Source organism: Anguilla rostrata, chromosome 13 (genome assembly GCF_018555375.3).
Source record: "Anguilla rostrata isolate EN2019 chromosome 13, ASM1855537v3, whole genome shotgun sequence".
Lineage (NCBI taxonomy): Eukaryota > Metazoa > Chordata > Actinopteri > Anguilliformes > Anguillidae > Anguilla > Anguilla rostrata.
Genome location: NC_057945.1, coordinates 36,219,229 through 36,363,407, shown reverse-complemented (window position 1 = coordinate 36,363,407; position 144,179 = coordinate 36,219,229). Strand labels below are relative to the sequence as shown.

The 144,179-nt window shown below is 47.2% G+C and overlaps 2 protein-coding genes and 1 long non-coding RNA gene across 7 annotated transcripts; 2 read left to right on the top strand and 1 right to left on the bottom strand.

Moving 5' to 3' along the window:
- Positions 1-65,028: 65,028 nt before the first annotated feature.
- On the top strand, positions 65,029-126,943 carry cdk18 (cyclin dependent kinase 18). Of its 5 annotated transcripts, XM_064304200.1 has the most exons (18): positions 65,029-65,658; positions 65,825-66,053; positions 90,105-90,240; positions 105,508-105,617; positions 107,569-107,694; positions 109,409-109,465; positions 111,503-111,617; positions 112,070-112,164; positions 113,328-113,390; positions 115,237-115,360; positions 115,864-115,972; positions 116,030-116,041; positions 118,111-118,208; positions 120,794-120,899; positions 122,056-122,098; positions 125,173-125,263; positions 125,828-125,905; positions 126,496-126,943. In XM_064304200.1, the coding sequence occupies exons 3-18, from the start codon at positions 90,123-90,125 to the stop codon at positions 126,528-126,530; spliced, it is 1,380 nt and encodes a 459-aa protein (XP_064160270.1). In that variant the 5' UTR covers positions 65,029-65,658; positions 65,825-66,053; positions 90,105-90,122; the 3' UTR covers positions 126,531-126,943. The 5 variants fall into 5 exon arrangements, with proteins under 5 accessions (XP_064160270.1, XP_064160272.1, XP_064160269.1 ...); XM_064304202.1 differs by lacking the exon at positions 65,029-65,658 and having other exon boundaries at positions 65,723-66,053; positions 90,105-90,234; XM_064304199.1 differs by lacking the exon at positions 65,029-65,658 and having other exon boundaries at positions 65,724-66,053.
- Positions 125,610-126,953, bottom strand: LOC135237267 (uncharacterized). Its single transcript, XR_010324788.1, has 2 exons — positions 126,868-126,953; positions 125,610-126,188 (listed from the first exon to the last, which is right to left on the bottom strand). It is a non-coding gene; the product is annotated as an uncharacterized LOC135237267 (long non-coding RNA).
- A 6,433-nt stretch (positions 126,954-133,386) lies between these two features.
- mfsd4aa (major facilitator superfamily domain containing 4Aa) lies at positions 133,387-142,955 on the top strand. Its single transcript, XM_064306136.1, has 9 exons — positions 133,387-133,528; positions 136,536-136,734; positions 137,310-137,543; positions 139,567-139,726; positions 140,419-140,537; positions 140,871-141,044; positions 142,105-142,252; positions 142,380-142,450; positions 142,827-142,955. Exons 1-9 carry the CDS (start codon positions 133,488-133,490, stop codon positions 142,953-142,955), a joined length of 1,275 nt encoding a protein of 424 aa, XP_064162206.1. The 5' UTR covers positions 133,387-133,487.
- Positions 142,956-144,179: the final 1,224 nt, after the last annotated feature.

The window sequence follows — 144,179 nt, the reverse complement described above, 5'->3', positions numbered from 1 at the left end:
GAAACGAGAAGAGCTCTTGTGTGATTATAACTCATTCCAGGAAAAAAAAAAAAGGCGGACAGAGGTCAGAGCATTTGTGTTTGAACTCCGGAGAAACTCGGATGGCGCGAATCGGCAGCCGCTGCCTGTGATTCGATCTCCGAGAGGACTCAGATCGCCTCCCTCCTCAGGACCTCTCTGACACCAAGTCCTTCTCACAAGACAGGCCATTTAAACCCAACCGACAGAGAAGGCACTACATTCCCCCAGCCATCTCTCCTCACCTCAAAGAGGCTTTAGCACAAAATTCAAAACAAGTCTGTTTTCTTATGTATTGCAATTATTTTTTATTATTTATTATTAAACCGTAAGAGTCATGAAAACCATACAGCTGCACAGCATATAAGTGTCAAAATAGAGAAAGGATTATTCCTGTAGCGCATTCAAATGGCTTCCAATGGCAGCATTGCTCATATATCTAAAAGACATGGCTGAATGTTCAGCATCAGCATGGCTTATTGGTAAGTATGGCTTTGTCAAAATTAATGCGAACATTTTAGAAATTGGAGCTACATATAGGGAAGGGGAATAGAAAAAAAAAACGATAAGGTCATAATTTAATACTCAGGTACATACATTCAAAGTACATAATCAAACATTTCAAGAGGGAATCACACTTTCAAATAACCTATCATTTAAATTCAGGTTTTGCATTGTATCAACATCAATGAAAAATAAAATATTGCACAATGTGTATACACAAATACAGAGCACTTGTTTGACATATGCTTAGGGAATCATTGAGCAGAATAGAGAAAATTCCTTGTTTTTAAAAAACAGCGCAAGCAAATAGCTCCGCTGACCAATCAACCTTGGTTTCTGTCTGTCTTATTTCTCCTGGCTCTCCATTTCAAACACAATCTCTCTTTTTCTTCCTCTTCATTACTGGACTCCCCCCCCCCCCCCCCCCCCCCCAACCCCTCCTTCACAAACTCCTGGACAAACAGGAAACAGCCCGGTGCTTATTCTAAGGCTTCTATGTCGTAACACATGAAATAAAACCAGGCTCGCATTCCACCTGGATTAAACGGATTCTGTCACGCCCATCTCGGTCTCTGGTGCATTACTGCTTTATCGGACTCTCTCTCTGCTGCTGCTGCAAGCTTATCCCAGGGTTTAAGGCTGGCGTACGAGTCGCTCTAATAAGGCTCTCCGGTCCAGAAGAATCCGTTGCCCGGCTACGTGCGCTGCATGCTAACGCGCGCGCACCCCCCTCCCCCCCCCCCCTTCTGCTCAGACGGCGCAGAGTCATTCATTAATTTCAGACCCCTGCAGACTGAGCCGCGCAGAGACACTTGGCTGGCGGGGGCTGCAGTCCCGTACGAGCGTTCTTGCCTTTTCGCTTTCCGTCCCGCCCCGGCCCGGCCCTCCCCCCCAGGCGCTGCTCGGTTCCGGATGAAACGCAGCAGCGCCGCGGTTCATTCGCCAGCGGCTGTCGGACCGGCGGCGCGTGACTTCCTGCAGTATCTGGACCCGTTTAATAAATAAATAAATAAATAATAATAAATGTATTGACTGCGTTGCCTTTCCTGCCGGAGGCGGCTAAACGAGAATTTAAATGTGCGACACGGTTGATTGTCATCTTTTCTTCTTACCCTGCTCTCTTCGTTTTGCATCAGAGGCAGCAGCTCATTTGAGCTGAAGGAGAGCTTTTCCAAATGCCACAAAAAAAAAACTGCGAGGGAATGTACCCCGTGCTGAGCCCTGCGAAGGTGTTACAAATCTTGTTTTCCGCAGAAATATACAAAAAAAGAAATGCAATATCGTTTTCTTCAGATACAGTAAGTCTGTCACTCACAGTCAAATAATGGCACAAAACAAGTCATACAATGGTTAAATGTGTCACCCTGAAAAGTACTGGCAGACTTGCTTATAGAAAAATATCTTTAAGGCCTGGTTATTACAAAAATAATCCCTACTAAAACAACCTCCCCCCCCCCCCCCCAAAAGTAGTGATCTATCAGTGTGCGCTTTTAAATGGAAATAAGTGAGTCTAGAATGAACAGGACTCCATGCTTGGAACATGACGTTATTCCAAACATGCAAAAATATATTAATATATTCACACAAAATCTTTTTAAAAAGAAATTCATCACCTACAATTTAATATATAGAATATTCTTAGTTGTACAATAAAACAGTTTTTTATCCCAAGAACACGTTTCATACAAAAATACATCAAGGTAAACTTTCCTTTAAAATTCACAAAACATTATATAATCGATTGAAATGTGAAAACACAGTTGTGACAAGTACAAAAAGCAAAAGTAAAAAAAAAAAAAAAATTATTAGGTCCAAAAATACAATAACTTTGTTCATTATGTATTATATTACCACCTATCCCATGATCATATATTGTGAACATCGGTTCTCGATTTCTGCAAAAACAAGACACGCGTTCCCCAGCCGAACCTCCATCACGACAGACAAAGGAAGTCTGGGAGCGAGACGTGGCTGCTGGGCCGAGGGAGATATCATTAAGCCATATTGCCGCGTATTAATCAATGCTAAATGCCTGTCACCGAGGAGCACCGGGAGCCGAAACAAAACAGATAAATAATTGACCTCCCACTTTTTTGGCTTCGCATATTTTTTATTTATTTATTTAGATTTTTTTCTCCCCCCCCCCCCCCCCATTTGCGGTCGTAATGAGAATTCTCTGTCATTAATTCATAATATGCGGATCTGGTTCACGGCGGGAGAGCGCGCGGAGAGCGAAAAGCGGAGGAAAGAATCCGCATCTCATGCTCCCCCACAATCCATTTCACTGGCTGAGGCTGAGGTTCCCAGCGTGATGGGCTGGATAGCATTGATTAAGACCTGGATTTAATCAACATCTGTCCCCATCTTTCACTTACAAATAAGTACAAGTGCCCCCCCCCCCCCCCCCCCAACACACACACACTTCCTGTGTGGGCACGGTTTGGCGATTAACTTCGCTGATTGCCAATTAGGTTTCTCCGGGCAAAATAAATGTTTTAGAGCCTGACAACAAATTATGCCGCCTGAGCTCAACGCATCCTTTGTCTCCGGTATGCCATTAGATCCCATTTACTAAAAGCATGTGTATTCACACTTGATATGAAGGACATGAAGTACTCGGTGCATAATAGCTGCGGCATTTTTCAGATCTCTGGGAGTTTGGGGGGTGGGGGTCAATATCAAACGCTTTAGAAATTTAACCCTGAAGAGTTTATAAACTTTGTAAAGAGTGTCATTCAGCCGCTATTTGTGACTAGCTGGCGTATAAGTAATGTACGCTTTAAAAGTGAATCCCACAAGCTGTATTCCCTCAGGTTTAAGCAAAAACTCACTGTGGAGTCTGCTGCCACATAAAACATTTATGCTGTCTTCCTCTCCAGTTGCTCGGTTGCTGCTGACACAGAGATGAAGTTAAAATAAGTCCCTGCTCAGATTAAACTAGTTTATGCAACCGTATTTCAACTTTTTTTTTTTTTTGCTTTTGCTTTTGCTATCTCAGGACATGCCTGAATTTTTCCAAAAAAAAAGAAAGAAAACACTTTACGGTGTTTCTCCATCACTGCTAAACTTTGGCTAACCTGTGCATAAACTCCCCCCCCCCCCCCCACCAAATTCTGACCGCAGTGGGGTAACATAGTATTAAAGTATTTCCCCCAAGCCTGAAGGAGGAGCTTCAGGGGCTGGCTTCGGCTGGCTCGAGGTGCGAGACCTCCGTTGTGATGCGGCAGGTGCAGAAGAAAGCAAATTGCACATTTTGCAGACCAATTAAAGAAGTTCCCTCAAGGCCTTTTCTGTTCCGAGTTTCAGTTTACATTTACAATCACCTCTCTCTCTCTCTCTCACTCTCTCTCTCCTCCCCCCCCCCCCCCGAAGTGTACATGGCAGTGCCGCTGCAGATTAATCCGTGTAGACCTGCACAGATTAGCAATCAAGAGGAGTTTGGGAGGGTCCATGTTGGCATTTTGCATTCCACTCCCTCCTCTCTCTCTCTCTCGCTCTCTCTCTCTCAGCCATTTATCTGTTTTCGCCCCCTTCCTGACAGGTGCGCGCCTGACAAAATCCATTAGGCCCCCAATTAACCAATCGCACGTCTGCAGCTTTCTATCAGTGCCTGACAGCCCCCCCCCCCCGGCCCTCCCTCCCCTCTCCCCTCGCCGGCTGGCCGATCGGCTAATTAGAATTGCTTAAGAGGAGGAAGCCCGCTTTAATCTTCATTACGGGGGGGAAAAAGGGCAACTGTCTACCTCCTCTGACTGAGGAGGACTGGCACGGCGATGACGGGGACGACGGGATATGCGGTGAGCGGCGGTGTGCCAAGGTCCTTGTCGGGGGGGTGGGGGGTTTCGGGGTGCAAGGTGGGGAAGGCGGAAAACCTTGGTATATCGCTGCCGAGAAACCGTTCCTGTCCTTTTGTTCTGACGAAAGCGAGCCTGACAGCACTGGCTTTGTGGTGTCACTAATAAAGGATTTGCAATCAAATCCACCCCCTCTACCCTCCCCGCCCCCCCACTCCCCCTACCCTCCCCGCCCCCACCCCTCCCGCTTGCCTTCCCCCTCCCCCTCCCGCCTGCCTTCGCCCCCTCCCCTCTCCCCAGCACTTCACTATTTTTAGCCGCGCATAATTTGCTTTGGGTTTAATATCTGTGAACAATGCCTCGATCCGCGGAGGAGGAGGAGGAGGAGAAGACAGACAGCAGAGGAGAAATATCCGGCCCGTAAACACGAGCCGCTACGCTCGCTATTCATCGTCGCCGCCCGCCTGCCCGCCCGCCCGCCTGCACCGCAGACGCCGTTTCAACCGGTCGACCGGCTCTAATGATACCGAATGATTCCTCTTCCTTTAAAAAAAAAAAAAAAAAAACCACGCACCATTTAAGACGGCCCGGTTCGGTGGCAGAATCAGCGGGAACGCCGGCTAATGAGGCTGGGAGAATAAATAGCAGCCTAAATCAAACCGCCTCCCTCCGTTAAAGCCTCGCACTCCTTGCCCCCCCGCCCCCCCCTCCCATGATTGCTCGGTGAAGATATGCGGGGCGCTCGTCAATGTTAAATTGGGATCGATTTATTTCTTTAGACATTAGCCATTGTCGGTTGCCTTTCCCCCTCCCCCCATAAGCTAAAGTACATTCAAACCACAGAATGCACAGTTGCCTATTTCTGTTTATCCTTCCAAAAGAAAAAAAAAAAAATTGATAAAAATACTCACCTTCACGGTGAAAGATATGAGCACTGTTTTCAGTGAAAAGAAAATAGAAAAAAATCTATAAATATTCAAATTGCGTTCATTTTCCTCTTGGTGAACATGCAGAGCATAGTTTAGTTATGGCCTACAAAACAGCCCTCAAATTGGTTATTAAGCAACTGGTGTGAGAGCACTGGGATTATCCATTCATTTCAGTGGCATGGCTAGCTTGCCTACGCCAGCATAACACAATGTAAGATTTTATGAGACATTTCCTGTCGAAAAAGGTTAATTGGACCCTTGCATTGTGATTTCAGGAACTGCATAATCAGCAGCTTTAACAAATCCACTGGAACAAATGCAGGTCTACAATTATGCAAATTATTATTATTATTATTATTTTTATTCTTGGAGGTACGCGCAGCCTGGAGGACCATGCAGTCGGTCAGATGGGTCGTCACGGTGACTGGTCGTCACGGTGAGCCGCTAAGACCCACTGTTAAACGTGCGCAGGTGAGCCAGCTGACGTTTCTACAGGGGTCGACTCGGGAGGCCACCTGTATATGTTCAGGATATTTGTGATATCGATGTTTGTGATTGCCTGAGCTGTATCCTGTGGGCTTTCATTCGTAATAAAAGCCACAGTAGATAATCCATAAAAAAAACATAGCGGCGGGAAAAGTGATAGTTTAAAAATATAAGGGCATATATATATAGATATAGATTTATATCTATATATATATATATACGCCGATCTGTGATTGCAGTATTGCAGTATTGTATGGCTGAAGGTCACAATTCAGTGCAGAAGGAAGCCTTGAGGCCACAGTACCATAGTAAAGGAGTAAAGGGGAAATTGTAAAACTGAAGGAAAGTGCAGAACGGCTTCTGCGTAGCCGTAAATTTGAGCACCTCTCGTTCGAGCGCCTTCCTCGGCGCTCCCTCCACGGGCGCATTCCAATCGCTCGTTTTATTCGACCTCCTCGCGACCTTTCCGTCGCTCTTTAGCTCCACCCACCGGAGGACGCAAGGAAAGGACGCAAGCTAGGGACGCAAGGACGGAGGAATCAGGAGAAAAGAAAAGAAAAAAAAAACGTGCATTAGGCAAATCAACAACATCCTCGTTCAGACAAGCGTCGGTTCGAAGCCACGTCGGTTACGGACGTGGCAGACGGGCAGAGGTGGATCCACAGGTCGATCATTTCTACATCACGTGCTCCGTTTAAGATAACTCTGGCAGAGGATGCGTTCATGTTTCCTAGCTCAAGCATCCTTCGGCAGCCTAATAAGCCCCTAGAGCTCCTTCAAGGAGGATTTAACGGGGTGGAGTGTCCTTGAAGGTGGCGGACCTCGATCGATTTCCGGGTAAGGCAAGGACCGAGGAGGCAAGTGCGGAATGAAATAAGCGATTGGAATGGGCCTCATGTCCACAGTCCCTTGGTTTCTTAGCAGAAGTCGGTTAACACTACAACCACCACCTGACTACCACCCTGTTCATTACATTACATGACTTAACATATAAAGACTGTACAACATCTAGCTTTAAAAAAAAAAAGTAATCTCTGTTTTTACAGCTGGATATATACTGAAGCAATTCAGGTTAAGTACCTTGCCCGAGGGTACGCTGTCCTACCAGGGCACTGAACCTGCAAACTTTTGGTTGGTTCCCTACCCATCGTACCGCACTGCCGTCCCTGAGCTGCATTCGGAGCTGCGCTCTCTCCTAACTGCTCAAAATGTAAGAACCAATGAGCTGCCAGCGTTAGCAGGTGTCATAACGGAACCCAGTGCGCAGCTCAAGGGACTGTCGTGGGCGTGCCAACACTGTACCCCTGGGGAGTAAGGGTGCTGAAATTTGGCAGGAAAGGAAGCAGAGCCTGCAACACCATGCCACCCCCGTCCCCCCCCCGCCCCCGACCCGCCAAAAAAACAATAAAAAAAATTAAATACATAAATAAATAAATAAAGTTGGATCTATGAAAAAAAAAATGTTAAGTACCATTCTGTTTCCAATGGCTAATTGGGGTTGGAAACATGGCACTTCACAGGGGAACCCAGGGCTAGAAATCATTGGCACCGAGAAAAGCAAGGCTTTGGTTATGTACAGCGCACCACACCAAAATATGGCCATGGGGAGATAAAAACCCCCGACAGGATGAGTGATCCGGCCTCTGAGGAACCAGAGATAAGCAACCTGGGGGGGCCTTCTCAACAGAGCCCCCCCAGGGCAGACTGTCCCCTAGGTGGAGGAAGAGGCAGAGCAGGGCCTGCGGGACCTCTGGGGGTACCCCTGGGGCCCTGCTCGGCCCCATTACACCACCGTCTCCTGGTCCCGCCGCTGCTGCTCCTCCAGTTCCTTCTTTTTCTTTCTCCTCCTTCGGCAGAAGCTGTGGAAGCCGCAGAAGCAGGCGAAGGTGAACTGGGGCATTGCCTACCTGTCTCTTAGCATCCAGCGTACCCTACACACCTGCGGAGACAGAGGGAGAAAGAATGCTAAATGAATGAATCTTTTCAGCCCTTTTCCACATTGATGTCAAATACACCTATTTACTTTTCATAGATTTTTGTACTTTTTTCTGCAATAAGCCTGGATTCATTTTCCAAATAATCGATTCCGGGCTGCTTTTGGAAAATAGAATATAAGCCTTGGATGAAGGTATTAGTTAAATAAATAAATAAATAAAAACTTGATTTAATACATTTAAAACAGCGATTGATTTGCTTGGGGGGAAAAATATGATAGAGCAGACAAATAAAATGGCCCTAATCTCACACTACAGCAGGTAAATTATTTAACCCCTTGTGGGAAAGGCAAAGACATGTTGTGAGTTTTGGATACTCAGAGTGCTTAGTGAGTGAAGGCAGTGTACTCGAAAAAAAATAGGCTACAGAAACAGAGAGACACAGTGTCTATGAGGACACGTTCGGAGAGAGAACGTAAGATTTGGTTGACTGAAGGCTTGCATTGCCTCCAGGACTCCAAGTGAGACTGTGAATCTGGGACACACACATTATCGCTGAAACGCCAATAAGATCTTTGTTTGTTTGTTTATTTATTTATTTATTTAAACTCAGGAAGCTACTTTTATGGAACAACTGCGATTGCTAGTTCGCCTCCATTTCCCCCCCCCCCCCCCCCCCCCCCCCCCGTTGTCCTTGTGCAAATTACAACAGAAATAACTCTCCTGGCTTATTTACAGCTTCACAATGCCCTCAGCTGATGAAACGCACTCAAAACTTTGTTTATGAATTCGTTTGTTTTAATTAGCGTCATTGCGGCGAATCTCTCTGTGATGTCGAGCCGCGAGCGGAGAACGAGGCCAAAGGCCACAATTAGCAGAGGAGCCCCACGCCGCCCTCTGTTTCCCTTTCGCCTCAACCCAGGACTCACGTCGGTCGGTAGAATATGCCGGAAGTTTTACGCCTGCCTTGCAGAGACGCACTGCTTCATGAAACAGAGTTATTGTTCCGCTGCATTTTTTATGTTTTTTTTTTCTTTTTTTCTTCTGTGCAGAAACAACGAGGCTGTCCCAGAAAGGTTTTTTTTTTTTTCTTTTTTGGATCGGAACTGGCTGCATCTCACGCCCACGATACAATAAAGCCACTTTGGCGATAAAATGCAATCCCTTAAAACGAAAACTCAGCAAGTTTCAGCAGACTGTTTTGATCGTAGGCGTGGGAGGGAGAGGTGTAGAATTTAGATTTTATCTGCTGCGTGATCCCCCCCCCCCCCCACACTGCTTTTGTTTGCGGTGCAGAGGAAACAAAAAGAGAGGACATAATCAGATTAACGTCGTTGTATGTAATTAGGTTTTCATAATGACCCAAGGTATTATTATTATTATTAAAGCGTATTTATGCGACCCCTGTCTCCTTTGTGGAAAATTACATAACTGACAGCGGCTTCCATTTTGTGCTCTGCATAAATCCATTGACCGCTGATGATGAGAAGCACTTCACAACGGGTGATGGGAGAGGTGTATTGGAAACTGACCCACACTTGTTGAGAGGGTGGTCGGAAGGTGTGGGGGGGTGGGCAGGGGCGTCGTAGTGGGGGGAAAATTGGGACTGACTACCCAGGGCCCGAATGGGGGGGAGGGCCCTCGAAAAGCCTGGAATGATGCGTGAGAGACATGGATCAAGAGAGGAAGGGGGCCCAGAGAGACTGCTTATGTATAGGGCCCAGAATTTTGTGCTACATCCCTGGGGTGGGGTGGGGGGTGGGGGCTATGTAGATATATAAACCAGCGGAGTTCATAAAAGAGTAATGTAGCGCGCTAACCTGACGCGCGGTGAGCTCAGCCGTAAGTACCCCGGGGGTCTCCACAGACCCATTTTAGGGTCTTGGCGCAAATGGATCCGCGGTCCTCGGGAAACGCGAGCTCTGCGAACGCACGCGGCGGGCGCACGCACTTCACCATCCCGCCGAGCTCGCTTCCGAGGCCCGGCTACGATTTCGTCTAAAACAACAACCCCCGAGGGGCCTGGAGCTACTCTGGCCAAGCCCTCTGGAAAAAAAAACGCTTCAAAACACTTCACCGGCGATTGCATGAAACTTCAGGTCTCGGCTGCGGGTTGGGGGGTGGGGGGTGGGGGAGTTGTTTTCGCTGAATGCTTGAGAGCTTGAAAATGCTAATGGCTTGTTTTAATTTAATTGATGTCAAAGTAGGAGAGCTTGCGTAGTCTCAGCTAGTTAGTGTGAGGGAAAAACGGAAATGAATTTTTAAAAATCAAGTTACAAATCTATATGAGTAAAAAAAAATGTATTTCCACAATGGGAAAGTTAAACATATTCACCAAGACTGAAGACGCAATTGATACAAACAATTGAACATTATTCAAACAAGTGAGTTATTAGGTTGGTAACTGAACGAGATCCCATTAGTTAATTCTTTATTTCATTAGCTTTTTAAAGATAGGATTATTTTAGGAAGTTCTATATAATTTGCAGGAGTAGCCTGAGCATGCTGTGTTTTAAGATATAAATTAATAACAGTTATAATATAATTATACGTAGCAGCCTTTAAAGCTACATATTAATAGTTCACTATGAGTTAGTACACTATAAGCCCATGATACAATAAGTAATTAGTCAACGGTGACGTTAAGTAAACTAATATTAGAAAACATGAATTAAGTAATTAAGCAATTGGTAAATTAATGGTTAAAGCGCCGAAAGTAATATGTTACAATTACCACCATAGGCAGCCCCAATTACTTAACCTCTTTGGTTTTGTAAAGTTATTTTTCACATAAAAGAGAATCAGTGCTTTACATCATCTACATACTGCATATGGACATTTGTGACACGTGTGTGTGCGTGCGAATTTGTGTGTGTCTGCGTGTATATATATATCTATATATATATATGCGTGGGTGTGGGTGCATGCGTGTGTGGGTCTGTGTGTGTGAATGTGCGTGCGTATATATGTGTGTGTGTGTATGCGCGTGTGCGTGCGTGTGTGTGTATATATGTGTGTGTGTATGCGCGTGTGCGTGCGTGTGTGTGTGTATATATGTGTGTGTGTATGCGCGTGTGTGTGTGTATATATGTGTGTGTATGCGTGCGTGTGTGTGTATATATGTGTGTGTATATGCGCGTGTGTGTGTGTGTGTGTGTGTATATGTGTGCATATATTTGTGTGTATGCGGCTGTGTGTGTGGTGTGCGGAGCGACTTTAGTGATCATGGTTTTTGTTTCTGTGAGCTGTGCGTCCTGCGATTAGCCTGCAGTCATGCTGAAGGCGAGCTGCAGTGCCGTTCCACGCGCCGCGTTTGAAGCCGGTTTCACACAGCGCAGCCCTGAGTGGAGCAGGGGCTGCAGGGGCTGCTGACGCTGCAGTAAGCTCTCATTCTTTTTGCATCAGTAACAGGTTTGCACTGACTGACTTTGGTCCGGCTGTTCAGCTCAGTAACCAGAGGAGGCCGGACAGTGGAGAGCACCACCTGGGCTCTCAGGCCCCGGTCCCCAGTTTGATACGCAGGCACGGATGCACACACACACACACACTCGCACGGACGCACACACACACACACACACACACGCACACACACTCGCACGGACGCACACACACACACACACACACACACACACACACCAGCACACAACACACACACACACACATCACACACAACACACGCACACACCACACACACACACACACACACACACACACACTCGCACGACGCACCACACACACACACTCGCACGGACGCACACACCACTCACACACACACGCACACACACGCACGACGCACACACTCACCACACACACACACACACACACACACCACACACACACACTCCACACGCACACACCACCACACACACACACACACACACACACACACCACACACAACACACACACACCGCACGCACACACACACACACACCCCACCACACACACCACACACACACACACACCTCGCAGATGCACACACACACACACACTACATCACACACACAACTTGTACGCACACACACACACACAACAGTCAGACACACCACGCACACACAAACACACACGACAACATCAGCGACGGAGTGGCAGTGAGAGACTCCAGCTGCAGGCAGAACACACGAGGGACCCACAGGGGCCTCGAGCACGGCGTGTGCGTCTGCCTGTCTGAATCCCACCTGGAGCACAGGCCCACCGCAGCCATTACTTTTGTTTTTTTGTTTTTTTTTCCCCCTCTCTCTCTTTCGGTCGGGTTCACCCTTGATTGTTGTTGCTCTCCATCTCCCCCCCGGTTTCCGTGGCTACAGCCCTGCGGCAGAACTGAGCCCCAAGGTGATTTACCGCCCGGGAGAAAGAAGAAGAAGAAGAAGAAGAAAAAAAAAAACGATCGCATTTCAGATTCCATCAGCTGCTCCCAATGAGTCTAATTAAGAGAGCGGTGTGGGTGATAAATACGGAGGAGTTCATTAAAGGGAGGAGAGAAAAAAAGAAAAAAAGAAAAAAAGAAAAAAAAACTCCTGACTCAGCAGCTTCTGCTTTGGAGACTTAGAGTTTCAACATGCCACTAACTTCTTCCCTGCTACAGAAACAATTACCAGCTGCAGTGCCTAGAATGCCTATGAGCATGTACTCAGGCAACTCCCAGGGGTGTGCACAGCGTGGGTGTGTTTGTGCATGTCTGCCGGTGTGCGTGTGTGGTGTGTGTGTGTTGCGTGATGTTACCTGTGTGGATGAAGAGAGGCCCCCATTTTACATTATCTGTTGAAAGACTATGTCCATGAGTATACGAGAAACACAAATGGGTATGTGCGCACATGTATGTGTGTTTGTGTTTGCATGCGTGTGTGAGAGAGAGTGATGGGGGGAGCCTCTGAGAGGTACTGAGTATGTACACCCACAGCAGAATAAAGCAAAAATAAATAAATTAAAAAATAAAGCCAAGACTGGCTCCACGCTACTCGCCGTTCTCACTGGTACAACTAAGGCCTGCATCATTAGGGCCACATTCACACCACTGTGCCGACAGCAACAGTGACACGGGCCTAATTAAAGAGCCTGCCCTGGAGGAATGGCTGCTTCCAACACCGCGTCGGGCGGATAAAGAGACCTCCTCCAGGCATCTGCAAACGCGAATCACAGCGAATCAGAGCAAATCTGGGCGAATGACAGCGAATCAGAGCGAATCAGAGCGAATCAGCGCGAATCAAAGTGAATCAGGGCGAATCTGGGCAAATCTGAGCGAATAGGAGCGATTCAGGTCGAATCAGTGCGAATCAGAGCGAATCAGGGCGAATCAGAGCGAATCAGGGCGAATCAGGGCGAATCAGAGCGAATCAGAATGAATCAGAGCGAATCAAAACGAATCAGCGCGAATCAGAGCAAATCTGGGCAATCGGCGACAAGATCAGAAGACGAATCAGATGACGGAATCAGGGCGAACCAGGGCCTTCCACACCTCCTGACCTGCCCTCATTCTGAAAGCACGGGTTTTGGCGAATGAGGAAATGACACGGCTAATCTTAAATAGCTTCCTGGTCGCTGCACAGGAAATGGCTGAAGACCCGAAGGCCCTGTCGGTTTAAGGGAAAATGCAGCAAATGGAAATTTTAAAAAAAGGCTGGGATGGGAACAAGTTCAAATTACGCTTAAAAGGACACCTTCGGCCGTTCTGCGGAAAAGCGTTTGTGACTAACAACTGCGATATCACATATGTGTCAGCTGGATCTGGAAAATAATTGGTAAGTTCTCTCAGAAAAGGTCAAAAGGTATTAGAAAATGTATTTAATTGGACCCGCGATTCTCACGCCAAATAAATGGCCACTTCGCGGCAGAGTTATGCGGTAAGCGCTCGTCCGTGCCCAATCACAGGCCCTCCCCGGGTCCGTGCCCAATCACAGGCCCTCCCCGGGTCCGTGCCCAATCACAGGCCCTCCCTGGGAATCGTTTTGCCATAGAAACGACCTTGGCGCTCCGTCCCCCGATGGCGAGCGTCCTCCATTAGAGGGTGCACCGGATTATCAATTAAAAAACCCGGAGCCTCTTGTCTGGTGAGTAATACGCAGCAATGCACTGTGGGGGGGGGTGATTTTTAAAAATTCATTTTTGCTCCTTACTCACTCCAGGCATCTCCCAGGAAGATATGTCTTTTAACGAATTCATAGCCTCCCCCCCCCCCCAGACCCCCCCCGCCCGCCCCTCCAGCCTTGTTCTCCCCACGTTGGTCAGAATAGCTTGTGATTGTGTCGGGAAAATTGCGTCGTCCTCCCCGCCTCTCGTCCCTCAGATGTGGTTCTGTTGTTTTGTGCCGTGCTGAAAAAAATTATAATAATCTCCGTATCTCGTTTGGATTGCGTCTGGTTGCGTGGCGAGGAGAAAGACGAGTGTCTCCCCCCCCCCCCCCCTCGAGACGGGGCGATGGGAGAACGAGAGGGGCACTGGGAGAGAGAGCGTCAGAAGCGTGGTCGCCCTTTGTTGCGTCGCTCGACGGCGCGAAGCCTTCAGTCAGGAGCGCCTTGTTAAGATGACATCTGAGAAGAGGAGAGCCCTCAATGTGGGTTCAGAGCGCGACATCTGAACCACTCCTGTTTTTTTCGTAAAGTGTGGCCCATCCCGGGATCCTTCAGAGCGGTGGAGCGGGGAGCTCACGTGGCTGAGCCCCGGAAGACCGCCCCCGAGCCGCTGACCGACCGACCGCCCCCCAGCCGCCGCGCGACGAAGCCGCAGGACGGACATTTTTTTCCTCGCCGGTCTTTTCGTTCCTCGTTCCCCGCCCTTGTGCGTGTTTCCCCTGGTTAGGCCCCGGTCCGGCCCCCCGGCCGAGCTTCCACTCTGTACCTAATGGCTTTGAACCCTACGTGAGATACTGCAGAAAAAATCACATAGGAATAGAAAGCCATAAAACACAGAAGTGAGGAGGAGGAGGTGGAGGAGGGGGAAAAAAAGCCGTCGAGTTTCCGTGGAGACGCCCATCTGTCTGGCGCCGGGCGAACAGGTAGCTCGTGTTCCGGAGCCAGCAGGTGGACCGCGACTAGACCGAGCCCCAGGTGCGCAACACCAGCGGCCCAATTTGTCTGTCTGCCCAAGAAATGAACACCCCCCCAAGGGGCCCCCGAAAAAAAACTCTTCTGGGCTAAAAGCTGGAAAGTAAAGTCGCGGTGGAATTGCAGCGAAGGAGGAGAAGAACAGGCTCGTTTGGATGGGGCTTGAGGGGTACGGGACCAGGGGTTTTAGGAGGGGCGGGGGGGGGGGCGGGAGGGGTCCCAAAGCAGCCCCCCCCCCAGGGACGCCGCTCCTTCCGGTCGTGCTCCCGCTGGAAATGGTCGCTCGGCGTTTTCGACGGACCGGAGCGGTCCGCGTGCGAGAGGCGTCACCGACGCCGCGAACCCCTCGACCTCGCGTGATGTCATCTCCCGGGCGCATCTCCGTTATTTTCGCCGCGGGCGAGGAACGCAATTACGTGGAACTAGGCGCCTGCCGAGGGGTGCACAACACGGAGCCCGAAACGACATAAATAATTAAGCAGCACGAGAAAAAAAAAAAAAAAAAAACACGATTTCAGCAGCATTCCCTAGCCTATGAGAGACGGTAGATGAATAGCCTGTTATTCTTTTTAATCTAGCCCTCCCCCTGCCGAGCGAGCTTCTTCCACCCCCCCCCCCCAAAAGCCCCCTCTTCATGATTCCGTGTTTAATTCGCTCGGGAGATCTGTAAACAAATGGCCGTATTCCCAAAAGGTCTGGGGAGACACACAAACACGCTCGAAACTGAGAAACCCCCCTTTTATGTAACATTAGTACCTGTGACAAAAAAAAACCCAGCCGTGCTGGTCAAAAGAGCGTCGCATAATTGGAACGAACCAATGGACTTTAAATGGCCTGCATGAATGGAGATTTCTATTCAGCACTGAAACCGCCCCCCCACCCCCAACTCCCCAACCCCGCCCCACCCCCCAAACCCAGCCCCATTCCGATTTTCTGAACCACTGACAAAAAAAAGAGAAAAGAAGAAAAAAGAAAAACATTTGAGAACGTTCTCCGTGCTCATCACCAGGACAAGGGGAAGTAAGCAGATTTGTGTAATTACCCAGATCTTTGTGGAAGCAGACGGACGGGGCGCTCTTTTAACGAGACGGGCGGAGGGGCGAAGATTCCTCACCCGTCGGTGCGAAGGACGAAAATCCCAAAGTTAATCTCGGCAGTCAACAACAAAGCAACTTTGAACACAAAAGCTCCTCAAGCGCCGTCTATTATTTAAAGCCTTCTGTTTAATCCCCCAGGACCCGGTTTGAAGGGACGGTAATCTGTACGCATGACTGCCACTGATAAGGCTGGAGAGTTGGCTTTATTTATTTTATTTTTTTTTAGAGAGTCTTTTGTTTTACCTTGTCATTATTATACCTGTTTTTAGAGCAAAGGCATTTACGGGATTATCAAATACCTTTTGGCTGTCGCTCGGCCATGACTCAAAAATGTCGAACGCTGGGATCATTATGCCATCATCCTGTTTGAAAATGTGTAAGACTGTACTGATACCTAGCAATTAAAATTTCATCTGTTTTTTTCTCTCTCTCTCTCTCTCTCCCTGTGTGCAAACACCCTATGACAATCCCATTAAGAGAAGCCCAGGCTTACACATGAAACATAGACTCATAGGCCGCTCATTTAAATAAATGCGCCGATTGATTTTGCTATGTAGCGATTTTAGATTATGACGGCAGCGCCGCGTTCGATCGATTTCCACCATCGTCACGGAAGGGAGGGTTTTGGTCCGGTTCGGAAATTTATCCTCCAGGGTGATCTGGGATCCTTTCAGCACTGAATGACAGACTTTCCATTTTTTACGAAGGTCCAGCTTTTTCTCTGCGTTTATGAAAAAAAAAGAGCACTAAGCAAAATAAAGAAGGGAAGGGATATATTCATAAGCTGCCGCATCTGCAGTGATTAAACCCAGCTAAAGCTATTTATTTTTCCCTTCTGAAATCCACTAAAACAACGAGGAGCGCTCCAGAGTAGCTGACTGCCAATCGTCCGTCTGCGTTAGCCACGTTTAAAATAGGCGGTAGCCAATTACGTGGAAGCAATTAAAGCATGTGACTTCAGCAAACACGACACTGAAATAAGCAATGAAATAAGCAATGGAGGGCGACATAGCTCAGGAGGTAAGACCGACTGTCTGGTAGTCGAAGGGTTGCCAGTTGTCTGGTAGTCGAACCCGTCTTTGATGTCTGAACTGACGTTTGATTCAGATCAGGATGGGAGACCAAACGACTGATCGAAGGAAGGCCAACGAGATTTTATCCGCAGAAACCTGCCTTTTGCGTACGCGCATAAATATGGACGCACACACACACACACACACACACACACACACTTGCACACACTCGCACACAAACATACACACTCAAAACTTCTCTGAGTGTCCTACAGGGGTAGGCCCCGTGAGAAAGCAATCATTTTCAGTCGAGACACGAACCCTCACCTTCTGGCTTTTCTGCGGTTGCGTAAAACAGCGCAGAACCGCAGTGGCAAAGGCGGGCGAAAGCAGAGAGGAATCCACCTTACTGGCCTCCTGCATTACCCGGCCAAACGGCCTCTCTGTTTTCTGCCTTTCTTTCTTTTTTTTCTGTTTTAACCTTTCCACAGGTAAGCCGAGACAGTCCCACCCCCCCCCCCCCACCCCCGCCCCCACCTCCCTATGAAAGAGAAAGGGCCTCAGTTGTTCGAGCACAAAGGCAGAGCAAGAGGGGGAGAGTGGAGGAGGACAGAGTAGCTGTTTGTGGACATTGTATCCAATGCATGACCAGAGGTATTTGAGTCACCGCGGGAGGGGGTGTGTGTGTGGGGGGGGGGGGGTCAGGTATTACTGTCAGTCAGGACTCCTGTTTTTTTTCTCCACAGTCTCTCCAAACAAAGGTCTCATTGAAGCCGTGGTGATTTTTTTTTGGGGGCCGAGCGCTGGTGCTGTGCTCTTTGTGGGCCCCGCGAACCCCTCTTGTGCATTCAACGGTCACCAGCGTCCCGCAGCCTGGATTACCCAGCATGCCCAGCAGGACACGGGGGAGTGAACAACGCTGGAACGAAAAGTCCTCCCCCCCCCCCCATCCCTCCATTACACCAGAGAAACAGTAATAAGGCGCACTGAATAGGTGGTGTTGGGGTTGGGGGGGGGGGGGGTATAGGTGATGTTGCATTCCAAGCTCGCCAACGCTGTCCCTATTCAACTTGCTCATCAGGCATGTAGCAACATGAGCTCCACAGCGCCCTCTTGTGGACAGTACTGTATGAACCGGTGGGCCGGACAGAAACTTCACAACTTTCACACAATAATGCGGCCATGTGGACATCGTGTTGAGGCTTGCTCAAGCTCAGCACTTGCCCCGCCCCAACCCCCCCTACCCCCTCCCCCCCCCAAATTATCCGTCATGTCATTGTACGCATCACAGTGCAGTTTCTGCCCCGCTTCCCATCATCCATCACTGACTCCGTAACCTCTCAGTCTGAGCCTGATGATAAAAGCCCTTCAGAATGAGGTTAAGTACAAGCCATTAAGCGCCCCGCCATTATAAGGTCATTATTGCCTTCTAATAACTCAAATTATATTGACCGTTCGCCTCCGCGCGCGGACGTCAGTACGGAGCCATCTGTCCCATTACAGAACGGCGAAGATTATCATAACAGGTGGGTTCACCTGCGCAGGTCTCTCCACCGACAGGAACCTTCGCCTTCGCTCTGACCCACACGAACGAGAAAGACCAGACCAGCCGGGGGGGGGGGGGGGGGGGGGGGGGGGGGATGATGTCTCGCTCGGACCGAGCAGAGAACTCACACGGCACAGGTGCCACGGCAACAAGGGCCCCTCGCCATCTCACAGCGATTTCAGGGCGAGAAAAGCAAGGAGGGAGAGAGAGAGAGAGAGAAAGAGAGAGAGACCTTTGGCCTTTGATTCTCCTTTATGTAACGGTTAAAGGAGACATTTTTAATCCGAATTATTCCAAGAGAACACATCGAGAGAGAGAGAGAGGGATGGAGAACAGAAAGAAGAGAGAGAAGCGAGATAAAGAGAACAGAGAGAGAGAAGAGACAGAAGAGAGAGACAGAGAGCGAGAGAGTGATAGAAAGAGAAGAGAGAGAGAGCGAGAGAGCATGAGAGGGAGAGAGAGAGAGAGAGAGAAAAAACGTATCTTACGACTGAATGAGAAATTGGTGTCAGCTTGAGATAGATCTCTTTAATCTGGAGGGAGAAGACAAAGAGGGCGCAGAGCTGGCCTGGCCCACATAGCTCACTGAGAGGCGGCTGGACTGGCTGCCAGGAGATGCGGCCATCGCGCCCAGGGACTGGGGAACGAGGGTGTGGGGGGTGGTAGGGGTGTGCGGTCCGGCGAAAAGTAACGGGGGAAACGAAAAAAAAAATTGAGAGGCGCTTCATCCGCTGGCTTGCAGCTTATTGATCAAAGCCAGTCGCCTGGCATCCAGGACCCCGGGCATTTCATTTCACAAGGGGGGGGGGGGGGGGGAGGGGGGTATGGGGGGTATGGGGGACACAGCTGTGGGGGCTCGGTCCTCCTCGCAGGTCCTATTTAAAACCGCAGGAGCAGAGCTCCGACCCTCTGGCACACACTGCCCCTCACTTTAACACTGGGCAGCCTCATTACAAAATAAATCAAAAACCAAAGACGACAGAGAAGAGAAGAAAAGGACAGAGTGGAGTGGAGAAGTGGGGAGTCTCCCGGAGGAAGCCCTGTGGCACTATTCTATGATTCTCTGATACTCCTATACTCTCCACACACACACACACACACACACGCACACTCACACTCACACTCACACTCACACTCAGACATAAAGACACCTTTGTACACATGCGCACACTCACGACGTAGAATAGAAATTCATAGCCTACACTGCGCAGAGCAACCCCCCCTCCCCCCCCTCACAAAAGCATTCTAATTATAGCCACAGCTCTGCACACCATCATTGCTAGGCGAGGTTTCTCCTGGGGGACCAGTGTTAAGGAATCCCCACCATCACGAAATGAGGACAGTGGGAAGCTGAAGATCTCCCCAAAGGCTCAACGTATCCGTGAAACAGTGACGCAACAACGCTGGGCGCCTGGAATCCACGTTCAACAACGCGGCGCGTACTAAATCTATTTTTGATGTATGGATCTATGACGACTTTTCTGATAGCATCGACAGAGCCCCACTGTGTAGTACTGGTGAACAGTTCTTGAGACCATCAGCATTTCTCTCCTAAATCTTGGAAGGAAATTTAGCGCTTAGGGTATTGTCCACCATGAGACAAGACGAGACACACGAATTCCTGCGTCTGGAATCCACAAACTTCTCCCTCCCCGGGGAAAACATGTTTTTTCCAGCTCTCTTAATCATTCTACACCAGAAGGCAAACAAACGCCACATAATTATAACAGCGATGTGGAAATGGACGTGGCAGAGCTAATAGGCTTTATTTACTAATGAAACACTACTCAGCAGACCATAAGTAATTGCGAGCAGCTATAATTATTTATCGTACCTTGGCAAGACTCAAAGGCAGCCAATCTGCTGTGTTTGGCAGTACCCCCGCACTTGAGTAAGGAAATCCCCCCCCCCCCCCATCTCGACACATACGCCGTGTCCTCTCTCTCGCTCTCCTCGTACCGCGCGGTCTGACTCATGGTGTGGGACACCGCCACCACCGCCATAGTGCGAGGTGGGGGTGGGGGTGAGCTTCTAATTGAGGCATCCGCCCTCTCGCTTTCTCACACGGCGTGGGGGGACGGGTCACAGAGGTTACCCACGTCTTAAACCGGACGCCACCCCCCCCCCCACCCCCCCTCACAGATGTCCATCTCTGCCCTGGCCACCGATAGCCTCCCATACTTCCCTCAGAGGCAAAAGGAAAAGGAAAATAGGCCGCTGACAATTCATTAATCGTACTGTGGCACCTGGACTGGGGGGGGTGGGGGGCGGGGGGGGTGTTGTGGGCATGAGCGCTGGAGCCAAAATGTCACATTACATTTGATTAAAGGGGCCTTATCTGCGGCGGTTTCCCTCCTGGGGCCGATCTCTGCGGACCGGCTCTCCCGGGCTCCACGGCGGGAAACGGCAGGAGGGGGGGGAGCTCACACTCCTCCTCGCGGCTTCAGAAACGCTCGCCCGGAGTTATTTTAAGGAGACCCCGAAACGGCACTCTCGTCTTGGCCCGGAGGAGGGAGGAGGGCTGCCCGGGGCGTCCGAGCTGCGGGGAGGGGAGGGGGGGGGGTGTATGGGGCAGAGCGCGAATGAGTGCTCGCGATCGCTGGAGAGCGTTTGTCATGAGTGAGGGAGATGCTCTCGTCTCCCACTCACTCCCACCCCTGCACTCTTTCTCTCCCTCTCTCTCCCTCTCGCTGTCTCTCTTTCTCCCTCTCTCTCTCCCTCTCGCTGTCTCTCTCCTGCTCCCTCTCTCTCTCCCTCTCTCTGTCTCTCTCCTGCTCCCTCTCTCTCTACTGCTCCCTCTCTCTCTCTCTCCCTCTCTCTGTCTCTCTCCTGCTCCCTCTCCCATTCTCCCCCTCTCTCTCTCTCCTGCTCTCTGTCTCTCTCCATCTATCTCTCTCACTCTCCCTCTCTTCCGCTCCCTCTCCCTATCCCTCTCCCTTTCTCCCCCTCTCCCTCTTTCTCCCTCTCGCCCTCCCTCACTCTCTCTCCCCATCTCTCTCCCGCTCCCTCTATCTCTCTCACTCTCCCTCTCTCTCTCTTCCGCTCCCTCTCCCTTTCTCTCGATCCCCCTCTCCCTTTCTCCCTTTCTCTCGATCCCCCTCTCTCTCTCTCTCACTCTCCCTCTCTCTCTCTTCCGCTCCCTCTCCCTTTCTCTCGATCCCCCTCTCCCTTTCTCCCTTTCTCTCGATCCCTCTCCCTCTCTCTCCCTCTCTCTCTCTCTCTCTCTCTCTCTCCCTTTCTCTCGATCCCCCCCTCTCTCTCTCTCTCTCTCTCTCTCTCTGACGCAGGCTAGCAGCCCTCTCTGGAGGTCCCCACGCTCAGTCAGTCGGGGCGATGCAGTGCGGGTGCAGCGACCAACCGCAGTCAGCGCTGCCGGCTACGCTCCCCCCCCCCCCCCCCCAGGCGATGCGCCGGAGGCCAAACAGCCCCTCCACACAAAAACCCCGTCCGTCGGTTCGGCTGCTCGGCGCTCTCTCCCCCCTCTCCGTTTCCTGAGAAGGCGAGCGCGATCGCGAGTTAAGACGAAGGACAACACAAATAAAAAAATAAAAAACCCCGCGCGTGTTGACGTGAGCCTGACCTTCAGAGAAGTCTCGAGCTCACGTTCGCGACGGACGGAGAGGCGGGTGAAAAAATCCGCCCCGATGAAAGGGGGAAAATTCCCCCAGACGACGAACGGGCAGCGCAGGCATCCGCTGGTTCGGCTCTGAGCCACACCCACCGCGACAGACGCCGCGAATCGGCGAGGCGATGACGCAATCCTCTGCCCCCCCCCCTCCCCCCCCACCCCCCCCCACCAGACTGACAGACTGAACAATGCTCTCTCGCGCAATTCACCACCGGCCAAAACCGTGCGGCGAATTAATCACACCGTATGTATTCCACGCAGCCCGAATCCTGCTACTGAATTAGCCCTCCTCCCCCTACCCCCCACCCCCACCCCCAAAGGTATCTGTTCCCTGGGTGATGGAGAAAAGTAGCTAATGGTGGAAGAGTGGAAAATATCAGCCGGGTAGGTGACCGGGGGAGATTACGGTAGTGTTATGTTGAAAAAAAAAAAGTAATCTCAGGGCTGGGGAGGAATCCGCACAATTACTGAAATTGGAGGTGGTTAGAGATGGCCAGAGCATCTCTGCCGGAGCTGTCACTATTCAGCCCGAACGTAAAAAGGCGAGCCGCGCGTCCCAGCCTCTCCGGCGATCGCAAAACCCCCCCGAGCTCCCCCCCCCCCAAATAAAAACAGCTCCGCGGTCATTCGGACAATTTGGAATGGGCGCTGCGAACCGGTTCATCCCAGGTCGGGTTGAAGCGAGGCTAGAGGAACAGGGAGCCTTAAGAAAAGCCCCTGCATGGGCGTCGTTAAAAAAAAAGAAATAAATTTTAAAAAAAGGCAGACGGTAGTCCCCCGCCGCGGCCCGCCGGCGGTCCGGTGGAATCATGGGACTCCGGAATGCGGCGGGGCTGCGCCCGATGCCCCGCCAAAACCGCGCGGGTCGTCGCCGGCGGCAACGGCGGCTTCCTGGCCGTTAATTCGGGATACCGCGGCGGACCCCGGGGCTCCTACGAGAGCAGCGGCGGGCGACAAAATGGCGGAAAGGACAACGCTGGGATCGGCTGGCCGTTTTCGGTCCGTATTGTTGCTTCAGGACCTTTACTTCACACTGAAATATTTGCCTGTTTTATTGGCATCGCTGGCAGGGTTCCTTGAGCAAATGGGAAGGGGGGGTGCGGGAGGCGGGGGGGGCGGGTGTTGGGGGTGTTGGTGGGGGTGGGAGGGGTTCGTTCATCAGTGCCGTCGCCCCTGCTGGATGCACAACCTGCGACAGCCAGACATGCCAAAAAATCGGAGACAAAAACAAAAAATCCCTCAGTCTCCTGGGGAGGGGGGTAGGGTTGGCTCGGGGTGGGGGGGGTGGGGGGGTTTCTGCTCCTGTGCGCCGTGCGCCTTTGTCTCTCGCTCACGCCAAACGCCTCCTCCTCCTCCTCCTCCTCCTCCTCCTGCTCCTCCTCGCCCTGCTTCCTCCCCCCAGCGAGCGTGGAAGACATGCCCCTGGGGTTTCAATGTCCACTGCTCCCAAACACACCGTTCCATCAATAAAGAAGCTAATGAACTCCCGCTCCTTCACAAAGCCCCCGCAGGTGAGCCGCTGTCTGCCCCCGCCCGCCCCCCCCCCCGCCCCCCCCGCCCCCCCGCACAGCACATGCACATTACATAAGCAAGAACATACTAAGACAAACTAATTATACACACACATATATATGTGTGTGTACATATATATATATATATATACATATATAGAGATATATATATAGAATGTGAACTAGACAGAGGTCTATAGGTCTGAGCAGAGCGGTCCATATACCAAGAGTATATATTATGCGCAATATATGTATATCTTTTTTTTTAAAAAGGCAGTTAAAGGGTGAAAAGAACGTGGCATTTGAAACGTAAAGGTCGGGTCTGTTGTTTCGTCAAAGCGATGCCTGTTCGATAGCAACATGAGGCTGGAGACTCCGCTATAGTCGTGCTTTTGGCTCTAACTCCGACGCGCTTTGTACAGCATGATAACATGTGCACAAATCTCCTCACGCAGCGAACCAGCCTTAGTTGCAAATTACCTCCGAGTTCTGATTGCCTGAAAAAAAATCCTGCTTAGTGGTAGTAGTAAAAAAAAAAAAAAAAAATCATGTGAAATAGCCACAAAGTTAAGCTGTTTTAGAGGCAATAAACAAAAAGTGGGATTTTACTATGCTGAGGGAAAAAAAAACCTCACTGGTCCGCATCATTTTTGCAAAACTGCCACTGCCACTGCCGAAAGGGACGCAGTTTGTAAAACAACCGCAGACAAAAACAATTTCGCACGTTGTTACGCAAAATAATAAAACTTCTGCCGGCTGGCTGCTTTCATTTATTTTGAAATGAAATTTAAGACAGATTCCTCAACAATTACAAGAGATCAAAGCTTCTCTGAATGAACGCTCCTATCACCGGCAACTGAAAGGTTATTGAAAAATGGAGAACGATAGATCCCCACTTTGCAAAAAAACGTCCTCGCTTTTCAAAAGGTCCTCACTTCGTATGCATTTTTTTTTTTTTACCATCTAATTCACAAGCGTACATGTTTAGTTATTTACAAACGCAAATGTTCGAATATTACTTCTGTGGGGAAGAACAAATAGTGTCACATGTTAAGGTATTAGACTTTTTTTTGGGGGGCAGGGCACAATGCTGGAACAGAGAGCAGATCCTTATCTTCGCTGGAATTTCCCATCATTCAATTGCATGAATGATGCCAGGTGTATGAATTTGAGTTTGGATCTGTGCCTCTATTCTCTATGACACGGTCTTAAGAAATAAAACTTTAATTTTTTTTTTTTTTTGCATTTGTCCAAGTATTTTTTTTAAAACTTTTGTACCTTAAATATCGTTTAAAGATTCATTTTCCGGTGCACACATTTGCCTTTCTCAACGTACGCACGAACAGTTTTTCACTTCTAGATTTTTTTTTTTTGGGAGTCTGGCGGAATGGCTCAACGACTCACCGAGAAATTCATCTGACCCGGCTTGAATCCCCTTCTCAATTTGGAATTAGAGCTCGGTGTGTTTGCCCCATGGGAAATACCTGAATCTGTGCTTCTGTGTGTGTGTGTGTGTGTGTGTGTGTGTGTCTGAGTCTGACTTTCTGCGGTGTGTGTGTGCAGCGGAGAAAGTAAATTTGTGGCGTGCATGTGTGTCTGCGAGTGCGCGTGTGTGTCTGTGAGAGAGTTTGTGGTTTTTACATTCGCCAGATATGTGCTTCTGTAAGTATGTGTGTGTGTGTGTGTGTGTGTGTCTGTGTGAGAGTGAGAGTGTGTGGGCATGTGTATACATATATATATATATCTATGTTCTCAGTGTGTGAACACAAAGCCGTGGGCTAAAACCCTGGCACAGGATCTGAAGTCGTGGCGGGGACTCTTAGTCGCCGGGGGAACGGACAGAGCCGGATCTCGTTCCCACGGATACACGCGCCCGGTTACCGTTTAATCACTACGCCCCCCACCCCCCCCGGCCCCCGCCAGCCAGCCGCCCCAATGAGCATACCTGCACACCTGTAGCGCTCAATGCAGGAGGAACCCAAATCGCTTTCGCCGGCAGCCGCGTTAAAAAAAAAAAAGTACCAGCCCTTTGTCACACGCTGCTCAAAGCGGCCGTCCCACCGCCCGCCCCCCCAACACCGCCACCCCCCTACACCCCCCTACACCCCCCACCCCCCAACACCTCTCCTCGAACGCCAGGCTGTAAATGTGACCCTGTTTGTAAAGACACAGCCATTACAGAACACCACTCCAGCGAATAATGGATACGTACACAGACGGACGGACAGAAGGACGGACGGACGGACAGGCATACGTGCGCGTTAAGTGACCCGCCGAGGTTTCGGACGCTACGGTCGGCGGAAAAAACCGCGGGATTCACCCGCCACTTACCTTGGGCTTCCTCTGTCTTCAGAGTCCAGGCTGTGAATTGTTTCCCCTTCAGCCCGGCACTGTATCGAGAGACAATGAGGGAGGGAGGGAGGGAGGCAGGGAGGGAGGGTGGGCGAGTGAGAGAGAGAGAGAGAGAGAGACGGAGAGAGGGAGGGAGCGAGAGGGTGAGAGAGGGAGAGAGAGAGAGAGTGGAAAAGGAGGGTGAAAAAGGACTAGAGAGGGTCTGAAGTGGACAGCCAATCAATTTGAAAATTGGAGAGGACAGTCTGACGAAATGCAGCGGGATTAGCCATCAGCAGCTTTGGGTGAATAAAAAAAAAAGGGGTTTGGTGAATAATAAAAAAAAAAAAAAAAAAAAGAAAGAAAAAGAGCGAAAGCTGAGGGGGGAAAAAAAAGTAAAATAAGGGGAAAGAAAAGGGACCCGGGCAAAGCTAAGTCAGGAGGGGGGGGAAGGAGGCGAGAGAGGGGTGCAGTGGCCAGGCGGGGGGGCGAGAACGAAAGTCCTTTTACTCGAAACTTGGCAGCGCGCCCTCGCTTCTTGGGCAGGCAGAAAAGAGAGGGAAGAAAGGAGGGCGAAAGGAAGAAAGGAGAGAGTAGCGGGGCTTATTCCTCTTGTGTGTGCGTGCCCCCCCACCCCACCCACCCCCTTCTGTTCCCCCCCAAAAGCTCTACAGCTGTTGGCTCCCTGCACAGTGACTCCAGGCTCTTGGTATGTTTAGTGGTTCACAAGGGTTTTTTCGGAGGAGTTGCCCCTGGGTCAGGTCTTTTCGCCCGGTCGCTTCTGAGCTGCACCTATAGCGTTCTACCGCCCCCCCCCAAAAAACAGCAGAACGGGACCCCTGTCGTCGCAGTCGTCGTCTTTAAGGTCGCATGAGGCTGACGGCCGACGTTGACGAGCTGATATGTCGATTCCACGCCGTCCTGGGATTAAGTGCACAGCTAGTCTCCTCTTTCAGGTGCAGCTTCGCGGGCAGGGACTGTGTTTACTGCGTTTCTCTTGTCAGAGCTGCGTTCCCCTGTGCTGGGCTGTTTGCAGACACCGTCCCGGCAGCGGTACGGGAGAAAGTGCTGTCACTGCACCTCCAGCGTTGCGCCAGGTGTCCGTCCCAGACTAGTATAACCGATACGGCTGGCTCCGGTACAGCGAAGGCAATCTCCGGATCCAATTATTTTGGTCTCAAAAGCAGGCAGGAGAGGAGGGAGGGATAAAAAAAAAAAGAAAAAAAAAAAGTTCTTTTGAGTCTTCTTGGAGGGGAATTAATTAGAATGAAAAGTGCTTTTCAAACAGTCCTGAGTCCTGAGAATTCTTCACAATTAGCTTCCAGCATCACATAGTTAGCCCTCCAGATGGATTTAAATGACAGGGAAAGAGGGAAAGAAAAAAAAAAAAACAGAGAAACGGAATAAAATAAAAAAAAGTTTTTAAAAAAAGAAGAAGAAATGGAAATGAGGCAACAACAAAAAAAAAAGTTGTCGGAAGAATAAGTTGAGCCGGAGGAAAAGAGGGATTTAGATTTCTTCTCTCGCTCTCTTACCCCCTCTGAGGTTTTCTGCTCTTCGTGTTTGCCCCTTTTTTCCTGCCTGTCCCCTCCACTCTGGGTAATCCATCAGCGGCGGGCGGGTGGGGGGGGGGGCGGTGGGGGCACTTCGGTCTCGGGGTACGCGAGAGGAAAGAGAGGACGGCAGGTGTCGCGTCCGTCCCCCCCTCAGCCGGCGTTTCGTCCGTCCGTCCGTCCGTCCGTCCGTCCGTCGGTCCTTTCCTCCGTCCGCTTCCCTCGCTCCTTCGCTCCGCTCTGTCTCTCCTCCTCGGCTGGACGCTCATAATCTTTCCCCTCCGCAGCGGTTAAAATAAGCGAGTGGGACACCGGGCTGTGCGTGGGGAACGGTGAGGGAGAGAGAGAGAAGCACGGGAGTGGAGGGGGGGGGGGAGGAATAGAAAGGAGAAAGATAGAGGGATGAATAAACGTGGGGTGTTGGTGACGGGCCGGAGGGAAGGGGAAGGGGGGTGGGGGGGGGGGGGTTGGGGGTGTGTCGTCTCCCACTCCTCCTCATGATTGGGAATAAGAAGCGAGTGATGGAAACAGAGGAGTGAAGTGGTGGTGGTGGTGGTGGTGATTCAGTCTACTGCCTCGTTCCTCCTCTGTGTGTTCTCTCTCTCTGTCTGTCTCTCTCTCTCTCTCTCTCTGCGAGTACAGCGCTCGCTGCTGCTGCTACGCACCTACGGACGGAAAAAAAACGGCTCTCGCTAGCTCAAAACCCCCCGCCCCACACACACACACGCACACACGCACACACACACACACACACACGCTGAGTTCATTACTATTCACTGGTTCCTACCGTGACACGCTTCGCTAGCCTACACACTATGACTGGGTAGGGAGCCGCTGAATTCTAATGTGTAGGAAAGAAAGACGGGGAGAGAGAGAGAGAGAGAGTGAGAGTGAGAGAAACTGAGAGAGAGAGAAATATATAAAGAGAGAAATAAAGAGAGAAAAAGAGGAGAGAGAAACAGAGAGAAAGAGAGAGAGAGAGAGAGAGAGACCAGACAAGCAGATGTCTGTTCTTACATTTGTACCCATTTGTCTATAAAAAAAAAATCCCCTGAATGTCGCGCTGGCTGCTTTGTCTAAGTCTCTCCTCGCTGTTGCATGAGCAGCCTTTTTATGAACACACAGGGGTGCCCAGACACCACAGCGCTCACAAAGTCCATTCAAGCCCTTATCTGCGCGTTCATTAACGGACAGGAACACGTAATCTACAAACACATTCCCCTCAAAAACAGAAAGAAAGAAAGAAAGAAAGAAAGAAAGAGAAAGGATTCAGCCGCACGTTTTTTTTTTTTTTCCATTTTCCAAATCCAGTTCTGCAGAGTCCATGTTCCTGCCATTTTTATTACATGTTATTGTTGTGCTGTCACCTTTTTCACAGCTTCACTAACAGGAAGCATAGAACATAAGCCTTGATCCTTCAAAAAAAAAAAAAAAAACACTCAGTTTTTAGACAAATATCACCAAATGGGGGGGGGGGAAGGGGGGGTCTTGTTCCTGATACAAGCTGTTTCTCATTCTCGCAGGCAGGAATATAAACCCAAGGCACACATATAGAACATAGTACAGCACACCCTCTATTCACAGCTCAGCACAGCATCGTTTCTCATTCGGCTTAAATAAATCTAAATTTAAAAGGGTGCATATTTGTATTTTATTTTATTTATTCATTTTTTTTTTGGCTTTAAATGTCAGACAGCGGCAGGTTTGTCTCCTCGCACCCTTTTTTATTTTTACGAGATCATTACAGTTATTAAAATCATTGTTATTCACTGCATAAATATCCGGTGCCCTTTTCAATGGCGGTGATTGACAACGGCGAAGTTTCCCATGAGGCCCTAGGGAGGGGGGGGGGTGGGGGGCGTATGGCGGCGGTGGGGGCCGTCCCCCGTTCCTGAGCAGTGGTGTGTGCGGAGATTAACATCTCCCCGATGCAATAAAACTGTCACACCGAGGCTGCTCCCGTCAAACCCGCTCCCCTCCTGCAGGACTCCGTCACGCTGCTCCACCACGGATCCCCCTCTTTAATTAAAATCCCTTTCTGAGCACCGTCGACACTGAGCACCGCGACACTCAACACCGCCGACACTGAGCACCTCCGCCACTGAGCACCGCCGCCACTGAGCACCGCCGACACTGAGCCCCGGCGACACTGAGCCCCGCGACGCTGAGCACCGCCGACACTGAGCACCGCGACACTGAGCACCGCCGACACTGAGCACCGCGACACTCAACACTCAGCCCTTAAACATATAATATATACATATATATACACACAACACACCCAAATATATATATATATAAACACACAACACAAACACACACATATATACAAACACACATATATATATACATATATACACACAACACACACACACAAATATATATACAGTATATATATATATATATATATATATACACACACACACACACATATATATATATACACACACACAACACACACACACATATATATATAATGCCTTGATGTTCTCCTGTTTTGAGAAGGATATTTTCACACTATACTCATTTCTTGACTTGAAAGGAGACGATTACCCTTGGAGCGGTGCGATGGTTTTTCCGGAGGTTGGAGTTATAGGATGCTGGCTGCAAAAACGCCTTCAGCTGTGATTTTTTTCTTTTCTTAACTAACAGACGACGGATCAATCGGATGCCATATGCTTACACGCGGGAAGACAAGCGAGAGAGCAGCGCTCGACAACAGCAACGCGTCTCTAAATACAGCGGGGCCCGTGAAGGTATCCGTGTTTCCCCCCCACCCCCCTCTTCCCCCGACACACCATTAATGAGCTCTGTCACTCACGGACAGCGAATGAATCTTCATTATGTTTCATATTTGGCCCAGGAAGATTCCAACATTTGTTTCTAAAATAGTGCCCGGCCCACACGGTGGCCAAAGCCAGACTGATCCGTTTGAACGAGGCCAACAAGAGCTCCAAGTCACAGATCTTAGTTTAGATCTTAGTGGCCTTAGTGACAGATTATCATGTGGTTTATTGGTATATATATATATATGTGTGCAGAAATACAGAAATAATCAACCGGTTTGTTGTTAGCAGGGACAGGTCCTTTTTAAAGACGTGAGCAGAGAAATAGACTCTCAATCATGTAAACATCCATGGTAACCTTTGAGAGTGGCCAAAACTGATTCGTTTGAATGAAGCGAATGAAACCAGCAAGAAGCTACAGTCACAGAAACAATCAGCCGGTTTGTTGTTAGCATGGCAGGTCCTTATGAAGAAGCAAACACACAAATAATGTTCCCTCTTTGGGCCAATCAATCAAGCATCAAGAGTAACCCTTTTTTTGGGGGGGGATGAGGGAGTGCACGGTTAGAGAATGTTCCTGATAGAGAATGTTCCAGAGTGAGGATGGGGCTCTGATATCAGATTCGGACCTGGCCAATGCCCCCTGTGACAGGCAGTCCCACAGGAAAACACAAAGTTTACACTAGTCATCCTCAATCCTGGTCCTGGAGAGGCACCGAGTCTGCTGGGGTGTTTTTTCCCCACTCACCTTTAGATCAGAAACCGATTCAGACCCAAGAAACCATGTGACCTGAGTTAGCTGTGTCATCAAACTGCTCGACTGCTGTGCTTCTCAAGTGCAGAGTCACAACATAAGGCAGCAGACCCTGTGGCTCTCCAGATCCCTGACCAAGGACCGCTGCTATAGCATCTTCTAGGGAAGGGAATTACCCCCAGTCTCAATTACCCCCGATCCCAATTACCCCCGGTCCCAATCACTCCCCCCCCCAGTTTTGAGTTATGCTTAATTATAAGTGTCACTGACGTAAGGACCAATCACAAGCGAGGTCAAGCATCGAGGCGATATAGGGAGCTTAAAAAACAGCAGGTGTGTGCGATGTACTTTTATAAAGAATTAATCATTATCAATAATATATCATCACCTGATTGGAATTTACAAAGAATTAATCATTATCAATAATATATCATCACCTGATTGGAATTTACAAATAATTAATCATTATCAATAATATATCATCACCTGATTGGAATTTACAAAGAATTAATCATTATCAATAATATATATCACACCTTAAACGAATATCACCTAACCGTTGGGCACAGAGGGCTAACTTTGAACCGCCACATTTACATTGCAAATAATGAGTACGACAATTTAGATTGGTGTTATCAGTTATCAGTAATCAGCGGAATTTGAATCGTTTGAGACAACGCTGCGATGACCGTGATATTCGTCTTCTGACGACATGGCAGTAAAAATGACATTTGAATGTGGTTGGCTCTGGTACGACTCTGGTAACAGTGTTAAGCGAGGCAATGCCTGCTGGGTCAGCGATCGCCGCTAACCCAACACTTTAATGTCCTTGCTATTGAAGGGAGCGTCAGAGGGCCAAACAGCCACTAACCCTCGCTTGAAAGTTGGCTCACCGAGTGAGCCACTCCCAGTTCTGGGACAAGCCTTGTACAAAATGGCGACTCTCGTGAGTGTTAGTGTGTAGGTAGAGTGGCTGGGAGGTGAACTGGGACTGGGCCTTACATCAGCGACCCCTGCTGGTCAATCAGGTAAACACAGCTCTGCCAGCTGAGCTGAACAGGAAGGGCCTGATTTAATAAGACCCTTAGCATGCGCAAAACCAATAACACATCCAATGATTGGTGCAAAACAAATACCATGACAAATCATTGGTCATGTAATTGGTTGTGTGTGCGTGCTAATAGGTTTTGCACATGCTAAGGATCTTGGTAAATAAGGCCCGAACTGTTTTCTTCCCTATATGTACAAACCCGACGTGGAAACTGAGGCACAGTGGTGACTGACGTCTCATGCTTCAGACGAGAGCGTGCGCACACTCTCTCAGATTGACAGCGGAGGTTGCACAGCAGTGAGTGCTGATGAATATCATTGAGTATTCCAAATCTGGGGAGAAAAGGAGGGAAAGTTTTTTTTTTAACTTAAATAATTCAATAAAATAGTAATAAAATGAATAAAATATTGACAGCAGAGGATGGTGTTACTCTCTGCTGGTGACTAATAAAGCTTCTGCATACTCTTCCCATTTTTATGCTCAGCGACCTAATTTAACAAATTGGCACCAATCTTATCTCAATCACAAGATTAATGGTCTGAGGAGGGGTGAGGGTCAGACCTAACAGCACACAGGTGTAAGATCACAAATGTGTGATGAGAACGTTCTTCACTGATGTCACAAGCACTGCCGGTAATTGAAAGAAACTAGAGTGCCAGAACACTGACTTAGAATGTTGAAAAAAACATTCCAAAGAACCTGCTCTTCAAAGGGCTCATTTTTAACCAATGAACAGTCCTCGCTCCGTGTGTAAGGGACTAAGCTGGAATCAGCGAGCCCGGCTGAACAACCGGAAGCAGACGACGAGCGGATTCCATCACTGGTCGCGTTCTTGATTACTGGCGGAGCAGTACAACGGTTGGGGAAGTGGGTTCGTAATGAGAAGGTTGTAGGTACAATTCCCAGGTAGAACCCCTTGAGTAATTTCACTTAACCTGAACAGCTTCAGTGAAAAATATCCAGCTTGATAAATGTGCTGTAAGCAGCATGGTAACCTGTGTACCTGACTCTGGATAAGACTGACTGAATGCACTGCGACGGTCTGACTCCTGACTCGCTCGGGGCTGTTTGCTCGCGTTGCTGCCGAACTCGAAGTTTTTTGGTGGAGGCGACGATGACACAAATAAGGCCGAAACAGGCAAGGACACGTCATATCAGACATCTGCTGGAGCGCGACATTGGCTCCTGCGCATGCTGTCGGGCGACCTTGCGGGGGGGGGGGGGGTTGGCGGGGGGTGGGGGGCCAGCGCTGAGAATGACTGGCCGTGCATTTTAAACACGTTTACACGGAGGCTATTTTTGCAACCCGATCAGCTAAATACCACCACAGACGTCAGCCGTCCTCAGCTCTCATTATTCGCGGTTAACAGAGGGGGGAGAGGGGGGGCAGGGAGGGGGGGGGTCGTGGGGGGGGGGGGGGGAACTCCCAAGCTCATTAAGCCCTTGTATTAGTCAGATATTAAAGTCTCATTCTTTGTCGGAGGTGAGGATGGGGGGTGGGAGGGTGGAGGGGAGGGAGGGTGGAGGGGGAGGGGCGGGGTTGCCTTGCTCTAGCGGTGTGTAAATTCCCCCACAATCAGGGCAGGGCATCACATCACAGGCGCAGACGTAGGAAACCCCCTCCAGGGGAAAGTGGGGTTCTTTCATCCTCTAACCCCCCCCCCCCCCGCCGCCCCCCACCTCCCTAACGTCTTCCAGGAGTTTCGTCAGCCCCCGTGTCTCTGCAAACACGGCAGCCGGGGATAATGAGGTTTGGGTTCCTGCTCCATTCGCAGCCGCCACACAGAAACGAAAATCATCTGAGCGTCGCGCGCTGATTGGCAGCCGGATGTAAGCTGCGGAAACCAGCCCACGTGATGTAGCGACGCTCCCCCCAGACCCCCCCCATCACCCCACCCCCCCCACCCCACCACCTCTATCACCACCGTCCCCGCTCCCGCTCCTGAGACGCCTGCAATGGATGGCCTGCTCTCTGCTTCCTGCTCTCCAGCGGTCTCGCTCTGCTGCTTTGGCCTGCGGGAGCCCGCTCTGCTGCTCTGGCCTGGCGGGGAGCCTCGCACAGCTAAGAGACCAGAGGCCCGGAGGCCCTCTCCTGGGACACAGTCCCGGCGTTTCGCTCTCCTTCCGAACGCGGGCTGAACCGGTTCTCCGAGGCCATGTCCCTTACCCCTCTTAGAGCAGAGCCCACTTCCAGAGGCAGATGGGGAAATTGTAACACCTACAGGCAGGGCACGTTTTGTGTGTGTGTGTGTGTGTGCATGTGCGTGTGTGCGTGTGTGCGCGTGTGTGTGTTCCAGAGACTGGGGCCCCTTGTTGCCGAGGACGATGGACTCTTTCAAGCGCCTGCACCTCTGTTTCCATGGCAGCAGCGGGCTTTACAGGAATCCCATTCTCGGTGCAGTATGACGACTCCACCCCCTGCTCCCCGTACCTCCTCCCCAGTCCGCTCCACACCCATCCCCCACCCCCTACCCCCCCCCCCGCCCCCCCCCCCACCCCCACCCCTACCCGCCACCTCGTTCTCGCATTTTCGAGCGGTTAAGAAACTTGTCAAATATGAGAGATGGGCAGCGTGGTGCTAAATGAACCGGAATGGGCTAACCGCCACAGGATCTCACAGCCCGCTAGCCCGGAGCGTAGCGCCGGCCCGAAACCCCAGCCTGCTCGCACCGCCCGGAAAAAACGGGGCTGTCACATCACATTCCCCCCCCCCCCGTGTTCCACCCCGCGCCCTGCCGCCCGCCCCCCCCCACCACCCCAGCCTTCATCCCCCCCACCCCCCAGCCCTCCCCCCAAAGACCCTGCGTGACACCTCACCTGCGTAAAACAGGAAGTCACCTCTCCTACAGGCTGGTGCGCAGCCATTCAGCGAACACCGATTTACATCTACGGAGTAGGGAAATTTCATCCCACCGTGAAACAATAAGCGAGATGTGCCCTTTTTTTATTTTTCGTCATAAAAATGGACACTCAAAGGTCCTGAACACAATACACGGCTAACTCGCGTCGGATCCTTAATTGTGACGGGTCATCTGTAATTGGATTTTCGAGCTTCGCAGACCAATTAAACTGCAAATGAGTCAACACTGCTCTCGCCCGGTCAAAGATACATCAGCGAGCTTAAGACTACAGTCTAGTCACCGTCAATTATCAAAATGTCACGGCAGAACAGCTACTGCACATTTCCTAAACTGCGTAATGTGGGCTCAGCAGTAGAGCATTATGTGCTGCCTGTCACTCATGTTCCCACACAACAAATAACACCCCTCCCCCCCACCCCACTCCACCCCACCACAACACATACACAGATGACTGAATTTAGCAGTTGGGAAAAAGCAGATGTTGCATACACCCCCCCCCCACTCCCACTCCCACTCCCACCCCCCCCTTCTCCCCAATTGGAAATCTGCAAGTGTTTGTTTTCCGTTCCAACATACGATACACCAAATGGTTCACAGCAGCGAGTCACGGATCAGCCAGAGAAGAAGAGTAAATATTCCACAGGGTTCTACCAAAAACTCCACCAGCCTGAAATGAGGCACATTTCTGCCTGAAAGACAACTCTGAGGATTATCAGGGACTGGAGAATGTTGCAGAAGCAGCGTTCTAATCGCGTGTCCAGGAGCTATAACAGACCTGCCATAGTTACATAGTTACGTACACCAATGGCACTGGCGTCACGTTTCGCGTGTAAAGAAATATACGTTTAATTCAAGCTCCGGGCAGCTAGCATGGTGTGCGTTACAGCGGCTGTAAAGATGCTTCTGAATATATTGAGACCACACTTTCCTTTAAATGCCACCAAACCATGAAATGCGCACGTTAGATGCATACACACGACTCCATGTGTCTTTTTTAAAGATGCATTTGCGTGAAAGTGTGGCAAAGTGTGGCAGGCAACCTCATAATTCATATGCATCTGGTCACACATTATATATATATATATATATACATATAAATATATATATATATATATATATATATATATATATATATATACATATAAATATATGCATTTTCTTATATATATAATTTTCTTTTTTTCCTTTCATCAAAACAGCCATGGAAGCAGACAGATAGGACATTTGAACGATGGTGGCTATGTAACAGCACACATTGATTGTGACAGGTCATTTCTACAAGTGTTATTACACTGCGCAAACATACATGCAATCTGCGGAGAGAGAGGCTGGGGGGGATACCATGGCGAGGCATGTCCGAAACAATCTAGCAGATTCTGTGCATCTCTTCAGGACCGCACCAGCACCAGCACCAGCGAGGAGGCTTCACAGGCGGTAATTGCAATCTGGCTGTGTGCTGTAAATAATTTACCCCCATAGCCTGCCCCCCACACTGGGTCTCTCATTGTGTGTGTGCGTGCGTGTGTGCGTGCGTGTGTGTGTGTGTGTGTGTGTGTGTGTGAGCATGTGTGTGTGTGTGTGTGAGAGTGTGTGTGCATATGTGCGTGTGTGTGTGTGAGCATGTGTGCGTGTGTGTGAGAGTGTGTGTGTGTGTGCATATGTGCGTGTGTGTGTGTGAGTGTGTGTGCGTGGTGTGAGTGTGTGTGTGGTGTGTGGTGTGAGTTGTGTGTGTGTGTGTAGTGTGTGTGGTGTGTGTGTGTGGTGTGTGTGTGTGTGTGTGATGTGTTGTGTGTGTGAGTGTGTGTGTGTGTTGTGTGTGTGTGTGTGTGTGTGTGTGTGTGTGTGTGGTGTGTGGTGTGAGTGTGTGGTGTGTGTGTGTGTGTGTGTGATGTGTGTGGTGGTGTGTGTGTGTGGTGTGTGTGTGTGTGTGTGTGTGTGTGGATGTGTGTGTGTGTGTGTGTGTGTGTGTGTGTGTATGAGTGTGTGTGTGTGTGCGTGCGTGCGTGCGTGCGCATGCGTGTGTGTGAGTATGTGTGTGTGTGGTGTGTGTGGTGTGTGTGTGTGTGTGAGTGTGTGTGAGTGTGTGTGAGTTGTGTGTGTTTCTATGTGTGTGTGTGAGAGTGTGTGTGTGTGTGTGCGCATCTCTCTCTCCACACGCCGCTGCCCTTGGGGCCTTTTCATCTCCATTACCGTCAGCCAAATTACATCTGTCACCTTCAACCAGGAAATGAGTAAATGTCTCACCCTCCTGGTCCCCGGGGAGACGGCTCGCATGCACACAAACACACTCACACACACACACACACACACACACACACACACACACACACAAACACACTCACACCCAGATAAGCATGTGCATTAAGCAGAGGCGGGAACAGCCAGGCGCTAACTGTCCATGGCAGGGAGGTGTCCGCAGCCAACGGGGTTCTGCGGTGTCTGGCTGAAACTCTCCCTCGCTCGGGTAGAAAAAACAGCATTTGAGAAAGAACCCGATTCTCCAGCCGTGGCGCTCGGCTACAGACGGAGCCATTTTAAAACGAACCCGGTGGGATTCTGCGAAAGGAACAAGAAGCTGACGACGCCCTGTGTTTGTTAAGATACTCTGAGCGTATCTCTGCACCAGCTCTGCAGAAGCTACAGACTACACGCGTAGTCGATGGACATCTATTTAAAAAAAATTAAAAATAAACAAAAAGCTCCTGCGGTGAAGAAATCTACAGATTTACAAAGCAACAAAAAGTAGACCCATCGATCCACTCTTCCGATACAGCCGCTACGTGCGCTATGAGGTGAGCTGGTCTCCGTGGTAACAACCACGCCGCCATACCTACCGCTCCAGTGCTCCATACGGGGGGGGGGGGGGGGGGTTACTCCAAATGTCAGTGCCCACCGCTGCATGTGCAACGGGCACTCAGGCCGACAACGAGGCAAAACAGCATGGCAACCCACCCCTGCTAACAGCCCGGGTAAACCTGATTAACCGAACCGGTGTGATTCTAACCGCTTTACAGTCTTACAGCTGGACATTTCAACTCAAGCACTTCAGACTGAGTAGCTTGGGCTTAGGGGTACGATGGCTACACCCCGGCTGAGAATCAGACGCGCCACTCTGGAGTTCCCGAGCCATTATGCGTGCCACGCCCGCTGGCTCCAACAGGTGTTCTCATGTGCCTGCATTCAGTTCATTATCATTGATGTGTTTTGAGCTTTTTACGTGTTTTTCATCTTCTAGCCCACCTCCCCCTTTCCCACAAGTGGCTTTTGTCGCTTGGCAGGCCGCCATTGTAAAATAAGAATTTGTTCTTAATGACTTGCCTGGTGAAATAAAGGTGAAATAAAATAAAATAAAAAATGGTGATGAAGTACTGTTTGTGTTCCTTACTCTTAATGACTTATTTGCGTAAAAGGCTTTATGTTCCTGTTAAGTGTGTGTGTGTGTGTGTGTGTGTGGGGGGGGGTCTTAAGTGTGCTCTCCCTGCTCTGGGCTGCTACTTCCCCTCACCCCTGGGGGCGACATAGCTCAGGAGGTAAGAGCGGATGTCTGGCAGTCGGAGGGTTGCCGGTTCGATCCCCCGTCCTGGGCGTGTCGAAGTGTCCCTGAGCAAGACGCCCAATCCCTGACTGCTCTGGCGAATGAGAGACATCAACTGTAAAGCACTTGGGATAAAAGCGCTATATAAATGCAGTCCATTTACCATTTATCCCCCATGCACCCCAGCAGTACCCAAAGTGCTGATGTCTTGCACGGGGGTCTCCCACCCTGCCTGCCAGCCTGCCAGCTCCACGCTAAACCAGTTCCCACCACACTCTATTTTAGGGCCTGGAGGGATGACTGAGGGTGGGGGGGGCAGAATACCCCATGACCACTGATCGCAGGGTGCAGGCAGGGACGTGGCAAGGAGGTAAGGGGTGGGATGTTTGTACACCATTGAAAAACCCCCTCAGTCACTGATCCCGGCCCCTCTCATATAGTTCTCTGGTGCCCACCCCATCCGCACCACCCAACCTACCCCAGCACACAGCTATCTACCCTGGTCTGACTGCTGGTGGACAGAGTCACTACAAAACCCCTGAGCGCTTCAAATTTTACTTGATTCATTGGATATATTGACCATCCCAGCAACATTACAGAAGACCTTTTAACCTTAATGTTGCTTGGATGAAGAACTGAAATTAGACCCACTGAATTGCATTGCTGTTACAACACCTATACATCAAGAACAGAAGCAATGATTTAAAGACAGAAATTATGAAAAATAAGGACTACAGAATACTGCTTCACAGCAGAGTCCATTTTAGCAGCCACGGTATGTCTAAAATCCTGACCCGGGAGTTCACTAATCTTAAAATCCCTGTTTATTTCAAAGCCTGACAAAGCAGTAGAGGCGAGCTGAAGGTTTTCTGCCTCCCCCCCCCCCCACCCCCACCCCCCCCCCTTCCTGAGAGCTCTTCGCGACAGGATGGCGAGCTGTTCGAAAACTAGGTTTGAATAGTTTTCTGGTCGAGACGCGGAGCTCTGAAGCACCTGTCAGAGAGCGGGGGGAGTGGGGGGATCAGGGGGGGCAGCGTTAAAAGCGGCCCGTGCCATTGTGCGGTCAGAACGCGGCGGACCCAGGGCCGACGCGCACGCCTTTGTACGTGTTCCAGCTCCGCGGAGCGGTCAGCGCTGTGTGCACAGTGACAGACGGGGGGGGGCGTCCCATCCCAGGAGAGGGCACACCGCAGCCGGAACAAGCGGTAGCCAGGTCAGGATCTTCTGTGCCGTACATTTTTTTTTTTTGTAAATTGCCTTCATACAAAGAGCTTCTTCTTGGCAGTGGCGAGCGCGCCCGTCCAGTTATAATTTCGGTCTCGATGTCGGGCCCAAAGATTTATTTTTTATTTTTTTGGCTCTCAGGTGTGAGGAGCCAGTTGGTTAGCGTCTGTAAGGCGGGTTTGGATGCTTTGGCCATAAAGCAGTTTACTTTCCTCAGCCCGTTATTCCTTTACATTCACACGGGACAATTCCCTCCGGGAAGGACCTTTTGATCACGAGGAGGAACATGGATTTCGCGCGAAGATTCCTTCAGCGTTCCTGGCGGCCATTTTGTCTGGTCGTTACATTACATTCGGGAATACGCCAGACGCTCTTATGCTTACAGATCGCATTTTCACACACTGTCCATTCATCAGAGGCAGAAAATCCAGGGTTCAGAAAGTAAAAGTCCTCCCCAGTGTTTTGCTCCTGGTCACCTGGATTTGCTAATTAGCACAATTCTTCAGCCAGGAGGTAGAACTAATTAGTGAAATCAGCTGGCTGAGTCACATGGTAGGACTTTCTGACCCCCTGGACTTTGCACCTCTGGCATTTATAAAGCTGGATATTTCGCCGAAGCAATTCAGGGGTACTACAACAGCGCCCCCGCCTGGAATTCAGACCCCACTACCGCAGAGCTACGAGCCCCAGTTCCTTAACCGTTACGCTGCACTGCGTCCCCACGGAGACGAAAGGCTGGTGGCGGTAGGTAAATGAGAGGCGGTAGGTGGACTACACACACAAGAATGGAGGACATTAGCAGAGCTGGTGGGACTAAGGGGGGATTACAGTAGCATCAACAGATGGCTGCGACTGGGATAGTTTAACACACTTTGAGTTAATAGCATTAGCTATCGATTGAAAGTCTTGTTTTGAACCCGGGAGGGGGGTGTTCATCTTTGGGTATTCTTCTTTTTGTAGCCCGTGGATTTTATTCAGCTGAGCCTTAGACCTGGGATTATAATTTCCCTCACCCTCACATTCTGTAACCTGTATGCCGTAAATATTACATTTTACAGGATGTCCATTAATCCACCCACCTCCCTCCCCTCCCCCCCCCACACGTAGACACAGACAGACATTCTGCTAGACACTCAGTCAATACTTTATCAGCGTTCAAGACGGACACCCTGGCAGGGGCGGCAAGAAGCAATTAGCAGCCCCAGCAGAGATGGACATTTGTCCTCCCCCAGACAAAAGCAGACAGAAGACTGCACCGAAAAAAAAAAAAAAAACAAGAAAAAAGAAAAAAAAGGAAAAGGCCTGGAGGTGTTTGTCACCGAGTGTTCGGACGTCAGACGTCAGACTCCCCCGCCTAAACGGGAATCAGACGAGCGGACGTGCGGTGGGGTCGGACGACGGACCGCGCGGCCTCGACCCGAGGTTCGCTCATCAACCGCGGGACCGGCGGATATCTCTGCCCCCTGCTGGACGCCACGGCAAAGCGGCCTGGCGCCACTTACATCGCGATCATTTTTGAAGGACGGGGCTGTTTTCCAGATCCTCCTCCTCAGACACCGCAGAAAGTAGCGATTCAGTTTTTTCTGTTTATTTAAAAAAAAAAATTTTGGGGACAAAATACAAGCTTCTTGGATGACGAAAACATTGGAAACATTTTCAAACGTATTATTTTATTTTTATCGACTGTGCCACGGAGCGAGCGTTCCAGCGTGGTGGAACATATGGTTCGAGATCTTAAGAGCAGAGACTCGTGTCCCCTACAGGGGACGAAAATGAATTGCCGGGTCCTAGAAGGATATGGATCTGTCCGTTTGTCTCCCAAGTCGAAAGTAATAATAAAAAAAAAAGCCTCGCATGTGCCTCCCCCCACCCAACCCCCACCCCCACCCCAACCCCCTCCCTCCCCCGACAATGAAAAATAGAAGTGAGTCATTAATTATGATGTCACAACAAATAAAAAAGCATTCCGGAAAACAGAGCCCCCGTCACAGGGGAAACGATGACAAATAAATAAATAAATAAATAAATAAACAAATAAATAAATAAATAAATAAATAAACAAATGAACAAACAAACAAACAAATAAATAAATAAATAAACAAATAAATAAATAAAAGTTAGCGCTTTTGAGAGCGGCCGCGCACGCCTGTGTGAAAACAGCGAGTGGTGACACACGCCTGTGCGTGTGGGCTGGGCAGAGCAGCGGCAGACGCTCTCTCAGAGAAACCACCTGCGGAACAGCTGAGGTGGGAGGTGGGGGGGGGGGCATGTCCTGATGATGTCATGATGATGTCACGATGTATGTTTTCTCGGTCAGTGACGGGGATGGGGAGGCATCATCTAAAAGGTGACAAACCTCCCCCCCCCCTCCCCCAGCACTGCACCCTGCCACCCCCCCAGAAGTGAGTGATGCTCCCATCGGGGGGGGGGGGGGGGTGGGGGGGGGTGCAGGGAGAGAAGTATCCCACACAGTGTGGGCTGGGTACAGTGGTCCAGTGATGGAGAGCTCCCACACCCGCTTACTGACCCCAATACTGCTACATTAGGACTGCAGCAGCTCTGTGTGTGTGTGTGTGTCTGCATGGTGTGGGTGTGTGAGTGTGTGTGCATGTGTGTTTGGTGCATGGGTGGTTGTGTGTGTGTGTGTGTGTGTGGGTGGTTGTGGGTGCGTGTGGGTGTGTGCATGCGCATGTGTGTGCGTGGTGTGTGTGTGTGTGTGTGTGTGTGCGGGTGTGCTCTCTCTAACCACCGCCACCCCCCCCCCCCCCACACACACACATTTATTCTCTGTGTTTCAACATGGAGCTGTACCTCGGTTTCTCTCCCACAGCCCCTCCTATTGTTCAGTATTTCTGCGGAATCACTATTTGTTTGTTGGGCTTTTTGCTCACTTCACAACACTCATATTTGTACCTGCTAATTAGAAGAATTGTGCTAATTAGCAAATACGAGTGATTGGAACAAATTGCTGGGGAGGTCTTTAACTTTCTGAACCTGCCTTTTCCACCTCAGATCCCACCTACCATTCTGTTTGTCTTTTGAAATGACTCACCCTGCTTCTCTTGTTCTCTTTCTGAGAATTACCTCATTTGCATACAACAAAAATGTGCAGAATAGATGGCAAAGTGTACCCTAATCAATAAACCAATGAATACAAATTAATTATCTGTAAATTACATTCCCTCTCTCTGTCCCTCTTTCTCTCCCCCTCTCTTTGTCCCTCTCTCCTTCTCTCCCCCTCTCTTTCTGTCCCTCTCCCTCATTCTTTCTTTCCCTCTCTCTGTCCCTCCCCTCACTCTCTCTCTCTCCCTTTCTCCGCCTCTCTCTCTGTCCCTCCCCCTCTCTCTCTCCTCTCCCTCCTCTCCCCTCTCCCTCTCTCCCTCCCTCCCTCTCTCCACACGGCTCATTTCCTTCTCTTTTCTCCCCAGGCCTCCATCGACCCTCCTAACAGCTTGCCGCTCGGACAGGCTGCAACCGTCACCTTGGCGCCCGTGCCCCGCCCGCCAACACTCCACCTTCACAGCGGTATCACCCCCCCCAACCCCCAACCCCCACCCCCCACCCAAATCTGACATGCCCCCCCCCCCCCCCCTCGAGGGAATTCAGCCCTAGTGCAGCTGTGCAGAGCCCACCAGCTCTTTTTTTATAATCCACGGGAGGAGGAGGGAAGAGGGGTCACATCCACACACCCCCGCAGATCTCTGACCTGCACTTCCCCCCGGTCTACGCTGTCCCTCAGGAACCGCAGAGTATCGGCACCTGTGCGTGTGTGTGTGTGTGTGTGTGCGCGTTACTCACGGACACACACTAGCCCCAGCATGCTAGCTCCCCTTCAACCCTTCAAGGAGTAAGATGAGAAATGTGTAATTAGAATGCTCGTAACTGAACATTCCAATGCTGATGTAACAGTCGTTACCGCAGATTAAAAGCCAATGGAGTTCTAGAACACTGGTTTAGAATTTTGAAGAAAAAAAAACCTACTCTTGAAAGAATAAATGGCTATAAGGGCATTTCTGTGTATCCATTACTGATTGCAAGAAGCTGGCTGAAATATCGCCAAATTTAATTAAGGAAATACTAAAAATTACCTGGCTGATTTTTCAATTTGATCCTCAAAATGTTCCCCTCAATGCCCATCAGTGTAATGAACTAAAATCCAAAAATACAGCCAGTGTTTAAATACATACAGGTGACATATCTACAGTATATCAGCACCCTCTTTCTCCTAACTATTCCAACAAATCTGCAAATTCATTATTTTTTTAGTTTCAAAGTTTCATATTCCATATTTCATGTTCTAAAACTAATCACAAACACGCTCAGTGTCATTATTGAGCAAATATATCAAACCCTCACGGTTGCCTTCTTTCCCCCCCGAGAGCCGTGTATCACATTTGCGTTGCGTTCACTACACTGGACGTCATTAAGTGGTTGTGACGGCATCTCCAAGCCGAGCCGCTACACTGTTAGCGAGCGCTTCTCCCAGACCAGAGAGGGCCTGACAAGCCTGTCCGTGTGTGTGTGTGTGTCAGCTCCTTCAGCTGCGAAGGTATCGGTCGCCTCCGACAAAAACTGAGGGGGGCGGGGGACCACCCAACCGAGCGCACAAAAGAGACGCTCCGGGGGGAGGGATTTTTTTTTGGGGAGGGGGGTGGCTGGGGGGGCGAATGGAGACCTGGCTAAAGGTGAGACTCCGCCCGGCTTTTCCATCTCTCTCAGGGTTTCCATCTCTCTCAGGGACGGCTTTAATTACACGTCCCCCTGGCCTGCTGTCACCTCCCACTGCTGACCCAGAGAGAGAGAGAGTGAGGGAGGGAAGGAGAGAGAGAGAGGGAAAGAGAGAGGGAGAGATGGAGAGGGAGGGAGAGAGAAAGGGGGAGAGAGAGTAGAGGGAAATAGCACATGTATGAGGGGGCTTCTCTTTCCCCCCTCTTCTGGTTGTAGGGGTCTGTTTGTCATTTTGTATATACCATTGCTTTTGCAACGCAAGTTGAGATTATGCAATTTATAAATTATTAATTTGTATTAATTGATTCATTGATTGGTGAACACTTTGACATTTATTCAGCAAATGCTTTGCATGCCCATGCAATTCTTACTTACTTACTACCACACTGCATGTTGTTGCCATCATGGCTGTCAGTTTTGTTGATATTCACTGTCTTTCAATGGAATGCAACGGGGTTTTTAAAATTCCTCTATTATTAGTCGTTCTCTGTCACCTCTACTTTTGGCAGCATTACCTCCTGTCATACCAATAAGGCACCTGGAAATTGAATTGGAAAGTACAGAGAGAGGAGGAGTTTAAGGGAGGAAAACAAAGGGGGGGAGAAGAAGGTAAAGAAAGCCAAAGTGATATGGGTCCCAGGGAGGGAGAGAGGGAAGGGAGGGAGAGAGAGAAAGAGAGATGGGTAGACCATACAATCCTTAATTCTTTTTTTTACCATGGTGCATGTTGTCATCATTCATGATTGATTTTTTTTTGAGAGAAAGAGAAAGAGCCAGAGAGAGCGAGGGAGAGAGACAAAGAGAGAGAGAGACAGGGAGGGAGGGATGGAGAGAGAGAGAGAGACAGGGAGAGAGAGACAAAGAGAGAGAGAGAGAGGGAGGGAGGGATGGAGAGAGAGAGAGAGACAGGGAGAGAGAGATAGGGAGGGAGAGCGGGAGGGGAGGGATGGAGAGAGAGAGAGAGAGAGACAGGGAGGAGGGATGGAGAGAGAGGAGAGACAGGGAGGGATGGAGAGAGGAGAGAGGACAGGAGGGAGGGAGGAGAAGAGAGAGATAGGAGGGAGGGATGGAGAGAGAGAGAGACAGGGAGAGAGAGAGGGAGGGAGGGATGGAGAGAGAGAGAGAGCAGGAGAGAGAGAGAGAGGGAGGAGAGGGATGGAGAGAGGGAGAGAGAGAGAGAGGGAGAGAGAGAGAGGGAGGAGGGAGGAGAGAGAGAGAGGAGACAGGGAGAGAGATAGGGAGGGAGAGCGGGAGGGGAGGGGAGAGAGAGGAGAGAGAGAGACAGGGAGGGATGAGAGAGAGAGTAGGAGGAGAGGAGAGACGGGAGGAGGATGAGAGAGAGACAGGGAGAGAGAGATAGGGAGGGAGAGCGGGAGGGGAGGGGAGAGAGAGATTAGATTGAGATTCCCTTCACAGGCTGGCCTGGCTTTGTCTCAGGATCCTGACTAAAAGTGCTGGCTGAATGTCAAAGCCGTGAGACGAGACGGAGGGGAGGCTGTTCTCTCTCCCGCGCTCCCGCTGCGGTCGCCTTGGCGATGACGGGGCCGCCATCCCAAATGTCAGCGGGCTTCTGCTGATAAACTGAGAAAAGGGTGTTTGTGTTTAGGCATGTGTGTGCGTGTGTGTGAGAGAGAGAGAGCTGGTGTGTGTGTGTGGGTGTGTAGGTGTGTGTGCGTAGGTGTGCATGCACCTGCGTGTGTAGGTGTGAGTGTGAGAGAGAGAAGGCATTTGAGTGCGTGTGTGTGTGTGTGAGAGAGAGAGAGAGTAGGCATGTGAGTGTGTGTGTGTAGGTGTGTGTGTGCACCTACGTGTGTAGGTGTGTAGGTGTGTGTGTGGGTGTGTGTGTGTGTGTAGGTGTGTGTGTGGGTTTGCGCACGTGCGTGACCCTGAACAGCACCACTGCACAAAGCGACAACAAACTGTGAATTTGTTTTTGGGAGAAATACGATTTATGGAGGAGCTATTATTTATAATCTGCTCAAAACCACAAAAAATATATTTATTTTCATTCAGAAGCCTGCCTGTTTTTCTTATCCATAATAAGTTATGGTGTTGGGAGAAAGTTCAGTCAGTGAAGCTGAGTTTTAAGGGTGATGGATGGCAGTTCATTTTATTTTATTTCAATTATTTAAGCAGAGTAGTCGCATTGAGATTGACATCTCTTTTGCAAGCAAGCAAGCAAGCCCCGGAGCTACATGTTCGGCTTGTGGAGTACCTTGAAGAAACCCACGCAAACACGAGCAGAAACTCCACACAGAGAGAGGGATCCAGTCAGCCGGGGGACTCGAACCCAAAACCTCCCTCTTGCGAGGCAACGGTGCTGACCGCAGGGCTCTCGTGCAACACCAGTTCGAAGGTCCAACATAGGGCAGGGGACTGCAGTGTGTTTTAGTGTGCAGGGATGCTCAGATCGTTCCACTCCTCCCCTCTTAATCAGGACCGAGTTAAACCTGATGCACCAGGTGAGCGTATATCTCCGGCCAGTCCCGTGACATTTATTGGACTGCGGACTAATCGGCCAGAAGAGAAAACCTGAGTTGAGCATCATCCCTGGTTTAGCGGCTTGGAGCCGTTGAACATTACATTACATTACAGGCATTTAGCAGACGCTCTTATCCAGAGCGACTTACACAACTTTTTACATAGCATTTTTACATTGTATCCATTTATACAGCTGGATATATACTGGAGCAATGCAGGTTAAGTACCTTGCTCAAGGGTACAACGGCAGTGTCCTACCCGGGAATCGAACCTGCGACCTTTTGGTTACAAGCCCAGTTCCTTACCCACTGTGCCACACTCCGTCCAACATCAGAACCGTGACGTGTTCAGAGACTTGGTAGCCTGAACACTGCTGAGCAAATGACACCGGGGTTGACTGTCCCAGTGCAGACGGAAGTTTCCTGCCAAATGTAGTTTCAGGTCCCCCTGAAAACCGGTGCCTTGTCCTAATGAAAGGCCACCAGGACAGTCCCGTCACCAACGACCGGCTAAACCCAGGGATTATCATCGCCCCGAGACTGAGCTCTGGACTGAATCCTGTCCCGAACACAACAGCAGCAACGAGATGTGACAAAATACACCAATATGTTAATGTCAAACTGCATTATGGGTTATTGAGGCAAAGGAGCCAACGCGTGTGTAAAATCTGTTGGTGGAGGAAACAACATCCACTGTACTGAAATGAATACTGATAGAGTTGGTCTGTATCACCCAAAAATTCAAGTATAGTCTATAGTCTACGGTGTATAGTCTATTCCCAAAAAATACAAAGAGGAATGGAGGTCTTGCTGATAAATTCAGTTTTTTAAAAATAATGGTTTATATAGAATGTTTTTTAAATTTAGTCTACAGATATTTCACTTGTAGCTCCTTTTAAAAATTGGAGGGATCGGTGCTTTGAGAGGCTCTTGACTTCAGTTGGAGCTCCCGAAGTCTCCGTGAAGAAACGCACATGACTCAGGTGTGACACCTAGTGGCACACCCTGGAAGGGCAGCGGCTTTGACGCAGCGTAGCATCTTTTGGCATTCCCGCTGAGGCAAAGCTGTTTTTCCAAACAGTATCCTGAAGGAAATTGAAAAAAAAAAAAGATCCTGCCGACACAGTTGTCATGGGTTTGACACCTCTTTCTCCATAAAGTAAGAATGCATAAATAACCAACTGTTTGACAGCCTTCACCTTACATTACATGTGGAGAACTTCCCTCAGGTTTTTTTTCCTTCTTCTCCGTTTATTGCAAAATGCTTGGTTAAGGTAGAAGAAAATGTGCCGTATTTTAGGGTGCGACTGCTTGTGAAATGATCAAATGTAATGATAAGACTGAACTGAAGAAAGCACAGAACTAAAAGTGCTGCTCACAACAAGGCAAAAATCAAGTTACCGTTATCAACAGCCTCACACAAACCGCTGCCACACCACAGGGACGATAACGATACTCATTTTACATAGACAGCCTCGAGCTGTGACCGCCACTGCTTTTGGGGAAAGATGAGAAGAGGGAATGCACGAGCTTCTGTCTCAACTGCGCTTCCGCTCTCGCTCAAAGGAGAACAGAGACGCTACTGCCATCTGTTGTTCTTTTGGTGTACTGCACGAAAGAGAATTCCTTTTTAAAAAAATGACGACATTCATCGAAAGATATTTTCCTCCTGTGCTTATCTTCGGAAATACAGTACACGGATATCAGTTTTCTGGCATTAACAATGCTCTTGACATTCTGACAATTCCAACTTATAAACTCTTTTAAAAAAAATATTTTAAATCGTATTTCTTTCATTTCAATGAGAGTTTTATCGCATCCTGTGGCCTTTACTGTAATTGACGGCAGCGCTTTTTATTTAGGAACAGCGTTTAATAAAGACAAAGCCTCCCTCTCAGCCCTCTGTCGGATTTCGACTGATCCAGCTTAGTCCCCCAGAGTGGAATTCTGATATCTGGCAGAAAATGAGCAATACCAAGTTCAGAAATCTGACCGCCTGGCCTCGGCCAAAATGGCTCTCCTGACACGTTCTGGTCCTTGCGTTTTCATTTTGAGGTTAGGAGAATTTCCCTGTGAGAGCTTGCAGCTGAGATTGAACAGCCCAGCTGCACACACACACACACACACAATTTAAGCATCTCATAATCCTGTTGGCAGTAGGTGTTCTGTAACAGGTGCAGTCCTCTGCACTCTCTCTCTATCCCACTTTCTCTCCCCGTTTTTCTCTCTCCATCTCCCTTTTTCTTCATTTATCTTTAATCCTTTTCTCCCTCTTTCTGTTTCTCCTACCATTTCCCATGTTTCTGTCTTTCTCCCCTCCCTCTCTTTTCCCACTCTCTGTATTTCACACACACGCACGGACACACACACACACACACGCACACAAACACACCCACCCACACACACACAAACACACACAAACACAGATGCACACACACGCACACACACACACACACACAAACACACAAATACACCCACACACACGTACACGCACACGCATGAACACACACACACGCACATGCATGAACACACACACACACACACACGCCCGTCTCCCTTTTCTACTCATCAGCCTTTCATCTTTGCAGACCGAAGGATCAGAGTGCCTCATTCATTTCAGAGAGAGACGCGCGAGAACAGAGAGAGAGAGAGAGAGAGAGAGAGAGAGGGAGAGAGTGGGAGAGAGTGGGAGAGAGAGAGTGAGAGATAACAGAGAGAAAAAGGGAGGAAGAAAGAGAGACAGAGAGAGAGAGTGAGGGAGATAGGGAGAGAGAGACAGAGAGAGAGAGGGAGGGAGAAAGAGAGAAAGGGAGCGCGAGAGAGACAGAGAGAGACAGCGCAAAGTGTTACGCACTGAGGCATGAAGGAAGAGGATGTACATAAAGGGGGGGGGGGGGATGCACTACAGAGAAAAGGAGGCTCAGCCCCACCAGCCGTTTCACACAAACAAGCGTAATGCATATGAGACTACAGTGCATGATTTAGCAGAGGCCCATCATCCAGTGCAGTTTACACGCCGGGCTCTAAAGCAGCTCCGCAGATAGCGGCGCGCTAGCAGCTGCAGTGCGCAGAACAAGCCAGCAGCATATCAGTTCGGTCGTCATTTTTATAGAGCGGTTATTAGTATTTGTTAGCCTGTGATGCAGTCGTACCATGACTTTAACACTTGCCCCCAACCCCAGCCACCCCCCCCCCCAACCCCCCCCGAAGCTCAATGCACAAAAATAAGGGGGGGTGAGAGAAAAACAAGCCAATTCACTGCTACTGAGGTCATGCGACACATTAGCATAGCGCTGTAGCTGATTTAAGGTAACTTATGCTAATTTATGTAACCTGCGCAAATAAAGCTCCTACATGATTACCAAAACGTACAATTTGCACATTAAACACCGCGTCCTCCATTTTACTACTGTGTCAGTTTGTGGTACCAACATCTGCGAGATTTGTGGACGCAAGTCTGGCACAGCACCATTTATTTATTTTAGCACGTCCTACAAAGATCCCAGCACTTAAAAAACGGGCCTCGTGTCGAACATTTGTGAGGGTGGCGATCTGAACACCGCTCTTAATTAAGCATTGAATTAAGACAAACTGAGACCAACATAACCAAATTAAAACAAACGTTTATTGAAGCTACTCCTCGGCTTCCAAAATTACTTTAATATGGATCTAAGTGAATGAAAAAAGTATGCCAAAACCATCTCAGGGGGAGAAGAGAACTTATAAAAATGCTATTCTTAATTGTCACAAGTCATTGCTGGCCAAATCCAGACACACAATTAGAAGAGAAGCAAGGCTCCTAAGACATCATGAATGAATGAATGAATAAATGAATAAATGAATGAATGAATGAATGAATGAATTAATGAATGAATGAAACATTGCATTTATATAGCACTTCCAAATGCTCAAAGTGCTGTACAGTGATGAGTGGGTACTCACCTCACTCACCACCAATGTGTAGCACCCACCACATTAGCGGTGTGTAGCACAGTGGGTAAGGAACTGGGCTTGTAACCGAAAGGTCGCAGGTTCCATTCCCGGGTAAGGACACTGCCGTTGTACCCTTGAGCAAGGTACTTAAAGGAGTACCATGGTGATTTTCACACTTTCTCGGTTTTATGTGCTATTTGCACAAGAGGCATTGAAGAAACACAATGAGCAATGTATTAAATATGTCCGTTATGTATTTTTGGAGAAATATGCGTTTTAAATTCATCATCCTATTTTCAACCGGTTGAGAAAGTTGTCATTTTTCTACGTCACGAATACAGTAACTACTCCCATTTCCACGCCCCGTAAAGAAATCTGACAGGACACACCGTCCTGCTGTTCAGACAATGCAAATATTTGACTAACGTTAGGTTCACTTATATTAGAGTGCCTTTAGATTATTTCTGGTTATATTCATTTAGCTAGCTAGCTAACGTTAGCTAGCTAGGAGGTTTGCTTTCATAAGGCAATGTTATCGATAACGTTAGCTTGCTAGTTTGCTTTTATGAGGACGTTATAGTTGTGCTTTTATCTTAACTTGGCTAGCTAGATAGCAAACATTATAATTGGATATAAGTTAACGTCCTTACCTTAGCTATCTATCGATACTTGATATACTACTAAGCTAGCTAGCTTGTGAAAATTCAGTCTCCCAAAGAGAGCGCGTATCATGGGGGTAGCTATGGTAACGGGGCACGGTCTGTCAATCATAGCTAACTGACAGTTCTCATTACCACGCCCAGACGGTTCGGGTGAATTTTTATAGTGGGAAATTTAGGCTTAGAAAAATACGTTTTAAAGTACATTGAAATGACTGAAGAATAAAAAAATTATGCACATTTGTTTTGTTGTTGCCTGAAGACAACTGGGAAGTGTCACGTTCAACCACCATGGTACTCCTTTAACCGAAATTGCTTCAGTATATATCCAGCTGTATAAATGGATACAATGTAAAAATGCTATGTAAAAAGTTGTGTAAGTCGCTCTGGATAAGAGCGTCTGGCTAAATGCCTGTGATGATGATGATGATTAGCTGGCAAGGTAACATAACTGTTGCAGTACAGAGTCAAGAATGTTCCAGGACTCAACAGGGACTCTTGGCTACCTTGGTTTACTGATCCAGCACATGGTAGCATAGCTACCACCATTTTGTTCCCTCACATGTGTAGCAACAAAATCATGCAATGTGCAATCTGGCACATGGATGACTCTTACAACCCTCTACTACTACCCTCCACTGCAATAATTAAAATGAAACAAGTGTCAAATGCAAAAGAAAGCAATGACTCTTTTTGCTATTTTCTAGCAGCATCATTTATAATTAACTAGCTAAGTAGCGTGAAATTATCAGTATAAATGATCCACCTTCTTTCAGCAGCTAGTTAGCAAGCTGCCAGTTTCCAGCACCTCAAATGGGGTTGCAGCGACAAGACAACATTGTCTGTCGTTAAGTCACATTGGCCATCGCTAGACAAGACCGTCTAAAGATATTGTTAACTTACTAAGTTAATATTTTGTTGATAATGTTCACAGCTAATTAACATTAAAAGAAAGAAATGTGCCATGGGCAAATGTACCTGGGTGGTATTTCCCCAGCATAGCAACCAAAGATGACATTTGTTTTTGCAAAGGAATCCTGAACAGCAACGGCTAACATGCAGTGCATAGACTAACAATCATGTCACTACACACAGTCCCATAGAAGAAAAGCATTGGTTAAATTCCTTGAAAATTAATTATGATGAGTACATAAATATGCAATTTGCATCCCTGCATCTGAATATATTTTGTAATTATGTATTTGTACACAACATAAGTATGCTGTTTATATTTAATCATGTCGCCTGTGACAAAAATATTGTGAAGGAAATTTATAATCATAATCACAGTGGCAATTATATATGCAGATATCGCCATTGTAAAATTACAAATGGAAAATGAATAAATAGTGTCTTCATAAACATTAAGCCTAATTATTGTTCAACTCCAACATGATCAAGCTTGAACGAGCCATCGCCTTCTTCAGAGAAAGACACGGAAAGCTGTTATGCATTCCATAAAAACGAGAGCGAATCACAATTTCCTGGCAGTTTGTGAAATGCTTAAACGAAGATCACTGCCTATCACAACTGCATATGGTCTATACCTTATGTAAGCTACCAGAAAATTAGTTTCAATGCAATCAACACAGCCGAGGGGACACGGCAATGACAAGGTTATACAAAGACAAACCAGATCCACCACAATAATAAATTAGCACTACAGTACTAGGAAACAAAATTATATACATAAAGAAAATCCTAAAAGTGACAAATCTAGTTTTGCAGAACCCACAGTCATTCGAACCAAACAACACTGAACTCTGAAGTAAACTCTTGTAACTGAAAAAAAAATTTTTTTTATCGAAAAATCCACTCACAAACACACACACACACACACACACACACACACACACACAAATGGTTTGGCACAGAAGGCAACCAAGGCTGCGTTGCGGAAAGAATAAACAAGGGCAAAACAAGGAGAATGCTGAAAGCGTGCAGCTGCGGGACTCTGCTAACAGATACATCATCAGCTCATTCTGTCAGTCCCTGGCAAAAACAACGCAATTCAAAAAAATAACAATGGCATCTTTCTCTCGGCATGCAGGAAATGCTTTCCGTGTCCGCTTCTATGCTCATCACAAACTAAAGTACAGTGTGTGGCAGTTCACGTGTATTTTTCGGGGATTATATTGTACTTAATACTTTAGGGTAAATGCGCTAGATGTTGGTGGGTGAAGTGGGTAGACGTTTTTTTCCTTTAGATGTTTTTTTCATACTTGTGTCTGAACTCACTGAAAGTGTGTGGGATGGGCACACCCATTTATGACACAGGAACCCTTCGGTAAATTCAAACATATCTCTATTTTCCCTAATGGTTGGAGCAGATACCTGTGTGTGTGTGTGTGCGTGTGTGTGTGTGTGTGTGTGCGTGTGTGTGTCTCTGTACTTTGTGAGCGTTCGTCAACTCCCACCCAAACCTCCCATTTTAAGTCTAAATCTGATTTAGAGCATCATAAAATCTTGTGATTTCTTCTCCAGGAACAACCAGAGAGGACAGGAAAAAACACTTAGTCACTGCCCTTTGGGTTTACCTGCGTGAACCGTGCAGGAGGACTGATCCGAGATCAGTCAATAACAGAATCAACAGAGGAAACCAACCGTTCTGCGAAAACGTGAGGAAGGATAAGAACCCTAACAAGCATATCTCTTTTTATTTCAGTTTTCAAAATGTCATTGTGACACCAATGATAAGGTATTCCCAACCCAGCTCTGTTGAAGGTCTGGTGTAAACATTACACTCGTTAATGTCTATAAAGGGACCCCAAAGGCAAACTATCAGAGTACAACAGTAGGGATTCAGTAGGCAAAATACTGTAAAAATACAGCCATTTCCCACTCCACTGCTACACAGCCTTTCAAACAAAAATCTACATTTCTTTTGTCTTTTGGATGAGACCTTAAACTGAGGACTCCCTGTGGTAATTAAAGATTCCACGACACTCATTGCAAAGAGTAGGGGGTTCCCCAGTGTCCTGGCTAAATTCCCAACCTGGCTCTCTCAACCTGCCACCTAATTATCCCCCAGTTTAATTGGCAAAAAGAAAACTGTTCTCTCCCTCTCTCTACCTCAGCTGATAAGATTTCTGGCACAAAATGGCTGCCGTAAATCACCCAACCCAGATAGCAAGCAACTTTGGGCCGGATCTGGCAGAATCGGGTGGCAGTCTAGTATGATGGGTAAGGAGCTGGTCTTGTAACCGAAAGGTCGCAGGTTCGATTCCCGGGTAAGGACACTGCCGTTGTACCCTTGAGCAAGGTACTTAACCTTCATTGCTTCAGTATATATCCAGCTGTATAAATGGATGCAGTGTAAATGATACATCAAAAAAAGTTGCGCAAGTCGCTCTGGAGTGTCTGCTAAATGCCTGTAAGGTAATGTGCTACACATTGGTGGTGGTTAAGGAGAGTTTGCCCCTCATTACTGTAAAGTGCTTTGAGCGTTTGAAAAGCACTTGAAAAATGCAATCAAGGCATCATAATCATAAATAACGTATATCTGTAACTAGAAATTGCGGGGTCCGTGCACGGATAAATATGTATGGTGGATATATTGCATTTCTGTAAAGTTGCACAACATTCATTGTTGTTATGTCGGAATGCTTTCAGCCTTGAACTCCGTGAGCTTAAGACAGCAGGCAGCAGCTTAATGCACTGCGCCATCAAACAGGGACGAGCGCTCCTAGTGTTTGAGTGCTGACCGATAGATTTCCAATAGTCCGCCTGAATGTTTACCAATTTTTTTTTCTGCGGCTGGCGAATGGCGAAGAAGGTCACAATTGCAAAATCAAACCCGCAACCACGGAATCGCAGCTGTTATTATAGACAAGACGAGATGCAGATAAGACACAATACACGTTGAACCCCGTGGGGTAATTTGTCCTGTAAACTTCACCCATCCCAGTTACTTAGGAGCAGACCAGGGCTATGGTCAATGGCAGGAGGACCCCTAACCTGACATGTCTTTTGCCATGGGTAAACCGGAGGAAACCTACGCAAACACGGAGAGACTGCGAGCTCCCGGGAGAGACCCAGACCGCCATGGAGGCAAAGCCAGGAACCTCCTCATTGAGCAAAGTGCCGAACAGGTCTTTAGCAACAGAACCAACCAGTGCTAATGACTTGCAGAATTCCTGCTGTATGAATATCCAGCTGGATCAATGGATTGTATGTGTAGAATTTCTGAAGGAATTGTGAATATTATTGAGGGAATTCAGCTGAAGTACTTTGCTCCAAGGACACAATGGCAATGCCTCACACATGGGGATCGAACCTGTGAACCCGGGGTTACAAGCCCAGCTCTCTCCAATTACAGTGCCACCGTATAACTTCAAACAAATCATCACTTGACAGCAAAAGTGCAATTACACATTTACACAGTGGCTAAACACTCATTACAGGCAAGTGCCTCGGTTTACACAGAGAGGAAAATTCAGAAGTGCAAAGTGCCAATTAAGTTAATTGTATGAAAACATGCAAAGTCTCCTGTTTCACTGCAGCTCTAATGATTGTGGCATTCTCACAATAGACGAACATTCCGCGCAGCCGTCTTATGTATGCAAGCGTTGAGTACGCGTACCGCGGAGATAAATCCCGGCGTCGGGTTGCTGTCACGCTCTCATTACATTGCATTACATTACATTGCAGGCATTTGGGCAGACGCTCTTATCCAGAGCGACGTACGACAAAGTGTACGACCATAACCAGGAACAAGTGTGTCGAGAACCCTAGAGAGAAGTACCGTTACAAGTGCAGGGAACAGCCGCATAGTTCAACTTGGACCCTGCAGGTTAAACTGATTAACACTAACACAAACGAGAACGGCAACAACGCAGTCTATGGAAAAAAATACAAGCAGTAGTTAAGACGAGTGCATTAACTAAGTCAACTACGAAACGGCTACCTAGTTACAACCCTAGTTACCTTCTCATGAAAAGGGAAGTTGCTAATAAAAGCTGCAGATTGCTCTTAAGCAAGCAAAGTGAGCACTGAAGCCCGATACCCACGCTGTTTGTTCGTTAAACATTAACCAGGCCCGCCAGTCCTCACATACACTTCACTTCTTCATTCGACTGACGCTCTCGACTGACAACCTGAGCACCAAAACCCAGAAGGGCGCGAAACACCTGATCAGACTGAGGTAAATCACTCCCTACAGCTGCTGACAAGGTAACGCAGCTCGCAGATAGATCACGTACCGTACGCCGCGCGGCGAAATTAATCTCACTCCTTTCATGCAAGAGCGGAACAAACTTCCACTTCGAAACTTTTCCCCACTGGTTTTATGTGGTGGCATTCCAGGGCGACTGTAGCGTAGTTAGCTGGCTTGCTGGCTCGCCAGACACTTTCCGTGTGATATTCTAGAGTCTAATTTGCGTAAAACATTGCTTACTTGTTTGGCTAGCAGTACACAAAACAACGGACAACCAGCTTGAGATGATGCACATGGCAATCACAAGAAAACATGCATGCAGGCAAGCAATGCACAGACTGAGAGTCTCATGACCTGAATCTGTTATTTAGAGCGGATAAAAATAAACGTTCTCGCCAAAATATAATCAGCACCATTCACGTCAAAGTGGCCAAAAATATTTGTCAATTCTGCTCAGAAAAACAGCAATGCATTATATCAGTCTAGGGCCTGCCTGGAAGTTGTACCATATTTTGTGTAAACCTTTCCCTGAACGGTGCAATATTTGCCCCTTTGCCCCCTGGGACCTCTCTGCATGCCCCCCGGTAAGCCTGGTCCTTTGGGAGGGGCAGTTTGTATTTGTTTTTGGCACCGGGGCAATTAATCCATCATCAGCTGCCCGCAGGCTTGGTCTCCTGCCCTATTTATGGTAGAAACTGACTCAGGAACCCGGTGCAGAGCCCAGTGCACAGCTGACTGATCCAGTGCAAGCCTTTCCACCGGAGTGAGGTGCTGAGCAGGTGTTATTATTATTAATTACATTTATATAGCACTTTTCCAAATGCTCAAAGTGCTTTACAGTGAGGGACTCCTCACCCCACATGTTAGCACCCACCTGGTGATGCACGGCACAATTGCGCCAGACGCTCACCACACATTACAAGGTGGAGAGGGAGAACATTAAGCCAATAAATCTGGGATGATTTAGTGGCAAGTTTTCAGAGCAGATTGGATTGCCAGGACACCGGGACCCCTACTCTAGGATAAGTGTCATGGGATCTTAAGACCACAGTGAGTCAGCGCCCTCGTTACTCTCATCGAAGACGCATCTCCTACAGGCAGTGTCCCGTCACTGCACTGGGGCATGGGGTTTATTTGTACCAGAGGGAAGATTGCCCCTGCTGGCCCACCAACAACCACTTCCACAGAAACCCTCAGTATTCCTGGTGGTCTCCCATCCAAGTACTAACCAAGCCCACACCTGCTTAGCTTCAGCCATTTGGCAGGAGCAGAGTGCATGGAGGTATGGCTGCTGGCCATGTGTAATCTCACCTTCAGTAACCCTCAGGAGGCACTGAACAATTTGGTATGAAAAGGCCGCACATCAAACCTTCTTCCAAAATCAACATTTCGATTGGGAATCGCTGTGTGGTTTCAATCTCTAAAGATGATAAGATTACAGGGCAGTCAGTGGTTCTATGTGCAAGAAACCTCACGGAAAGCATGACTTTATGCAGCACGTGCTGTGATTGGATCACAGAGAGAAAAGGCTGGAATCTAAATGTATAGAGGGGTGTAAATCTAGGTTCAGAGATGTTTTACATAAACAGACCAGGGTAACCTGAATATACTGTAGCTCGGGTTTTTACCCTGATATAACCAGACTACATCATAGTTAGCTAAAAAAACTTTCACGTTTCAATCAAATGCATCCATGTTTTCACCCGAATGCTTAGACAGCGTTTCTCTGACTTTACACCACAAATATATTCACGGAGACTGTTCTATTTAGCAAGCGGTTTGAATATAAATTTCCAAACTGATTATGCGGAAGTGTCCATCAGTGCAGGCTGTTAAAAAACATCTGTCACTTTCAGAGGGCAAATACAAAACAAGATAAAGTTCTGTTCACTTGCTCTGATCTTGTTTTAAGTTAAATAAAAAATAAAATAAAAAAAGGGAGAGTTTCAGAATAATTTATACCAAAATCATTTTAAAATTCAGAACTTTTTATATTTAATTTTGATTGATTCATTTTTTTTTTTTTGCACACGGCCCTCTGCATTCAATAAAAGTTCCGTTCTTGTGATCGTATTATCTACTATCAAACTAACCTGAGGAACTGCCAATAGAGAGAGGCTCCGTGGTCAGCCTTGGCTGAGAAAATAAGCTGTAAACTCATAGCAGAAAATCCTAAGGATATAAAATTAATGTTTTCAATGTTATGAATTCCTTTTAGCAACACTATGGTTGTTTCATTCGACCGATATAACCTCAAATGACCCAGAAACTATTGGAACACATGATTCACCTTACATTGCATTACAGGCACATAGCACACGCTCTTATCCAGAGCGACTTACACAACTTTTTACATGGCCTTTACACTGCACAGCTGGATATATACTGAAGCAATGCAGGTTATGTACCTTGCTCAAGGGTACCACGGCAGTGTCCAACCCGGGAATCGAACCCGTGACTCTTAGGTTGCAAGCCCAGTTCTTTACCCACTATACTAATGGATCAGCCTTCTGGTCAATGCAGATATCTCAGAAACTGGTGAGCGTATCTCACAGGATTCATCATTTGGCTCAAAGGTCAGGGATGGTCTGGGTGGAAATTAAAGCTAGCTTCCAGTGTTCAATACTCCAAAGCTCTCAGACCTGGCTCCAGGGAACCCCTGTGTACACTGGCTTTCATTGTGTGTGCGTGTGTGTGTGTGTGTGTGTGTGTGTTTCTGTGTGTGTGTGCACAAGCGCGTGTGTGCGTTTGTGTGTGCGCACGCATGTGTGCATATTATTTGTGTTGCTTTCATTAATTTTCATGCATTCATTCAACGTTGCTTTCCGTTCGTTTCAATTCATCCATTGCTGTAAGACACTGTTCTGTGCGGTAACTGGGTTGTCGTAAAAAAATGGCTTTTCTAGGCTGGCGTGTCCTTTTTCTGACTTTGAGCACCTGTCCGTCAAAAGGTCCCCGTGGAGCCCTGCACTCCAGCAAACAGAAACCTGTCAGGCGCGCTGCTTCTCTTAGCTGTGACGGCAAAAGAGCCGCATTTGACAGCTTCGAGACAGTGCTGATTAGGACACTCCAGGCTGCGCTGTATGGCTTCATACTTCAAGAGGAGGCCGAAGCCAAACCCTGCACAGCAACACAAACTCCGTTAGCCAAACCGTTTAGCGCTCAGCTTGCACACCGGCTAAACGATCAAGAGTTGCGGGTATTTGGACACAAATGGAAATGCACGCACCGTAGCGTGAAACTGCCGTCAGGAAATGTACGGTGTCACTGTCACATACCGTTAGCCGTTTACCTGGAATAAACGCGTAGCTTGGCCCTTTTAGCATGGTGTAATCAATGCCGCCCCACAGACAGGTACATGTAAGAGGTGAAGGACCTAGCATTTTCCCTGGCACTTACTTTAAAATATTGATCTTTTTTTTTTTCTTCTTGAGTCAATGCAATGTTTCCTCGCCAAATGCAATGTGCTCAGTTAGGAAAATTTTTACATGAAAGAAATCATCATAATGCTAACTGAAGAGCATTTTCAGAAAATGTACCTCGCAGCAACACTGAGGTGATGATCGGGGCCCCAGGATTATTAGAGGCATCTTCACAAACCCCCCCCCCCCCCACGCCCACTCATCCACCCACAGCCCCCCACGCCCACTCACCCACCCACATCACCCCCCACCCCCACCCCCACCCCAAGCCCCCAGCCCCCCCTGGCCTATTTAATGTCACCTTCACTGGCCAAGAGCTTAGGTCTCCAGCTGAGATTGATTTCTCCTGAAAAAAGCACAAGCAAATTACCCATGGACAGGCTAGATTGGTTTCTGTCTGGCACAACAGAGACACTCTGCTCTCACACAATCTTAGCTGCAAATGAAATTAACTAGCCCCTGGCACAAAATAAAACTGGTATACTCGAAGATAAATGTACACCGGAAAGAAGAAAAAAAACGTTTGACACAGAAAGTAAAGCCCCATATATATGTGTCAAACATTTTTTTCTTATATATATATATATATATATATATATATATATATACACACACACAACACTACATTGCCAAAAGTATGTGGACACGTGAAATCCAATATATCATCCAAACCTTTCAAATTATGGGTATTAATATGGAGTCGGTCCACCCTTTGCTGCTGTAACAACCTCCACTTTTCTGGGAAGGCTTCATACTAGATGTTGGTGCAATCCTGCAGGGATTTGCTTCCAGGGAAGAAATAGTGAGGTCAGGCACTGATTGGCTTTTCAATTCATCCCAAAGGTGTTGGACGGGGTTGAGGTCAAGCCTCTGTGCAGGCCAATCAAGTTCTCCCACACCGATCTCAACAAAGCCATTTTTATATGGACCTCACTGTGTGCCCGGGGGGCATTGTCATGCTGAAACAGGAAAGGGTCTTCCCCAAACTGTTGCCACAACACTGGGAGCACAGAATAATCTAGAATGCCATTGCATTAAGATTTGCCTTCACTGGAACTAGGTCAAATCATAAAAAAACAGCCCCAGACCAAGGGGTGTCCGCATACTTTTGGTCATATATATATTCCATCCCTGCCTCTCACCCAGTGCATGCTGGGATAGGTTCCAGCACCTCCCGCAACCCTAATAAACAGGTATGGATGGATGGATAAATATTCCATAGGAAAATAAGTGTAATTCCAGTTCAGTGAAACCTCTGCATTTTGGCCAAGAAACAAACAAAAAAAAAGGGCACTAGTGCCTGAGAAACCTTCTGTAACAGATCTGATAACTATAATAAACACCAAAACACTGGCTTGTCAATTTTAAAAAATCACACCCCTCAGGGAAAGGTTCTTTTGAAATGTGCAAAACAATACTTTTGTGTTTTCAGTGGTGAGTTCAGCAAGTCTTTCCAAAAATTATCTTTTGAAATCCGATCACAGAATGTGACAGCATAAAAACAAAACCAAAACAAAAAAGACTGCTACAGTACTTCTGATGTTCAAAATATTTTTCTTTCCTGGGTTCTTTGAGTTCAGAAATGGAAAATTAAGTGCTGTTGCTAAGCAATCAAATCCATTTAGAGTGATGTCAACTGCAATTTGCCATAGTTGTCTTAAGTCATCAGCAATTAAAGAGTTTTCAACTTACTAATTCATTTCAAAATATTTTAGGCACGCTTTACAGGAATGAAACTAATTTCAAAACTATGGCTCTGTGTATTGAGACTATCTCAATGCTTAAATATCTTGAATATCTTTTTTATTAGCTAGTACATTATTTTTTCATATTCTAAAAATGGATCTTAATTATTTTCAGTAACCGTGGTACTTTTACATTGTTACAATGAACCTGGACTGAACCCAGGATTTGATGAATGAGCGGTAAGGACAGTATTAAACAAGCGCAAATCCGCAATAGCTGCTTGGTCAATCGACCTTGAAAGTTATTCAGCTCTACCTTCAGTCATGGCCAACGTCCATGCCAAATTTCAGCCTCCTGGGACGAAAACTGTGGCCGCTACAGGGTGGGACACTTTTTGTGGACCAACCGACTGACCGACCGACAGACAGAGCTATAGAGCTGCGGTCGCAGCTAAAAAAGTAATATTTTGCACAGTCCAGCTCCCAAACCAATGTCTACCTGTGACAATCCCTTTCTGGTAGCGCTGGCACACACGTGCTGAAATGCTACCCTACTATTCTGCAAAATCTACATTTTCAGCAGCAAAACAGAACACAACCCAGCTTGTTGCCAACACTGCTGTTGAGCATCTGTTGTCAGCCAACGATCACAGAAGGACATGAGAGAACATTCTTTTCTTTTGAGCTATATTAAGACTGGAACTCATGGTCACAAATGACCTAATGGAGCTAGACATATCCCACCCCGAATTTCGAATGTCCAATTCGCAAACTATGCACAAGTGTGCTCATATCTCCTGCTGTTGGCTCTGGAGAGTGAAGACGACTGGGGGGGGCGGGGAGACCCAAACATACGAGCGTGCAGAGAGAGCAAGCCCAGATGGCTAATAGCAGTTGCTCGTGCCATCGGCACTGCTATCCCCGCTGACTGAGCCCCTCCCTTATATATATACCTTTTGGCAACGTGAAGCCAAATGTACACTGCCCCCTGCAGGGCTGGCACGGGCCGGATTCGATCCAAGATAGTGGTGCTCACTCAAGCTCTGCGAGTGCCGTTTTTTTACGGAGTGCGCTACCCAGCAGACCCCGGGTACAGAAGGACAGGGATGTGAAAATTCAGTCTCAATAATGGACAGATGACCAGCAAAACCAGTTGTTCCGATCCTTGTTAAAAAGGTACGGACCCCGAGCACTGGCACATGCATAGCTTCAGCCCAGGGACACATCCTCCGACAAGAAGCTCATTTCTCAGGCGATGACATCGCATCCCTTCGCTTTCAATGAGAGGCGATTCTTCGCTTCCGCAAGGCATGCTGGGATAGCTGGCGACGCGACGCGAGCCGACGGAGTGACCGGAAGCGACAGGGAACGTGCGCATACCAAATCAACAGCTAAGCCTAACAGCATGCAGAGTGGGGGCTTTGGACTTAGGAAGGGGACTTTGTGTTTTCCTTCCAGGTACTTGGGCTATTTTTTTCTTCTTTTTTTCTTCTTCCCCCCAACCCCTTAATGTCTTTCAGTCCAACAATGACCCGAGCCAAGGACAGCTAAAATAAAAGAAGGAGAGGTAGAGATAAAAATTCTACCTGCATGTCGCAAGCTCTTTGGTCCAGAGTTATGAGCGCTGTGCAGGTCCAATCCCTCTCTTTGAGGCTGAAGAGGAGTTAAAAGAACCAAAGACTGCACTACCGTGACAGGTCCCAGGACAGCTGCACAAAATGAGTCTATATGAGCGTCTACCCCCCTTTCTGAGGGGTTCAGGGAAGATCCGACAGGGATTACTTCAGCTGATCCTGTGTCGCAGGAGGTGCGGCCCACCTCCAGTTCCACTTTAATGACTTTTCTGTCTTCCTGCCTGCCTGTGAGGCTCTGCCTTCACTTCCTTCTGCTGTTTCAACCACTGCGTGTCTGACGGCAGCAACAACTATCTCTGTCTTTCCAAGAAGTCTGTTTGTTGAAGATTCAAGGTTTGGTTTTAATGTTGTGTGTGTGGGGGAAAAAATGATGGTGAATAGTACTGGATAATAAAAAAAAAATTTTCCCTAAAATGTCATGCTACACAGTGTTCCTGTGTGTGTGTGTGTGTGTGTGTGTGTACGCGTGCGTGTGGTGTGTGCTGTGTTGTTGTGTGTCGGGGCTGTGTGTGTGTGCTGTGTGTGTGTAGTCGTGTGTGTGTTGTGGTGTATTTCTCCGCGTGATGTGTGGGCTTTCTTTGGTCCTGCACTCCCACAAATCATATGAAATCTCCAAGGAAACAGATTGCCCCCACAGAACTCAGTTAAATTGAAATCTCCTGAAAGTTATGGCAGTTTGTACGGTTCGCTGACACAGGATACCAGATATACTAAAATCTTCTGAAAGATTTGCAGGTTCACACTCACATGCAAGCTCTCTCTCACACACACACACACACACACACACACGCGCACACACACACTCCTGCTTGAGGTAGAAATACAACAGGAGGCAGAAGGCCAAGTGCTTTTCTGACCCAGGCGTTCCAGTCATACTGTAAATCCAGCAATAAGTGCGCAGTCAGTAACAGAAGCTAAAAGCCCATCAGCTTAGCCAAGATTAGCTAGAAAAGAAGGCAAGATAAGAAAAATAAATGTAAAAAAAATTATAAACTGCTTGTAGGTTAACAACTTCACAAGCTAAGTATACTTGAGAACTTCACTCACTAGCTAATCTACGCAGCCGATGATAGGTGATGGTAGCTAGCTTTTCGATTTACTGCTGTTCAGTGACCATTGAAGAAGTAGAAGCCAGCTGAGCAACCTAGATACTACAAGCTAGGTATTATAATAGAGAATGCAGACCTACAGAACACTCAGCTCTATGTTCACCCATCCATCCATCCATTATCTATATCTTATCCTGGTCAGGGTCACGTGGGGTGCTGGAGCCTACCCTAGCATGCATTATTGGGCGAGAGACAGGAATAGACCCTAGACAGGTTGCCAATCCATCACAGGGCACACACACCATTCATCTGTAAATTCTTAGCATTTAATTGCTACTTGTGTCTCCCGTTCATTGGCACTGATACATTCCAGTTTGACGTATCTTCTGAAAATTCATAAAAGTTGTGAATTACAATGCTGTTGCCACGGATATTTAGAAGCATCAGAAACGGTTGCTGATTGGAACCTCCTGCAATATGGAAAAAAGGTTGGATGTACAGAACATGGGAGTTGAACATCTGGTTAGTCTACAAAATCTGTGGCACTGCACACATAGCTACAGCTAGGTAGCTAAGTAACATGACATAATAACGACTACATTTTAAGGACCATTTTATGATTTAAAAATCTCACTACCTGCCATAACTGGAGTTGGCTGCTGACTATAGTTAAGTTAAATTATTAAGATCCATTCCCTTGCTGAAAACTTTTGGTGTAGTCTAGTGAGTTCTGCTGTTTTCTGAAACTCCTACCCAAGCTTTTAGACCAATAGATCGGACACATATAACAGGATTTGTCAAAACAGGACTCTAAATCCTAATAAGGTTTGCAAGAGAAACATACACACACACACATACACACACAATGTATTTCACTTACTGCATGCATGCATGTTTTCAAAGCAACTTGCGTAACATAGGCTGCTGTGTATTTCTGCTCAATTTAATTTCCAGGAAAAGGCTTCTGAGCAGAATCACCACCACAGACCACAGTAAAGAATACACCGCACTGTTCCTGAATACCGTCCTCTAACAGACAGCTAAAGAGAGCTCCACACAAACCACCAACACAACTTCCAGAGCAGCATACATTTCAGCAGCTAATTCAACACCTATCAGAAGCAGCAGAAGCCATACACGTATAACTACACACATTCTACGACACACACACACACACACACATACGCACACACAGGCATGAGATATAAGCGTAAAAAAAAAAGTGAGAAGTACTTATGCACTGCGGGACTGGGGAGAGCAGGCTTGCACAACGTGACCCTGCTATTGGCTGTTGCTATAACAATGGAGGCGGGCAGATGGGTGAGTGGGGGTGGAGACAAGCCCTGATTATAAAATCCTTCAGAGAAGCACATTTGCCTTTCTGGATTTTTTTCTCTTTTTTTTCCTTTTTTTTTGTTTTTAGTTTTTCCTTTTTTTCCCTCTCTCTCTCTCTCTCTCTCTCTCTCTCCCCCTCTCTCCTCTCTAGTCAGAGCGGTTTGCATGAAGGGGAAGGCAGACTCCACGCAACGCTGCCCGTGGGAAGACTGCCGAACTTGCGCCTCGAAGCCGTCAGCGGAGCGGGTTAAAAGACCTCCAGCCGGGATTATCGGTGGGTCCGGGCGTTAGCGGGGTCCCGGAGGCCTCCCCCCCCAGCCCCCGCCCCCCCCCAGAAGGAGCGAGGCACCAGCGTTCCCTGCGCCCCTCTCGTCCCTGTGGTGAGTGCAGAGCGGAGCGCCGTGTTCACTGCTGTGGGTCGGGTCTTGTGTGGCCATGTGCGCAGGGCCATGGAGCTCAGAGGTGACCATCTGCACACACACACACACACACACACACGCGCGCGCACACATACACACACACACACACACATATACACAGACAGACACACACACACGCACACGCACACACAAGCATACACACAGACACATATACACAGACAGACACACACACACGCACACGCACATGCACACACAAGCATACACACAGACAGACACACACACACACGCACGCGCACGCACACACACACACGTACGCACGCACACGTGAACACGCACGCGCGCGCACACACACACACTCTCTCTCCCTTTCATGTGAGAGGTGAGGCTGAGCAGGTGAGAGGATGACTGGATACTGGATTTAAGTTCACTAGAGGGCTGCTGAAGACTTGGCTTGTTTCGATAAGTGCTAGAATGGTGTGTGAGTGTGTGTGTGTGTGTGTGTGTGTGTGTGCACGTGTGCGAATGTGGATGTTTTGGTTAGTAGTGCAATAGTGAATTAAATAGTTTTTAAGGTTAAATACTGAGCTACTGGGTTTGGTAAGTCAGTGGAGTGATCAGCTGCAGTTAATTCAATCTGTTAGTTTTAGAGTTCAGGACAGGAGTGTTCAGTAGCTTTGTGTAAACAGCACTGTGGTGGTGTGTGTGTGTGTGTGTGTGTGTGTGTTCAGTGATGTGTACTGTAAGTAGTCCAGTAAGTAGACATTCAGTAGTCCAACCTTCTTGCTAACCTTCTTGGCTTCAGCGTTCTCGGTAGATTGGCACAACAGGACAGTTTGCCCTCACATGTTTATTAGCGGTGCTAAAGACAGGTGCTGCAGAGACCTGAGGAGGTTATGAAATGTGGCTACTGCGTGAATTACGATGTTTGCATAACTAGATGGCCGGTTATTGCGGTTTTTTAATGGGCGGCAGTTCTCCTGTTTGAATTGAATTTTAATAACATCAAGGAGGCTTGGGTGCAAAGCAATGGCCCTGGCCCTGGTAGTCTTCCTTAAAAGTAAGGGGGGAGGGAGGCGGTGGGGGAGGAAAGCAAGTATAATTTACACAGGAACAGGCTATAACGCCAGGATTATTAAAATCCACCAAAATAATCCGTTATCAGACTGCGTTATGCATCGTGTCGCACCAATCCCATCGGCCCACGCGACAGGAAGTGGCATTTTATCGCCAGAGTTCTCGCTTATCTCACTTCTCCCACTTCAAGATGGTCATGCAGGAGCTACAGCGAAAGAGGAGGGAAGGTAGCTATTTTTGAACGGTCTGTACAGTTTGTACAGTACAGCGAGTTGTCAGTCTAATTTTGAAGCGCAAACAGGCAAGTGGAACCAGGAACGGCGTAATAAATGCTTATGAAAACCAATGCCATAAATTCATCTACTGCTTTAATAAAACTTTAGGATGAAAAAAAAATCATTGAATTGAAGTTATGGATAAAGACAGACCGCAGTGGAACACAACAGTATGTGTTCCTACTTTTTTTTCCCATCATGTTCATGGTGTTTTGAATATGAAGCAGTGCGCCTCCCTATGGCTGATTCATGTACTGACACATTCCCTTTTCGAGAAACCCCTGACAAAACAGGATAAACAGTGACTTCTGGGAGCGATGCATGGCAAAACTGTGACACAATGAACCACCTGGAAAGTTTTTAAAAGTAAAATTATGAGAGAGAGAGAGAGCGACTTGAACCCGACCATCTGGTCTCTGGGTTAAATATAGATACAGTGCATACATCAAGAGAATTTGGGAACTTCATTTATAAAATATCTGCAAGTATTTTCCGTATCAAGTTGAAGATTAAAATGTTTTGGCAAACTGTCCTCATCAGTAATATGATATTATCAGCTGGTGGTAATCTTTCAAACACTAACTCATGGGATGGGATTCCTCCCTAATTGATCGAGAGGAATCCCATTTATTCTCAAGTAGCAAACCCAGTATTGAACACGCATTTTAAATAGAAATGGATTGTGTTCTTCTTTCAGCCAAGATTGCCATTAATGGTTCTCCACTGAAGAGGACACTGTCAGAAGAAGGCACATGAGAATCTCTGTAGCCTTTTCGTAAAGCTCATGTAAATTAACGTATTTTTCTGGAATAAAGGACAAAATGATATCTGACGCCCAGTAATCGCTCAGCTAGGGCTCTTGCTCTTACACTAGCAGGCACTCCTGATCTTTTAACAGACCAGGTAAAAAAACCAGGCCTGCTGGGTGAAATTCCCAGGCCTGGGACACTATTATTTACCACAGGTTAACAGACCATTGTCTCCACCCCAGCTGCTTATTATTATTATTTTTTGATATGTGCCAATACCTGTTCCTAGGGGGATGCCACCATCTAGGTGGTAGTTCTCTACCCAGGTACATTGTCCGCCCTCCCTGCCCCTCCATGGCAGTGCTGAAGAAGACAGTATGTAACTGAACTTGTTTCCTATCGCTATTAACTGCATGATTTATAATAAATACATTTGCCCTGCCACTGAACATTCTACATTACCACAACTGCACAAGTCAGCTTGTGGTTTTTTGTCTTCTTTTTTTCTCGTAAGAATGGCGGAAAGACTTCACAGTTATTACGCACGAGAGTGGAAGTCATACTGCTTCATTTCTCCATTCTAGGTTTCGGTTCCCTGTTAAGCAGTATTCAGTCCCTGGCATTGAAACTCAGATAGCGTGGCGACGCGTGCGCCTGCCCATGGCACAGCGAAGGACAACAGACGAGGTTCAGATAAGAGCGTTCCTCTCAGTGTGCAGGGGAAGACGACGTCAAAAACATATGGACTGGAAAAAAAAAAAAAAGAGAGAGAGAGAGAGAACCTACGGCTTTAGTTCCTGTGCTACAGACACCTGCACACCCCTAAAAAAGAAAAGAAAAAAAAAGACAAAAGGCATTTTGTTTGCCAACTTATATTGGCTGCTGTTATCTGACCCCTCCATTGTTTAAATAAGATAAACCAATAAGGGTTTTATTCAGCTTAATGACATCCAGAGGCCTACTCGAACGGTCATGCTGTTCACAGTGTACGCAGATTCGGCTCGGGCTTTGATCTGTGGCCTGCGTCACATGGTCAAATCCGTGACGCGCAGTCTCGCGCTCGCTCGAGTTCAGTCCCACGTTTAAGCGAACCCACCGACATCAGGGTTCACAGCCGCGAATGGAGCTCGATTCTGATCTGTACATTCACGCCAATTCAGTCGCGCCATCTGTTGGTTAAATGAACTTCACTAGTTTAATTTCAAGCTGGGAAACTGCCCCCCCCCCCCCCACCTCCGCTGAGATACTCAGAACTACCAGTACTATGGCTGGTTTTCTTTACTAGCTGATAATTAACCATCGATAGGCCAGTGATTAACCTCTCCTGGTGGGGAAGGCAGACTCCGGTGTGTGAGGGCATAGGCACATGCTCTATCTTGTGACAATACGGGGGGGGGGGGGGGGAGAAAAGAAAAGGCTACAGTATCTCCAGTAGACAAATAAAACTGTCATTACATATTTGTCATTAGATACTTCACTCTATATTCATATAATTTCCACCGCCACTTTGTGCAGGAGTTGATGAGCTGTCATAGCTGTCGCAACTTTCCAAGAACAGGTCTGGTGTAGGTCACATGAATGTGAAAAGCACCAAAGAGATAGGGTAGGGTTCTTGCACTGTTGTTTCCATCAATGCTGATGCTGTGTCACACATTCTGCAATCCAGCTGGAAACACAAGCTAACTACAAATAGGTTCCATCTTTGCAGAATAATGCATACTGGCATATTGTCTGTTGTCATACAAGGTACACAATATGAATACTTAGAAAATAGCAATGTCTATAAACTGTGTGTGTGTGTGTGTGTGTGTGTGTGTGTTGGGGGGGGGGGTGAGAAGGCTTCTTGAAAATGAGTTTCCAGTGCAAGCTTTGAAATTTCTGTTGCTTACCATGTCACTCCTGTGTGTAAGAACAGACTCCAGCAGAATGCTTTATTTTCTGTAAGAATTGGTATGTTGAAGTTTTTTTTGTTTGTTTGTTTGTTTAGTGCCCCCCCCCCCCCCGACATCACGACACGGCACAGAAGCAGCATTTCTGCATGAAATCTACTTTGTTAACGGGGGGTTGTTTGATAATGGTACACAGCGAGAGTCTCGCTGGTGCCCTTCACGCAGTGCACAGAATAACCAGCCATGGAGTGACTGATCACAAGGCCTTGGCAACAGGGAGCTACATGAGAGCGTGGGGGTCACGAAGGGGGGCCGGGGGGGGGGGGGGGGGGGGGAGGACTGAGAGAGACGCGCGAGGAGAGCTTTTCAGAATCCAGGCCACGTACAGAGACTCGTCAATAGCCCATCGATATCACTCTCCCCTGTTTGGGGTCAGCCTCGGCGTAGCACAGCCAGGAACATCACGGGTTGGGGGGGTGGGGGGTGGGGAGGGGGGAATAATACTATCCCAAACCGGTTTTACTGTTCATTCTCCCTTAATCCTGCCCTCGTCCCCCTGCTTTACATCCGTCTGCTTCCCCTGGCAGGCGTTCAGCTGCGAGACTCCCCATCCGGCCCCAGCGAGGACCTTATGTGCTTATGTGTGTGTGTGTGTGTGTGTGTGTGTGGTGCGTGTGTGTGTGTGTGCGTGCATGTGTGTGTGTGTGTGTGTGTGTGTGTGTGTGTGCATGTGTGTGTGTGTGTGCGTGTGAGTATGTGTGTGAGTGTGTTTGTGTGTGTGCGCGCGTGCATGTGTGTGTGTGTGCGTGTGTGTGTGTGGGTGTGTGTGCGTGTGAGTATGTGTGTGTGTGTGTGTGTATGTGTGTGTGTGCGTGCGTGCGTGCGTGAATGCATGCGCTTGTGTGTGTGTGTGTGTGCGCGCGTGCATGTGTGTGTGTGCGTGTGTGTGTGTGTGCATGTGTGTGGGTGTGTGTGCGTGTGTGCGTGTGAGTATGTGTGTGTGTGTGTGAGTATGTGTTTGTATTTGTGTGCGCGCGTGCATGTGTGTGTGTATGTGTGTGTGTGTGTGTGCGTGCATGCGTGAATGCATGCGCTTGTGTGTGTGTGTGCGCGCGTGTGAGTGCGTGACTGTGCATGCGTGCGTGCGTGAATGCATGCGCTTGTGTGTGTATGTGTGTGTGTGTGTGTGTGCGCGTGCATGTGTGTGTGTGTGTGTGTGCGCGCGTGTGCTTGTGTGTGTGTGTGTGCGCGTGCGCGTGCAACCACATCAATAGCGCACTCGAGACTCGTGGTGTTTCGTATCACATGAGATTCTAAGCGCGTTTGACGGCGCGCTTTAAGCGAAAGATCACACGGCCCTCAAAGAGAAGAGCGCCCCAGCGGTCACGTGACACAGTGTTTCTAGCGCACGCTCGTTTGAAGTGGGGCTCTTTTAATGCCCTGCTCGAAATTTCATGTTTTAGTTTTTTTGTTCCACCGTGAAGGTCCCGCGGCCTGCTAAATCCTTTCAATGAACAGAGCGCCGCACAACAGCAGCTTTCTCAAGCCCTGATCCCATTTTCACCTGGAACTTCTTTTTACCGCTCAGCGTTTCTCATTTGCAGAGCTCCTGGAGGGCACCACCGGTGATTTGAATATCTTTTTTTTCTTTTTCTTTCACTAATTAGAATGCAATTGCACGGCAATGACAGACATATCATTAGCTCCAAAAAGCATACGCTCAAATGCTAAACCACCAATGATAAAGTGAATAGTGGGGGGGGAAAGGTGTTAATGAATGAGGGCAGGTTTCAGTGGTAAACCGCAGTTTCATTTGTAGTGGTAACATGAGGAAACTGCCTTTTATGGATGTTGCTGCCTATCTGCACACACCCCATCTATACAAGTGCCATAAATCGCGGTCTTCTGAGACTCCCTTGGTTCTACTGTAGAAAGAGCCACTCCAGTCTGCCGTGCGTCAGACATGTAGACGGCGAAAACAGAGAACATGTTTTATGAGACATTAAGATGGCCTCCGGCCACTGGTCCCCGGCTCCAAACGACAAGAGGAGAGAGGAGAGAGAGAGAGAGTTTACAAAACCCGTCTCCGCAAGACGACTTATCAACAGCGAAAACAAGGAGTGGCTTTCGTCAGCTCGACGGTGCCGTGAGGCGGGGGGGGAAAACACTTCGCTCGAAAGCAGCGAACGTGCCGACGTGGCCGAGATCACGCTAAACAAACGGTGAATCAGCGGTGAATCAGCGGTGAATATTGTAAATACAAACTGAGCTGTGATTGGTTCTCGTAACAGTCGGGGACAGTGCGGTCCTGTCAGTTCCGTTCGATCACCAACCGGCTTCATCATATTGAGAGCACACTGCACACAATATGCAAGGCATATTAAACGTGGTCTACAGCCTTATAGATGCTACGAAGCATTGCGCGAGCACATATGTGCAATTTCACAACCTAAACCCTGTATATACAACCTAAGCTCTATACATACGATGATAATCAACACATTGTATGTACAGCCTACCTTCAGTTTTGGTGATAAACAGCACATCCAATGCTCAATATTTGTGATAACCTAATGACAGCATGCAACATTTCCACTGATAATCAACAAACTACACGGGCAGACCAGTTAATAGTCAACACGCTACACTACACACACACCTACATACACCTTTGCACATGCGCGCACACACACACATACGCGCACGCACATGCACACACACATACACGCTTGCATGCATGCACGCACGCACGCACACAAACACAAACAAACACACACACCTACATACACCCTTGCACATGTGCACACACACACACACACACACATGCACGCATACACATGCACACACACATACATGCATGCATGCACGCACGCAGGCACGCACGCACGCACACACACACACGCGCGCAAACGCACACACGCAAACACATAAGGTCATGGCAAATCAGAAAGGTGATGCACTGACAGCGCCCGTGAACCAAACCCTCTATTTATTATTTATCACGCACACAAAACCTCAGCGGAAGTCAACATCGCGCCTCGGCTGACGACAAACACGAACTGCTCAGATTATCCGCGATCATCGCCAAGCCGGGGGGGAAGGGCGGCTTCACCGCGACACGACATTCACGAGCTGTCCTCTGGCTTCCCCTGAAAGAAGCAGGACCGTTTCTGCGTCCGGGCACATGTACTGCGACACACCAATTTTCTTTCTATCTTTTTGTGTCCTTTCAAAGATGCTCGCCATTATTTTTTTTTTCGCCCCCGAGTGAGAATAAAGGAGGAAAACAAAAGGTCGTTTGTGTAACCTCGCGTCGGGAGAGCGTAGGACAGAGGCGGCGGCGGCGAGCCGATAATAGCCGCTTTTCTCTTTCGCCCCTCTGGCGAGGGACGGTGCGTACCACGGCCTCATTTAGAACACAAAATAACCGCCCCGCCAGGATCAGAGGAGGACACGGCACCGCGGCTGCAGCCGCGCCGCACACAGAGGGAACTTTCAGACGCTTAAGGGGAAAAAAAAAAGAGGAGACGCTGCTCGTGTTAGAAGGCAAAGGCTGACGAGGTGCAACATAATGATATCTGCAATCTGCAGGAGGGATGAAAAAAAGTTTGATGTGGAAAACAAGTTAAGTTTTCTCTGCATCACAATCACAGTGCAGGTCCTTATTGGGGTTGGTGGTACTCCCACACACTGAATAACAGTTTAGCCAATTCTGGGTTGTACCGGAAGCGGGGTGGAAGACATGTTTTAAAGAAATAGAGGGGTTGCTGGACAGGAAATCAGCCAAAGCAACGCATTAGGATTTGAACATATAACCTTCAGCTATGGGTCGAGACCACAGTGTCTCCATCCTCCACAGAATACAAGGGCAGCCATGAACCACAGAGGGTGGGGAGAGAGACCCCTAACCGGTGGGTTGCGGGTTTGAATATTAGGTGTGGCACTGCACTGCTATAGCAAGGCACTCAACCTAAAATGTCCCTACTAAATGTGAAGCCGTACTAACGCAAATGTATGTATAAATAAATAAATAAATAAATAAATAAATACATTTAAAAAAAGTAAGCTATGGAAGTCACCTTGGTCAAAGGAGTCCTCACAACAATGAAGAAAAAAAAATATATATATAAATAATCCCAGCTTTATTTCCACCTCAGAGAAAACGGAGCAGCTGTTGTTCTGCTCTAATACTCCCAGGAAGGAGCTGGCACCGGGGCCCTCTGCTTTGAAGAATAAAAGGCCAGCACTTCTGCATGGCATTTCCATATCGTGCCAGGGTGCCTCTCTGAACGGGCCAGAGCCCAGAGAGCCCCCCCCCCCGCCCCCCCCCACTTTACCGATCGCTTCTGTGCAGCGTGTAAACCAACCGGGGGCTTCACAATAATAATCTTCCCGCCAAAGTTCAGGGTCAGGCGGAGTCACGGCATTCAATTCAGCCCCGCCTCCACTTTCCAGGTCCCCCGGTTACACGTCTCCATGACCCCCGTTGTAATGTTTCGTACCCCTGAAATACCCACCCCAGTAATGGCGTAGAGTAAACAGCGCACTGCAGCATTGTTCTCTTCAAACTGAACCGCTGGATTAGAGTTGGAGAAATGGGCCTTCTCGGAGTTGTAAACGTCGCGCATTTCTGCCACCATTTCTTTACAGATTTACAGGGCTATCTGTCATATCCCCAATGCGACACAGCACACTGCTGGCCTTGTTTAATCTATCCTGTCGTATTTGCATTAAAACTGTCCACTCTGGCAATGCATGAGACAAAGCCTTCAGGCACAATGGCACTTAAATACAGTATACACACAGGCACACACACGCACACACAGGCATGCACACACACACAATCACACACACACGCACACGCAGGCACACACACACACGCACAAACAGGCACACGTACACACACACGCACACACATGCACACACACACAGGCACACACATACGCATGCATGCACACGCACAGACAGGCACACGCACACACACACACGCACAAACAGGCACACGTACACACACGCACACACATGCACACACACACAGGCACACACATACGCATGCATGCACACGCACAGACAGGCACACGTACACACAGGTACACACATGCTCGCACATGTACACACACACACACACACACACCCACGCACACACAGCCACACACACACGTACACAAATACACACGCACATGCACACACAGACATACACTGTCACACACACACAGGCACACACACACGCGTACCCAAATACACACAAGCACACACACGTACACGCGCACACACTCACTCACACACACACGCACACTCACACACATTCACACAGCAGAGAAGCTCACTGCATACCACAAACAGTCTTTCATTATCAGGCTGTGCTCCCATCTAACCCCTCTCACTCCTGGGACCCACTGTCCCTCAGTCTCCACTGAGCAGACCACCGCCGCGCCTCCCCGGCATGACCGGGAGACAGACACTGATTAATAGCACGACTTTATCGTCTGATTTATCGTCCAATTCTCCGGGGCTCAGTCACAAAAACCCGCCGAGGTGCTAAATTTGGGCACTTAGCGCCCGCTAAACGCCTCCGACGCTGTGCCCCCTCCTCCACGCCACAGTATTACTGTTTCCTCCTTATTAGATTACCACTCTTATTTATTAGCTTAGCAGACACCCTGCATCCTGTGTGACTCACAGACTGTAGACTACATTTCCCAGAGCTCTTTTTTTAAAAAAATGAACTGTTTAAATGTAAAACACACACACACGCGCACGCATACGTACACGCGCACGCACATACACACACACACACGCACGCACGCACACATGCACAAGTATGCGTACACGCGCACGCACACACACACATATATATAATATAAATTCATTTACATTATTTATATTACATATATATTGTAGTATTACTGTAGTTAAGGAATATCATGTGATACAATTAATCATACTATTCTTTTTTTACAGCCTCCATCGCTTATTTTTTTATCAATGGCGTGCTTCATTTAGGATACATTGAGCTCCATAATGCTTGGGACAAAGCCATCTCTTTTTCTCATGATTTGGCTCTGCGCTCCCATTTTAGATCACTTTCAATCTTGGTCTCAACAATCCACAAGACCTCACGCACTATGGTGTCCCGAAATGCCGGGCTATGGTTGAGAATCTGCACTTTAACCATGTGCGCTTGGTTTGATTGCAAAAGTATGTGTGTGCAATAATGAGGGATTTCAAAGGGACATATATTAAACAGTCACTAAAAGGAAGATATGTGTGCGCGATGGCCTTGCAATTCCTTAATCTCACAATTATATCATTAAATCACTAATTATGACGGTACAGACCATGAAAAACCCATAATGTGCATTTTAGTGACCAAGATGGCAAAGAAACTCATTAGGCAGAGCCAGCCTGTCATGCTGTGATATACGCACACATCCTAATTAATGTAATTTTAAGGACCCATAGGAGTAATGCAGACTGTTGCTTCAGACATTTGCATGCGTACCGCCACTCATAACAGAAAATGGCAGGAAGGCTATTTATCTCCATAACACTTACAGCAACCGGCATTTAGACACAGACAATTATGCTAAGATGGTGGGGAAATCGTGGGGTTACGTTTTAAATGTGCTCCTGGACTCTACGAAAGACAATGGCCGCGTCAGTCACACAAGTTACTGTGATTTATATTCGCCATGTTGAGTAAGACCTCTTCCTGTGGAATCTAAGAGAGAGACAAATGTAAACTCACCACCCATCCATCCATTATCTGCACCCGCTTATCCTGGGCAGGGTCACGGAGGGTGCTGGTTCCAGCGTGCATTGGGCGAGTGGGCAGGAATACACTCTGGACAGGCCAATCTGTCGCAAGGCACACACACACCATTCACTCACACACTCATACCTATGGGCAATTTAGAGTCTCCAGTTAGTCTAACTGCATGCCTTCGGACGGTGGGAGGAAACCGGAGTACCCGGAGGAAACCCACGCGGACACGGGGAGAACACACAAACTCCACACAGAAAGGCCCAGGCCAGGATTCGAACCCCGGACCTTCTTGCTGTGATGCTGTGAGAAATTTACCAGTGGAAATTAAATCATGTTCCATTCATGTCCAGTTCGGGCTCCGTACTCAGTACCAGGGTAACCTCACCAAAAACTGGGCATCGGACTCCATTTGCAATAATTAGTCACCAAGCTGTAGATATCTGGTGCAGTACTGACAGCTGAGCAAAAAAGATTTAATTTTTCAAGAGCAGCAACATATATTAAAATACAGAACAATAGTTGTATAGAAAAAATATAGAACTTTAGATTGCAAGCTCTTGCCTAGTCCTGTTTATTAGACCCACTTGTCTTCGATGCGTTCTAGCTGTACAAGAAAGCAATCTTGCTATGATTGCTAGACGGCATCATTACAAATTCAGCTAACTGAATTGCAGAAGTTATTAGCAGAGATATTGAACTTTATTAAAATCATAATGTCAGCAAGCAATAAAGGTTACTTATGCATTAATCATACTTGGACACAATTCTGCAACAGCCATTTTAAGTATTCATGAGTATTAGATGCAAATTACAATCCATGCTCCTCCTAGTACCAGCAATTAAATGGCAACAATTTGAATGTCTCTCAAATATTGCATGCTTATTTAAACTGAATATGCTTAGATGATATGGATATGCTTATGACATATACTTCCACCCTCCCCCCCCACCCCCCACCCCCCAACCCCCAAGAATATGCAACAATGACAAACAATGCAAGACAATCTGACTGTTGGAGAGAATATATTAATACTTAGCCACCCACTCAAGTAACCTGTTAAATGAGATGTACACACAGCATTAGACGTGTGTGTCTAGGATCTCAAGCTCGAGAGATAAAATTAAAAAAACTGGCTGTCCTGAAGCTTTGTTTTTTCTTGTAGCAAAAGGAAAAACAAGCAACCGGTATATTCCTCTTTTAATGCATCATCAATATTCTCGCACAGATGACATTAGTGGCAGCAACAGAGTGTGGCACAGCGACCAACACCGTACCGAGCAACGATTGGACGAAATGAACACAAAACACTGAAGGACTTTTAAATGGCCAATGGCTTATTCAGGCCTTCTGGGGTGAAAAGAAAAATAAAATTAGCAGAATAAATCACAGACAAAGAAGAAAACAAACCAAGCTACAAAGCACGGCCAATCCCAGTGGCTAATAAAAACAAAATAATGAAAAAATAAAGAAATAATTAAAAAAAACAGTAGTAGGCTGACACGCATACAAAACGCCCACGCACACAACAGCAGCAGCTCTCTCTCTCTCTCTCTCTCTCTCTCTCTCCAAGGACGTCTTTTCTCAAAGACACAGCAGACTGCGCGCCTTTGCACAGGGCCCGAGGACAGGAAGCAGAAGCACCTGGGCTGATTACCAATCTACCTGGGGTGTGCTCGCCTGTAAGTGAGGTCACCGCTTTTCTGTGGCTCTGAAGGTCTCGGTGGGAAACGGCAGTTGAGGCACTGGCAGCAGCCAAAGATTAGGAGCAGCCCTCAGCACTTCATCACCCCCTTACCGGTCCCCCCCCCCCACCCCCCCGCCACTTCCTGGCATTGCACGGAGGAAGACATATTACTACGTCTCTGTATACACAGCAGTGTTTGAAGTGGAAAAAATAAGTGCCGGAACTTCCCATTTATTCAGCCAAGCTTGACAAGACGTGTTCCACTGCAGAAAAGCAGTGAGAGCGCAAGAAAGCGGGTACCGTCTGGGTATTGTAGTCCGCCTGTACGGCATGTCAATGGGCGGGCTCACTTGAATTAGTTATCACGGACTACAATATAGTGACTGATGTGGGAAACCGAGTGAGAGAATCTCATAGGCACACATTACCATTACAGGCAATTTAGCAGACGCTCTTATCCAGAGTGTCTTACACAACTTTTTAACATAGCATCCATTCATGCTGCTGGATATATACTGAAGCAATGCAGGTTAAGTACCTTGCTCAAGGGTACAACGGCAGTGTTTTTGTCTTGCAATGAGACTTGAAAAATTATTTGTTTTCCCTTCAGTAGAAAGCATTAGCTTCTGAAGTTAACATCTGTTTGACAAGTGCAATTTTCTTACCCCATTAGCAAATCTTGAAATGAGTCAAATTGTCTCACCTCATTGTCTAAAATTTTTGTCTTATTTAGCACATCTTTGCTGAAATATTGTTATAATACTTTTTTTTGCATTCACAAACGGCCAAGAAATATTTTTAAATGGTTCTTGGAAGAAAAAAAAAAAAAAAAGCCTGTGCTGAAATTGGCTTGCTTTCCCCCTTGGATAAACACCAGGTTTTCAGTAGGCTGGGTTAACTGGGTGTTAGTTATGTAACAAAAACCTTACGTCCACCCAAATCCTTCACGCATGCAATATGTAAATGGCGCTCTTCACACTTTTTTGTGGGTAAGGCAAGCTAAATTCAAAATGCCTAAGCGTTGCCCCTTCTCTGGATGTGGAGAAAGCAATATGCTTTTTTTCTTTTCGCAAAAATGAAGTAACCTACAAGAAATAGGTTTTATTTCTGGAGCCCACAGGCACTGCAATATTACAGTAACCAGTACAGTTAGTATTTGCAGTGCCCATTTTTACTCCGAACTTGTCGCAGAACGCGGTGGATCGGCAAGTAGGCCAAACGTTAGCTAGCGACAATTAAATAGCTTTCAAGCATAGACAAGTGGAATCAAAGGCTTTCTTTATTCAGGTGTAATGTCCGTAGATTGAGACTGCTATACAGTCAAATGTCAGTGTGCAGTAACTCAGTGTTATGTTATCACACATTGAATGATCTTCAAGTTTAACTAAATGATGGAAAAGCCTAGTATGCTGCTTTCTTTCATTTTGTCTGGTAGTGTACAGGCCTACTGTTCTAACCGGCTCTAACCTGGCTAGCAATGAGGAATGCTTTACATAGGACGTGTCTTGTGGATATGAATATTTCAATATTAATTTTTAATGAATGCAAGATACACGCCAACCCAGTCCTTGTCTGCTGAACAGGTCACAATACTACAATTGTGTTTATTACAATTTAATGGTTATAATTGGGTTAACAACATTAAGGAGACAACCAATTGTCACTTCTGGTGAATATAAACCACAATTTCAATCGAGTTTCCAGAAGTCTAAATACGAGACTAAAATACTTGTTGAGATTTAATTATTTTTGGGTTCTGCAGCAAAGTGCCGGCAGCATTGTGACACAATCAATGACCAGCCGCACCAGGGACACGAGGCGATTTCGCGAGCCTCCCTCATCACCTCTGATGAGGCAGAACGGCCTGCTCTGGCCGCTGCCCTACGCTGGTTCCTGGAAGGGCCGTTTCCAGGAGCGATGGGGCATACTGGATTTGTTTCAGGCTCCGCCCCCCTAAACCCCCATTGGTTCCTGCCAAGTAAACAGGCCATAAGGTTCCAGGGCAGGGCATCCATGCCTGGTGTCATTACTGAGCTGGCTCTGTAATGCCCATTACAAAACTGGCATAGGGGGCATCGTGACTAGGCAGCCAGGCTAGCAACTGCAAGGTCGTGGGTTTGATTCCCAGTTGGGGGCAGAGCTGTCGTACCCCTTGGGCGTGATATTTAAACCAGAACCTGGCTCCAGGTGCATACGCCGTGAAAAAAAACAAAGCTGTAGAAGTCTCTCTGACTGAGAGCGTCTGCTGGATACCTAAAACGTATAATTAAAGGAGAGCAAGTAATCGTGCTGGCTTGCCAGGAAACAGTTGCAGTGGGGTTGTTGTCCAACCGTGAGGCTTCGGGGGATTACAAGGGACATGGCAGATTTGGATTGTGTGCTGCTATTTCGCCCCCGCCCTCGCCCCCCCCCCCCCATAGATCGGAAAGCACCTTCAAGGTTTGTTACAAATCTCAACATGTTTTTTTTGCATTACAACACGTCCGACGCCTCACCCTGCGCAGACGAGGCGGTCGTCTGGGGAGAGCTTCCCGTTAGCAGCTGTGTACCAGACGCACTGTCATCAGATCAGCAGTGGCATTAATTCTGCTGTGGGGGGGGGGGGGGGGAATTTACAGCGATGTACCGTCTTTCAGTTGCTCTTCTTCTAAGGGGGTGGGGGTCTCTCCGTGGAGGCCGGCTGACAACAGTTCCTATTCTTTTTACTTAAAAAAAAAAAAAAAAAAAATTCCTGACCTTGCTTTTGAACGTTCTTACTGCTCGGCACAGACCGAGCGCCTCTCGTTCGCCACGGTGCCGCCGCCCCGCCGTATCGGAAATAGATTCGGCCGCGAGCGCAGACACGGTTTAACGCCTGCGTGGGCGAGCGGGCTTCGGCTAGAAATTAGAAAAAGCACGTCGAACGCACACTGGCTCCTGAGAAAGGGAAATCTAAACCGATTGACTCAAGGAAAAAAATCTCTCTCATTCTTCGCCACTAATGAAGAGGAAAAAAAAGAAGAAATGGGGTTTTTAGATCTTGGAGTTCTTGGAGTAGCTTGGCATGACGGCCACAAAAAACATCAATGATTTATTTTATATATTTTCTTTAATTTCCCAGCATGCTTTGGGTGATCCATTAGAAAGCTCCAGCCAAAGGAATCTGGCAATAGCGAAAAGGCGAATTAGTCTAGGAGACGGGGGACTCGCACCGTCGGGGGGGATCCAATACACCTCGTTACTTTCCACGCTCTTTAAACAAATCGCAGCGTTCCCAATTAAACAGCCGTACCCCTTGTAGCGGGCCATTACGAAATGGCTAAGTCTATCAAAGGGATTGCAAACTGACCGGAAAATCGAATGTGCTTCCACACCACCACCACCACCACCCCCCCTCCCCCCCTGAACCCTGTCTTTTTTCAGCCAATCTCCAGGACTTTTCACAGCGTGAATGAAACCTGAATAATATGTCAGTGTGCTCTTCCAACAGGCCGGCCCTGTAGTCTGTAAACAAGACAAATGGAGCGTATTCTGATCTGGAACGCATTCCTGGCAACAACCAATTAGGCAGCTTTGTAGGGGGGGGAGGGGGGGGGGGACAGAGAGAGAGAAAGAGAAAGAGAGAGCGGATGAGAGAGAGAGAGAATGAATTGTTAACCTCGCAGATGAAAAATAAGTTATTTTCTTTGTTTTTTTGCCCCTCCCCCCCCCATCGGGAAAAAGAAGGGGGGGTAAAAAAAAGACGCACAGATTTCCGATCGTGACGCCGGCGAGAAGACTCAACACTCCCCCGCGTTCGCGCATCTTAAGCAGTTCTAATTTGCTCTTTGATCTGAATCGTGCAGGAGATATGCTAATAGGCCCATGCAGCCTGAAGTGGGGGGGGGGGGGGGGGCTTCTCTTCATCAGACTGTCTCTGTCACCGCTTCCGGGGGCCTCTTTCTAACTCCCAAACCGCCCCCCCCCCTCCTCCCGAATCCCACCACCCCCCCCTTCCCCTCCCCTCCATTCCCCCCAGCCCAAATTTTGCATTTTGGCACAACCTCTCCTCCTGTCCCATTGCCCGAGCGCTTGAGGAACACCGAGGCACAGAGCAATTTCAATGCAGTTAAATCAAGGCTCGCCCTTTACGGCGAGGAGAACTCGGTGTCCCTCTCGCTCGCTCCCCCCCCCCCCCCCCCCCCCCCACCCCCCCCCCCCGCTCCCTCCTCACCCTCGCAGTAGCTTAGGCGATGCCTTGGAAACAAACTCCTGGGGAAGGTAAGGATGTACCGCTCAATCACTCCCTGGCATTTAGCGTGAGCTTAGCACAACGGGGCTCTGTTCGGGCGCGTGATCGCTCTTATTTCACGGGCCTGTCTCGCAGATAAGTCCTTTTGAGACTCTGAATACCCCGAGTGGAGACGCTGTGCGGGAGGACGGGTACTGTAAGCAGGACCGGAGGGCTCGGGGAAAAAATTGGGCTATTACAGCCATCCGTCTTCCATCAGGTTCCGTCCTGAACCTGCTCTTCCGGGTTCTGGGTGATAGAGGCATTGCTTCATTTGAGCAGCGTCCATGCCTAGACTGAACACACACACACACACACATGCACACGCAGAGGCACACCGCACACACACTTACCCACGCACCCACGCACACCCCACCTCCCCCCCTACAGCGCTGAACTGAAATCACCCGCGTCTGTCGATGGTAATTATACACCTCGTGCCTGTGTTCCAGTGTCCTCGAATGTGCTCCGGGCTTGAAAAATTGATCGGGACCATTTTAATGAGAAATTGGGGAAGAGCTCTGAGACACCTGAGCCTCAGACCGGGAGAGAACAGATGAAGATGCACCCCCCCAGAGCCTAAAGATGATTGAGTTTAATAATGACATGGCAGATGTTATGCGCTTGACAGAATTGCTATATGAGGGTGGTATTCTTCAGCAAAACGAGTGCCCGTGATTGCTAGAGAGGAGGAGGAGGACGGTACTCTTGGGTGAGAGGCCGGACCTTGCAGTGCTTGTCCCATTTTAAAAGTCTCTGGGCGCCAGGCCCCTCTTAGTGGCTCACCAGGCATGCCTGGGGAATAGCTGGCTGCAGAGCGCGGAGGATTAGATTTAACCCTGATCCGGGCTTTAAGACAAATCAACATGAGTCATCCCTGCTGCGGATCAACTTAATGGGCCACCCAGGTTCAAGGACTTTCCCCGGCTGAACACAAAAAAACTTTCTCGTAATGTTGATGGAATGTTTTGTCAATGATATAACATTGCCACGACATGGCAGCAACATTGTGAGAACTTGTTGATGTAGTCTGGAATTAACAGTATTACATATCTCCCTTTTTTTTGCCAGAACAATCCCCTTCAAGGGCCAGTGAAATATGCTGAGGACTGTGTCTTGCAGGGCTATCCAACCCGGTTCCTGGAGAATCACAAGGCTTTTGGTCTTGAGCGTCTCATGAACTTTAAATTTTTCAGCAACTCATGAACCCTGAACATAAATTCATGGACATTAGGTTACTCTTAGGGCAGTTCTCTGATCGCCAGACTTCATAATCCAACAGCACGTGCCTTCATTCCGACGGGTTCTTGAGTTCCAAGCCAACCATCCAATTAGTCTCAGCTGCACTCTGTCAAGTCTGCCAGTTCCTATATGTGTTCCGGCTGTTTTTCTTGCAATAATCCTTTTTTAATAGGTCTCCCACAAACATCAGTGGAACGCCATAGAAGCCCACGGTGCTTTGCACTGTGAAGTCAGTTTTGAAATGTAAAAAAACAAAAGTTGAAAGGAAAAAAAAATGAGAAGGCATTTGAGCATTTGGTCGGGGACCATATTCAAGTCAAACCATTAGGAATATCTGCCCTACTGCTGCTCAGAGATACTGTAATTGTTTTGGGTCTTTTTTTAGGATGAAATGGCAGTTCTTGTTTTCGTTTTCATTTTTATTCATTTTTCATTGCAAAGTGAGAATTTTCTTGGTTTAAAAACAGCCCACAGCCTTGCAAGGTGCATAACCTGAGCAGTTCCCCCACACCTATGGCTGTGAGGGCCTCTCGTATCTTTTCTGCAGTATAAGATGGATCCAGACCAATCAGAGCACTCTCCCTGCAGTATAAGATGGATTCAGACCAATCAGAGAACTCTCTCTGCAGTATAAGATGGATTCAGACCAATCAGAGAACTCTCTCTGCGGTATAAGATAGATTCCGACCAATCAGCCCTCCTCACACAGTGCTACTGCTATCTGCCCAGAACAGCCTGGCATCTTCTTCCCCAAAGCTATCAATCTAGGACAGTGTGTGTGTGTGTGTGTGTGTGTGTGTGTGTGTGTGTGTGTGTGTGTGTGTGTGTGTGTGTGTGTGTGTCTGCGTGTGTGTGTGTGTATTTACATCTATGTGTGGCACGACTCATGATGCCCTCTGCTGGAACCAGGCCCCTGGTAGAGGACAGCCAGGGTGGTGAGCGGGCAGGCAGGGCCAGGTGGGGGGGGGGGCAAAAAAACCCCCCACTGCCCCCACGTCCCATTCCTATTACGGGCGCTGACACATACAGGGGTCTGATGGAATGTGGCAGTCAGATAAGGCCCTATCAGAGGAACGGCCTGGTGATTTAAGCGCATTTCACCGCTCTCACATCGCTTCCCCGTTCTCTACGGCCCGAGCGAGCGAGTGAGCGATAAATCACCGATCGGAGACGACGCTGAGGACTCCGACGCCGCGGGACGGGGGCGGGGGCGTTCCTTACACGAACGGGAACCGCGGCGGCGGCTCGTGGCCGCGATTTGTACCCGGGGAGCGCGGATCGGAAACTGTCACATCTCGGGGGGGGGGAGGGCGGGGGGAAGGTCTGCGTCTCGTTATCCCGAGCTTTAGAGAAGAGCAGGCTTCCCTCCCCCCCCCCAGGTTCGATCGATCGGGAATGTTAAAAGGAAACCTTTCTCGTTACATTGAAAAATGACGGTCATCTTTGCCTGAAGGTGGATCGTTCTCGAGTGATCTATTTCATGCCCTGACCCCCGTTGTATTTTTTTAACAAAAATACTCGTTAGGCCTGAGATAGCAAGCTCAAGAAAGAAAATGGCGGGCACCCAAACAAACATCACAACTGGAATTGTTCTGTAATATCTTTAAAAGTCTTCAAGCAAGTCATTTCACCATCAGTGGTATTGTACAGATTTCCTTCTAATTATCATCAACAAAAGATTAAACATGAAAAACCCTGGGTGGTTTAACCAGTGACTCATGCAATAAGCCAGCAGAACTTTACAGATGCTGATTATGAACATGCAAAGGGCTGGTGAAATAGGCAGTACCCAAAACAGTGTTTTGCCAGGCCTGTCCAATGAAAAAGCACGAAAGGAGCCATCAATCAGTCAGTCCCCACCCTTTTACAAGGGCTGATGGGTAAAGAGAAGAGAAATCTATTTTAAAGCTCAGGGTTGCCGTCCAAACTGCAAATTCACAATGGAGGAAACGACAACTGAAGGGATATTACAACAATGATTTCAGTGATTATGTCACAGTGATATTACATCATTAAAATAAAACAGGCTTCACCAATGAACATATTAATCAGTGCAGTTGAACGAGTATGCATTGATTGCCATCTAATTTAATATAAAAATTGATTGGTTATTGATTTTTAATGCGATTTCAACATTGAGATAGTCCATGTATTTCCCATGTAATACATTCACTGTTACATGCAATTCCCATGCAATGCAGTCACTGGCACATGTAATTACCATGTAATGCAGTCACAGTTACATGTAATTACCATGTAATGTAATCCCTGCTATTCAGGAAAAGGGAAGTAGCACAAAATCATCAACATCCGGGCTGTTCAATCTGTGTCATTTTTAATCGCATTTTGCTCAGTTTAGACCCAAAGAAAATGCACTGTCCTCATCGCAAATAGAGCTTCTCAAATAATGGGGTAGTACGACCATCTTACCGGAACAGCGTTGTAAACCTAATTGTTCTAAAAGTGGTCGTGTTACAAATGAAATGGATATAAAAAGAGTGCCAGCATTATCTCTACTTCTGTGCAACAAAAAAAAAGAACGGTAGAGGCTCAAAAGCTTTTGTGCAGAGACACTATTAAGTAGTCCTCAAATAGAGATTCCATTGTGCGACTCAGTCCTGTGCAGGAAGGTGTTCAAAAGAATTCAAAGTGGATTTTGCCGACTTTTTCTGTCCAGGGGCTCTCACGAAACTTTTAATTTAACCGTTTAATCTTTGCACAATGACGAAGCCTTGCTAACATTATGCCTACTATAAAACTCCTGATGCTGCTAAGGGCCTTTATCTATGATGATTAAGACCCTTAACAACCATTGATAGCATATAACTGAATGAAGGACAAAAAAGGACAAGAAAGAAACGCATATGTAAAAGGAACGATGATGTCATAAAAGGGTAATGACATCATGCACACCGTGACTACACTGCGTGCGCACAGACAAGCAATTAGTAAAACAATTAGGGACTGACTATGAGGAAATTGTCTTACACATATATGCTCTCTTGCCCTTGAAGTATATTTAGTGCCCTAAATGACACTTAATGACACATAAAAAAAATATTTTAATTGAATATATACTCTTAAGTATTGTGAAAGATTAGGTAGAAACAGACCATATAAGCCATTCATTACTAATAAAAAATGCAGGTGTAAGGAAAGATTCTGAAGGCTTTTAATCCTGATGTAGTTATTTTAAATCAAATGTATGAATTGCTTGGGGAAAAATATATATTGACTGCTACCTGCCCTACTCAAAATTTAGTAGACTATATTACAAATACACGCACACACACAAAACACACATATATGCACACACACACACCCCCGCACACACACAGGGACACACGCGCACACACACCCGCACACACACAGGGACACACGCGCACACACAGGGACACACGTGCACGCACACACACACACAGGGACGCACGCATGCACACACACACAGAGGGGCACACACACACACACACACACACACACACACACACACACAGGGACACACACGCGCGCGCACACACACACACACACACACACACACACACACACACACACACACAGGGACACACAAGCTTGTGAGTTCAGCAGCCACTGCATACCGCCGGTCTCCAAAGCAGGACTCCCCCCTGGCTTCCGATCATTATTTTCATCACTGCTGGGCATCTTTGGAAGCAGCCATTTATTAACTAACCAGCCTCCGCATCCCCTTGCGATGACAACCAGTACACAGGCAGGCCCCTAGCAACGGAAACTGCACCGGCTCCCGTCCAGTAACGATTCAGAGAGGGCGAAAATGAGGGGGAGGGTGGTGGGGGGGGGGGGCAGAGAGTGAGAGAGATAAAGAAAGAGAGAGAGTGACAGAGAGAGAGAGAGAGCGCACGCACAGGAGATGGTAAAGCAGAGAAGTGTGACAGTGAGATTTGGATTTGTACACCGTAAACAACACCCCATTGTCAAATCAACTCGCTGTTTCCCGGTGTCCTTGGCACCAACGTGCACGGATGCAGACGTGGATCTATCTGATAATTGGATCCGACGGTCTGGGACTGCTATCAGGAAGGAAACAGAGCCTTACAGTCTCCTAGAGTGAACATAAGTTTCCATATTGCTAAAAACGAGTATTCCCTTTTTGTTTGGAAAATTTCTCAAAATGGACAATAATGCTTATAGGTGTAGAAAGAGAAATGGTGATAGGTTAATTTGCCCCACTGGGGGAAAACTGTACCCTCACAATACCACAAGTAGATATTACACACAAATGAATAAGATACTCAACAAGATATTAACTTCGGCTGAAATGGCACATTCATGGTAACATGAACAGTAATGGAATGTATATTGGATATGTAGATTCATGGATATATAATATTCCATATATAAATTATATATAGTATAATATTATACACATTATTTTGCATGATGTTCCTAAATGGTGAACGTTACCGTTCAGATTACTACATATCTAAACACTGTTTCGTTTTAGTTTGGAATTCAAGCGTCTCTCAATAAAGAGCGCTTGTGAATGTCAGAGTGATTTATAAAAAGGAACTGCTTGCTAGATTGAGACATGCAGGATACAGTACCTGTACGTGATTAGCCAAGGACACACAGTTAAATGAATCATTATTTGATAGCAAGGTTGCTACTCGATGCGGTATCTGCTTACTGTAGCTAGCCTATTACCCGGCTGTGTAAATAACCTAGATAATAGCTAGCTTCTTTATTGAGTAGCTTTCCTTGCTCTTACCTAGCAAACGCGCATCCTAATTTGTGGGTGATCCTCCATTTTAATTGAATTTTCTTTCTTCTTTTTTTTCTTCTGGCTAGGTTATTTTACCCCTGTCTTTTGTTTTGGCCCCAAGGCTGAATGTCACTTCAAAGCCCGGTAGATGGGGATCAAGGTGGACTCAAGGCACGATTCAAACGATTTTATTTGACGCTAGCCCGAGCTTCAAAGCAAGCCGTGGGAGGCGGGCCAACCCCAAGGCCCCGCTGAAACGATACAGGAAACAATGGCTTCGGGATTGAAACGCGGTGTGAACATAATGTGTGATTTCCTCTAAGAGGGGGGAGAAGCCACACGCCTGGATTTTTTATTGGCACTTTTCGCAACAAATTGTAAGAGCATAAAATAAATCTTCTTACTTCACTGTGAGGGGGAGAGAAAAAAAAAAGTAAATCAAGTTCTGGCTGTACAGCTTGTTCAGCCTGGGTAATCTCCTAGCCTGCTCCTGTGGCTTCCTCTCAGTGAAAACATGCAGCTATCAGACACATTTATCTACACGGTGACCTTTTTAAATGTTCCTAGGGCATAAACAGATTTTGGGAAAACAAATTCTTCGTTATGCAACTTGGAACGATCTGCAAAAACTGGACTCCCAGTGATCTCTCTGGGTGACAGCAAATCATAATTCTGTGTAAAACAGAGAATAACTTTTTTCATCACGGGATACTAGGTTGTGTATTCTTTAATAATTGACTTGGTACAAGTGTGTGCGATTGTTCTATTTGTGTTTGTGTTTAATGTGGGCTTTTTGGGTGTTGTATTTCATTGGTGTTATCTTGGCCAGGTTTGCCTTGACAAAAGGTACTTCTGGTTATGGGTTCCTGGCAACCAGTTGGTGAATGAGAGTGCATTCCATAGTTTTCTAAACACTGTAAAACAGATTACTGTATGTGTTGTGCTCGTACACAGTAAAATGTTCAGTGTTAAATCAACTCTTAAGAGTACATATGGTCCCTATTGGGTCATCCTGGACAAAGAAATGCTTTTGACTAGGCACATTTCACTTTGTAGGTATAAAACATAAGATAAATAAAAATAAATTTAATATATAAAAGACAGAAATGTGTATAAATGTTTTTTTTTTTAAACAGACAAAAAGTAATAAATAAGTAAAGATAAGTGAGACAGCATCACTGTGATGACTAATTGTAATACTAAGAACTATACAGAATAGCACCAATCTTCAAATATAGCGTCATATGAATGTAAAACAGCACAGACACTGGATCTAAAGTGAGTGTCTTGTATGTGTTGTATGCACTCTGTTGGGCTGTGAGTTGACACTTGACATTTTCCCTGCGTGATATAACTGAGTGCCAGTCTTCCTCTCTTTCTCCAGGAGCGAGCATCCAGCACAATGAACAAGATGAAGAACTTCAAACGCCGCTTCTCGCTGTCAGTGCCTCGGACGGAGACCATCGAGGAGACCGAGTTCACAGAGCAGCTAAACCACCTCCGCATTCACCACGGTGAGGGTAGGTCACCACCCACTGCTGCCCTGTATGCTGCTGCCTTCTATGGTGACCTTCTATGGTAATGGTGGTCGGTTAGTGGACGAGGCCCAGTGTCGGATCAGGATTCACTGATTGGCTCGAGGCAGTACGAGACACACTTCTACAACCAATCGTATTGCGCTAATGGGCCAGTGTAGTTCCGTGAATGCCGTGACAGCTGCTGCTACAGTGAGCTGCCAATAACTTTTGAGCCAATCAAATGGATTTGCTCTCCACTGCACTAATGATTGGTTCATATCGGTGAGTTTAAATATGGTTCACTGGTTCAATCAGAGAACATCATACTCATAGAATACCACACACCACACTCACATTAGTAAAAGTGAACCTGAAGTGTTCACTTCAGTATGCTGTCGATATATACAGTATTTAAAAAAAAAATGTAATTCCATATATGAACATAATGCTGGGAGGCATCGTGAGAGGGTTTGAGTAGATCACAAAAAAAAAACGAATTCAGCTGCAATTAAGTATGTTCTATTGATGTCAGTTTAAGCAACACAGTACATTACAAGGACAGTCTCACAAATGGTTTGAAACATTTATCAATGTTTAAAAAAGCCGGAATTTGTTAAGGGTCAGAACATCTATTAATAGACGTTCTTGCTTACGCTGTGCCATTGTTTCAAGTATGTATATCAGCACTGTTCGGTTCCGAGATATACTTCCTGCTCTTGACAATTTCCATCTTATTCAGCCCTTGATAAATGCATCAACCTTTTCTAAATCTGTCCTTTAATCTCCTCCGTTGCGGCGCAACTAATTGAGTAAAACGTGCTTGAGCACGGTGCTGTTGATTTCATTTTTTGAGCTTAATGCAATCGAGCGAATGAGCGAACGATAAGAGACAATGGCTTCACCCCCATCGCAGACACAAAGCAGCCGAGCAGTAATCTAGAATTCGTCAAGGGTATCATCCACAAGTGCAGAGTTAGCAAAATGACTGCAGCCGTGAACTTTGCCAAAGTTCCGATTCACTTCCAGGTCACCGCTATTGCTATTGACGTGAGGGGGGGAGGGGAGAGGGGGGGGGAGCCAACTATCACCCACACCAACTATCTTAAGAATTTAGGACCTTCCTCAAGGGTATCATCCACCAGTACAGAGTTAGCAAATGACTTTAGCCGTGAACTTTGCCAAAGTTCCGATTCCCTTCCAGGTCACCGTTATGCTGTTGACGCGATGGGGGGGGAAGGGGACAGGAGGGGGAGAGAGGTGGAGAGGTGGGGGAGGGGGGGGTGCAGCGACACTGCAGCAAACTGCAGGAGAGCTCTCCCCCCCCCCCCCCCCCCCACACCACGCTATCTTAAGAGAAATCTAAAAGCTCAGCAGCGGGAGCAAACAGCTGACCAAACAGTTCTGCAATAACTGGCAGCCGGCGGGCCGCGGTCTGCTCCTGGAGAGAGATGATGAAAAGACAAATCCCCAGCCACCCGCAGATCAAACAGCGGCAGCCCACACCGCACACGCCGTCGCCCTCGGCGGCACTCGCTGATCGACCCCCTCTGCTGGCGGGGCAGGGCCGCCGCGGTTAGCCGGAGCAGGGGGTGATAGCGGGTTCATAACCCCCCCCCCGCCCTTGAAACGGGAGCTGGTGGAGCGCATCGCATTTCAAAATCAGCTTTTTTTTTTTTGGTTTGTTTTTTTTTCTTAATCGAAGAACAGTAAAGGGGGTTGGGGGGGGCGAGAGTGGAGAGGGGGTATTTTGACGGCACGGTCAAGGATCAGCGTCAGGATGGAAAGCTGATATGCTGTGAAGGCAAACGTGCGTTTGGGGAGCGAGGGAGAAGCCGCAGAAGTGTTCTCGAGCGGCGGCTGCCTTTTTTAAAATCGGATGACCCCCCCCCCCCTCCTTCCCTCCCCTCACCCCCTCCTCCCACCCCCACTGCCCTGCAGTGAGAAAAGCTGTCAAGCGATATGGATAAAACTTTCTCTGCCAGCTGCCACGAGAGAGACAGCAAAGAGGGAGACAGCTGGAAGCGGGGGTGGGGGGGGGTTGGTACAGATCACCAATCCCTCCCCCCACCTCCACCTCCTTTCCAGTAAGCCAATAATTAAAGTAAGTTTTCTAGAAAGCCGAAAACTTCTGAGCGATAGTAGCTGGCCGTAGTGAGGTGTCGAACTTCACCGAGCCTCGGCTGGGAAGACACCCTCCCTCCCAACCTCCCGTCGCTCCTCGCAAAAAACCTCGCCTCGCGAAACTGACTTCATTCGATTTCATTAAATCTCCCCCCAGATCGGTCCAGCTTCCATCTTGGCTCTGCGATGCGCGGAGGCACGCGCCCAGGACGCTACCAGCGTCCCGCGCTAATTAACTCCGTTAGTTAGATTGCCCATCTCTCCATCTTGGCTCCGGGAGACGCGGGGGCACGGAGAGATTCACAGGCTTGTGATTAGAAACCGCTGATTCAGTGGACTTACCCTGGTCTCTTGGCTCGCCATGTGCCGTTGGATGACATATCAGCGGAGTGGCAAAGCCTCCTCTTGCAGCCATGAGACTAATTACCAGCTGTTCCTTGGAAGGTCTGATGGGCCCCAGGCCAAATCGGTGGGGGGGGGTGGGGGGGTGTTGTGCACTGACTTTTCCATTGCGTAGCATTCGAAGCAACAGCAACTTTTGCAAGAAACTCAATTACTCTGTAATTACTCTTGATTAGATTTTCGGCACCTACGGGGAAGGTCCTGTCCACCTGAAAGCCATCACAAGCACTAACGCAATTGGACAACTTCCCCCCCCCCCCCTCAGAACTGACCAAATGCAGCATTAGGCTACAAAAAGCCCAATGACCAATCGGGGTGCTTCTATACTGCACATTTTCGAGTCCAACTGCTTCACCGTTTGATGGTCCGAGCCGGCTGCTAGCATTCAGGGTCTACGCGGTCGTTCAGGGCCACAACCACGGACGGGCCACACAATTCAGGTTTTAAAATTTTTCTTTTTTTTATTTATATTTTAATTGTGATATATATATATATATAATATTACAAAAGGTGCAAAAAAATAGCAGTTTTGATGCTATTGTTCAAGCGCCAGTTCCTCAGTTTGCGATTACCAACAGATCCCATCCGCCCCCCCCTCCCCACCCAACCGGTCCTCAATCGGCTGGCCCCCGGTGATTTCCCGTTTTCGGGCTCTGTTGATGTTGGGGAAATATCAAAGGAGCGCTGGGGAAATGTCAGCCCAAATCCCAGGCATCTCTGGGAGGGCAACAGCTGGACACAGAGAGGGCCGCCATTGGGCGGGAGCCAGGGTCTGAGCCGGTGTGTTTTCGCCGAACGCCGTCCCCCGTTCTAATAAAAGACAGCAGTCGCCCAGAAACTCCCGCCATCTGGACGTCTGCAGATGGCTCTTTTAAGACCTTAATTCCCCGCCTGTGAAAACTTAATTCTTTCCCTTTAAATTCTGAAACTCGACAGTGTTTCCAACAGGCCCCCACGATGTCTCTTTCGGTCGTTTCCCTGCTGTTTAGCGTTTAGACATTGATAAACCGCAACGGACTCGGTGTTTAGACTGCGAATTCCTCGCTTTAAGCATCGTGCAAATGTCTCGCTCTTTTCCTTTCGGAAAACTGGCTGATTTGCTGTTTTCGGACCTCTACTAAAACGCAGGAGAATAATGACAATTTTAGTCAGAGCCTGTGATTGGTTTATAACACCAAACCCTGATTTGTGTCATTGTTCACAACAGTGCTCCCCAACCATATTCCTGGAGATCTACCGTCCTGTAGGTTTCCACTCCAACCCTAACAACGCACACCTCATTCAACAGCTATAGATATACCTTCCTGTAGGTTTTCACTCCAACCCTAACAAAGCTCATGTCATTCAACAGCTAGAGATCTACCGTCTTGTAGGTTTTCACTCCAACCCTAACAAAGCGCACCTCATTCAGCAGCTAGAGATCTACCGTCCTGTAGGTTTTCACTCCAACCCTAACGAAGCTCACCTCATTCAACAGCTAGAGATCTACCGTCCTGTAGGTTTTCACTCCAACCCTAACAAAGCTCACCTCATTCAACAGCTAGAGATCTACCGTCCTGTAGGTTTTCACTCCAACCCTAACAAAGCACACCTCATTCAACAGCTAGAGATCTACCGTCCTGTAGGTTTTCACTCCAACCCTAACAAAGCACACCTCATTCAGCAGCTAGAGATCTACCGTCCTGTAGGTTTTCACTCCAACCCTAACAAAGCTCACCTCATTCAACAGCTAGAGATCTACCGTCCTGTAGGTTTTCACTCCAACCCTAACAAAGCACACCTCATTCAACAGCTAGAGATCTACCGTCCTGTAGGTTTTCACTCCAACCCTAACAAAACACACCTCATTCAGCAGCTAGAGATCTACCGTCCTGTAGGTTTTCACTCCAACCCTAACAAAGCTCAATCTCATTCAACAGCTAGGGATCTTGTTGAGCTGCTAATCAGTAGAATCAGGTGTATCAAATTAGGGTTGGAGTGAAAACCTACAGGACCGTAGATCTCCATGAACAAGGTTGGGCAGCCCTGGTTTACAGCTGCTAATCAGCAGAATCAGGTGTATCAAATTAGGGTTGGAGTGGAAACCTACAGGACGGTATATCTCCATGAACAAGGTTGGGCAGCGCTGGTTCACAGCAACAACAAAAGAAGAGGCATCTACCTTCCGTTAGCCCCACTGATCATTCACAACCAGTCCCCGTCTTTCTTTCTTCCTGGAATAAGAGTCAGGCTTACCGGGGGTTTGAAAATCCAGCTAGATCTCGACAGTAAAATGTACTAACGTGGAATACAAAGAGTCACATTTTTAGACTTTTAGAGCACCCATTTGAAAGGATTCACCTTTCAGGACCTCACCCTGTCCTCCACGCAAAGCTACTCATTCCACCAATCACTTTTCTTTAAAAATCATTATCACAAACTTTTTTTTCTACCCCCCTCCAGAAGACATACTAATTTATTTTACTCCTGAAAGAGATATCGCAGAAGATCAGACTAAAGAGCTCGTACTTCTGCAGTCTGAAGAGGCAGACAAGAGCTATGAACTGGAGAACTGGAGCAGTATTCCACAAACCTGAAAAATAAAGATTTTTGTAATGCACTGCATAAATCTTATATCCCATGCCTGCATGCCTGACACTGCGGACGGAACAAAGCAGGATGACCCATAATTATTCTCATTGACTGGTAGCGTTATTGCCCAAACAACATTCAGATAAAGAAGTGATGTCTTCATGGGGGAACTGTGATTGGATGCAAGCCCTTGCTCCAGGATGTATCACTATCACTAGTTTGTCTAGTCTCATGATGGTGGGGTAGTTTTTCCAGTCTGGTTCTTTTCTCACTATCAGGGGTAACAGGAGTTCTATGACCCTTTATCCAGTACTCTGGTGTGTCTCTGCTTGACCATTTGGTTTTTTTATTTCTCTATGTTTCTTTAATATCTGCAATATCTCCTTTCTTGAATATTGAGGAGGCCGTGCATAAATTAGCATCATTAAAAAAAAGACAAAGCATTTGTGAGAGATGTTCTTCCCCACAAGTTCAAGGTGAAAAGAGGATCATCACCTCGAGAGTCTGCAATGCTCAGAGAAAAAAACTGGGGGTGTCTGCTACAGAATTCCCTCCTTGCTGCTAAAGCTGTTGGTGGATAAAAACAGATTACCCTACAAAAAGGCGGATGAGATGTTTTTTTTTTTTTGCTTTTTGATTTGTGCCAGACCCAACCCCCCCAGACCATGCAGGCAGAGATAAGAGGAGGGCGCGTGAACCCCCCTAAGCTGGCTAAAAATAGGGTGCAGAGACAGAGGGGTTCGGCAACTGCTCCCTGGCTGTGATCATCACACGGGATTGACCCAGTGCATTCTGGGAGGTGCCAGAAGGTATCAGTGTTTCTTTCTCCCTGTTTTTTTGATCCTCCCCCCTCCCCCTCGAACCTCCCCCCCCGCCCTTTGCCGTGGCGAGTTGGCATCAGCTCTGCATCGGGAGCGCCGAGACGGGAGGGAGCCCCCCCCCGGAGGATCACAGGGCGGACGGAGTGGGGGAGCAGGGGAGCGGGGGAATCATTTCGGCTTCCAGTGGAACAGGCCGCCACTTACGCACAGCAGGGAATTCAGCGGCTCTGCACCCTCCTCCAGCCCAGAAAGCCACGCTACACTTACATCTCAGCACCCACAGCGGCTGTCTGAGGAGGTGCCAGCCCCCCTCAACTTCCACCCCCCCCAGCACCCCTCAGCTCCCCACCCCAGTCCCCCAGTCCCCCCCCCTTTAGTGTTTCGAGGGGATTATTTTTAGACGCGTCGCTTCCGCCGTCACCGTTGTTATTAAGACACGCACTCGATGCCCGAACATGCGCGCTGTCGACGCGTTCTTCAGGCGGTGCCGACGGAACGCTTCCTCCTCGCCGACCCCCGACGCCCCCGCCAATATACAGCCCCGGCAGAACGTTTTAAGATGGAAGAAGCAAAAAAAAAAAAAAAAAGAGTAATAAATTGACTTGCTCGCTTATTGGATTGTCCTTTCCGACAAAGCGTCTGATACGTAGCGGCAATCTGTTCTAGAACTTTCTGCCAGAGAGCGTTCCGAGGGTGGGGAGGGGAGGGGGTGGGGTTGTTGTTTATAAAAAAATACAGGACAATTCTCAGCTAGGTTATGTGATGGAGGGAAATTAAGGCGGGAGGGGAAAAAAAAAAAAAAACACGACTTGCCTCTGATGACCCCAATTACTCACAAGGAAGATCAAAGAGTCTGCTGTGACTGTGATATTTAAATTATGAGCCCACGTAGTCCTCCGCTTCCACATCTGAAAATAAATGTGCCGTCTCTCCTCCTCGCGCATGCTGTGTCTTTGTGCCACGCGGAAAAAGCCTGCTCTCAGCCTTCACTCGCCTGCCTGCGAATACTAATAAAGAAGCTCTCTCCTTGCTGTATGTGAGTGGCAGGTGAGTGGGTGGGTGGGTGGGCTGCAGTGTAACAGTCAAGACCAAGTCCAGGTCGAGTCCCAAGTCTCCAGCACTCAAGTCCGAGACCAAGTCCAAGTCCCCCCCAATCACCGGTCCAAGTCCCATTCCAAGTGCTCTCTATGGTAACTCATATTAATGTCCAGAAACAACTTAAAAGAAAATAAAGAATAACGTTACAGCTATTATATAGTTGATTACAAGTGCAGAGAGCCAGACACATTGAATCCCTCTTCCTTTTTTTTAATTTTTTTTTTTTTTAAGGCAACATGACTAGCCCATAATACGGTAACTTATTACACAAAAATTCAAGTCCAAATCAAAAAAGCCTCAGGTCCGAGTCAAGTCCCAAATCACAGATGATCGAGTCCTAGTCAAGTCACAGCTATTGTGACTCGAGTCTAAGTCCTAGACATGAGTACTGCAAGACGGTGTCCTAATACCACTCCAAACTCGAAGACTGTCTGTTTATGGACGCATGACAGCAGTGAGGTCATAGCTCCAGTTCTCAGCTGCCCTGTAGGTGTAACAGGTAAAGGAGAACTTATACCCAGGTAAGGACCAGGGTTTGCACCATCAGGGTTGCAGGTTTGATTCCCAAGTAGTACTCTGCTGTTGCGCCATTGGAAAAGGTGCTTCAGCGTACTGTATACCCAGCTGTGTAAACGGATAACTACGCAAGAATGCGTACAATAAAGTTGTGCAGGTTGCTCTGGATAAGAATGCCCATAAAGATGAGTTAATTCTTTTCCCTTTTGACAGGTACAAAACCTTAAATGGTCTCTGAACTCAATTTCCCATAGCGCACGTCTCCGCTTTTGTTCCAGGGTTTTAAAATGTGTTACGGCACATTTTAATACGGACAAAGCGCACGGAGACGAGGAATGCAATGAGTCACCGCGGGAAACAAAGAGTTCTCTGGGCATTCTTTGAATTCTTCTGACATTTCTCTCCGCATGAAAGGCAAATCCGCTCAGTGTTTTTGACTGTTTAGGTAATGCTCCAGACTGCCTTTTTTCGCGGATCCATTTAGCGAGCGGGTGAAGATGACTAATAACACCGCGTCGAGGGCACGGCGGCCCACAATTGATCCCGAATGAGCTGGCATAATGCCAAACCGGTCACCTTCATCCCGAGGCAGCCGCTGTTGTTCACGCCGCGAACCGTCATTATCGTTCAGTACGTCGACGCCCCTGCGGAAGCAAAAACAACGGTGTTCGGTTCCTATTGGTTGCGGTATGTCACTGGTGCTGTGAACACCATGGGGGGGTGGGTGGGTGGTTGGGGGGGAGGTCTATGGAGGCAACACACTGAAAGTGTGTTATTTATATCCCAGCCCCCTGAGGTGAAGTCCCTCAGCACACATTGGCATTGGAATGGCAGGCACACAAGATAGTGTTCAGCCAAGGCCTGATAAGATAAGATTAAATAAACGAGTGAATCAATCATTGCATTCATATAGCACTTTTCCAGATGCTCAAAGTGCTTTACAGTGATGAGGGGGAACTCACCTCCCCCACCACCAAATGTGTAGCACCCACCTGGGTGATGCACGGCAGCCATTTTTGCGCCAGAACACTCACCACACATCAGCTAATATGCAGAGGGAGAGAACAGTTTTCAGCCAATTAATTCAGGGGGTGATTAGGCAGGTGGAGAGAGCCAGGTTGGGAATTTAGCCAGGACGCCAGGGAACCCCCAACTCTTTGCGACAAGTGTCATGGGGTCTTTAATAACCACTGTGAGTCAGGACCACGGTTTAACGTCTCATCCGAAAAGAGTATTTGATGATAAATTTCAACCTTCTCCCTTGCGATGATTACTGTACATCAACAGCACTCCAGCAACTGTCAAGAATTACTGAATGTTTCAAGAACCTTATTAGTGCTTTATTTTGCAACAGAAACATCTACAGTGCGAGTATACAATGCGCCATATAAGTGACAGCATGCATTAGCGTTATATTTCTAATTGTAAAAGATGACTGCCTTTTAGAAACAGCTTGCCCAGGGTCAAGTACTCATTATAGCACAGATGGAGATGCTCCATAATAATGATTAATGGATTACCTTACTACTTTAGATGGTTTCAGACATTGTAATTAATTAAAGTTTTTTTTTTTTTGGAAAATATATTTGAAAATTAACCCAAGAGGGTGTGGTTTTGTCGAAAGCAGTGTTAACCAAACAAGTTCCTGGAGATCTACCAACCTGTCGGTTTTTATTCCGACCCTAACAACGCACACCTCGTTCAATAGCCAGAGATCTTCTTGAGCTGTTAACTAGTAGACTCTGGTGTGCCAAATTACAGTTGTGAAGTGAGAACCTAGAAGATGGTAGATCTCCAGGAACAGGGTGAGTTAGCACTGGTCTAAAGTAAAAGTAGACAAAAGCTATCACGCTATCCTGAAACAACCAGGTCAGCATCATATGAAAAGACTCAACAGAAAGGGCGATTAATTGTTGTTAACTTTTGGAGTTCACTTTTTCTAGATTGACACATTCCAATGTGAATAAATGTGTGTATATATTCATGCGCTGTGCCACAGTAAGGATGTGGCACTTTTTGTCCTTGAAGTGTGTTAGGGACTGCATTAAGGAACAGCTGACAATGTTCCAAGAACACCGCATTCCTCAAACACCATTGTGTCGAACGCGCTGATAATGTCTGTGCCTCACGTTCCCGTGAAGAAGAATGGCTGCACTGTTTCCTCCCGAATCAGAACACAGTGTTGTGTTGCAAAAAATAGCTTCGTTTTTAAAAAGCAGGGTGTTATTTTATTTTTTTATTTTTAGGAAAGTAAGATATTTTCTTTTTGTTGGGTTTCTTATCTCAGTGCTAGCAGTATCACGCCAGGCTGCCTCTGTTAATCCTTTTTGTTACGAGCTGATCCCAAATCTGCTCTTTCCCTTTCCTCCGCCAGCCGCTTTTCCCCGCTGTATCGTATCTGGGAATTCTGTCAAGGCTGTGAATGTATTTTGTATTGTTATTTTATTTTGGTAAATTCCAGATTTAAGACTGAAAATGGAGCCAAAAATTTTTTAAATGGCACATGCTGCTCAATGTGTGGGTATATACATATATAACAGTATATATAGAGTAACCTATTTGCTGAACAGGTTACTCTACAGGGTTGGAGTCCTGATCTATGTGGTCACTTCTGGCACTACGATCTTTCTTCACTCTAGTGTGTTTCTTTTGCACCTCTGCACCTTGAACTAATGCACTTGTTGTACGTCGCTCTGAATAAGAGCGTCTGCTAAATGCCTGTAATGTAATGTAATGTAATGTAATGTAATGTACTGCTACTCTTCTTTTTACGTCTGGCTATCTTCTACCCAAGCTCTTCAGATGTTATATGACCGGTGATAGTTCAAAGCTGCCTCCGTGAGAAAATGGCAACCGACACAGAGCACACATGCGATTGGACATTTATCGCAAGGACACTGACCTTTAACCTTTAGTTTCCCTGGCACGTTCAACTGAATTTCTTTACCTGGGATTCACTTTCAAACATTTCTTGATATTTATTCAAAAGAAGAAGAAGAAAAAAAAGGATAAATTGTAGGTACAACAGATCGGGTTTTTGAGCCGCGGAAGTGCAGTTTTTGGAGCCTGAGACAGTGCAGCAGGGAAAAGGGGAGGCCCTTATATGGTCATGAGGACTGGGCCACGTCCGGTCACAGTCTGATTAACAGTGTGGAGCCATTGCTGAGAGCGTGATACCGTCCTTTCGAGCGATGCAAACTGTCCCCGATTAAAATATTTCAATATTGTCCAAACGAGAACTTAACTCCACACATGCAGAGACATTAGACGAAGAAAAAAAAAACAAAACACCTATATTGGCGACATGTTCTAGTGCTCTGAAATTATCGACTCTGTATATTTATCAGGTTGGTACCGTTGACGTACATTGAACTGGGTGGGTGGAAGACAATACTGGAGCCAATGACACTGGCACTAGGGTGTAACAAAACCAGGAAGTGAGCGTCAAAAACAAAGCCCGGTTTTGGCCGCTTGATCAATACATGAAATGTCACCCCGGAAGAACTGCTCATTGTTTGTTATTTATATTTCCATCTGGATTCATGGATGCCCTCATGAATACAAATAAGGTGGGGGTGGGAGTCGAATCTGCATTGTTATGTGGAAAAGGAGAGAAAAAGAGAGAGAGAGAAGACACAGCAGCTTTTTCATCAGTGGGATAGATTGGTCATGACTGTGTCGTGACCATTAACATAAAAGCACGTGTGATCCTATTCATCCCTTTTCAAATAAAAAAAAAAAACAAAGGAAGGTGGGGGGTGGGGAAAACGGCGCGATCTCCGTTTTTAATCTCTGCTCGTAACCCTGACGCTACGCAGCCGGATTGTGGGCTCGGTCGCGGTCGAGCCCTAGCGAGGGAGGGCGTGTTATTTCGGGAAAAAAGGCGGCGATCGCGACGTTCCCGTGACAACACCGCCTTCCCCTGAAGCCTCCACCGGAGCGCCGTTCGCGGCGCTGACAGGGTTTTCGCGGAAATGAATTCTCTCTCTCTCGCAGGCATTCCCTGCATTTGCCCTAGATGCGGGGGGGAAGGGGGGGGGGGGGAGGAGGGGGTGGGGGGTTTGGTGCTTTCAAGCTGTGACACACTTCAGAAAAACACGCCGTGTTCAGGTGCGGCTCAGCGTGGGGGATGCGTGGTTAAGCTCTGCGCCATCCGTGGCCTTTAAGAAAACACGCGCGGGTCATCTCGCGCGGACGAGCGTGTCAGCGCAGGGCGGGCTGTTATTTCTCTCTTCTCTCATAAAGCAACTGCAATCCCTACTGCGCCGGGTCGCTCGTCAAAATGAGGTCGTGGCCGCCGCTCGACTCCCTGCTGCTTCTTTGTGCCGTCCCAACACACACGCACCATTCGAAAGATTTTGAGACACTACGATGAATCCCTGATCAAAAACAAGCTGCTCCAGACATCGCACTTGCATCAATCTGTGGACATCTTTCTTACCGGGAAGCATGAGAATCTCTACGGCACGTTTTAACCAATCCCGTGCTGGTATGGTCTTACGACATTCCTTAACTCTGCCATTGGGATTTGCGTTTGGTCAGCAATTGACAACACGCCAACTGTCAGCATTAATACCGTTTCAACAAAGCCCTGATTAACATGCACACATTGCATGCTTCACGATACCTATGACCATTGCTCTACATACAAAACATAATAATAACAATAATCACCATGACCACCATCATCGTCATCGTCATCAGCAGCACGATCGCAGTGGAAATATGGTCAGGTTACTGGAGCTGTAACCTTCCTGCAGGTGTATATCTCTGACACCATTCTTACCATTGATAGATTTACAAATTTACACTAGAAGTATTTTTAAGAACATCTTCAATACAGAGCCGGTTGCTAAGGAGAGTAGCATATGTGGTAAATACTCACGATAAGTAGATTAAAGTTGCTAAGAATATAAATACCAATGAAAATCAAATTCAACTGGAACAGCTGAGGCTCAGTGTTACCGTGGGCAGGGTTAAATTACTCTCTCAAAAGAGGCATCCATTCCCACTTAATTCCTCTCTACTTTACTGCTGAGGCCTTTTCACGAGTGACACAAATCTGGCCAGTGTAGGAGGCATTACTCCGTAATATTAAGGATTTAATTACATCACTACAAATAAATCACAAACAGAGGCTGTGTAACAGCATATTGCTTCGGAAGTTTCCAGAATCCACACGCTTGTTAGCACCCTGCCCCAGCCCCCACTCCAACCCCCACCTCCGCCTCCATCCACCCTCCAACGGAACGGGGGGCAATTCTGGTTCTAGGGGGCTGGTGTGTGTTCGTTTCTACCAATTGCCCTGGCTAAAAAGAGTTGTATACTCCAACACTGATTAACTCCAAGATTATATCACATATAAAACGTTTCATATAGGGACACAAGCACAGTCTTTGTCTGTCATTCATGCGCTCATCAAGGAATTTAGCTAAAATGGCATAAATATTGGGGCCAATTAAGTAATTAAGGCCTGAAGTTGGAAATGCACACAGCCCTTGTTGCCAACCTGTGCTCCAAACAAAACCCAGCATGTTACCCAGCCCAGTGCTGTTGGCATGTTATCCTGTTTGGTGCTGTTAGCATGTTATCCTGTTCGGTTCTGTTAGCACGTTACCCAGCCCGGAGCTGTTAGCACGTTACCCAGCCCGGAGCTGTTAGCACGTTACCCAGCCCGGAGCTGTTAGCATGTTACCCAGCCCGGAGCTGTTAGCACGTTACCCAGCCCGGAGCTGTTAGCACGTTACCCACGTGCGTAGCACGTTCCGCCCGGTGCTGTTAGCAGCGCGGATTTAGCACCAGCCCGGTGCGTGCCGTTACCTGCCGTGCTGTTAGCACTGCCTGCCTGGTGCTGTTAGCATGTTACCCTGCCCGGTGCTGTTAGCACGTTACCCTGCCCGGTGCTGTTAGCATGCTGCCCTGCCTGGTGCTGTTAGCATGTTACCCAGCCCAGTGCTGTTAGCACGTTATCCTCCCTGGTGCTGTTAGTATGTTACCCTCTCTGGTGCTGTTAGCAGATTACCCTGCCCAGTGCTGTTAGCATGTTACCCTCTCTGGTGCTGTTAGCAGATTACCCTGCCCAGTGCTGTTAGCACGTTATCCTCTCTGGTGCTGTTAGCAGATTACCCTGCCCAGTGCTGTTAGCATGTTACCCTCCCCGGTGCTCTTAGCACGTTACCCTGTCCTGTGCTATTAGCATGTTAGCACTGTTTGTTCCTTCCTCCCTTTCCCCTCTGATGTGGAGCCCAGGTGGGCTCGCTCCTGAAGGTCACGGCTCCACTGGACACCGTGTGCGTGCGCACGCTTGCAATGGCGCCTGTTTCGAAGGGATAAGGTGGCATTTCTCGTTCCCTTGTTCTCAAACGGGACTCGAGCTGTCGAGCGCGGGGGGGGGGGGGGGGGGGACACACGCGGGGTCGGGCTTTGTGCTCCCTCAAACATCAGAAGAAGAAGAAGAAGAAGGAAAAAAAAAAAGCTTTCATGACCGCGCTGTGCAGGAGCGGCTGGTCTAGTTAAGATCAAACACCTGGGCCCATCTGCTCATCGCTCCCCCCGGCTCGGCGCCTCCGGTCGTGTGATCACACGCGGCCCGTGGAGATGAAGGCCATCGGGCTGCGGGTGGCGATGTAGAACGCCTGAGCCACCGGGAGCTCTCGACACGCGAATGTCTCCCTTCACACACTGACATATGCACTTACACGCAATCGCGTAAACACACACACACACTCACACACACACGTGAATTCATCTGCGAAAATTAAAAATCTGTGTGGCTAATGTTCAAGCTGGGAAGCTGGTTTGCTCATTTAAAATGGCATGCTACTCCACCCAGGTACAATTAAAAAAAAACATGTCCGGCTAACTATGTCCTGCCCTAAACATTGTCATTGGGAAATATAAAAAGAGTCCTAGTGTGCCGTTAAAGGCAGACTCACATTGGAAGCTACCGTTGTTTGAGACTCGAGAGCCACAAATCTTTTAGCAGTTATTTCCCTTGCCGTGTTAACAGGCCTCCTGGCTTCTCCCTCAAGCTCACTTCCAAACTGCTGAAGCAGAAAAGCCTCGCTGATAGATTTTTTTCTCTCTTCTTTTTTTTTTTTTTAGTCCAGAATTAAGACCGTCTAATAAACCCGATAATGATCGGTGGCTGGCACGGGTTCTAATGGAGCTGGCATATCTTAACCGGCCGGGGGTCAGGTATTATTAACGATCAAAACTGCAGATGTGGTTTCAGTGCACGTTTAATTTGCGCAGATAATTTGCTGTGAGAGTACCAAAAATGTGTTCGTCTGAGCTGTGGAAAAAGCGTGGGGGACGTGCGTGCTCACAGTCCCATTAAAGGCAACGGACACCGTGGTAATTGAGAAATGAATGCCGTAATTGCTATTTGTCAGAACAATCACAGAGGGGTAATTATATTATCAACACTCACGACCTGGAGCGACCCCGGGGGCAACAGTAAAAAAATAAAAATAAAATAAAATTCATTGTGATCTTGATTCCACCCAGATCTGAACAAATAAATTTTAAAAAAGGAATTGTCTTATGAGGTCCCATGTTCTTGGGTGAGCGTAGATCCAAGTCCTGGACGAAAAGCGTGAAGAAGTCTCCTGCGGCTATGGAAATGTCCATTGCACATTAACACTGTGTTGACGTGCACTGACCGCCGATGTATCCTACTTTGAGGGATTTACGAGGGGGGACTCAGTGACCCCAACGACTGTTCTGGTTCTCCCAACAGGCCTGGTGCCCGACCGACTGGGGCTGCACGGCCCCCTCCCTGGGGGGGCCCAGTCCCCGACTCAGCTCCAGTACCACAACCGGAACCAGCACCGCCGTTTCTCCATGGAGGTGAGAGACAGAGGCATTTACCCCCACTTTCATGTCACTGCTGTTGTGTCTCCTTCTTCCTCTTTTCCTTTCTTTTCTTCTTCCTCCTCTTCTTTTGCCTTTTCTTCCTCTTACTCCTTCTCTTCTTCGTCTTCTTCCTCATCCACCTCTTCTTTCTCCTCCTCATCTTCCCCTTCTTCCTCCTCATCCTCTTCCTCACCTTCGTCCTTTTCTTTTTTCTTCTCTTCCTCTTACTACTACTCCTCTTCTTCCTCGTCCAACTCTTCATCTTCCTCTTCTTGCGCCTCCTCTTCCCCTCCTTCCTCCTCTGCAGCTCGGGGCTTATGACAGTGCACCCGATTCATTAGCCTCGATAATACATCTTCATTAAATTTTTTAAAGACAGTTTCAGTATATTCCATTTCTGCGAGGGCAGTTTTTATATGAAAAGGTCACAGGATCTCAATGCAGATGATGATTCCAGCACTATATTTAATTTAAGTTTTATGAGGAAAAAGAAATGGACTGAACTCCACTGTAAGTCAACCTGTCTTTACCCTTCACCTTTTCCAATTTTTATGGCTGAATTCGATCCATGTGGCTCTGCAACACCAAATCTCACGTTATACGCTTACACTCGCTGTTATTTTTAACCTCCATCATTCTGACTTAAACTGCAGATTGCAGAAAGGTGACTTTCATGCATTGGGGGGGGGAGAAAGAAAGAAAAAAAAAAGACAAAATGTCCACTCGGAGGTAACAGCAGAGATTAATCACAGTTACTCCACGCAGTGACAGTCATCATCACTAATATCTCAGTCTATCCAATTGCGGCCTGGTCGCGTGTGAAAGAAAGCAATAGCGCTTCTATTATAAGCTCCTCAACTGCCAGCTTCTTCACCTTGCGTTAGGGGAGCAAAGAATGATAAATCTATTCTCAAACTCGATGGTCGACGGGCTCCCTTTGAGTTCCTCTAATGATACAGAACAGAGACCTCAGATTCATACACTCTCCCGCCCCCCCCCCCCCCCCCCCTTATCTGCTCTGTGTCAACTCTGAATTCATCAGCCGCCGTCTCCAGGGGGACGGTCCGGGGCCGAATACCCTTCACTTTTAAAAAGTTCGCCGCGCCTTCCCTTCAAAAGCCTCCCGCGATCGTTATTTCGCTCCTGTAGGCAATAATGCGGTTTTAAAAGGCATCTTTTTTTTTTTGTGTGCAGCCACTGTGCCAGACAGACCCGAGCCTCAATGTCACAGACGCCCAAACGCCGTGCCCTCCTCTGAAGCTAAATTTCACCTCTCAGGAAAACAAACGGTTCGCCTCTCGTGAAAGGAGGTTACTCCCAAAAGGCTAAGGCAGGCGCGTCCAATCTAGTCCAAAATGGGCCGGTGTGGGTACAGGTTTTTCGTTTTTAGCCCATCGCTATGCTGCACCCGATTCAACTAATTATCTAATCGTGGTCTTCAAATAAGACCTTGATAAGAAGACTGGGGAGTCTCAGTGCTGGGGATAAAACAAAACCCTGCACCCACATCGACCCTTTGACTGGTCACCCCAGAGCTATAAGTGATGAATACAGCTGACCACAAAGGCTAAATCGTTAATACTGAGCACTTGGGGTACAGCCAAGCCTACAGAAAGCGCTTAGTTTTTTTTTTTTTTTGCCTACTTTAAGTGGCACTTTAACAGACGGTTGTTGGGCTGAACCCTGCGTGAACCTCCCGTCCTCGGTCTGGATCACTGAACTCTATGGTACGCTCTATGGTGTGGCTCACTGAACTCTATGGTACGCTCTATGGTGTGGATCACTGAACTCTATGGTACGCTCTATGGTGTGGATCACTGAACTCTATGGTACGCTCTATGGTCTGGATCACTGAACTCTATGGTACGCTCTACGGTACACTCTATGGTGTGGGATGACGCTCGCCTGACGCTCTGCTTCGTTTTCCCTTGCGTCTGTGCCGCAGGACGTCAGCAAGCGCATGTCCCTGCCCATGGACATCCGCCTGCCGCCCGAGTTTCTCAAGAAGCTGCAGCTGGAAAGCCCGCCGCCCGGCAAGCCCCTCAGCCGGATGTCCCGACGCGCCTCCCTGGTTAGTTCCTGCTCTTGATGGGGGGGTGGGGTCAGGGGTCAAAGTTAGGGAACTGGGTTTTATGTCCGTAGAGTGTACATAGGAACTGGACAGGGTAACAGGGACACAGCCTCTACTGGGCATGCTTGAGGGGAAAAAGCACTTGCTGCCCATTTAATCCAATGCAGAAATCCAAGGTGTTCTCACAACCAAAGAAAACCTCATCGGCCCATTTTTTGTGATGATAAATTTCATTATGTGCAGCAGTTCCTGAAACAACGGTTATTTTGGTCCAGAGGTCTTGGGAAAATATTTATTTAAATGTGCATATTTTACTACATAATGCATAATTTTCAATATGCTTTTCATATGAAATGTAACGGTCATCAATCAAGTTTCTAAGTACCATCAAGGACGTTCTATTTTTGCCTTCAAAAGGCTGATTTTCCCATTCACTTTAATGGGAGCGCGAATGTTTTGCCCTCAACGCGTGCAGTACAGGCCGACTTCCGGGACTTCACAAGCTTATAGTAGGTTAGCTGAAGGCGTACCTGACCGTCTATTTAAATATGCATGTCTATGTTTATGTGTATTTACCTTGAGGCACAGGAGGCAGACGAACACTACCCTTTAAGTAATCTGAAACGTGACTACTTCCAGACAACCATAAGTGCAAACCCCACCTTCTGGTCATAATTGGCAGGCTCAATTACACCAAGATCAACAGAGCATAGAACAGAAGTATTTGAATCCAAAACAAATACGTATCTGACCCAGATCTGAATGTAATATGAAGTTTCCAGATGAAAGATGTAAAGCCGCCCAATATTCTGCCTCCAGATCAAGAGGTCAAGATCAGGCTTTGTTTTTGAAGCTCACTTTCTGGTCTCGTTGAGAGACGTCGCTCTCTACTGCCAGTGCGGTTGGCTCCAGTCTAGGTCATTCATCCACCTGTTTCAGAGCAAGCCGACAGTACCAAAGCAGTGAAAACACTAAGTCAATCATTTTTTTCCCCACAAGGACATTGGTCACAGTAGGTCACAATAGCGGTTTTTTCTTGGTCGTTCTATTTTCTTTTTTCTTTTTTGCATGACACACTTCAGGAAGAGTTTCCAGGTGACATCTCAAGCAAAAGCTTGAGAAAGAATTAAAAAATAAATAATCTGTGAAAAACACCGGGTATTACAGCCTTTTCTTGTCTGTGTGACTCATCGCGTTAACTGAATGAAGATTAAATGAATTACAAATGAGAAAGCGGCTTATGAAATTGCTTAGATTTCATGATTTGACTGAGAACTGAAATCGTTTGTCTGTGGGCCTGCGGAGTCGCCGAAATGGTTTACAATAAATGTATTTGCACGTTGTCGCCGATATTTTTTTAGTCCATTTAATAAAGCTGTTCATAATAATGAACCACGAAGGGTTTGCCTAGCCAGAGAGAAATGATCATCCCATCCATTTCATTTCATAATTCCTTTCATTCTGTAGTGCTGAACACAGCTCGCGTGTGCTTAGAAGGGCTCACGTATTGTAGAGCACAACCCTTTTGACAAACTGGAAAGCCTTTTCTGAAGTGGTTGGACATCTATTCTACTCACTTAATGATGGTTAAATTGCACACAGTGCATTATTCTGGCCCCTGATTATGCAGGCAGTACATTTGAATGATCTATGACTTCATTTTCTACCCACAGTGCTCTGTTGCATGTTGATTTTTTTGTCTTTCTTTCTGTAGTCTGATATTGGCTTTGGGAAGCTGGAGACCTATGTGAAATTAGGCAAACTGGGGGAGGTAAGTGCAGCTTTATTATCCTGAAATCCAGAAAAAATACACTGTTTCCATCTAACTTTCATAAATTACTTATATGTCCAAAACCAAACTATGGGGCTTGTCTTTGTTTTTTAGTTTTTAGTATATATACTAACAATATCATTGGAAGCTACTGGTTTTCCTAACTGCAGCCAACCTTATAATGTGGAAAAATCACTCTATGAAGGAATAATTATAAAATAAAAAGAACATGCATGCACTCATGTACACACATGCACACACAGGCACGATTGTACTGTATGGCATGTAATACATGTCCACAGGACAAATGGATGTCTCTATCCTGTTCAGGTTTTAGCAGGTCAGGCCCGTCCCTGAAACAAGCCACAGTGCAGCCTGTGCTCTGTGAATGCTCCCCTGAAACAGTCACAGTGCAGCCTGCGCTCTGTCAACACACCCCTGAAACAACCACAGTGCAGCCTGTGCTCTGTGAACGCATCCCTGAAACAGTCACAGTGCAGCCTGTGCTCTGTGAACACTCCCCTGAAACACCCACAGTGCAGCCTGTGCTCTGTGAACGCTCCCCTGAAACAGTCACAGTGCAGCCTGTGCTCTGTGAACACTCCCCTGAAAGTCACAGTGCAGCCTGTGCTCTGTCAACACACCCCTGAAACAGCCACAGTGCAGCCTGTGCTCTGTGAACACTCCCCTGAAACAGTCACAGTGCAGCCTGTGCTCTGTCAACACATCCCTGAAACAGTCACAGTGCAGCCTGTGCTCTGTGAACACATCCCTGAAACAGTCACAGTGCAGCCTGTGCTCTGTGAACACTCCCCTGAAACAGTCACAGTGCAGCCTGTGCTCTGTCAACACACCCCTGAAACAGCCACAGTGCAGCCTGTGCTCTGTGAACACTCCCCTGAAACAGTCACAGTGCAGCCTGTGCTCTGTCAACACACCCCTGAAACAGCCACAGTGCAGCCTGTGCTCTGTGAACACTCCCCTGAAACAGTCACAGTGCAGCCTGTGCTCTGTCAACACACCCTGGAAACAGCCACAGTGCAGCCTGTGCTCTGTGAACACTCCCCTGAAACACCCACAGTGCAGCCTGTGCTCTGTCAACACACCCCTGAAACAGCCACAGTGCAGCCTGTGCTCTGTGAACACTCCCCTGAAACAGTCACAGTGCAGCCTGTGCTCTCTCAACACACCCCTGAAACAGCCACAGTGCAGCCTGTGCTCTGTCAACACACCCTTGAAACAGCCACAGTGCAGCCTGTGCTCTGTGAACACTCTCCTGAAACACCCACAGTGCAGCCTGTGCTCTGTCAACACACCCCTGAAACAGCCACAGTGCAGCCTGTGCTCTGTGAATGCTCCCCTGAAACAGTCACAGTGCAGCCTGTGCCCTGTGAACGCACCCCTGAAACAGTCACAGTGCAGCCTGTGCCCTGTGAACGCACCCCTGAAACAGTCACAGTGCAGCCTGTGTCCTGTGAACATCCAACAGATTCCAGCGGGCAGATGGAGTGAACAGTTGGGATTGGAAACCCCGCGGGAGGTCACAGATTCTGTGTCCAGGAGCAGTGGGATGACAACTGACTGATAAAGCTAATTAGCCATACGGCCGATTCCCCCCCCACACACCCCCCTCCATACAAACGTACATTCTGTAAATATACAGTTGAATATTCATATTCAGATGTAATGATGAATAGAGGGTTGTAAAAAAAAAACCATACCTTTGTAGGACTGACTGCATTATGTGCTTAGAATTGGAACACAGTGAGGAGACACGCATAACCTAGCATGGAGATTATTTGAAACCGATGCCTGAACAAAACAAAAAAAAAATAAAGTGCACCTTTGCTCTAGGTACTTTTTTCTCAGTTTTCTCTGATTCTCCGTTTTCTCTGATTCATACAAATCTGCCTTCAAGTCCTTCATAACGCTTCAACTGCACCCTGTAGTCCTTTTAATAAAAATAAAACGAAAGTTATGTTTCTGAAGCAGTCGTCACACGTCACCCCGTCCCCCCTCTCTCTCCCTCGGCGCTAGGGAACCTACGCCACCGTGTTCAAAGGGCGCAGCAAGCTGACGGAGAACCTGGTGGCGCTGAAGGAGATTCGGCTGGAGCACGAGGAAGGGGCGCCCTGCACCGCCATTCGGGAAGGTACCGCTCCTCCCCCCCCCCCCCCCTGCCTCGCCCCCCTTTTCCCAAAAAATAAAAAGGGGCCCGTGGAACGGTCCAGACGGCTTGTGCCGTTTGGACAGAGTCACACAGAGCGACGTGCAGTCATGCTGCCCCCTAGTGGGAGACAGGGCAAAGCAGCAGGGCTCGTTTTGGTCCCCCCAGACAGAAAGAAAAAAAACATTTTTTTTGACTGCGTTGAATAAAAAATGGCTCGTTCTTCAGTCGGTTAGCAGGACTGAGGAGGCTTATCACTGCTGACACGAGGCCAGGGACTACCTTCGGTAACTTAAACATCTTTCTCTTTCTCTCCCCCCCTTCTACTTCTCTCTCCCTTTCCCTCTTTCTCTCTCTCTCTCTCTCTCTCTCCCTCTCCCTCTCTCTCTCTTTCTCTCTCTCTCTTTCTTTCGGTCTCTCTTTCTCTCTCTCTCCAGTATCGCTGCTAAAAAACCTGAAGCATGCCAACATTGTTACCCTGCATGACATCATCCACACCGATCGCTCCCTCACTCTCGTCTTCGAATATCTGGTAAGGAAGCACGGAGCTTTTTTTAAATCTTTTTTTTTTTTTTTTACTGGTATTCTTGTTTCATGAAATGGAGGGGGGGGGAGGAGGGAATACAGAACAGGTGCCACAGGAGTGCGGTGGGTAGCACTGTGGACTCACAGCCAGACGATGCTGCGTTCAAATCCTGACTGAGGGCATTTTCTTTGTGGAGTTTGGGTGTTCTCCCCATGTCCACGTGGGTTTCCGCCTGTTACTCCGGTTTCCTCCTACAGGCCAGAGACATGCAGTAGGCTGCTCGGAGAGTCTAAATTGCATTACATTACATTACAGGCATTTAGCAGACGCTCTTATCCAGAGCGACTTACACAACTTTTTTTACATAGCATTTTACATTGTATCCATTTATACAGCTGGATATATACTGAAGCAATGCAGGTAAAGTACCTTGCTCAAAGGTACAACGGCAGTGTCCTTACCCGGGAATCGAACCTGCGACCTTTCGGTTACAAGCCCAGTTCCTTACCCACTGTGCTACACTCCGTCCCTCAATTGGCCATAGGAATGAGTGTGTGAGTGAATGGTGTGTGTGCCCTGCGGTGGATTAGAGACCTGTCTAGTGTGTATTCCTGCCTCTGGCCCAGCCCAGCACAACACACCCCCCAATGCCGCCCCCCCCCCCCCCTCCCCGGAATAATCAGTTTAGAAAATAGATGGATGGATGGAAGACAGAAATCTAGGGGCTCAACAGGAGGGATCAGTGTAGTGCTGTGCGTCTGCATACAGTCGGCAGGGCTGATTGGATGAGGCCCTAATGAGAAATCCTCCCCGCCCAGCCATTTGCAGAAATGACACGGCGGCGCTGTCTGTCCATTAGCCCCCTCCCTGGGACGCGTAACGATCTCGGATCCGTTGCTCGTTGCCCTGGTGCCTGCGAGAGGCGGAGCAGAGAGGGGTATTGATATTTCTCCTCGGTTATGAGGGCAGCGAAGTTATTCCCAAACCCCGACTCAAACACCGCGGGCTAAACCAATTCCAGAAAGCTAATTAGGTTTGACTGTCACACTCTTCTCCCTCCCTTTGTTTGTAGATGGCAGAGTTGCTAGCCTTCAGTCACAGATGTTCTCTCTCTTTCTTTCTCTCTCTCACTCCCTCTCTCTCTCTCTCTCTCTTGCTCTCATCAACAGGACAGCGACTTGAAACAGTACCTGGACAGCTGTGGGAATCTGATGAGCATGCACAATGTCAAGGTCAGTGAGACTCCTGTAACCAATCAGGGAACAGAACAGGGTAGAAACTTTTACTGCTATCCAATCGGGGAACGGAACAAAACAGGTCATATAAACCTTCGCTGTTATCCAGTCAGGAAACAGAATGGGGTAGAAACCTTTACTGCGATCCAATCAGGGCACAGAACAGAGCAGGCCATATAAACCTGCACTGCTGTCCAATTAGGAAACAGAACAGAGTAGGCCACGTAAACACACATTGTTATCCAATCAGGGAAAAGAACAGTGCAGGACACAGAAACCTTCACTGTTATCCAGTCACAAAACAGAATGGGGTAGAAACCTTCACTGTTATCCAATTACGAAACAGAACAGAAGGCAGTGCTGTCCACTCCTGGTCAGGCAGTCCCACAGTCCTAAAGCCTTTAGACACCTTTTGACCACCTGGCTGACACCTGGACAGGTGCATCCCAGCTTAAGCTCGAACTGAACTTAATTTGGAATACAGAACAGAAACCCGTGGACCTGTACTGCATGCCGTCAGGCTAAAAGGCCATCTGTATGCTGATAAGCGGTCCACATTTAAGACTAGACGGCAAGAACCACACAACACCTTTCAGGTACACCTGAACCCAAAGCCCAGCGACACCCTTCCAATCCTAAATACTGGCTTTACACTGGCTCAACACAACCAGTAAATTACATTACATTACAGGCATTTGGCAGACGCTCTTATCCAGAGCGACTTACACATCTTTTGCATAGCATTTACATTGCATCCATTTATACAGCTGGATATGTACTCAGGCAATGCAGGTTAAGCACCTTGCTCAAGGGCACAACGGCAATGTCCTGCCCGGGAATTGAATCTGTGAGGTTACCTAACCTTTAGGTTACATGACCAGTTCCTTACCCACTACACTGCCACCTCGTACATTAACAGGGTACATCCTGTCACATCGCATCTGTCATTTATTTAGAAATCTATTTGGATTTTTACACAAACAACATTGACAACATTAACTACGGCTCATTCTGTTCGAAACATCACAGGAAATACTCCATTACCCTAAATACTCTACTCTTTACACACTGAGACTTTTGAAAATTCAAAGCCCTCAGAATTCAAATGCTGCCGTGCCACAGCCGAGCATTTTACTTTCTTCTTTGACTCGTTTCGGTCTGCTCTTGTGTAAGCCGCATTTCAAAAGCACCTAAGATCCGTATAACGAACACCGAAGGAAGCGTGAATCCGCCAGGATTGAGTGACGGATTATGTCAGGAGCTTGACAAACCGCTTTGTCACTCCTCTGTCAGCCATTAAGGTGATGGTTTCCACGGTTACAAGCAGAAAGCACATTTCCCTGGAGTCGTGATTTCCTTCGCCGGGAACGTAATTGGAGAGTCACGGACATCTCTTGCGAGAGAAACAAGCGCTCCCCGACTGAAAAATAATGACCCTCTTCCTCGTTGCAAAATACTTAAAACATTTTGGGCTGAATTTTGACCACGAACAGAGAAGACAATGAAGATACAGTACTTTTTTTCTTCCCCAAGATGCTATAGTACCTAGTCCTAGAACACAGTGTTCCAGTGGCCTTTAAAAGATACTTGAGTGATTCTTCCCCACAATCATCTAACAGCCTTCCCTACGGAGGCGTGTCCACACTGTATGATGTAGGCACGAGGGCTTTCCAAAAGATGACAGAGGAACACGGTCACAAAATATACATACACAGTGAGCTGGACATGCTCATAAATAGCCACGAATGCATAAATGTATGCCCGTGCGATTTTATCATTTGGAGAGAAAACAATGCAATGCAGAAATGTTCTCCCCTCTCTCCGTTCTTTCCTTTTACCGCAGATATTTATGTTCCAACTCCTGCGTGGGCTGGCCTACTGCCACAAGAGGAAGATTCTCCACCGAGATCTGAAGCCACAGAACCTGCTCATTAACGACAAAGGGGAACTAAAGCTGGCAGACTTTGGTGAGAATGACCGACATCCATCCATCCATCCATTATCTATACCCGCTTATCCTGAGCATAAGCGGGTACAGATAATGACCGACATTGTTAAGCTAAAGGCTTTCTTTCACCTGCCATTTCAAGTTTATAGCACAAAAGCCTGCTTTTTTGCATGTCCTTATACTTTTGTCTTTGACTTTGCACAAAGCCAGTCTGACTAACTGTCCACCGATGAGGTTCCTGAGAAATATGAATGCAAGAAATATGAATCCCTTCACTTTGACAATGAAAATATTTATAGAAGGATGTGAAGTGTACGCTTGGATGTGGCACATGTCACCGATCAGAAATGAATGAAAGTTTTGCAGCCTGTCAAAACTGTTGTGACATGCACCGAGAAATCTTTTCTTTTTTTTAAAGCAATTCCCCTTTCATCTGTCCATCTCAAAAAGAAGAAGACAGGCAAAGACATTATACTGTAAAAAAAAAAAAAAAAAAAAAAATCTACTCTCTGTTTCTTTTAGGCTTGGCCCGGGCTAAATCGGTTCCTACCAAGACCTACTCAAACGAGGTGGTGACACTATGGTACCGCCCACCAGACGTACTACTGGGATCCACAGAATACTCAACCCCATAGACATGTGGTGAGTACAGCCAGCATTACCCAAAGGCTCCAGAGTACTCAACCCCCATAGACACGTGGTGAGTACAGCCAGCATTACTCAGGATCCACACAGTACTCAACAACCATACAGAGGTGGAACGTCCAGGGGTCAGAATGTAAAAGTCCTGCCATGAGTTTCTCACCCCCATTAATTCAGCTAACTGATTTCACTAATCAGCCATACCTCCTGGCCGAAAAAGTGTCCCAATTAGCAAATCCAGGTGATTGGAACAAAATACTCGGAAGGATTTCTACTTTCTGAACTTGAATTTTCCCCCTCTGACCACAGACATGTGGTGAGTAGTACCAGAAATACTCAGAGGTCCCACCCACAGGACTCTCGCTAACGCCCATAGAAACATAGAGTGCCACTCCCATGTACCTCTCTGCCCTACACAATACTCCAGACCTGCAGGCTCGTAAACCCAAGAAAACATGTTTTTTTTTTTGTTTTTTTTTTACTTCTCAGCAGTATGTGTGTATCCTTTTGTGTGTGTGTGTTTTTTTTTTAGGTCAGCTATTATACCGCACTCTCAAACAAGTCAATAAACGAACGAGCGCTTTGCAGTGAGGTTTCTCTATTGTACGGGTTCCACGTAAGCAGACACACCGCCAACTTCGCCCAAGGTTCGCTAAAGCCTTGTTCCTTTTTCCGAGAAAGCAAGGCCACGACGCGCACTGGGGCGCGGTCCAAAGTTATTTCGGTTCATCTTATTGAAAAGGTCCCGTCCGTGGAATCGCCCACATTTTCACACTCAAAAAAAACTCCACCCCAACAGCTCGGCCTGGATGGACTATGCACAGTAATGCCCCTCCCAACCTCCCTCCCTCCCTCCTACATAATGCTACATTACTGAAAACACAGTGAGCTTGCAAAAATACAACAGCTGCAGTGGCGTGTTGCCTCTGCACCACAGTTAAATCTGGGCGGCGTCGTTCCTCTTTTACAGGAGACGGGAGACGACCGGCTGAAGCCGATTTCATGGATGGAGGCTTTTTAATATTTACCTGCAGCAGTCGCGCAAAGCTGCCCCCGATTAATCTCCCAATTAACAGCCTCCAAACGGGAGCACTGTAAACGCTTATCCAGAATTTTCTTCTTTTTTTTTTGGGAACCATTTAAGTGTTTTGAAACAAGCGAGACAACTTTTTAATCACGCAAAAATGGCTTTTCTTTGTCAAAAATTGACCGATCCGATCTCTGTCCCTCTCTGTGCGGTGTTCGTGTGATTAGGATGTGTGTCGTGTGTGGTGTTGTGTGTGGTGGTGTGTGTGTGTGTGTGAGTGTGAGTGGCGAGTGCGTGGTGTGTGAGGGGTATGTGGTGCGTTGTGGTGTGTGTGTGTGTGAGTGCGAGTGTGTGTGTGGTGTATGTGTGGTGGTGCGTGTGTGTGTGCTGTGTGGATGTTGTGCGTGTGTGTGTGAGTGCACGCACGTGTGTGTGTGTGTGTGGTGGTGGTGTATGTGTGTGTATGTGTGCGCGTGTGTGTGTGTGTGTGTGTGTGTGTGTGTGTGTGTGTGTGTGTTATGTCAGAGGTAATGTATTACAGAGCGGTGGTTCAGACTTACTATCACTCACGTCCCTCCCTTGTCTGTCAGACAGCTATACCTGCAGGAATGGTTCAGTTTCAGGAAATGACCTATTTGGCCAGGACTAAAATAAGACTTCACTCCGGCACGTACTTTACAACTGCTCGACCCATTCGTCATGCAGAGTGCGCCATTAATATGAGCCAATGCCTTTCTTGTGCCAAAGACTAACTTTAATCACCGCCGTCATTATCCTTCTGGCCTGACAGAAGACCCTCAATCATGGTGCTCAGAGATTCACCGCAGGTCTAATTAAAACAAGTTCTTGAGGAACTTGCCTAGTTTTTTTTTTTTTTTTTTTTTTGAAGGCCTTACTGCGACCGCCCGGTCTTCACGACAGAGACACCTTCCGCGTTTCTGGTAATCCCTGAGGTTTCTTGTCTTTATAGTCACCGCGTCTCAAACCGGTGTGAGGGAGCGCTCGTCACGAAGCAGAAGAGCCAAACCTGAAGATCGGTGCGTTTGCGGCCTGCTTCCCGAACACTAACCAAAAGCCTCTTTCTTGTCCTTGACTTCAAGGGGCGTGGGCTGCATCCTGTTTGAGATGGCGACCGGGCGGCCGCTCTTCCCAGGATCCACGGTGAAAGAGGAGCTACACCTCATCTTTCGACTCATGGGTAAGACTTGTCTGTGACAGCACATCAATCACGCTCAGCAATGGGGGCCGCAGCCAAGAAGAATCAACGGTCACAAAAAAAAAAAAAAACACTCAAAAACTGTTCGCAGATTACATCGGAGTAGGCAGAGAGAGGCAGTGTCTACTCAACAATGTGTGGCCCGTTCCTCTGCAACCTGCAAAAGAAATCTAACAGATTTTCTATGGCATTCTAGATATACTTTGTTAGGTTCTAAAAAACCACCAGTCATTACCGACTGTTGTCAAGGGTGTATCTCGGACAAACTTCACCATCAAGCTAAAATAGTCGTCCTAGTTTCATATTTGACCTGTATCTTGGATGGTAGAGAAATATGGCAGTTGGAGGCCAAAGTTTCCCATGAAGCACCTCAGTCAAAAGCGCAATTTCCTCATAAAAGTTATTAATAAAACTGATCCAATAAACCATGTCTCTCTCTCAGGTTGTTTTTTAATTATGTAGTATAGCGTGAAATGTACATGTGTGGACATAATAATATATATGATAATACAGCACCTTTCATATATGATTCTTAAAGTATTTTCCAGAAAATACCAAGTGATAAATAAAAACACATTTTTAAAAACAAACAGTAAGAACGAGAACAATCGAGCCACAAATAGATGATTAGAGCTAGGTAAAATGGTAAAAAGTTTCATACATCTGAGAGCAAAGAGTGCATTTTATAAAACTGACTTTAAAATAGTGACTTTGCACTTCTTATATTTTCAGGAAGGGTATTCCACATTTCCACTGAGAACTGCTTAACTGACATAAATAGGGCAGAGCAGCGTACATTTAGGGAGCTTCCAATCTGGTTCTGTCATTTCTGAATGATTTCTGAATGTTTTTCCATTTGCGCTTTTTTATGTACCAGGCAAGCAGCAAATACTCTAAGTGAGAGCGAGACACACGGATTATGTTCTTTTGCACACAATCCATTCATACCATGGGATGTTTAGGGACGCACTGCACCCAACGTACCCAGCTCAGGTACCCGGTACAACGGGTCAACCCCGACTGGCAATCGAACCCACAACCTACGAGTTGCAAGACGAGTTCCCTAACCGTTGTGCCTAACTGCTGCCCCATGCCCTGGTTCCCCTCCAACAGGCCAACATGTTGCCTGAATTGTTTACTGTGTTCAGGCTGTAGGCTTCCCTGCAGGATTTAGCCCTGGCTGAACACAGTACCTTATGTGAATATACACTCAGAGAAAAACAAACTAATTTGCACAAACTGCAGACCTGCTTGGTCTGTGTTGCCTCACGCTCTCTCTCTCTCTCTGACAGAAAATGTGGGGAAAATGAAATAATTATAGAATGTTTACAAAAAAAAGAAATCTTCTGCAAATAGGGAATATTTAACATTCAACAAACTTTGATGGTCTTAAGAGAGACAAAACTGCACAACGGTCTAATTATAAGCCAGCTTTCTGTCAGGAAGCACAGGAAGAGCTGACGGCTAATTAAATTCCAAACGATAGTCTTTCCGGAGTTTCTCACTTTGGCTCCCGATGACTCCGAAACCCTGGTGCCTTCTGGGTAACCTCCAGCACCGCCATCGCACTTCAGTGGGGAATCTTCATTCACTCGGCTGCCTGGCGTCAGCAGGGCCAGAGGGGAGCCGGGAGCCGCCGCAGCGGTAGCAGTGCCCAGCACGCCCAGCTGCTACCTAGCCGTTAGCGCGGCACGGTCCGTTTCAGCCCAGAAGCACTGCAACCACGGGGCGAGCGCTCTCTCTTTCTCTCTCGCTCTCTCTCTCTCTCTCTCTCCCCCTCTCACTCTCTCTCCCTCTCCCCCTCCCCCTCTCACTCTCTCACACTCTTTCTCTCTCCCTCTCCCCCTCTCTCTCACTCACTCACTCTCACACGCTCTGTCTCTCTCTCTCACACACTCTCTCTCACGCTGTCTCTTTCTCTCTCTCACACTCTCTCTCGCTCTCGCTCGCTCTCTCTCTCACTCTCGCTCACACTCTCTCTCACACACTCTGTCTCTCACTCTCTCTCCCTCGCTCGCTCACTCTCTCTCACACACTCTCTCTCGCTCGCTCTCACTCTCACACACTCTCTCTCTCTCTCTCTCTCTCTCCTGTGACCGTTTCTGCGCTCGCCTACCTCGCCAGCAGCGCTCCTAAAGATTGGCAGGGGCCCGCGCTCTCGCCCCAGCACCGCTTTTCGCACGTACACATTCTCACTCCTCTGTGTGCACCCTGTCGCGTTTACCTCGCTAAATATCGTACACAGTGCGACCGAAACGTGTTCACTAGTCTGTGATGCTCATGCAAGGTTTTTCTCTCTCTCCCTGCCTGAAACACCTTCCCTAAAGCATGCTCCAGTGCATTCTCTCTCTCTCTTAACAATTATTTTTTTTTACATCCATTCTTCATGGAGGAGAGGGCAATGTACATCTACTATGTATAATTTTCCCAAGTCAGCTCACAGTTCAGTACAGCATTAAAGTCCATTATCTCCAGCCTCTCCTCCCTCCCTCCCCCCCTCCCCCCCTTTATCAGTATTTCAAAAGCAGCCCCCACTGAAAAGCCTCCGACCTACTTTCTCTTCCCAGGCACGCCGACAGAGGAGACCTGGCCTGGGATCGCAGCCAATGAGGAGTTCAGGTCATACCTGTTCCCACAGTACAGAGCCCAGCCGCTCATCAACCACGTTCCCAGGTAACGCTGCCCCCGGGCCGTCACCAACGCGGCAACTGCACACCACTGCGTGTCTACTGAACGCTGCCCCTGCTCTACACAACACCATGCATTCACTGCATGATGATGAGACACGATTGCTATCTTCCAGTGTGCTATATGCACAGCACTGCGTGTCTACTGAACACTGCCTCTGCTCTACACACCACTGTGTGTCTACTGAACGCTGCCTCTGCTCTACACACCACTGTGTGTCTACTGAACGCTGCCTCTGCTCTACACACCACTGTGTGTCTACTGAACGCTGCCTCTGCTCTACACAACACTGTGTATTCACTGCACGTTGATGAGATACGATTGCTATCTTCCAGTGTGCTATATGCACAGCGGATATGTGTATCCACTCCACACCAATAAAGAGAAGCGTTTGCTATTCTACTGTGTTCTCTACACTTTAAAAAAAAAATTGCCAAAGATCCAGTATAAGCTATGGCATCTATACATTCACTTGCTGGCTGTCATGCATACACTTTCTAATCCTGATGAGCCTTTTAAAATTCACACCATTTTCTATTTTAACTGGATTGTATGCAAACCAGCGAATGAATGCAAATGACGAAGGAAAGTTGGTAGGCAGACATCCAGGAGGCAGCATGTTTAATTTAGACAAGGAGACGGCATTATTAGGACCGGCACTGCTGGTTTCCCCTTCTGCCTGATAGTGCAGTTAGATCACGGACTGATCAGAGATTGCACTCACCTGGCGTGTCAGGTCTAAATCAGTCCCTGATTAGAGGGGAGGAATGAAAACCAAGAGGTACCACTGCCCCGGAGGGTAGGGCTGATTTGTGACCGACAGGAAGTGTCTACTGGCTGGGATCTAATAGCATGAATTTCAGAGTTTTGCAGACATTTCAAAGGCACTCTGACCATCTCCTGAATTTTACATGCATTACTACGGCTGTGGATGAAATCCAGGAAATCTACGCCGACAGTATAGACGCTCCCAGTTTGAGGTGGTTGTAGTTATTTTGACACACGTGCCCCCTAGTGGACAAACGGTGCAGCACTCAGGACAACAAATTCAACTCCACGGCAAATTGCTTCAGCCCCACTGAAATGGGGGATGACATTTGTCATCTGTTTGCTTATGACATTTGTTGTTTGTGACTTTTAGGTTGGACACAGAGGGGATGGACCTTCTCTCAAGTTTGCTTCTGGTAAGTGCCTGATATTGCTTTTTTTCCCACTTAATGAACACACTGGCATTTTCATCAAATGGTCGCTTCTGAAACCCACTATAGATCTCAAAGCACACACACACACTGGAGACACAACATTCTAGTGTGGTGGCCATCTGATTGATATAAAACTGGAAACTATCATTTGTGTATCTCAGAATAACTATAAGAATAAATACTTTGCAAAATTAAGCGCTCAACAAGTGACATTGCCCATGCTCCTGTCTGATATAGGGTTGAAATATTCAAGCATGTAAATTACAGCCAGTCCATATTATCCTAACCAAACCCAGGGTTTTAACGGCTAAACAACAGCTGCCAACTTACGGCTTATCAAAGCATGTCAGATGGCCCAACAGAAGGCAAATGGATAGAATGCTCATAAAAATTTGCAACCCATTCAAATCGAAGCATATGCTTTTACATGGTTTAGCATCGAGAGGTGCAAGCCTCGCTCACTCACACACTCCCTCACTCTGTCTCTCTCTCACGCACACACACTGTCACACACACACACACAAATCAAGAACATCCACTTTGTAGGTTTAGTTGTGTTTACCCAACAGAGAACACACAGACACATAGACACACACACAGCAGCACACACACACAGACACACAGACACACACATAGACACACACAGACATACACACAGCAGCACACACACACATAGACACACACAGACGCGCGCGCGCGCACACACACACACAGCAGCACACACACACACACACACACACAGACACACACACAGACACACACACAGCAGCACACACAGGTCCCCTGGGTCTTGTTTCCCCGGCTTCTTAAGCTGGCTGGACAGCATCTCCTGTGAGCAGGAGCAGAGCAGTGCTTAAAGCCGACCCCGGTGCTCCCCAGACAGCACCTGCCCACAGCCCTGGCACCAATTTACTTAATGACCAGCGAGCTGGGGCAGGACGCCAACACAAGAGCTCCTGCAGCACTGTGGATGAAGCCCACGCTGATCCACACACTACTCCCCCCCCCCCACCAGTCTGACCCCGCCCCCCTAGGTCAAACCCCGAAGATCTCTGATTGGAGGAAAATACACCATGTGTGTCTTACTGTGTATTGCTCAGAGTCTCGTAATCAGCCCTTAATGCAGAGCAGAGGGTAATATTGCCCTGACATCCTAAAGTCTTATTCTCAAATTACACAGCAAAAAAAAAAACAACAGCCTTTGATTTAACGTGGATATTTCCCTAAGGGCAATATTTGAAAACGCTGAAAAATTGCATGGCTCATTTTAAATAATGTGGGCTCCAGACAAATATGACAGCCTGATATGACAGGTCTGTCTATGAAGATTTGGCATTCTCATGTGTGTGTGTGTATCTGTGAGTGTGTGTGTCTCTGTGTGCGTGTGTGTGTGTGTGTGTCTGTATCTGTGTGTGTGTGTGTGAGAGTGTGTGTCTGTGTGTGTGTGTGTGTGTGTGTGAGTGTTTGTGTGTGTGTGCGTGTGTGTGAGAGTGTGTGTGTGTGTGAGAGTGTGTGTATGAGAGCGTGTGTGTGTGTGCGTGTCTGTGTGTGTGAGTGTGTGTGTGTGTGTGCATGCGTGTGCGTCTGTGTGTGTGCGTGTGTGTCTGTGTGTGTGTGTCTGAGTGTGTGTGAGTGTGTGTGCGTGCGAGTGTGTGTGTGTGCATGTGTGTGAGTGTGTGTGCGTGTGTGTGTGCGTATGCATGTGTGTGTGTGCATGTGTGCGTGTGAGTGTGTGTGAGTGTCTGTGTGTGCGTGAGTGTGTGTGTGAGTGTCTGTGTGTGCGTGTGTGTGTGTGTGAGTGTCTGTGCGTGCGTGCATGTGTGTGTGTGTGTGTGCGTGTGTGTGAGTGTCTGTGCGTGTGCGTGTGCGTGTGAGTGTGTGTGTGCATGTGTGTAGTGTGTGAGTGTGTGTGTGTGCATATGTGTGTGTGTGTGTGTGTGTGTGTGTGTGTGTGGTGTGTGTGTGTGTGTGTGAGTGCATGTGTGTGTGTGAGTGTGTGTGTGTGTGTGTGAGTGTGTGTGTGTGTGCATATGTGCGAGTGTGTGAGCGTGCGTGTGCGTGTGTGTGAGTGTGTGTGAGTGTGTGAGCGTGAGTGAGTGTGTGAGCGTGCGTGTGAGTGTGTGTGTGCATGTGTGTAAGTGTGTGTGTGTGTGTGTGATGTGTGTGTGTGTGTGTGTGGTGTGTGCTGTGTGTGTGTGTGTGTGTGTGCATATGTGTGTGTGTGTGTGTGTGTGGAGTGTGTGTGAGTGTGTGAGCGTGCGTGTGTGTGTGCATATGTGCGTGTGTGTGTGTGTGAGTGTGTGTGAGGTGTGTGAGTGTGTGTGTGCGTGTGTGGTGGTGTGTGTGGTGTGTGAGTGTGTGAGTGTGCGTGTGTGTGTGTGAGCGTGCGTGTGAGTGTGTGAGTGTGTGTGTGTGCACGGCGGCGCTCTGTCAGGATGATGAAGAGGCTGGCGGGGACGGCGGGCGTGTGCCTGGACTGCAGATACGGGACGACGGAGCCGCCAGCGAGGCGGGGAGAGGAGGAGACATCTTGAGAGGCTTCGCGTCTAATCAGCCGCGCTAATCTTGTTTTCTCCCGCCCTCGCCCCCCGTAATGAGGCGCGGGGGCTGATTGCGGAGTCGGAAATCCGCTGGAATGCCGAAGGTGTGAAATGGAGGAGACTTTGGAGAAGAAGAAAAAAAAAAAAAGCGGACCGTTTCCCGATACCGCCCGAGAACAATGGCGGTCTCAGATCCGTTTCGTTTCCCCGCGCTCTAAATCTCTGCTCTGAAAGGGCTCGGGGGGGGGGGAGGCACGATCGTTCAGTTAAGATGGCTAACCGCACACTTCAGACACTTATCCCTCTTTCTTCGGGGTGGAAAAGAAACACACAGATGTAGACGTGCATAAGAGCACCCGCAAGGAGACATGCGCGCGCACACACACACGCGTGTGCGCATACACAAACGCACACACGCACGCGTACGCGTATGTACGTATGCACGCACACTCCCGAACACAAACATTATTAATATTTGGATGTTGCCGCCCTTTCCTTTCTTCTTACCCCCTGCAGTACGACACCAGAGAAAGGATTTCTGCGGAAGCTTCTTTGAGGTACCCGTATTTCAAGAGCCTGGGGGAGGACATCCACTCCCTACCTGACAGTGAGTGTGGAACTCACCTCAGTTACAGTGTCACTGTTTGTGCTTTACTGTGGGGAAACTCCATAACACGGCTAACGTCTAAGACGCATGCAGTCATTTCACTTCACACTACCAAGGACATCATTTCCAAACCTTCTTTTTGTTTTCACAAGCAAGTGATGGGATTCTAACACTTAGTAGATTGACAAGTTAATATAAAAATAAGCTCCAAGGCTGTCTGCAGCTAGCATGCGTTATGCTGTGCACTGTATACATTTTGACAAGAATAACATGCTGTTTGAAATCTGGCTGGAACACTGAATAGAAACTTGCTTTGTGACTTCTAAAAAAAGCTATTACCTGTTAGCTGCAAAAAAAACAGTGTCCTCAGTCAGAGTGAAACAGCCTCAATCACATCGTCATGGCAATGATAGGAATGTGATGGATGATGGGTGATGATGATGATGATGTATTTGTGCATATCTTGTATCTGGGCAAAATGATGGTGATGATGATGGTGTGTGTGTTTCCTGTATCTGTATCTGTGCACAATGATGATGATGATGGTGATTTTTCTTCCTCTAGCGGCCTCAGTGTTCACTCTTCGAGAGTTCCAGCTGCAGAAAGACCCTGGGCACCGAGGATCAGTGTTTCAGCAAGCAGGTAGGCTGCCGCCTCCCCATCCCACGCCAACATGCTAACCATTACATCTGTACCAACAGGCTGTTATATTCAGTCGCTTGGAAGACACTTTTATACATAGAAACATTCATGGCATATATTTTTATGTACTGTCCATTCGTTCAAGCTATGCACCTTCTTCACCCGCAGTGTCCAGCAGTGACATCGTGTCCAAAAGTAAGGTGCTCAATTTTAATTGCTTCAGCAATGTCTGAAGACAACATGTCACGTCAGCTCTGTCACTCTCCTCAGATGAGGGAATGTTCTCAACAAGTGAAATATGATATTAGTAATGTCTGTACAGCTTTTTGTTTTTTTTAAATACATTTTTCTGTTGCTGTTCAAATTCAATACAGAGTAATATTTCAAATGCATATGTACATATGTATGTACATATTTACATTCATATAAAATGGCATGTCATCAACAAGGAAGGGCAGCCAGTCCTATTCACACAACACAGCCTCAGGATGTCTCTCCGGGCAGTTGGTGGGACACCTGGACGCACTTCTACCGCAGAGAAGGGCAAACATTAAGATGCTCGTTTCTCTTTCTCTTCCTTTCAATTCAAGCTCGAGGCAAGAACCGGCGGCAGAGCATATTCTAAAGGCCGGGCGAGGCAGGGGGGTAAGCGAAGGGCACGGAGGCTCCATTCCGGCAGAACCAGGCCGAGGCGCTGAAGGGACCGGCAGCAAAGAACCCCCTTAATCCCCCCCCCCGTCCGTCGGCCATTTGGAGAAACCCGACCCAAGTTTCGGGGGCAGAGTTTTGGAGACAATGAGTTTCAAGCACTGACATTCTGTACGTGTGGGATAAGGCCTTACTGTAGTTCCAAATTAAGCCACTACGCAGTTAACTTAACTGACTTTGAGGTCAAACACTGGATTTAAAAAAAAAAAAAAAAAAAAAAAATTTTTAAAAGCCGCGAGCGAAACACTTCTTACCTACTGTAGGTAGACTGTGAGAGACTGGTCCAGCTGGAGGTATCTCATCTGGTTATCATCTTCTGCCGTCTCCAGATTGTAAGCACCCTTGTGAGAAATAAACAAATATAAACATATTTTAAAAATCAGTCACTGGTATTACAGAGGTATATACAATAGTTATACAGTCACCATAGTTCTCTCCTGCTTGGGTGTAATTCTCTGGTAAAAACCAGCTCACTGTTCAGTCCCTGGGAGAGTGCTGTTATTGCTGTTAGACGTGTGCGTGCATGCGTGCGTGCGTACGCGAGTGCGGGCAACGTGCCTGTCTCTGAGATGTCCACCATTAACTTGCGGGTGTGACTAGATTTGCCCGTTTATATTTTTGTTAGGTGTGATTTGTGTGATAAATCAGAGTTATGTATATTTAGAAAAAATAATATATATATTTGATCCAAGTTTTTGTTTTATAGTTTTATTCATTTTTTTTTTCATTTTGACAAATATTGCTGTAAAATTAACTGATGTTGTCTCAGGAAAAAAAAAGAAAGTTTCTTGCTTAAAGAATGAAAAGCAAAACATAAAATTAGCACTATAACAAGACTGAGTGCAGCATATTTGAGCGCTGTCTGGCTAAGTTATAGACATGGCACCCTAATCTGACATTACTTTCCCACTAGAGACAGGAGATGATTCATTGGGATGTACATCATTAATACGTTGTGATTCTTCCTTGTCTTAGTATTTTTAATCTTGATTCAAAGCAGTTTCCAGAACAGTATTCATAACTGGTATGAGAAATGCAGTGTATGTTCTACTCGTATGGTATATTATACATTAGACCAGGTCAATGCAAGAAATGTGCAATTGGACACCTTTAAAATGGTTAATTGGGAACATGATTCATATTAATACGTTTATGATTGAACATAACAGAGAGTATAAAATATCTGGAGTGTCGTGGAGTTTTAAGGATTCAACTTAGTATCAAAATATATAAAAATATGTTCTGTATATTTTTAAATGGTGATAATATATTCTGTTTGTTATGGACTATATTTGCTCCATTTTGTTTAGCTTTTGCAGGAGAAAATATTGCATATTTGTGCTACTCTAAGGGTAGCATCAGCACAATAGTATTTGCACAGAATAAGCAGCCATTTCATAGCTTGCACAAACCACATATGCCCTCTGGAATTCGTCCTTGCAGCTCAGAATGTTTTTTTTTTTCGTCCATTATGCGGCGTGACCAACAAAAAATATTGAAAAGAAGTAGGCTACTGGTAGCGACTGGGCAATTTTACGGTAAAGGGACAATGATACCCGGACAAACACAGTTCTTGCCTTCTCTAACATTTACAGAGGCAGCGGCACGCGAGCTATGCTCAGTCAAGTCAAAAAACGAGCACGCGCATGAAATGAGCGCTGCCTGATGCCTCACGCGGCCAAAAAAAGTTAACGTCGCTATAAATGTGAACATCAATTGGCTGGTTTTAATAAGGAATCGAAAATAACATTTTAACATTAAGCATGGTTATTCTTTACCATGTTCAACTGGGTATAATGACGCTTAACAAAACATGGTAGCCTACTACATTGGGACGCATCATACGTCCACTGCGATACAGTATTCAGACACCATTAGTTCACTGTACACGTGGACCGAAGAATGTATTTATGAAATGGTACCATTTTTTACGGCTAACCGCTAAAAATTGGAACCCATCACGCACTAACTGTGAAATAAATTTCAGTCATAGATGCATTCAGAAAATCCATTTCCTCTTCATTTACTTTCACACTACAACGCATTGCAAATTTTGCAGCATAAATCAATAAATCACTCAGAAAATGTATTGCAACTCGTAGTATGTTAAATAGATAGTGCAAATAAGCGGCAAATGGAGGCCGGTGCGGTGGCGGAAAGCTGCTGAAATGGGGGGGGGGGGGGGGGGTCGACGATACGATACCATTGAAGTTCATGGCCTGGGTGTCATCCTTGCCTAAATGGGTTTCTAGCTGGGTGATTCAGTAACTTTTGAAAGTAGGCCCTACTGTACTTTATTTGACTGAGCTGAGAAATGTGTGTTGATGTGGACAACCAGACTGAAAGTGATAGCAACCATGTGTCATTTACCTACTTTACAGAAAGCCACTATTTTATTTTAGCATCACTGAAGCTATGGCACTTCTGTTTGTTGTAGGCTAGTATTTTAAATACTTGTACATATAGCTGAAAGGATTGACATTTATGAATTTAACCCCACCATTTTCACTATTTTCTGTGAATTTTATGACCGACAAAAAAGAAAAAGTGATGACTGTATGTTTAATGACTGTAGATGATATGTAAATGTTTTATTAATTGTAGTATACATTTGCTTTTTTTTTGTATGAAATGTTACATTGAATATTTGGAGTGAAATCTCTGTTCCATTAAGTTGTACTGAAACTGAATGTATTGTGACTGCTACAATGCCAAAACAGATGAAAACCATTAAGTACAAAATAAATTATAAATCTATATATTACCCTTACCCTGCTGTTTTGCTCAAATCATTTGTTTAATCAATTGTATCTGACCACACAAACTAAGATGTTCAAATGACCCGTTTTATGATTTCTTTGCAGTGCAACAAGTTTTACATTAATAAAATAATAAACTTTAATTTGCAGTGTGTGTCAGAGGCCACCGTTTAAGTGAAAAGCAGAGGGTACAATAAAACATAAGCTTGTAAAAATCTGTAAAACAAGACATCAAATTACATTACATTACATTTATTTGGCAGACGCTTTTATCCAAAGCGACGTACAAAAGTGCAGTTCATGGTCATGGACAACTACAAAACACAGAGTCAATAAGATACAATACTTATTTCGTACAGCAGCTATTTCCAGCCAAGAACACAGTTTAGTTCACACAGTGAGCACTATTCTAACGTAACCTCTGCCAAGCCAACTAGGCAGAAGAACAAGCTACAATATCAGGACAAATACAAATTACCAAGTGCTGGAATGGGGAGGATTTAAAGTGAAGCCTAGCCTAGGTCAATAAAAGTAATGAAAAATGGTCAATACAAAAAATAAGAAAACTTTTTTTAAACTTTAAAACTCTTAAGTGTGAAACCTTAATACGCCCAGGCAAGTGGGAGACAATAATGTCTCATAATTCAGGATTTTATTTTTTATTTTTTTGCTTTAAAAGCCTGCACGCATGAACAGCTTTATCATTTTTCCAGGCAGCACATCTATATCAGAGCAAACAAACAAAAAAGCAAACAAACAAACAAACAACGAAAAGTATATCCTCAATTTCAGCGAATAAAGCTCCCAGAGTTGGAATGTCATTACATAAGACAATGCTCAGATTTACAGCATTCACGCAAGTCACAGGGCCACTATGTAGTCACCTGATAGTCATATGCCTTTTGTAACCTATTAGTTTATCGGTCTAATTTGATCTAAATCTTTTCTTTTTTTTTAATGGAACGCAGAACATCTAAAACACGGTGTCACAATTATGTCCTGCGGAGTGCGCGTCCTATTCATTCAAGTTGTTGATTGGCCAGAGAATCTACACACCTTATTTGAAGGCCTTGTTTGGCGGCTGATTGAAAAGGAAATACTAGCAGACAGCTCTTGAGGGGAGGCTGCTCATCTCACCGCAATTTCTGTGCAACCCTTCCCAGTCGGCTTCGTATCGGCTGTCGGGCGTTCTGTTTTCGTTTTACGCTCAGATAAACATTCAGATCACATGATGATACTGAACGAGCGAATATGGAGTATTTTCAAGCAAAACTGGCAGCACACATTGACCTACTGGAGCGTTTTCTTTAGTTTTGGGCTGTCCATTAGCTTCCTCGGTCCCACCGTCCTTGACCTGAGGTGCCAGACGCAGTCTACGCTCCAGGAAATCACCTGCGTGTTTTTCTCTCAGCAGTTTTTTATGCTCGTCGGCAGTTCGGTCGGCGGAGTCTTCAAGAAAACGTGAGTGTTTTGCAAATCAACTTTTCTCAAGTTAGATAATTCATTCTGGCTGTCTCCGACTTTTCCCCACTCTCCGTTTCCTGCATTATAGACTAGCCTACTAAAAAAAGTAATTTCACCAAAAACCCAACCTATGCTCAATATTAAACCTATATCACTTGACATACTCTTATTCGCCCTCTTACATCGGCTATGGCATATCCTTTTGTTGTAAGATTATATTTGGACTACTATCGCTTAAAACCCCGACGGCTCGGCAGCAGCTATGCCCAAACCCGAAGGTGTGCACAGTGAACTTAGGCTACGCGAGTCAGGAGAGAACCGTTTGCTAAAAATGCAAAAATGTGCAACATACAGAAAATGTTTTGAATTTTTCCTGCTGTGTTACCGGGGGACGGGGGTCACATGCGAGGTAGTCAAAAAGTCCGTGTCACCAATCTGTCGGCCTAATTCACCAGCGAAACAATCACTGTCGCAATCACGTTATCCTTGCAAAGTCTATTGCAAAGTTCTGGATGAGCACAAAAGTTAGGCTGAATGCTACACTCAATTCTGCATTGCATTATGCACTTCACCGACAAACAAACACATAAACATGATGGATGGAATCCACAAGTTTGCCAAGTAACAGTTAACTTCGTTACATTCATTTGCTTTGGCGACTGTGCTTTGTGCTGCATTATACAAAAGCATTAAACTTTAATGCTAATGGTGCCTAGAATATTTCAAACTGGTTTAAAGCTGCTGGGAGACATCAAAACTAGGCATGTTTTTTACATTATCTCCTATTAAAGAAAAAAAAACGCATCAATAGTTTATTACGTCTGAACATTTATGTTGAGATCTCCTCGTTCTTAACGTTACTCTGTATCCTAGTAGAGCAGGACACCGCCTATAACCAGGAGCCCTCTGTTTATGACTGTTGGCTCTCTGCCTCCTAGTAGGGCGTGTGTGCATGCCAGAGACTTGGTGGGAACATGTCCAGTTTGTTTACCTTCTATCTTTTTTTGTTATCTTGCCAATGGTGCCACATCCTGTAATATATCCCCGGATCCACCATGTCCTAGAAGAGAGAGAAGTTATATTATGCCTCTTAAAAAATGTAAAAAAAATTGACCAATATTTATCAGGAACCTGGGGGAAAAAGGTAGGTCTTTTATCGATGGCTCACTGTAAAAATACAGGAAGGTGATTTATTGGATGCACCAAATGCACACCAGGTAAATGGCTTAGAACAGGAATAAAAATTAATCAGGAGGAAAGTGACTTATAATGATGCCATTGAATATACAAATGCTCTGTAAATAAAAAAAATTGACAATATTCGAAAAAGAAAGTGCCATTTTGGGAATAACATCAAGATGTCTTGAAAATCAGGAGAAGTGGAAGTGCCTCTGTGACTCTTAAGACTAAAATGTGTTCACACAATTTTTGGGAACATTTCAGGTTAAAAAATGAAACTCCATTGACAACTTATTGTAAGCAAGAGATCAAACGTAGAGAAACAGGACAGGCGTGGCAGGTGGCGAAAGGAAAACACGTGAGAAAACCACCGGCTCAACTGAAGGAATGATTCACCAAATAATAACGTAAAGCAACAACCGAAACGCTGCTGTCAAACGGAAGAGGCAGAACTGGTCTCAAACTTTAAGGAAGCTGAATTCCACAGTACAAAGCAGTCTCTCTCCATCGAGCCTTTGAACCAGCCCCCTTGCACTAGGCAATGGGCAGCAGCTGCCTGATTGCCAATTAGCTGCAGCTGCCACCCTGCTTGAGAGTGAGAGTGAGGCTGACACTGTCTGGCCCTGCTCAAATCAGCACACTTGCCTACTATTGAGTATACAAGTTGAATACAAGTTGTATACTCAATAGTAGGCAAGTGTGCCGATTCGGACATGACCTCTGTGTCTCAAATGGTCCACTAGTTCCCTACATAGCTAGCCAATTTTTAGCTAATGGCTGACACCCTAGTTCAGGGCTTCCCAACCCTGTTCCTGGAGATCTACCGTCCTGTTGGTTTTCACTCCAACCCTAACAAAGCACACCTCATTCAATAGCTAGAGATCTACCGTCCTGTAGGTTTTCACTCCAACCATAACAAAGCTCACCTCATTCAACAGCTAGAGATCTACCGTCCTGTAGGTTTTCACTCCAACCATAACAAAGCTCACCTCATTCAACAGCTAGAGATCTACCGTCCTGTAGGTTTTCACTCCAACCATAACAAAGCACACCTCATTCATCAGCTGGAGATATTTTTGTGCTGCTAATTGGTAGAATCAGGTGTGCCAAATTTGGGGTTGGAATGAAAACCTACAGGATGGTGTAGTTCCGGGAATAAGGGTTGGGCAGCTCTGCCCTAGTTTGTGAGCCGTATATGGAACTCATGGTCCGTTCGAGACACGGCCATTTTCCTTGTTTCTGCACGCCTCCCAAGTGGCTGGCACACTGGAGAAAATGAGAGGACAGCCTGCAGTAGACTAGTATTGCTTTCTGAAATTAATGTATTTGCATGCAAGCGTTCAGTCGGTCGACTGGTTTTTAAAAAAAATTATTATTATAAACCGCCTTTTAATGGAAAAGCGGCGCAGAGACATTGTCCTCCACTCTCCCCTTCAGGATGTTCGGCAGCACTTTCTAAATTATTCAGGAAAATGCGCTTTGGTACACAGGGCCTGACATTGATCCAAGTGAGGTAATTACAGGGACAGGGGAAGCCTCTGGCTGGAGAGTGAATGCGGTAACTTTCACGAAGAAAATGGGATTTTACCAGGCAAATCCAACTGGCTTGAATTATTTTCCTCGAGAGTTTTTTTAAAGATGAAAAACGAGCAGGCAAAGGTATTCAAATGTGGCTCGGCATAAAGTGGACTGGCCTCTTGTGTACTCCAGTTAGGTTCTTTTGTCTGAATCGGTTACTTTTGGCGTTTTTTTTGTGCATAATTTTAGTAGTTTCATCAAGTTAGAAAATGCATTAAGGTATTTGCGTGTGCATGGCTGAAGAACTGACAATTTTAACTCAGATTTTATGTGCATTGATTAATTTATTAGTTTTTTTTTTTACACTACTTAAATTATATACAAGCAAAAAAAAAAAAAAAAAGGAATTACGTAAAGGTTTTGTTTGATAAATGGCTCTGCATTGCCATTGAAATGTTTTATTTCCACAGGTTATAATGTACTGGCCTTTGTGATATTGATATTCAGCACTATAATTTCAATTTTCTGTGAGTCACCCTGGATAAGGGCATCTGTCAAATGAATAAATTACCATCCTAATCTCAGCCTACTCCTCCTCTGCATGTCTGAGCTGTGGAGTGGGAAGAGACACACTTGCCTACTACTGAGTAAACTCTCATACAGTGTACTCAATAAGTAAAGTAAATGTAGTGTATTTACAATCCCAGTATGATATACCATTTCTGGGGATTTTTGCTGAGTGTATTCGGTAGCGTGCTTTTCAGGAAGTGAAGGATAAGTTTTGGTCCAAGCGGCGCGCATCTTCGCTTTTAAAAACAAGGCGCACATGAGCAAGGCCGCGGGAGGGCCGAACGTCTTGCGCCACTTCCACTGTACGTTGGGAAAATTGTATAATGGTAATTTTCTGCATACAAAAATCACACGAAAATGCACTATGCAGTATACCTCTGCTTGCATTTCAGTCCTTAATGTTTCAGTATTCAGTAGTACTTAGTAGTACAGTCAAAGGAACCATAGGCCTACTTTAATAGCCTATACATTTTTTTAAAGGCTGCAGGTGTTTGTTCAGCATTAAAACACCTGAATTGAGTAACTATTGTGACCTTACTAGCAACTAAACTACGCAAGTTTGAGCACATCTCAACATCTTGTTGCACCTGCTCAGATTAATTTGGGGATTTCGCATTTGAGTAGCCTTGAACAAGGCAAGCAGAAAGAATGATGCCAGTGCCTTTAAAATTCTTATTTTACGGGTCTGGAATAGATTTCCAAAATTCTTCATCTTTTTTGAGAATTTAAGATTTTGCCATACCTTACTTTACCATTTAAAAAAAAGATTTAAGCAGAGGGATTTGCTAGGACACTTTTTTTTTTTTAACGATCGTGTATCTGTTCATTGTAGCCTTTATTTGCGCACCATTTGTTTGCCGGTTTGTCAACTCAAACACATTCGCTACTGTCCATCTGTTCACCACCATAATTTACTGCAAATAACTTAAACATACACATCTTACTTCAAACATTAAATACATTTATTTTAGCATACCGTGTTCAATAAACGCAGTGTTAGGCGTTGCTACTAACCGTTGTTAATTCCGTTTGTTCCATGTTCAAACTGGAATGACGTAATCCGAATGTCACGATTCTGTGCAATTTCATTGGAAGCGCTGGACAAGAAGAATTAGCTATTTTAGACGGGGGGAGACCATAAAGTATTCGATAATATTTTTTTGTTCCCAAATAGATGATTATTAGATATAAAGTAGCTACTGATAACATGTATAATGATTTCTATGTGTAAAAATATACTGTAATTTATTCTGAGATAATTGAATATTGTATGGAAATGGTTTAGTCCAGATAATGTGTAGTATATAAGCAGGTCATTCGCAGTCAGTATTTCGGCTAGCTGTAGGTGGGAGTAATTGAATGGGTATGAGTGATGTGCTGATTCTTTTGTTTTGTAATGTAAATATAACAGTTGGGGGCACTTTTGTAAATAAAACACCCCACTTGGGTTGCTGGCAATGAGACTCAACCCCAGTTTGAGTCTCATTGCCAAAGTTCACTGTAAAATCTGCCGACCGACCATCCTTGTAACAATGTCTTAGGGTGATGTGTGAACTGTGCCATAGTTCAGTTAATCCTGCCCTAGGTTTTGAGCAGGAAATTATCCACCTTTTAGAGATGCAGGTATACTTTCATAGTAGTTAATAATAGAATCCTGAAGTTTTTTGCACGCTGCACTGGTTATTGCCTGCCCACAGTTGATAAATTTGCTAACTGGCATCTCTGCATTCCTACCGAGAATACTAATATTCAGAGTATCATGATATGTCCTTATAACCTTCAGTAATTATACATGCGCTCTTTGAAAATTGCTCTGTAACATAATGAATGTGAATGCTTTTTCTCCAAAACTGAAAAAATTGTAATAATTTGTCTAATTTTTATAATAATTTTCCTTTTGGTTAGTTTCCAAATCTGTCTCTTTTTTTTATTTCTTTTTTTTAAGTATGCGAGAGGAAAGATAGGAAATCAGGCCATCACTGCTTGGGGATGGAGTATAGTATGTCTGTCATTTAATACCGTCAAATCAGCTGATTCAATCGACCCATGTGGCATTGTTCACTTAACACAACAGTCACAAAAGGATTAAAGGAACCTGATCGTAAGAGAAACACCCTTATGTACTGTGCAAGGGCGGAGTGTAGCACAGTGGGTAAGGAACTGGGCTTGTAACCAAAAGGTCGCAGGTTCGATTCCTGGGTAAGGACACTGCCGTTGTACCCTTGAGCAAGGTACTTAACCTGCATTGCTTCAGTATATATCCAGCTGTATAAATGGATACAATGTAAAATGCTATGTAAAAAGTTGTGTAAGTCGCTCTGGATAAGAGCGTCTGCTAAATGCCTGTAATGTAATGTAATGTGTTGGGGCTCCTCATATTAACAGTGACCCCCCCACCCCAACCCCTCCTCCCCCTCTTCTGTGTCCCTCAGCCAAAAATGCGCCCTGTCGGCCCTCTTCGCCTCCACCCTGCTCATCTCCGCGGTGTTCGCCGTCGTGCCCCTGTGCCACAGCGTCCTGCTGCTGGCCATCGCCCTGGCGATGAGCGGGACGGCCATGGGCGTCATCGACACCATCGCCAACGTTCAGCTGGTGAAGATCTACCAGAAGGACTCCGCGGTGTTCCTGCAGGTTAGAGGGGGGGGCCCCCTGGAGTTCCACGGGGCCTGAGGATTGATGTCACGTCGAGATTTTAAAAAAACAAAAACATTTTTTAAAATTGAGACCAGGCACAGACAGTCTGAACAGCCACTGTAGGAGAACACAGGATCTGTAATGACATCAGGGAGTCATAGAAGGTCCTATGGTGTACTATGGTTGTACACTGGGCTTACTGTGTTCTTTTGCTAAAATATCTCTGTGCCAATCTCTTATTTACATTGACATTACATTTATTCGGCAGATGCTTTTATCCAAAGTGACACAGAACAAGTACATACCGACTACATTGGAACAACTACAAACACAGGTCCGATACTAGGTGTACACGGGTACAATGCTCATTTAGTAACAGTTATATAGTCATAGCCAAGAGCACATTAAGTCCAGTTCACACAGTAAACATTACTCTCCGACCTAACCTATGCCAAGTCAAACTAGGAGGCATGGCAAGCTACAACATCAAGAAAATGATACAAAGTACAATATAAGTGCTGGATGGAAAAGTGCTCTTGTCACCCCCTCCCCCCCCCCCACCACCACCACAGGTTCTTCACTTCTTCATCGGTTTGGGGGCCCTGGTGAGCCCCCTCATCGCGGACCCCTTCCTGTCGGAGACCAACTGCATCCTGGGGGCGGGCAACGCCACCAGCGAGCTTCGGCACCTGAGGCACACGCTGGGCAGGAGCGCTGGGCGCAACTGGTCCCACTACCACCTGCTGACCGAGGGCACTGTGGTCACCCAGATCTCCTACGCCTTCTGGATCATGGCCGCCATTAACGTGAGAGCCGTCGCCGTCGAATGTAAACGAGTCTCGTATCCACCGCCCCGAAAGTTTGAATGGAAAGGATTATAGTCCTCCTCGTAAAAAAACAGTATGTTTCTGTCATTCTGTCAACCCAGAGATCATGTGACAGTTATTTCATGCTTTATTTTTGCCTTTAATTTTGAGTTTGATCTCATGAGAAATACTATCCAGCAAAGGCCTGTTTCCGTGTTTCTCCCATCCACTCTTTTAAAATAAATGTTTACATTAATATAACTATAGGCAGTACTTCCCAGTCACCCATCAGTGATTCCGTTGTTCAAAACTCCAGTTCGGGAACAAGCCTTCATGTGTTTGTCACAAATGTGGCTTCTTAACCCAAGATCAGCAGTTTGAAAAGTGTGTGTGTGTGTGTGTGTGTGTGTGAGTTCCTGGGTCAGGGTCAGCACAGCCCTTTGCCGGACTCTGTGTGTAGTCCGCCTTCATCCAGCCAGCAGGATCTGAATAACAAAACAATCGGATGATTGTGCCCAGTGCGACCGCACTGTGGGTTTGTGCCAGGGATTAAGGAGGGGGCGAGGGGAGGGGGGGGGGCTTCCTCGGCACTAATTAGTCTTCCGGGAGGGTGGAGTGGGACCCGAGGGCTCTGAAAAAAGGGGTTCTTAAAAAAAAAAAAAACTTAAAAAAAATCGGATGAGTCACAGGGCAGGCCGCAACCGGACGTGACAGGAAAGTTAAAGTCGCCAACCCACCGCTCGGCATCGAAGTCGGCTTCGCCGCCGGTGCCGGCTGCAGCCAGACATCACGGTTCTTCTGGGACTTGTGGTTTACCCCTTCTCTACTTTTAAACAGTGATGGGTCCCCCAGAAAGGTCTGTGTATGGCTGCAGACTAAATCAAATCTCTTCCCTCCTTCGGCTGCAGTTGAGATGGATGCATTTGTTCAGAGACTGGAACGGGAAAAGAATCGGTCAATCAAATGTTATTTTACATGGTTTGCACAATTCAGCTGGAAAGCTCACACTCATTCACAACGATTAGGTGTGAAATCTCTTGCTTCCTATCATGCAAGTGACCAACTGGATCCTGGCAAATTCAGACAGAAATGAGGCCTAAGGCGCATGTTGGATGCACCTGTTAAAGTAAAATCACCCACTTCCCCCCAGTCACTCAGTGTCCATGTGGTGAAGCGCTGCTAGAAGCTCCTTTTCCAGAAGCTTCCGGGGGCAAAAAAAGTCCCTGGTAGCGGTGCGAACCAAAGACGGACAAGGGTTTCATGGACCGAGCGTGGACAGAGGCATTCTCAACTAAGAAAGGGCTGGGAGGCAATCCCACCTCCAATGCATTGTGTGCATTCCTTCAGAGACCTCCCTAAAATAGTTTCAGCCCCGTAGACACTACAGGAAGTGGAAAGGAGGCTGTGGATGAGCAAGAGGAAGCCGAGCGCCCAGAATGAGGAGAGTGATATAGGACACACTGGAATAATGTTGGCGAGAGAGAGTGCGTCCGACTTGCCCGTGCCTCTACCCGGCCCTCTGGGCAAACGGTAACAAAGTGTCCTTCAGCAGGACAGCTAACCGCTAACCGCTCCTGGCGAGCCGCTTGGCGCCCTGCACGGCTGCCGATCACCGTTGGTCTTTGAGAGTGTGTGTGTGTGTGTGTGTGTGTGAGTGTGAGTGTGAGTGTGAGTGTGTGGTGTGAGGTGGTGAGTAGTGTGAGTGTGTGAGTGTGTGAGTGTGTGTGATGTGGTGTGGTGTGTGAGTGTGAGTGTGAGTGTGTGTGTGTGTCTGTGAGTGTGGTTGTGAGTGTGAGTGTGTGTGTGAGTGTGAGTGTGAGTGTGAGTGTGAGTTGTGAGTGTGTGAGTGTGTGCGTGAGTGTGTGTGTGCGTGAGTGTGTGTGTGTGTGTGAGAGTGTGAGTGTGAGTGTGAGTGTGAGTATGTGAGTGTGTGAGTGTGAGTGTGAGTATGTGAGTGTGTGTGTGGTGATAGTCGCTGTAAGAAGGCGCTATATAACCGGAGTCCGTGTACCTGGGGTTCCAGCTTCCTGTGCCCATCGTGGTGTTCGCGCTCATGCAGCGGGAGAGGGCCCCGCCCTGCTGCTGCTGCGGGACCCGGAGCCCCCGTCTGCTGGAGCAGGACGAGCTCGCCATGAAGACCTGGGACCAGGGCGAGGGAGAGCCCAAAAACCTGCACCCCGAGGGTGAGGACGAGCTCCCGCTACCGCACACAGCTCCACGGCTGTTCCCCTGCAAGACGGTCTGACAAGCTGCAGACTGGCTTCCTGACCTCATGTCAGACGTACTGTCCTTCACTTGATTTAAGTGGCACCTAGAGCTCTTCCCTGTATGTGTCTAGAGTAAACCGTACCTTATCATAATATGTACAGTGTGGCTTAACTGGAGCTTGAATTTCAGTCTAGGTACAAAGTGCATTTGGACATGCTAAACGCATCACTGCAAGCCTGATTGTTTACCACCCACTGAACACATTTCCAGAGTTTAATTCTATCACACAAAACTCAAGATGCCTTTTGAACCATTTTTTTTCTCTCTGAGAGAGAGGTAAGGTTTGCAGCTGAGCTTGAGAGAACTCCAACCAGGTTATACAAACCAGGCAATTACATTACAGGTATTTAGTCCAGAGCGACTTTCACACCTTTTACATACCATTTACATGGACGTATACTGAAGCAATGCAGTTACCTCGCTCAAGGGTACAACGGCGGCGTCCTACCCGGGAATCGAACTTGTGACGTTTAGGTTACAAAACCAGTTCCTTACCCGGTATGCTACGCTGCCGCGTCCAGGAAGCGACAGTCAGTGGCTGAACCGTGGATTGCCGTGGCGTTGTGGTCTGCCAGAGACCGATACCCCCTTTGCCTGGTCCTTTCAGGCCACGGAGGAGGTCTCTTTAGCTGCTGCCGAAAAGGGGCTGTCAGCACACTGACCCCGTCCGCCGCTGGGATCCACGTCCTGGGCGGGTTGGTCGTCTTCATGACGGACGGCCTAATAGTGAGTGGTGATTCTGAACCTATCGATTCAAACTTTTTTTTTTTTCCCTTCCCCCCCCCACACCCCCCCACCGTGACCGTGGTTCACTCTGCCTGTATCTCTGTCGATTAATAGGATCGTTTTGGGGGGAAAAAAAGCATCACATTGTTACTTGGGCTTCAATGTGTACCACAATAAAAGCATATAGCATTTGTAAAAAATCAATAAATCACATTATTTTAGTTATGACTGACCACTGAGGCGGCAGTTGGCCTAAGTTCAACTCAAGAGTTCGGATCCTGTTTTCCGTTTCCGTGGGCGATCGTTACTGGTAGTAACTCTTGTCTCCTGCAGGGGGCATATTCAGTCTTCGTTTACAGCTACGCGGTGGACCCTCCCTTGTCTCTGAAACACAAGACGGCGGGGTACTTGGCCAGCATCTTCTGGGCGGCCATCACTGCAGGCCGGCTGGTGTCCGTCCCGCTGTCCTGCTGGCTCCAGCCTGTCCACATGCTCATCGCCAGTCTGGTAACGTCTACTGCGTACCAGGGTCAAATATGCATTTGTTTTGGATTCAGATACTCTTCTGTGCTCTGTTGATCTTGCCTGGTGTAATTGAGCCTGCTGATATGACGAGAAGGCGGGGCTTGCGCTTTTTGTGAGTATTCCATTGGCTCAGATACACCAGACAAGATCAGTAAAGCGCAGAAGAGTATTTGAATCCAAAACAAATGTGTATTTGACCCAGGTCTGGTCTAATGTGATGCTGACACAAGCAAAAACATGAATTAAAAGACTACTGAATGCAACTATAAGGTCTAGACCTTGTTGTGCAGGTTCAATCACTCACTGGCAGTTTGGTTTAAAAAAAAAATAAAAAAATTCAGCTCACTGATAGGGGTGATGACACGGTTTGGCTCAGACTCTAAACCCGTACAGGAATCGGTCCGGGGGTGGCTGGAGGTTCGATAGCATGCAAGGGCACTTTGTACTGGTATCTTATCTCTATCTGTCACCATCTCTGCTTTTCCCCTTGTCAGGGAATAAAGTGGGGTGGGGTGGGGTGGGGGTTGTGGGGGGTGGGAGAAACACAAGCAGGGTAGGCCGTCTGCTCTGCGGGAGAGTGCTAGAGGGAATTTGAAGGATGTGATTATAAGGACATAATCAGGACAGAGTCTTCGGAGATCCTGCCTGTTTCACCAGATAGTGTCTGCTGCCTATCTTAATCCATGCTTCAGCACAAGAAAAAAAAAAACATTGCAAAAAGATTGTGACAGTTTGGGAGAGATTAACCCTTTAAGGTGTTAAGAACATTCCGATCACATATTTCTGGTCTACCTGAACATTCTAATGCTGATGTAACAATCTACAGAGTCTGTACCAGTTTCTTTCCCCCTTTTGGACTTAAATTTCAATTGTGCTGTATGACTTTACTTACCTTGTTTTTACATGGTGAGATGGATGAAGGCTGCGGACTTCACACACTGTAGCCAACTTAATGTATATATTAGCAGTTTCATTCCTGCTTGCATCACTGTCAAGGAGTTTGTAAAAGGGTCATCTCTCTCTCTCTCTCTCTCTCTCTCAGGCTGGCATGGTCATCACCGCCTTGCTCCTCCTCCTGCTCTACGCTGACAGCGTCTTCCTGTTCGTGGGAACGTTCTTCCTGGGCTTCTTCCTCAGCAGCGTCTTCCCCTGCATGCTGGCCTACGCCGAGGACGTCCTCAGCTACCAAGGTCTGTCCTCCCAACGACAGGGGGGGTTCGCCTCCGCGGCTTCGCCCCTTCCTCCGTTACCGTGGAGACGACCTCTCGGTCGAACGCGACCGGTAACGCGGGCCAATTGCCTCCCTTCCTCTCTCAGGCTGCGTGACCACGGTCCTGGTGACCTGCGCGGGGGCCGGGGAGATGGTCCTCCAGATTGTCGTCGGCTTGGTGAGGTTCGGCGTCGCCGCAGACGGACGCGAAGCTCCGGTCGCCCAACGGCAACCCACGGCTCTCACTTGATCTGTCGATTTCCCTTGCCTGTTGAACATCTGGGCTCATTTACTCCTGTCTGTTTTTTTGTTTTGTGTGTGTGTGTGTGTGTGTGTGTGTGTGTGAGCTGTATAATATAATGGACGGGAGAGCAAGAGGATTCTTCTAAACATTAAGGGCGAAATTTTGATGGCGTGTATTCAAGACATGCCTTGGAGGGACCTTTGAGCAAATTCTGCCTGTGCATTTTGTATGTGATGTATAAGAGAGGCTGTGCATTCTGGGATGTATAAGTTCTCTCTCATTCTGCCTGTAATGGTTCTCTCTCCCCCAGGTAATGCACAGCACGGGCAGCTACAGCTTCCTCCTGTGCAGCGTGTTTACTGGCGCCATCGGCCTCGGCCTTTTCTTTGCTCTACTGCTGTTTCACATGCAGCCACATGCACAGGTACGGGTACAGTGACATCACGCACAACACACGCTCACATGCACAGGTACGGGTACAAGTGCACATACACGCACACGCTCACATGCACAGGTGCACATACACCACACGCTCACATGCACAGGTACGGGTACAAGTGCACGTAAACGCACACATACGCCAGCACATACACACAAACACGCAGGCATGCACAAGCATGCACGCAGGCGCACACACACACACACACACACATACACACGCTCACATGCACAGGTACGGGTACAAGTGCACGTATGCACACCCTCACATGCACGAAGGGTGTTGCACATACCTCACACACAGGCATACATGCACAGGTGGTACAAATGCATCCACGCCATCACAACGCTCAATGCACATTGGTGCACATCACGCACACGTCACATGCAATGGTTGGTAAGGTGCAATTGCACAATACTGCCGCATACTACAAACACGCGGCTGCACAAGCATGCGCAGTGCACACACACACACACACTTACATGCGGTGCATTTTCCATCTCTGTTGCTCCATGCAAATGGTGTGTATTGACTCCTTTCACACAAGGGCATTATAATGACTAGTGGCATTAAACATCCGCTTCCAAGCAACTGTAAATGCTCAATTTAAGTCTTTCTTAAGCAATTGATGGTAAGATGAGTGGGTATTGTTATTTTGTGAATTTAACGCTGTATTTATGAATATGTCCATGTTACATTTAATTGTATTTTAATTCTGTTTTTCCAGAAGTTGTTAAGGTGGTGAGAAAGCAGTGATGGAGCGGAAGGAGGACATGGCATAGTAGAGAAAGGAATTAAGCTGAATGGTCCAGAAGGAAGGTCACCTGTGCACCAGACTCCAACGTGGGGCCACAGTGCCCCCTACTGACAGGAGGAAAGAAAATGCTAGAACCTCCACTCCCTCAAACAACATTCGTACTGTACAATACATCAGCGTATTTCTAAATTTCACAGTGCAGCTTTCAAGGTTATCACAATATTGACTTGTACAAGCTCCACTTGCCTAAGGAAACCTCATGTATCTGGAATTGTAATTTTCTGCAATATACTGAAATACAATATTTTCTCACAATCATAAAAGAATGTAGCAAACTGCCAAATATGATTTCAGATATTGTAATATATTTTTAAAAATACATTCTAGTGAAATATCCTGTACTTCCACATATCCACATATTTTCCATAGACTTGTACGAATATATCTCTTTTTTGGGGGGGGCTTAG

Coding starts and splice junctions, on each gene's coding strand:
- cdk18 (XM_064304197.1), top strand. CDS start 68,506: ATGGCAGTGCTGAAGAAGACA. Junction 105,618..107,568: donor ACCGCCGTTTCTCCATGGAG/GTGAGAGACAGA, acceptor TCTGTGCCGCAG/GACGTCAGCAAGCGCATGTC. Junction 109,466..111,502: donor AATTAGGCAAACTGGGGGAG/GTAAGTGCAGCT, acceptor CCTCGGCGCTAG/GGAACCTACGCCACCGTGTT.
- mfsd4aa (XM_064306136.1), top strand. CDS start 133,488: ATGCGCTTTGGTACACAGGGCCTGACATTGATCCAAGTGAG. Junction 140,538..140,870: donor TCATGACGGACGGCCTAATA/GTGAGTGGTGAT, acceptor TGTCTCCTGCAG/GGGGCATATTCAGTCTTCGT. Junction 142,451..142,826: donor TCCAGATTGTCGTCGGCTTG/GTGAGGTTCGGC, acceptor TCTCTCCCCCAG/GTAATGCACAGCACGGGCAG.